The following is a 144,179-nucleotide window of genomic DNA, read 5'->3' as shown; positions in this document are numbered from 1 at the left end:
ATTATTTCTTCACAGATATTTTTGAAGTTTTTATATGCGAAAAATGATATACTAAAGAAACAATTTATAAACAAGTTTTTATATGTTAAAAAATACCTATTATTTATAAAATAAATATATATCATAAGATTATATGTATTATGTATAATGTAAGTTTAATTTAACCCTATAAAATTTGTTTGTAAAATAAAGTTTATATTTATTAATACATTATAAGTTCGTTATCTGTCTAACATTTCCTCATGTAGAAATATGTATATCTCGAATATGTAATTAGATATTAATAGATAACTTAGTAATAAATGGTACGATAGTTTCAAACAAATAACAAATAAACAATAAATTTTTCTAAAATAAACTTCTTATAAGTTTAATATCATTATAAAAAGTACATTTCAATTTTATAAAACTAATTTATAAAATAAAATTTATACTAATTTATGTAATATAAACTTTTCTCATCTCTAATTAAAATCTTGAACTAATTACCTTCAAAATTTCCGAATAAAAGTAAGAGAGGTTGAAAGTTTTATAACTCCGAAAATGTTTATAAAAAAAAAGGTATTGTTTAAAGAAAATTACAATTCACCTTGGAAATTTAAAAAAGGAAGTGAAATAGGTTAAAAGTTTTAAAGCTCAGTCTGAAAAAAGAAAATACCCTGCTGATTATAAAATTACTATTTACCCTGGAAATTTCAAAGATGAGATGACAGGTTAAAAGTTTTAAATCTGTGTCTGAAAATATATTATAAAAAGTACCCAATTATTTTAAAAAATACATTTTAAATTACAAATTTCTATATCGGAAGTGACAGGAGGATGAAAGATTTAAAGCTGTGACTGAAAAAAATATTATAAATTTGCATGGATACAAACTCCACTTCCAAAATTGTAAGCTTTCTCACAAAAGTGCTAGTGGACAAACATAATAATTTCACTAATTAATATGCAGAAACAGACTTCATAAATGTCATCTAATAATTCATCAGATAATATAAAATTGAGTATCATGCATTCGCTTATAACACTTATCATCATGCATGTAACTCTGCAAATGCAATACAAGTTTTTGAAAATATTACTTAATTCAATTATAAAAACTATTAATGAGTGTGCTGCTGTTATCAATCAATTCAATGTTTGATGGTCAACCTTTCTTAATTTGTTACCTACAAGTATTAAATCCCTTTCAATCCGTCAACTCCCCATTTTTTCATCATGCTTCCACTACCATTTGTTCATGTTTATCTTTTTGTATTGATCTCTGAGTTATCTTTACGAAATTCATATCCCAAAGAATGTGGATATGTGTCTGTGATTGTTCAAAAAATGCAGCAACTAATTTCATTTGCAGTTGCGTTTTAGCATCTAAATCTAGTGGTCACGTGTCAGTTTATGATGATAAAAAATGTTCATTTTTTTTCCCGAAACTTGTAATTAGAATGTAACTCTGCTTTCCAAGTTCCCAGTAGCCAACATTGGTCTCCAAAAGTTCTCAAACTTATCCTGAATTCTAGACTTCCCGAAAATCTAACACTCCTCAGAAGAAGACAATGGATATTGGGTGGTGTGGAGGGACAGAAGGAGCACATTCGTGTCCATTTGTAGAAGCAACTAACATGATGGTATAGTTGTCACAGTATCATGCAGATATTGCTTATTAGTAAGCCAAATCCCATGAAATTGACATCTTCTTCATCTTTGGATTTTAGCAATTAGCAACCTCTGTTATTTGGTATGATTCATGCACCATCATAATTCTTAAACATGTGATAACATAATTTTGGAAAGAAAAATATTATTTAACACACCTAAATTTTTTATGTTCATTTGACATTACTCTTACTTTTTACTTTCTTTTTTTTCAAAAAAATATAAAAGTTTATACTTTTACAACCATTTCACCCTTATATTCTGTGTAAAAATGAATTAAAAGTGTATCATGATACCATGGTTCTTTTGGAAATGCAAAGGTAAGTCTAAGTCTTACATTCACACAAAATAAAAAAGTTGAGCAACAAAAGAAAAGAAAAAGATCCATAAATTCATTATCTTAAAGTTTTAGATAAAGAGTGATTTTAATCATTTATGAGTTGGAATTAGATTTTATTGGTATTATATCTTAATGAATTTTTTTCTCGATAGATCCGTTATTGATTAGGTTTAGGTGTTATCTTGTGTTTTTCTGATGAATTTCTTTCCTCAATAAAAACTAGACACATGCTTTTGATCATCAGTAGTTATTTGTATATGTTGTGTTAACAAGTTATCAAGTAGTTTAGAGAGTGAAATCTTGAGCCAGAAAAGTGTTGGATTCATCCAGAATACTAAAGCTCATTGAGGTAGGATGTGTCACAATCACATTCCATGTTGTTGTTATGAGCACTACAGATTACCAAGTTTTGCTCCTTGCATGTCTGCATCATTTGTTGGTGGGTGTGGTGGGAGAACGGAATTGGGGGGCACAGACAATCCTGATTGTGATTTTGGTTTACAATTTGAAGAAAGAGGCCAGCTTGATTGCAATATACTCTGAGTATGTTGTGTTATTAAGGGGAAATGGAATGACCAAGTTGCTTTCAACCTTCACAGTGTTCATTCATTTCCATTAACAAATGGAAACCTTAACAAATGACAATAATGCATGTAAGCTTTAGTAGCTAACATGGTGCACCCTTATTCTAATGGAACCCTATCATGGCCTAGGACCTTACCCTAAGCCACATGCCCATAATTTTTCTGTCGTTTTCCTTAACCTTCTCTGTCTTCTCTCCCTTCCTTTTTCTCTTTTGTTTTCTCAGAGTATCCAACTGTGCCTCATCACAGTGCTGCTGCAATTAGTGCCTTTGCACTACCTCCATCATCATGAAGTTACGAATCAGCCACATGAATTTACAAGCACCAATCTACAACTTGTTTTACCAGATAACGACTCAGAGTTTTCCCACTTCCAATAATATTTTTAATAAAAAAATAGGTATCAAAATTACTTTAAAAATTTATGCGTGAGTTTAAATCTCGTATTAGTTAGAAATATATTATATGATATATATATATATATATATATATATATATATATATATATATATATATATATATTTATAGTTTTGAATTGTACCACTCATGTTGTGTTTCTTTATGAATTCTTCTCTTTTATCAAATTAAGTTTATATTTCCATCATATACATTATGGATAAATATATTTTATTTTTTAAAAATTGATGTGAAACCCAATTTTGATATAATTGAATTTCAAACTTTAAAAATAAATAAATATAGTTTTTCTAATATGAAAAAGTTTTAATACCAATTATTTTAGATATTCTACTTCGGTTTAACAGTCAAACATGTCTAGACGAAGTAAAAAAAAAATGATTTTTTTGGCATAAACTTTCATATTAGGTTTTAATTTTTTCAAAATCGAAACGTAAAACCATAAATAAATAATAAAATTAAACAAAAAAAATTATGCCTTGGTTTTTTTAATAACGGAAACTTAATTCCTTTCTAATTAAAAATATTATTTAATTTTAAGAGAATATTAAATTTCGTTTGTCCAAGTAACTAAAGGCTCGTATCCTCAAAATAAAATATTTGTTTGAATAAAAAAGGACTAGCTTCGATACCTTAAAATTAAATACACGGACTAATTTCTACTTTTCATGACAAAATGATGGTGAAGGAATAAATAACATGCCAACAATGATTCATTTCATTAGAAGATAAATCAAACCAAATATTTTTATATTCTTAACCAAATTGAGGGAGTTCATGATCAATATTTTTCTATTCCATTGGATCAACCGGATGACAAAGTAGTCTGTCACATCTTCTCTCATCTTTTCCCATCCAACCATTATCTTTTGCTAAGTGTGAAAAAGAGTTGTTTTTACACTTATAAATGAGCTCAATCTTGTAATTATTCATGTTGTTCCTTAGTGAAAAGTTGTAATAGGGAGTAGATTTTTATGTAAAATATTGTACAGAAAGGGTGTATTATCTGGATTTTGTCAACCAATTCTCGCTCATTGCAAGCCAAAATTCGCAGAGCCAGCAGAAAGAAATTCGCATAGCGCACCATCACTTGTGCGCTAAGCGAATAACACCAGTTAAAGAAGCAGCAGTTTGAAAATTCGCAGAGCGCACACGTGCTTGTGCGTTGAGCGAATTAATTAAGTTAAGTGGCTTAAAAAGACGTGACAAAAAGGCAGAAACCATCTTCTGACACAAACAAAGCGAGAAAAATACTAGAGAACTTCAGGAGACACTCAGGAGACCTTTCAAGACATCAAGACTTCACTTTCTGCAAGGAATTGTTGTAAAGAGTACGTTTGAGATGTCTAGGATAGGCTAAATTTTCTATTCATTGGAATTGGTTGTAGGACGATACATTAATGTAAATTTCCTGTGCAATATATGTTTTTGTTCTTGTTCTTTTCTTAACTTGCTTTTGATTATACGGAAGTATAATTCTCTTTAAAAGTTCTTTTGTACTGGGAAGTATTTTTGAAACCAGAAACGTAAGAAAAGAAACTAAAAGTATGTACGCTAGGAATAGCTTCTGTGCTTATCTGCTGAATTAATTAAGGAATTAATAATTTAATAGATAATTTTAGAACTTGTTTTAAGGAATTAAACCAAGATACTCTTATGTGAATGCTTGAACAGAGAATGTATGTTGTCCAGGATTTTACCGGAACGTTAGTCAAAGACCAATTCCAGTGATCTTTTATCGTATTTTTCAATCTTAATTTTTTTTACGTTGTTAATTTCATGCTAATTTCCAAATTGAAATCACAAATGTCATCATCAATAATTGATCTTGATAAATAATTTTAATTGAATAACGTGACTCAAATTCCCTTGGGAGAACGATACTCTTAACTTAATTCACTGTATTACTTGAACGATTTGGTATACTTGCCAAAAAGTTATCATCTTTACTATTATTTTTCTGCTTGTACTATGATAACCCATATTGATCAGACCTTTTTTTAGACATTCAAATTCTTTCCTATATAATATGCAATCATTAAGACATGCATATATCCTTTTATATTTCATTACCATTAAACAAAGAATTTTCTTGGCATCATAATTACGAGTGGGTATCATATTTCCATTTGGAAGCATTTCAATTAACAACATCAACAATTTTGTGAAACTTTTATCGGTCTACTCACTACGTCGCATTCAAATTCATGAGTCTTATCGTTGTTGACAAACATGTGAACTTAGTTGAATCGACATACAATAGAGTCTCTACATCAGTACACACCATCTCATGCACATGTGCTTGAGCAAAAATATTTGTGCTAACATTATGCATCATGTCCTCCAATTTGTCTTTTACTAGTATATCTTCCATGGTGGAATCAACAATATTGGTTTAGCTTGGGAGACATTTTGAAAGTTTATTAATTTGTTGTGTCATGTTCATGTTGTATAGCTTTGAAGGAAATCATCATGTTCCCTGATTTCAATTGCATTCAACTTTCTCCCATTCAAATAGTTGACACAAGGACATGCAATCTTCGGTTCATCATCACTTCTGCACTTATTACGTTGCGTAAATTGTATAATTCTTCTACTCTTCTCTCATATTTCACTGATGCATGGTGAATTAATCCAATCTCTATTCATATGTATATATTGAAATTGTATAAACAATTTCAATAATCTTTAAATGAATGTTGATATCACTTTGGGATTCATATGTGTGACCATATCTCATTCAAGAAGATTCACTGTGTCAATTTTAAACAACATATCTTAAATTTCACAAAATTTTGCTAGCATTTTATATTGGTATTCAGGTTACCCGAAATGAAAATGATTATCAATCACAATATTTAAAAAATTTCCATTATAAAAAAATTATAGGCTCATATTAAAACTAAAATTTTGAAGATAATAATAGGAACCTAAGTGCGTAAAATGCTTGTAATACTGGAGGATGATGCAATTCTACACAATCTCACCATAATGTAACAATACCTAGAGAGCAATGATAGCAAAAAAACCCAAACATTGCCAACAAAGAAAAAAGAACCCTTAGAGGACACAAACTCAACAAAAAACGCAAAAAAAAAAACATCAAAAAACCACTCACCAATTTGATGTTGAGCTCAACAAGTGGGCTTCAACAAAGGAAATGGAGGTCTTCGAGAACTCCCTTAGTGATGTTGATGACGAATAGTGGAGACCTCTTTGACATTCGCGAAATTGTGGCGGGTTTTGTGAAGGAGGAAGCTGCAACGAAGGTTATGGCATTCGTGAAATTGTGGCGGGTTTTGTAAAGGAGGCTTTCGCGAATTGCAGAAATGAACTTCACCAAGGTGAAACTTTCGTGAAGATTAACCTTAGATAAAGTTTTAGGCATATGTTATTAAAGAACTGAAGCATAAAATGTAATAGGCTTCAATTTTTATAATATTTGAAGCCTGAATTTCTACGCTCAGTGATTATATTAAAATTTTAATAAACCTTTAGACCTTGATTCTTTAGCAATTAAGGCATATAGGCTGTATATGCTTTGATTCTCTAGTCTATACCATTGCGCTTAGATAAAATAATTAAAAAAATGACAATTTTGAAAATTTTACGAACTTATAAACTTTAGTTTTTAAACAAGTGAAGCATATAAGCAAATGGACTTTGGTTTCGTCAACAAAGACATGTAAGTTTGTAAAATTTTTAAAATTGCACCATGTTTTTATAAGTTTGGTTTGTTTTAAAACCAAAGCATATCATGTGCTTTTAAAAAAACAAAACTGCACTAGTGTAACCAACACATTTCATAATGATATTTGAGTTGACAAATTTCAATTCAAATTTCAGCATGAAACACTATTAAGAAACCTAAAAAGATTAATGTTATTAGCTTAAAAAGATTATATCCCTCTCCTTTTTAATTTTAAAGAGAAAAATATATTAAAGACATAAAAATTCTATTTTTGTATCCGAACTAAAATCATATTTAACATTATGTTATATAACATATATAACAAATTACCAATTTTTAATACATGGATACAAGACTTATTTATTATTTAATATTGTAAAAATTAATAATTTAATTTATTTAAGTATACTAATTTATACAAAAAAAAAAATACAGAGACTTGTTATTCATGATTGATGCACTAACACCAAGTCGTTTTATCTTTAGTTCAGTGTTGGATCACGTCAGTCAGAAACACTTTTAAACTGATATGAACCAATTATTGGCTAAGTTTTATATGTTAGAACATATAATTGTTTTGGACAATTCCTTAAAAATAAGATCGAGCAGAACTTTATAAGTTCATCATGAACATTTGTAGTTAATTTATAGCAAATTTCAATATTTAATTATATGTATTTTCAGTCCAACTTTTTTTATACGGTCAAGTAAACACCAATTATAAATAAATGACATTTTAAGATAAATATTATAAGAGCTAATTCACTTACCATATATATATATATAAAGGTGAAATAAAAATAATAATGTTATATCATTTTAAAAAATTAATTAAATGTTCAAATATAAAATTCGAATGTATTTAGAAGTAAAATATATTTTTGAAAGAAATGAATATATGAGAAAATAAAAGAAATCAAACACTTGATCTGAAATAAAAAGTTGTCTTAAAACTGTATTAATAAAGTTTATATGAAAATTATGAATTGTAATTGAAATGACAAAAATGTGCGTATCCACAAATATTTATAAATGGATATTTGTAAAAGATTCCCTACATATTGTAAATGTTTATTATTTACAAATAACATGTATTTTAATATTATTTTATAGATGGATTAAATACGAATATCATATTATCCATATTTTAAAATATTCGTTATTAGTAAAAAGAATTCAAATAAAAATTTAATTTATATTTTATTAAATAAAATTAAAATTAATTTATAATTTATTTGATTAAATTTAATTAAAATTAAAATTAAATTTATATTTAATTTAATTTATGTTATATTCTATATATTTTTAAAATTTTATTTAAATTTTATTCTAAAAATTTATAAAATATATTTGAATATTCATAAAATTTAAAATATATAAAATATTTTTTAAATAAATATTTAATAAATAACGGGTAACTAATAATTTTTTTTATCACAAATCGATAATAGATAAGCATTGTGAGTATCCGATCGTTATCATTAGGCATGACAATGGGTCGGGTCAGACACAGATAGTGTCTACCTACAACCCGACTCGCATGTAAAAACTATACTAGTTACCCATCTCGCTATCTGTCGGGTACCCGCATAAAAAAATTTGCGAATCTTTTTCAACATGCGGATACCCGTTTTCCACCAAGCCCAAATTCTAGCCCAAGAGTACATTCTCTTTTTTATTCAGAATCATAACTCACAAACCCCAGTTTTTTACTTCAAAGACCGCAATTGTCTCCTCCTCCAATAGCTCGCTTCGCTGCTCCAAACATCCTTCTTCCACCATAATTCAGATTTGATATATGTCTAATGTTTCACTGGAGCACTTCACCAGAACGAAAACAAGAATAACCGTACTCTGGAAATAGGCACCGGAGACTAATTGATGGAGGCATTGATGGCGCCGCGGTACTTGGAGGTCGTCGTAATCGTCTTGAACTCCTCAAAGTTGACAAATTTGTCACCGTCGACGTTCATCGACGGAGCACTTGAGGCTGAGGCAGTTGAGCGCGAGGTGGAGCTCCTTAGCTGAGATGAGTTCGTTCGTTTCTGTCGCAGTCGTAGAAGTCGAAGGCGCGCGAAACTCTCTTGCTCCATCGTGAGCGGAGTTGGAGTGGCAGAAGGCGACAAACTCGGTTAGAAATGGGGTAACTCCCTTTTTCTTATTAAGATTTGAAGAAGAAATCCTAAAAAAGAGTTCTCTTTTCCTTGTTCAAATTTGAAGAAGAAACCCTAAAAAAGATTTGAGCTTTGACCCAATTTTACAGCAAATTAAAACCTAATTGAAAACTTAAAAAAAAAATCTAATAAATAAAATTATAATTTTATTTTCAAATGGATAACAAATATTACGGATAATGTAATATTCGAACTCAATCCATTAACAAGTGGGTATTAAAATAGTCGCTGCCTAAAAAAAACCTTTTATCCGCATGTATTAAATATAGGAAAGGAATTTTACTCGGAAATATATGCGGATATATGTTTTTGCCCACCCTAATGATGATCATGTGATCCTATACCCGTGAATTCATAAATAAGTAATTGGTCGTGTGTATAAAGTGTATTCATAAAGGGCACAGGGCCTTACAACATGTTCCTAAGGTCACGTGTTTATTATCTCGAAGAAGAAGATTTACCATATTCGTAACCCATCTAATATACACATTCACTTTTCAAAAATTAAGGAGAAAATGGTTAAAGCAAAGGAAACTAACTGTTTATTATTTGCGCGCACACACACAATTTTATTAGTTAATCACGCTATTACATAAAAAAAAATATCTTATACCATTTATATAGAAAAACTCTATAGATTTATATTCATTCTCCATGTAAAATTCCACAAAATGAATAATTGTAGTTCAAAATATAAGTTAAAGCTCTATATGCAGTCACATTTATAGATAAACATATAATAATTTGTTGACATTTGAAATTAATATATATTGTTGTAATAGGTTTCAATACCAAGAAGTTACTTAGAAAGAAAGAAATATTAATACGAGGATAATTAGTTTTATTGTGTGTTGATGTAGAATTTTTAACATATTTTTTCTATATTGATATATCAGTAAGATTAGATATTAATGGATGATTCGATAACGATTTTATAGTAATTATATATTCATAAATACAAATTTCGTTAAAATAGACTTTAATTCATAGTTTTGATATCATGTTAATAAGTAAATTTTAAAATTAACTCAACATTACATTGACTTGTAAGAAAGGTTTACATTCATATATATATATATATATATATATATATATATATATATATATAAAATTAGTTTTATCTCTAGTCGAAGTAAGACTTTCAACATTTCTAAAAATATTTATTTAAAGTACATATAAACATTTATACAACAATTCACATAAAATAAATGTTATTTCTACTTACCCTCTCTAATTAAGCGATTATATATTTTATAAAGAAAAAATATTATAAATAATATATATATATATATATATATATATATATATATATATATATTAAAATTAACCAACTTATTTGATAAGATTCTTATTTAAAAATATTTTAAAGATTATACATTTTGTCCATTTTGATATGTATAAAGAGGTATTAAATCATGTTAAAATAATGTACATCTTTTTGAAAACAAATAGGAGAAAAGAATATTGAATTAAAAAGTATTAAATAATGCAATAATTGATTTTTAAGATAGAGCTAAAAGTTGAAATAAGAAGTGTGATTAAAAAGTAGGAAATAATTTAGTGGCATATATGTAAAAGGTGACATAATGATAGTCGTACACGCAGTTCCCACAAAGGCGGTCGAAAAACTTTTAGATATGGAAACCTCACCTTTCGGATCATCCATCAACTTCCACAACACAGTCTAACCTTTCTACACTTCCTTTTTCCTTTAACTTCATTCGCATTATTCTTTCTTTTTCCTCTAACTTCGTTCTCGTTACTTTTCCTTCTCCATCTAAAATCATTGTTCGCTATTTACATTTTTGGATAACTTAGGATAACTTAATTCTTGTTACTTGACTTGAGAAAACATTATATATGTCCTTAATCACCTTCATGGCTTTCTTACCATTGATTATTGAATAAACTGATCTCTATGTAATTTACGAAATAAAAAATTCATTATAATCAATTATTATTACTGTCAAATTTACTATAATATTAAAATACTAAATTGGTTTTGAGAGAATTATTATAACTTAAAATGTAATGATATTTTTAAAATAATTATATGTATATTACATTATATGGAAGGTTAAGTTGAACGGGTTCAATTTAGGTTGAAGATAAAACCTAATTAATTCAAATATAAAGTCGAGTTAAGTGATTCTGGATCAAATGTTCAACTAAGCTAGTTTAGACTAAAGGTTCAACTCAAGTAGCTCGATCGAAAGGATCAAAGATCGAGTCAAATCATCTTGAGTAGAATGACGAGTTGTGTTAACTTGGATCAAAGGTTGACTTGAGTGAGTATAAGTCAAAAGTTGAGTCAAGTTAACTTTGGTCAAATCGAGTCTAGTTGGTCCAGGCTGAAAGAGCTAACCTAAAGATCGAGTCAAGCCGGTTAGGGTTGAAGGTTGACCCATGTAAACCCAAGTTGAAGGTGAACCGAGTCTAGTTTGCTAACGTTGAGGGACTTAACCTAAAGATCGAGTCGAGTCAGTTATGATTGGTTTGAACCTTTGATTAGGTCAACTTAGTTCGATCTTTGAGTCGAGCTTACTTGTTTCGACCTTTAATCCAAACTGACTCGATCAATATTCGGCACGGATCAACTCGACTTGAACTTTGATTCAAGCTAAAAGTCTTGTATTTAGAACTTAATTAGGATCTTGTAATGGAGTTGTCAACACCCAATTTCGTCCGGGTAAGTAAATATTTAAAATAATAAAGAATAAGAGAATAATAGTTAATGGTGGGTAAAAAGGGATAAAATAATAACTTTAATACCAAACACAATATTTTTGAAATGTTAGTTTAACATGGTAATAATTTGAATTAATATTATGCTAATAATTATAAACAATAATTAAAATAGTATATTAATATAATTTGTTGCATCAGTTGCTTTTAAAGAGGAAAATATGATTTTCTGACAATAATGATAATCAATGTTTTGAATATTATTTAATTTGTTTTCTGGCAACCAAGACCATTTCTTCCCCTATTTTGTTTTATTGTCAATTAATTCACAATTAAGGCAAGATTTCCATAATATTACAATGTGTGTATATAAATATGCACTCTGTCATAGAGAAAAAAAAGAAAAAGGAAGGAGGAGGAGAAATTTTTTTTGAAATAAGAGAGATAGCTACACAAATAATGTTTTTTTTTAAATCATAATTTTTTTTATAAGTATGTGTCGGCTTATGGCCGATTTCTTTCTTTTTCCCACCATTGTTTTTTTAATAAGTAAAAAAAAATACCAAATCTTCAAAATCAAAAAGATGTCAAATCTTGTTAAACCAAATCTGTTTCGGATTCACTTTTTTTCAAAAGAATCTAAATCAATCAATAATAATTTTCAAACAAACTCACAAACCTTTTTCTAGATAAAGAACTACATGATCCCTGATTGTCCATTATAAATGGATGTACGTAGGACCAAGGTCAATTCTTGTCGGGTTCATATAACAAAAAATATTTTTTTGTCTTTTAATAGTTTCTTTATATTATTTTTAGGGAAAATTAAACAGTAAAAAAAACCACGTCAACCTTTTTACATTTAATTAAAGGTACTGCCTTTGGGCAGGCGCAATAGGGTGCTAACACCTTCCTTGCGCGTAACTGATTCCCGAACCTGAAAATCTCTTTTCGTAGACCATGTCTTATTTTATGGTTTTCCATAGTTTTTCCATAATAAACTATGGTGGCGACTCACAAAACCTTTTTCTCAAACCCGTTTGTTTTTCGGCTCGCCGTCCCGTCGCGATCCCGGTTGCGACAGGAGTCAAACCAAGTTTTCATTTGATGTCCTTTTAAATTGTTATTTAGAAGAATATAAAGATTGACCCATGAATTATAAGTCAAATTAACCTTTATAATTATGAATATATCATAGAAATCACTTAACAAGGAAAAACATCATAAAAAATGAAACAATTAGTGAAAGAGTGACCCATAAATTATAGGTCAAATTAACATCTTTAACTATGAACATATCATAAAAAAGAGAAACCAAACAATTGAAAAATGAAATAAGTAGTCACACAAAAATGGAAGAAAATAGAAGTCAATAATAAAAGGAAACATCATTGGAGAAGACAATCATCTCACCAAAAATCGTAATATATACTATAGTCGAAAAAGATGAACGTAAGGGAATTAGCATTACACTTGGCAATGATTGTTTACTATATATTATTTCACCAAATGTATCTATAGAATGTCACACGAGTGGAAAAGAGGAAAGAATAAACTCTTAAAATATCATTTTGAGTTTTCTTTCCCTTTAAAAAAGGACTAATTAAATTTGAATGAACCATTCAAACCACAAATTTAATCAAATTTGTATTGGTTGAATGTCAAAATAATTTTAAGGGTGAAACAGATTGAACAACTGACTTTCGATGACTTTCGATTAAACCTATATGATTTGAAGACCATATTAAATATAATATGTCTATATACAACAAATCATTCACAGTGACAAATACTATTAAAAATTTGAAATTTAAATTTAAGAAAAAAATTAAAAATTAAAGGAATATATTTTACTATTAAAATAATATTTTATTTCAAATTCTCTTAAAATATCTATTTGATTTTTAAGGTAATAATTAAATTTTATTTACGAAGAATAAATTTTTTTATTAGCAAATGTAATTATATTATAGTTACTCAAATTGATAACTAAAAAGACACATGCAATCTAAGAGAAGATGTTAACTCTTGGACAAGTCCACCCAATCGTTTAAATAATAAAACATAGTAAAATCAAGTAGAGTTTTCCAAGAGACTTGTGTGATACTAAAGAATCGTAGTAACTCATCTAGACTAACGAATACAATAATATAAATTAAAAAGAATTAAAAAGTGGACTTTGATAGTTTGAGGCACTTACAGAATGGTAGGGTGAGGAATGGAATGGAATGACATGTTAAGGGTGGAATTCGCCGACTTCACTCTCATGCGCAGACAAACTTATCTCATCTTTATCAAACACTAATATTAACCCACTAAAACACTCTAGCCCTAATTCCTTATGTGGAAGACCCTAGGTTCCCTCATCAAGCGTCAATCCCTTGATCACTTAATCAACAAACCTGGTTTAAGACCTAAGGATTAAGACAACTAGTGAGTCATGTTGCATCCTTAGATATAAGTCCCCACTAGATCTCTTCTTTCAAGCTTAAGGATCACTAGATTCTTCCCAAAACCTAGCAAATATGCAAATCAAGCTATCCACGTCCCAATTTTAAGCAAAAATTAAGAGTAGAAACAAGAAATTAGCATTTATATGGAAGAGGAAGAAGAAAATGTTCCTACAAGCCCCAAGCAGCCTCCATGAGCTCCAAAGAGTGAAATTGTGTCTCTAAGCCACCAAAGATCCAATTTCCTTCAAGAGAACTTGATTAAATAGAGCATTTTAACACATCAGTAAAGTCATCGCTCAATGTCAGGGCTTTAGTGCTCAACGCTCAACGCTAGCCTTCATGGTTCTATGGGTCACCAAGGTTCTTCAATATAACAGAGGATCTTCCTAACACCAAAATATATACAAAAGGAGGGGATTAGAGTTACATTTACACAAGTGTAGTCCAAAATAAGATTATTTACAAAAGGAAGATAAAAGTGAGGATTTAAGCATGTAATAAGTTAAATGAGACATAATTTTGTCACTAAAATGTAACTCAGATAATGATCAAAATTAACATTATCAAGGGTCCACATGCAACTGATATAAGAAAAAACTAAAGAAAAGGAGTTGAAACTCAACTTACTTAAACAGAGAAACTGATCGATCCAAATTGAAGAGCTCACTACAAGGATTAATCCTATGGTCTTGGTTCTTCAATAAAAGGAATAGAGGATGAAAACTCCTAGAGAGAAATTAGAGAATTCTAAAAAATAAGTTTTTAGAGAAATGATATGTTTTAAAATTATGAAACTCGTTCATAATAAAACTATTCATATTAAAACCTTTTAATTTAAAATAGTCAAATCTTAGTCATTTTAAACTACTATCACCTTTAAAAGGTCAATTTCTAATTCTTTACACTACATAAATACCTTCTATTTGATATTTTTATTAAAACAAGATTATTTCACTCGAATGCAAGTCAAATCTTTCATCTTTAAGATATTACCACTTAAATAACGCATTCCTCGTTCATGAATATTTTTGTTTGATTTCAATTATATTTTCTCGAAAGTAAATAATTTGTGGTTCCTGCAATAGATATTTCACTCAAATAAAAATAAAGAAGAAAACAATAAGGTATTTTGCGCATAAACAAAAATAGATAACTCAAATTAACTTTTTAATATATAATTTTTCTTAATTGTATTGTTTAATATAATAATAAAATATTATGATTTTCATGGTATGATAAAAAAATAAGTAGAATGATTACGAAAGATATACATATATGAAATATATTTCATTAAAATCATAAATTTAGTGTGTGAAACCAACATTAAATAAATAAATATCCTAATATCAAAGAGTGCTTAAATTATGTAAACTAAACCTCAAGTGAGAAACTATGGTGAGTTTATTTGAATTTGGAAAGTATAGAGTTTTAGATATTAGACATCTTAAACTTAACTTGATCTGTAAAGTTGAGGTGTGGAGACTTGAGAAGCTTAAATGCTAAGATGCTAATATGTATATAACATCTATAGTATGTGTTTTTCAGAAAACATCTATAGAAACCATCTATGTATATAACATATAATAGTATCATGATTTATATGCGATTGGATATATTTATTTATATGTTATCTTTGTTACACACTCATGAAAAAAAAAAATTAATCTCTACTTTATCTATTTCTATAGTAAGAGGTAAGCTCGTTTTACCTCTGTTGTTTAATAATTAAAAATTTTAACTTTTTTCTTTTTAAATTTTTATTTTATAGTTGGTCGTCTAAAAAATAACAAATGTTTAAATTGTAAAAAAAAGATAGTATATTTTAATATATTATATTTAAAGTGTATTATATTATAAATTTTAAGATGTCATAACAAGCCACTTTGATATAGTTGCCATATTTTCATACTTTTCTTTCTTCACCGTTCACAATTAAAGAAAAAGACCAAATTTGGGGCAATATTGCAAGTAATTTGGATGCTTCCAATGTTACTTTCTTATTATTTTGTTCAAGTAAACATTTTAACTTTGTTCATATGAAAGTGCTAATGAAATTATACATCAAAAATTTTTTCCCAACAAAAAATTTCATATAAGAATTGAATAAAATTTTATTCCCGTCTACTTTTTGATATATACATGTCAATTTATAAGTTTGGAAAAATGAATTTTTTTTACAAGTTTTATTACAAGAATATTTTTTTATTAATGACCGAATTAAATATGTTGGTAAATTTAAATTTATCGAAAAATTTTAGACAAATTTTAAATTGTTAATGAATAATTTTGTTGACAATAAATATGTCAGTAAAATTTATCAATAAGATATCTTAGTAATTTATAGGTTACATTATCGATTAATATTTTGTTGGTAATTTGTTTGACGACTAATTTCGTTAATAGCTTGTAACTCTTATTATCAACAAAGTTTTTCATTATTTTTTATATATTAAAAGAAGATGAGTTAGAAGAATAAGAGTGCAAAACGAAGAATAGGAGGAAAAGGAGAACTTGGAGTTGGATGGCAATAGCAAAAGTGCAACAGATGATTTGGTAGCGTAATAATAATAACAAGCCTCGATGACAATGCGAAGGTTTGATGATGGTGGCGGCCAAAGTTTTAGGATAAGGAGGAGGAGAAGAAAAAAAGTAAAAGGAAGAGGAAGAGGAGGAGAGAAGGAGAGGAGGAGAAAAAAAGACAAAAATAGAAAAAAGAAACGGAAGAGAAGAAAAAAGAAGAGGAATTCAATCATAATTTTTTATTGATGATCAAAATTTGTTGATAATTACCAACAGATATATATTGACCAATTTATCGACAAATTTATGCTAATTGATAATTACTAACAAATTTTAAGATTTGCAGAGAAAATTTATCGACAAATATCTTACTAAAAAATTATAATATTTTAATTCCTAAATAAACTTAAATAAAGGATATCTTTATGTAGAACACAATTTTCTTGTGGAATTTTTCTCAACAAAAACCTCTTTCGAAATAAATATTAAAACCAAGTTTGTGACGGTGCTAAAAGGCACTAGTACAAAAACACGGTATAACGTCGGTGTTTTTCGGTCACGTCAAATTCGAAGTCGATTTCATATCGGGAGACGTTAAATTGACTTCGAACATAGAACAATTCGACGTAAAACAAATTAACGTTGAATTTTGTCAATATTCGACGTTAATCAATTTTCTTTTTAATTAATTTTGATCCTTTTTTATAACTCTACGAGACCTCAAAAACAAAAAAAAAGAACAAATTTCAGTTTTTTGTATTTTATAAAGCATGAACAACGTGTAGTGTAGTATCAACAACAAACAACAATAACAAACAAACAGGTTCAATCAAACAACAACAACAAACAGGTTCAACCAAACACCAACAACAAACAAGTTCAGAAAAAAAAATAACAAACAAGTTCAACAAATAAGTTCTTCAAAACGAAAACGAAAACTAACCTTGAAAATGTGGGTTCGTCTTAATAAAGTGTTGCCACCAGTGAGAGAGAAAACAGAATGCGCCTATGAAGGACAAGAACACGAAAATAATCGGTCAAAACAAACGAAAATCATACATAAAGCAGTTAATTAACATGCATTTGTAACAAATGAAAGAAAGATTATGTGATGTTTGTCATACTTCGTTCCAGAAAAGCTTGAGCAGAGAAGAGGGTATCGCGCGCTAAGATAAAGTGAATGATTTTTCAATTTTCCGCTCACATTTTTATTGAATTCGCTAACCTTTTAACATCTAACACTAGGGCATTCGACGTTTTATATCATACGTAAATACATTTTCACCTTCGCGCCAAACATTTTTGCAAAATTTACTCAATATAACAAATTTGACGTCGAATTACAATTCTAAACGACGTCTAATAATTGCATTTATTTACAAAAATGTCACCGGTCATTTTTAATGGCTATTCACTAGTTGGACGTTGAACGTCTAATGTTATACGCTGTTTTTGCACTATTGAGAATTAGTCTATTTCTACTACCATCGTATTGTGCATGATCTAATATGACTTCTTCGATCACATAATCATTCCTAATTATGCAATTAACTTTCCTTATACAAGATTTTTGAAATTAAACCTTCAAATATATATTCCACTACTTGAGATCTTGTAAAATGTTATGATGAATATGTGGTGCGCATTTGCAATTTTTTTGACGGGACAAGTGCCCCAAAATCATGATATTACGACATTTTTTCTACACTGAAAAAGTAGTTGAATTGAGGTATCTCATCATGCAACAAAAAAGCAATAAGATCACAAAAAACTAAGGCACGTATCCTCAGAAAAGTTCTAATGAGACTCTCCACCTTTCAAAAAGAAACCCTATTCTGACGCACTTCACATTTTATCTTCTTCTATCTCTCTTTGCACATCTTTTCCTCTAAAGTGCTGCCTCTAATCATAATCCTTTAAAATGCTAATCAATAAACATCCAAATTCATCAATTTTAATAACAAATTTACGAGGTAATGCACCATTTTTTTTTTACTTTTTTTAATTTCCATTTTATTAAGACAACAATAAATATGGTATTATAATAATGCTATTACCATAAATTTAACAAAATAAATTATAATAAATTATTTTAAAATAAAGTGAAACTAAATTGAGAATACTCACTATAGAAAAATGGAATTGAAAAATTGAATGTAATATTAAAATGAGGATTCTGTTTAATTCATATGTCATTGGGAAATTATTCCTGTTTCAGCCATTTGCAAAATTCAATCCAACTACATCTTTGATTAGTCCTTTTAACATGTACGATCAAATTTCAACCTTCAAAGGTGCTTCGGATTTTGCATCAAACATGATAGATAAGCTTAAAGTTTAATTGCTTTGGCATCAGAGTCAAAGTGTTATTATAATATAACTTTTACAGAACTTATGATTCATTTATAAATTTTTGAAAAAGTACGTCTATTAATAATATATTTTTTTTATAATTTTTAATATTACTTTATATAATAATATATCATATTTTTTATTGAACATGTTATTTTATATATTTTATTTATAGTTATTATAACACTTAAATTTCAATTGTATTGTTTATTAGAATAATAAGTTAAACAATAATTGTTGAAATATTTCTAAGATATTAATTATAAGTTTAAAATCTTGAATAATTTTTAATAATATAAAATATTATATAAATAAAATATGATTTTGTACAATTTAGTTAAAGTTATTTCTAATAATTTTCATAGTTTATTACGCAATTATATTGATAAACTGTCATTTTAACTTATGTTATTTTATTATCTTAATTACCTGCACCTGAGTATATTGGTTTTATCCTATCATATTTTTATCTCATGATGTCACATCTTCTTTACAATATTGTGTCCACTAAATGAATTCTTAAAATTAAGAGATGTTTTATTCTGTTATACTCCTCTTCATGGATTTTTTAATTATATCAAATAAAAAATAATTTATTAATATTTGAAGTCAAGTATCTCAAAAAAAGGAAAATATTTAATGGAAAAACAGAAAAATCTTTTAAACAATTGGGAATTGTAGTTATGTCGAAACATAGTATTATTTGGGCTTTTGGACTCGATAACATTCAAGCTCTGTGGGCTTGTAGGCCTTTGGGTTTTGGTCAGCAGTCAACTAAATCTTCTTTTGCTTCAGAACTGACTAAATAAATAAACAATTTTGCTTAAAATATAATTTAAAATTTGGTTTAAAAACCAAGATTATCCTAATGATTCAGGACATTTTCCTGAAATTTGAATTAGTTGTAAGAATTTAATATTATGTTATCTCAAGTTTTGTTGTAATTTGAATTATTGTTTTAAATTTAATTACTTTGCTTTATAATAACATAAATTTATGAAATAAGTTTCCTATTATCTATTTTTACAAAATGACTCAATATTGATATGAATGTGATCATTTTATATATCTTAAACTATAGATTTATCTACAATTTGAGGGTGCTGAAGAAGTTGTGGTGGTACAGAAAGCAAAATTCATATATAATTATGTTGGTTGGGTCATTGTGGATTTGGGCCAATTGTTTTCCAGAAAAATATGAAATGACAACCTAGAAACATTTACATCAAGCTCCAAGGAAATACTGTTGTAAGAAAAAGTGTGTAATTTTATGGCAAAAACTTTCTTTGACAGAATGGTAGTAAAAATTACATATGTAAAGTAAAAATTTTAATACATAAGTTAATTACAAAAATATTTCTTATTTTCATCACAATATATTGTAAATAACTAATGACTTTTTTTAGTGTTATTAATGTTTGCAATGTCTTATATGATAAATCCATTTCATCTTCACATAATTTACATTGAATTTATTCTAAGGTATTTAGTTTTGCATTAAAGCTATTATATAGTTGTTTTTCTTATTTATTGTTTTCATATATTAATGCAACAAATAACAAGGAAACTTTAAGTGTATGCATTGGACGTGGACCATAACTTTAAGTTTTAATACTGTTGATTCTTGAGAACACCTAATATTGCTTTAAGTTTTAATATGAAAATATTAACACTTCAATTTGGTATATGTTATTATAAAATAACTTATATATATATATATATATATATATATATATATATATATATATATATATATATATATATGTATATATATATATATATACATATATATATATATATATATATATATATATATATATATATATATATTCTCAGTTACAAGTATTTTTTGTTTACAAATAATATTTTATTTAGACAAAGTATTTTGTTGTTGTTGATGATAATAATTTATGTATAAGTACACTTTAGGTATTTGTTTCTTCAAATTATAATAATTTGTTGATCTGGTGTAATTTTATAATTCGGTCACAAATTGAATTTTTATCTCTAATTCTTGTTCTCATGTTAAAAAATTTGTTATCAGTTTTATTTTTATTTTGTAATTTATTGTGATTTAATAATTCACACGTTAAAATTTTTGTTAACAGTTTTCTTGTTATCCGTAATTAATAGTGATTTAGTAATTCATTAATTCTAAAAATATATCGACTAATGGAAAACGTTATGGTTCAAACTTAATAATTTATGTTCGAAACATGAAAAATATGATATTTTTTTATTGATTTAAATTGTCTCTAATTTAAACCTACCTTTATTTTCTTTGCAATTGTCTTATTCTTACGTCCTCTTTGCTTGAGCATATACAATGATGAAAAAAAAATTCATCATATTTTGAGAGACTTCTTTTCAACATAACAAATTTTAATTAAATCTTAAACTATCATAATAAATTGAGATTTAACAAGTAAAATATGAAATGTGAAAGTAGAAAATAATTGAAAAGGCATTCATTTATATCTTGGAAGCAGAAGAAGCTTTTCTTCCTAAAAGTATTAGAAACCTTAAACTAAATAATTGAGCTTTATGAAAGTAAATGTGTAACTTTTATGGTGGCAACCATAAAATGATGACACTCAAATTTTCTTCCAAAAAATTATGAACATGTAAATATAAATTAAACTTTAGAAAATATAATTAAATTTCAGTCAATTTAAATCAATTTGAGAACTATAATGTTCAAGCTAATGAAATTAATTTATTCAGGTTTTTCAAATTTTACTGGAAAATCTCAATCAATTTAATCCGATAAAAAAAATCAGTTCAATTTAGATTAAATAAATTTCATAATATAAAAATAGTTAGTAGTAACCAAAATTACTTTATTAAATTATTAGTTCAGATTGATAGGATTTATAAATAAATAAATAAAAAGTAAATTAGTAATTATTAAATTGGAATGAATTTATCAAACTTGATGAAATAAATTAATAATAGTTGCATCATCCTTGTTTGAATTCATAAGCACCTCACTTTGTTGCACTCCTTTCCATTATCATAATTTAACCTTCATAAACTTCTAAAATAGTCACATCATTCTCATACATTAACATAGTGCATCTCCATGAACGAAATTATCAATTCACACTTGCATCAAAATATAATACTAGTACCAATATCAATTAAACAGAAAGAAAAAAAAATCTAAACAGATTCAAAAATTTGAAAATGGAAAAATTGATTTTTTTTTTCAATTAAACAGAAAGAAAAAAAAATCTAAACAGATTCAAAAATTTGAAAATGGAAAAATTGATTTTTTTTTAAATTCTTATATTTACTATTTTTCAACACAGCAGTTTAATTAAATTTTAGACTAAACATTACAACCTAAATAAAAGATCACCTTTTATATTTAAATATAATATTTAGAACTGATTAGTAACTAAAAACTATATAAGTATGCCTTTTCTAAAATTATTTTATGGATTGATTTTATTTTATTTTTAAATTTATACTTATTAAAGTATGATAATATTTTTGTATTGTAATTTTTAACCATAAAATAAAACTGTATAATTTATTAATTAATATAAGATAAATTTGAAATTATGAATATAATAATAATAATAATAAATTATAAAAAAATCACAATATTAAATAGTTTTTTTATTAAAAATATTTAATAATCCTTTTATAAAATAACATTATTTTCAATTTTATTGAGAAGATTCTTAACATTTATATTATCTATTTCAAATCCAACCCTAAAATATTAATTTAATTTAGTTTGAATGGTATATTACATTAAAATTGAACTTCACTTAATCTTTATATTTGATTTAAATAATTATTTGAAAAAAAATTCGAACTTATTTTTCTGTTCCCATGTAATTCTTAAATCGTTTCGATAAAGAGAACTTATTGTTGAATTTTTAGTCTAAACGCTACTTAAACCTAATTCAACATATAAATCCACAAGCATAATCTACAAACATCAAAATTTTAATTATAATCACGTTGCTGTGAAAATGAACGTCATTTTCTCTCATGGTATTGGTTAGGTTCAAGTGGACAAATAATTTAGAAAAAAAAAACTAATCCAAGAGTAAAGAGATATATGGACGATTTTTTCTAGAAAGATTATTTGAAAAAATAAAACATTAATTTTTCATTTAAAATTGAATTATACAATTAATAAATGTTAAAAGAATACATGAAAGAAATTTTACAATTTTCTTTTTAATTTTAACTTATAAAAAGTTCATTTTATTTTTTCTACTTTATAACATATTTTTTTAGAGAAATATATTCAAATAAATCCTAAATAATCTCAATTAAATTTACTTTTTGTTTGAACCTCACGCGTGATGATCATATTTGACACAGAATTCCTCCGTTATTATCATTAAAACTAGACCCTCCAATCTTGTCTCCTAATTAAAATTTACGTACTCCAAGGGAATATGAATATTTAGTTATATTTGTAATACCTATAATTAATTTATAATAATTTTTGTAACATCCCATGATCACACTTGATAATTCATAATTTATATACTGTACCATTACATTTTTAAGGTAACATCCCGTAATTTTACAGTTTGAAAATTTATAGTTGATATTTATCTATACATGTTTTAAACTCAGATTTCAACTACAAAATAAAAAAAATATAAAACTTGAATTCTTCTACTTTATTCTTCTATCTCTCTCTTCATTGACACTTGATCAAACAACATTTCTTCATCTGCTCTCGTATAACGAATTATACGATCATCGCACATACACAAACACAAACACAAACAAGTAGGGTGAGCTAACATGCAACCAATCATTTATAAAACATGCATAATTTCTTTGATACACTCAACAAACCTCATATAATTATGTCAGACACCCTCATACCATCATACAACAATCACATCTTAGATACTCATCCCACAATACTACAATAGACACTCATCCCGATAATACGTTGATGAGCGGTCACGGGAGGTTATGCACTTGTGATGACTTCTACTTCTTCTTACAAACACACTTCCAAAATACCACATACCATCCATAAGGTTAGTCCTCAACACTATGTTCAAAACCGGCACATAGACTAGGACCTCCTGCTCCTCTCACCACATAATTCATCATTCTCTACTTGAGACTGGATGATCATTAGAGTATCAGGATAATCTCCAACTACGGGACCCTCAACATCAACATATACACAAATACCATATCATTACTGAATCTCTCCACGAGACTCGTACCATGCTCATATTCCTCATCTCACATTATACCATTACCAAATCTTTCCATAATACTCATATCATGTTCGTATGCATAAATTCAAATCCAATATAATAAAATACAATCATCACAGAAATTATACAAAATGAATATATCACAAAGTAAATTAACAATACTAAAATATCACCATAAATGGTCACCGGAGAAGAATCAAATGTTTGAAGAATCAAACTCACCATAAACGCCAGTACATATGACTAGTCACAATTTACTGGATTTGACCAGGACTGCTCTATGATCAGGGATGTACCAACTCCGGTTTTTAAGATTCATCTATCCTACCATCACAATTATAATTCATAATTCCATATCTACCACAATAACATGAATTCATTAGAAATTTTCATTCCAACAAGATATATTGCACAATAATTTAACAGTACAGAATCTGTTCAACAAGATTTAAGTTAAAAGCTTGTCGAGTAGACTTCCAGAAAAGAGAGGTGTGTCACAATGGACAACTTTAGTACCAAGTCTTTCCTTAGCCAAAGTGTTCCTCAACTAGTTTTAACAAAATTTCTTTTTTACAGATTCAAAACAACAACATATAATATTAACACAGAAATTCAATATAGATAGATATACAGTAAGCATTAACAGTATTCACACAGAATTTCAAGACATGAATAGTAATAAAACAATATTAAATCATAAACCTGGCTACTAGTATTTAGTGGTCTGGGTCTCAACCCTCTCCTTACAGTCAAGCTTCACTCCTCTCCCTATCGGTCGAGCTCAATCCTCTCCCTCCGGTCGAGAACTACGTGCCTCTCGCTTTGCTCGAGCTACTTCGTACCCTTGCTTCTTTGGTCACTTCACTCAAGCTATAGGATTTCAATAGTGACATGACTTCTCTTCGTTCTGAGACTTTTGTATTGTCTTAATACAATACCTTCCTTCATTATGAATAGGCTATTATGCCTGGTATGCCTTTATCGATGTAGTGGATTGGGTAAAGCCATATATCGAGTACCTTAAAAAGGAACCTTCCCGGTCTTTGTGCTCTTTGGTGATTCTTTTTTTTACTCCTATCTTATTCCCTACAGGGTCAGTCGCGAAAGACACGACAAAAGGGCACTTTCTTTAACCAAAACCCCTTTCGGGTTATGACCCTATGCTGATAACAAGTCCTAAAATAGCCTCTTAAGCCTTCGTGCTTCATACTCATAGCGAAATGGTTCAGTTCACTGCTCTTTATGAGTCCTAGATCATAAAAGCTTAGAAAGGTTAGCTCCCCTACCTCTATTCCAGACTTCTCTTGCTCCAAATTTGTTTCCCCGAAAACTCTCTAGAACATCTACTCTTCTTGCAACTAAAAATTTCTTCCTAACTCTTTCTTCTCTATTTCTCAAGCTCTTACTTGATTCTTCCTCTCTTTGTGCAGAATAATCTCTCCTCTCATGGCTATTTATAGTCCAAAAATTTTACTATTTAACAATTTTTTAATATTATTTATTACTTTAATATTATTTATTATATTAATATTTTAATCACCACTTGGCCTATTTGATCTCTCAATAATGTCTTCAAATCTGAATGCTTTATCCACTATCAATATTTTAAATTTTATTTTTTTTATTTTTTTTCGTATTTTTTAAACAAAAAATAGAAAAGAGTTTGAACTCATCACCACAATTTTCTACCAATTAAGCTACCAAAATTTCTTATTTAACTTTTCACATTTTATAAACTTATTATATTTTCCATTCACAAATAAATTTATTTCTACTAGTAATAAAGTTGTAAATATTTTTCATGGGTCTTACAATTTTAATTTTAGATTTCTGAATTTAAAAAAAAAACACTTCTTAAAATTTTTGAAAGATGATTTTAATTTTTAAGTATTAAATTTGAAGAACTAAATAAAGATTTTAGTTTTATAGAAACCAAAATCAAATGTTTTATAGATTAAAAAGAGCAAAATAAACTTTGTTTTCAATTATATGTCAAAACAAAATTAATTTCCAATTTTAAGATTAAAAACATAATTACATCATAAACTCTAACCACTAGCATTAAAATAATTTGTAAAAATATTCTCTCTAAATTCGTAAATTGTTTAACTCAAAGACGTATGCATCACTAATTTAACCATTTTTTTAATCAGTATCTGTAACATCCCAAAAATACAACTTGAAACTATATAATAGAATAATCACATTTAATAATATACAGATCAGTCTTACACTAAGAAGAGCGTACGGTTATGACCGAACGGCCTTACAAAGCAGTACGAGAAAATAAAACTGAATAGAGATATAAATCTAACCAAACGGTTTACAAAAGAAAATACCAAACGGTCATACTAAACAAAAGGGAAGGTGATCAAACGACCACCTTACTATAAACTAAACTACTGACCGAACGTCCTACTGTTCGGTCTTAACTTCAACCTCAATTAGGTTTTCTTCCTCCAGCGCCTCTTCCAGCAGCTCGTCTCCTTCTGCTCACATCCACACGGATGATCATTGCAATGACAAAGACGAACGTACAAAACAAGTCAAGACAGGAAACACAGGGTAAGCTTATGTAATTTAATTCATGTATAACCATACATTTCACACAATCAAACACGCAAGATATATTTCATCATACTTTTCATACAAAGCCTAATACTAGACTGATTGTCCGGACTGTATGAAATCTGTGTAACTACGACGTTCATGCACCCGGGTAATGTAGTAACTGGGATGCCCTCAATAACTGCCACCTGAGGTTAGTCCTATCTGTCCAAATTAACCATAAGTACTAGGACCTCCTACCGTTCCCACACATGACCTACCCTCCTCTACGTGAGGACGAGTACTCACGGAACATCAGGATGAACCGCCAGCTTAGCATGACCACATTCATACTTTACCAATTCCAATATTCAACCATGAGTCGTTCCTCCCCGGAACGCTCGTCCATAATCCAACACATTTCATTCTTATCATATTCTCTTAAACCTTTCTCACAAAATTAGTAAGAATACCAATTTCCAAACGTTCAACTTTCACTTTTAAATAGACCGAACACTTAGAGTGTGACCGAGAGGTCTCCCGTTCCAGAACAGACTAAGGCCGGGAGGTTTACTATCAGTTTGAAAAAGAAGCCGAGTGCAATAGCTATTGCAAGAAACGAATGGAACGGATGTTAATTACAAGGTGAGCCAATTAGATGAATTGACTCTTAAGAGCTCCAACCGAACACCGAAAAGACCATGCCAAGTACCAAGACTCTAGGCTGGAACCAATGGATACAAACACTTCAAAACATTCAAAGAATAATACTTAGAAGAAGTCACATGAAGAAACCGAATGTTTATAAATACTTAGCTTATTTGAATTTAGCCTGAAGAAAGCCGAATGTCAGTCAATGACCGAGCACAGTAGAGAGAGCTCTATTAAGTTTGGACGAACGCTATTTTCATCAATATAGGTCATAGGAAAGAGAATGAGCGCTTGGTGTAAGACCGAGCACTACTCAGTACGAGCGCTTGGTGTAAGACCGAGCACTAATAAACTTATATTAGAAAGCTTGATAAATATAATAAGATACTATTGAAATAATGTTTAAGAATAAACGAGACTTATACATATATATATATATATATATATATATATATATATATATATATATATATATATATATATACACTTAAGTTTATAATCGAATGCTAGGAACCAATTATGTTTGGCCGAACGCTCATGCACAGTTTCTCGAAACGAAGACGCTTGTCCTCAACTAGGATTCTTCCCAAATGAAAGAATCCAATTCTACCCAAGTTTACTAGAAAAACCGAACGGTCAATGACCGTCCAGTGACAGAAGTACACTTCCATAAGGGAAATTTCATACCAAAATCATTTATTTTCAAAATCATTTCTCATCATATATTTTCATATTTTCATACATTCATATCATAGTCAAATTTCATACTTCTTACAATCCATATCACAAAAATCTCATATATTTCATACATCAGAACATAGCACAATCATATTTCATATCAAATCATCAAATCATCAAATCAACGAACGTTCATGCAGCAGAGAAACATACGAATTAAATTAATAAGCTTCCCTTACCTCTGAGCGTGAACGAATGTTCCTAGAAGCAGAATTTAGGTTCGCCTGACTACAATTCCTTCTACCCTCACGTTCAACAATTCTTCAAACTAAACCAAACAACATAATACCAACAATTCTTCAAACTTAATTTATGTTCATGCTTAAATTGGTATGAAATTTGTGTAATAAAACTGAATATTATCAACTATTTAATATTAGAATGATGTACCTTTTATTTTCAATATCAAATACAAAGTAAAAAGTTATAATTGTGTAAAGATCATATCAATTCAGAATTAAATAAAGATAAAATAATTATAATAAAATTAAAAATATCAATGTTATAAAATTAAATATATTTTAATAATTTAAAATAAAAATAAATATGAGAATTGAATTGGTATATATAATATTGTAACATATATAAGACAGAGATAAGAAATATATTTAATTTAACATTTTTATATTAACTAAAGAATCTTAATTAAAATGAGAAGGAAAGAAGACAATATCCAGAAACCATCCTTACATGGTGCTAACTTAGCTTCACAATGACAACCCATGCTAGTGATTCTCTTGCAAAGTGTTTCTCCACCGTAGGACGCCTTATCTGTCAGCCGTTTTGTCCTAAGAAATTCGTCACCCATTTAACCTACATATTCTCCTTTTTCCAATCCCTTCATTTATGCTTTAGCTTTAATACCTTCTAATTTTTGTTTTCATCCTTTACTTTAAAGGTTTAGTTTCACACCTATAGTTTACAATTTTTGATTTTCATTCTTAAATGTTGCTACTAGAATTTATATACAAAATATTATCTCACACTCCATAAAAAGACTTAAGTGAAAGTGAATGTTAAGAAATAAATATTTTTAATAAATATTAATTGTATTTATCAATGACGTTTTTATTAGAATAATACTGATAACGATATAATAAATATAACAATAATATATAAATGTAGTCCAAATAGATATTGAACTACTTCGTAACAAGATACTTAAAAAAGATATTATTGGGTGACACTTTTTAATAGCCTATTGAATGGAGTATGAATAATTTTATTTTTATTACTTCTTATAGATTTATTACATTCTATGTATTATGTTTTATGATCAACTTCGTCCAATTCATTAACATATATCGGCAAGCTTCAGGTAACATAATAGATTTTCTTTTAAAAAAAATAGACATAAAATTAAACTTTTTATATATTTATAGGAATTACTCGAAATATATTAATTATAAGCACAAAAGATGGTTTAAAAACATCAATGTAAATTTGGTCTCCGAAAAGAAACACTTGTGTTATTTTGATCCCGAAATCATAAATTTGTATGAAATATTTCCAGTAATGTAATCTGTTAATGAGCTGATCACAAATACCAAATTTTGTATTGACTTATAAATAATTTTATTTCTCAAAGAGTAGTTTTTATTAGCAAGTTTTTGGTTTTTTTTATCAGTTTTACCTCAATTAAAAATAAAATTAATTTAAAATATATAAATAAACAAAATTTAAATATAAATCACTTGTAAAATTGAATTAAGTTTAAAATTTATTTTTTACATTTTTAATAATTAAAACAAATTGAGTCACGGCCAAATGGATATGACAAAAAATATATATAGATATTATATTTTCTGGCTAAAATTAAAAGCATTTTTCAGCTATTTATTTACCTTTGCTTTTATAGAGGACACACTCACCCTTCCAACATAAAATGTTCCAACTTTATTAATTTATAAATATATTTTCGTTCTCAGCTAAAAACCTTGTAATTTTTTTTAGTTGTAGTTTTTAAATGAACAAAGAAAGCTACGTAACATATCCCATTTATTTGTGAGTTCTTGGCACTACCACATCTATTCATCTAGTGGAATGCATTTTTTTTCTTGGATTCTTTTTTCCATCAGCCATTGATTTACTGAACGAAATTATGTTGCCATTCAAAGTGATGTAAAATGCCATTACAATCTTCTGTTGAGCTACTCTTCAACTACTATCATGAAAATCTCAACCATTATTGATAATCAAAACATTAATTTAAAAAAAAAAGAAAAAAGTGATCGATAATCCTTTTTTTTACTAGAAAAAAGAATTTTGCTACAGAAGAAGGGGGCAGAACCAGTTTATTAAATGTACACTTCATATCTAGTGGATCCCCATTTCTAAAAAAATATATTATTCTTTCTTTCACTCCACTCAAGTTTAATAAGAACATGCAAGGGTGCCAAGTCAGATTTTTCCTTCGCTTCTTTTCAAAAACATATCAAATTATGTGAAATAAAAAACATTCTAAGTACATAGTGACCGTTAATTTATAAGGTTACAATTAAATTAGTGGTAAAGTTATTACAAAAAAGAATTAAGTTAATTAACGACAACATATGTTCCAAGTGGGCATGTTTGGTACCACTTAAATTTCAAAAGTGAAGGGTGTCAAATACATATGAAAAACTTCATTTTTCAAGTTTTTAAAGATGCATGGGGGATTGCTAAGATTGTTTTAGCAAAGGAAAATGTAAAAAATGATAATAAAAATTAATGCAGTAATATAGCTCACCACTTAGTCTTTAAACTTTTTAGGTTTCAAAATATGAGAATAAATATATATAGAGAATAAAACTGTCATCTACAATACGGTCATATATATGTGAGAACAAAGTATAAACACATAATTTGAAAATAAAAAATAAAAATAAAAAATTGAATTCCCCTGCTCTGTTACACTACTTGTGAGCCTGCAAGGTGTCGAGTTGCAGATGGATGAACATCTTTTACATGGAAACTAACGAAAGGTGAAGGGAACTTCAGCTTTTGTAGCATGAGAAGAGCCATTAGGGCTCTGAAACGTGTCCAAGTTCAGTGGAATTGAATCCAAATGATAAAAGTCTCTCTGGTCCAACAACATCTAGGGTAAAGTTGAAAAAGAAAAAAAAAAGTAGAAATTGCCTTATGGATTAGATGAGATTGAAGTGACACAGTGACTGAGAATCGATGACAACAAAGATGAACATTGTTAACCAAATTGAAAACAGTCACCACACATTTTCAATGGCTATTATCACAGAAAATTAATGAAACATGAAAATTTCTATTCGGATTGATCGACACGTATTACAGTACCACCCTCTTATTGCCTTTCTTTAGAACCAACCACCTTTTTCTTCTCTTAATTTACAGTCAATATAAAGTAGTGAAATGTTAACAATGGTTATAAATATAGAATGGATTAAATATAAGTTCTAACATCATAAATAAATAAATAATTAGATTGAATTAGTTTTTAATTTTGTATGATTGAATTAGTTTTGCAATAAATTAGTTTTGTACGATTGAATTAGTTTTTAATTTTATCTTTAATACAATATTAGAGTCTTGTCTATCATAACAAAAAAATTATATTAGATTTGTTATTTTATTGGTTATTAGACTTTTATCAAATCATTAACGTTCAATCTCACAATCAAATATATATATATATATATATATATATATATATATATATATATATATATATGTCTTAGGGTAAGAAAATGTATTGAAAATCTGATCAGAAAAGATCAATCTATAATATATTATATAGATGTCATCTTACTAATAGATTTTGTAGAATTTAATTAGAGTTAAATCTCTTTTGTTAATAATAATCTCTGGTTAGTTTGAAGTTTTTACGGTTAAAAATGATGTGATATGCAGTATTAATAATCTATTTATGTTTAAAATCTGTTAAAATTTGGAATATATATAGAGATATTTGGCATGGCAGTCTCTATCGGAGAAAGTGGATAATTTGAAAAAGGAAAAGCATCATCATGGAAAAGAGAAAATCCAAGGTTACCATTTTGTCGCATGCACATTCCTCAGACGATATTTTTCATTGCTCCTTCTCTTCTTTTCTCTAGCATATATTCTTGTAAATAATACACCTAAAGTTTTGAGTGTGTTTGTAAGGATGCCATTGAAGGAGAATCCAACAGATTTCTTTAGCCAAGTTAAATTTGTTGGAACTCAGAAAATGAAGGCTGAAGCAGCTAAACAAACACGTCCTTGCAAATGTAATTGTGATGGAAAATGTTTCATATTAGTCCAATTGATTATGCAGAATAAAGTTATTGGAAGTGACGGGTAAAGTGTTCCGCACTTGACCAGAGAGTATTCTTTGTATTCCTTCTAATATATGTCTTATAAAATAATTAAGATCTTGACTTTCTCACTATCTTAATGCTCATTAAAAATTGTTACATCTTATTTTCTTTTTTATTTTATGAATCACATCCATTCCTTCTGTTGAAACAGTTTTGCTCCAATCAAATAAACTTACTATAAAGTTTTTGAGGCATTTATTATAAGATTACATGGTTAAGGTGAAAGAGTTTTATTATGTGATTGGTTTAAACAGAGTGAGTGGTTCTCGTTTTCAACTTTTTGTTTACGCTTTACACGAATGCATTTGAACTTGAAAAGCAATAATGGTAATTAGTAGTAGTTGGTAAATCACGAAAACTTTAGCTTCACGATGAGTTCTTGACCTGATATTGCGGGGAAAAGCGTGGTCATTAGTTTGGAGATAGAAGTAGAATATGGAATCTTGATCGTATTATCTTCGCTGTCCCTTATGCATGTGCTTATCTATAACCCCTTCTGCAGTTGAATATATAAGTAAAACAAACTGCAATTTACAACCATATACTTATTATTTTACTGTGAGAGAGAGAAAAAAAAAAGCATGGGAAGAGGAAGGGTTGTTCTTGAGAGAATAGAGAACAAGATCAACCGTCAAGTAACGTTCTCAAAGCGCAGAAGTGGGTTGCTGAAGAAGGCCTTTGAGCTTTCTGTGCTCTGTGATGCAGAAGTTGCCCTTATCGTCTTTTCTAGCCGTGGCAAGCTTTTTCAGTATAGCAGCACTGAGTAATTTCTTTCTCTCTCTCTCTTCTTCTGCTTTCTTAATTGATTCTGCCATCAGATGCTGCTGTTGTACATGCATTACGGCATGGAGTGATGCAAATTTATGTGTCAAGATTTAGACATCATATTGTTATGTACAATAATACTAATCTGTTGGTTTCACATCGATCGGGAAGTAAATACAAAATTTCGTAAGATTAAGTTAGATTTATATTACACCTCTTAATATTATCTTTTAAGATACTCTTTGTAATACAACCTTAAAAACTACAAGATCAGAAGAAGAAACACAAACTAAGAAATTAACCTCTCATAAATTTATAACTTTTCACAACTTTCAGCTTTTAGTGGAGTTTTTTTTTAATGTTCTGTTAACCTTTCATTTCAACTTATTACTTTATAAACTAATTACTACAATTAAGTTCGACTTATAATGGAAATAGTTGATCTTTTCATGCCACTAATAATTTTCTGTCGATCAGATCTTGTTTGTTGAATTCATATTCTTCCTGCAACTGTATTTAATGATTACGTACATAGTCATATTCTGTGGTGTGTGGTTATCATGGTGAGTGCTATGAATGATGCAAGCATGATTATATATCATTTAGTAACCCCAAGCTAATCTCTAATTTGAGCTTTAATAACTAATCTTGTTCTTTATAATGAGCTTAATGATTGTCAATTTTTGTTTTGTCATATGACCCTCAAAAGTTGTATACAACTCAAAAGAAAAGATAAAAAGACAGGGTCCAACGTTTTGATGCTTTGTTTTAAGTTCCTCGGATATATCTAGTATCATGCTTCGCACAAATGCAATCATAAGCATACCATATTCTTTATGTTAGGGGTCTCGATCGAATATTCAAAATTTTACTGAGGACAGTGTCCTAATATAACCGTTGCATGAAACCCTAGAATTGCTGTGTCTACTTAGTAAAACATTTGAAGTAGGTGAACTTTACCATTAATCATATTCTAATAGTGTTTGTTCGTGTACACTATATCTCCTTTCTCTATCAAGCATTACTGAAATTAACTGATTAATAATGACATTTATTATAATTATTATTATGATCAGTATTAATAAAATCGTTGAGAGGTATCGCCAATGTCGTTACAGCAAGTTACAGACGGGTGATTCATCGGAACTCGAATCACAGGTTTATTCTTCTCTTTTCTACGTATCAAATTCTTTTAAATTTTCTTTTCTTATCTTATCTCATTATATAACAGTGTTCTAAATTTTTTTATTTTAAACTAGAAAATTTTAATTATCTTTTGCATTACTCTTTGTTACAATGTTTTTATTAATTAGTTTAGTTCGTTAGTAATAAATATTATGAATTGTCTCTTTTTATTCTTATTTTTTAAGAAAAGTAGAGAGTTTATATTTGAAAGAAACAGAAGTATCGTATTACCATAGTTTATAAAATAAATTAAGGAAAAATCTTGAAAAATATATATATAGTAGTCTTGGAAATCAAATTTAAATCCAGAATTAATTATTTGTAGGAAATATATTCATTGAACAAACAAAATTAATATAATTTTTCAAAAATTTATTCTATCTCTTAAATCAAACAAAATATATATACAAAATTATAACAAATTACTTTTAAAAAATATAAAAATATTTATTTGAGTCAGATGAAGTTTGACTTTACTCTATATATTTTTATTTATAATAGAAAAGTAAACATACGTACTTCTTTTCGTAAAAAAATATTTGTTCATTGATATTTTTAATTATTTTAATAAATATTTATATATATATATATATATATATATATATATATATATATATATAATTTCAATTATCAAATAAAATCAGAGATAATTAAGCATTTTTAAAGTTTATATAAATAAAAATGCTAATTATTAAGTAAGTCTGAGACTCATGATAATAATAAATTATTTTTAAATATATGAATAAAAATGTTAATTAACAAACAAGTTTAAAACTTGATAATCAATAATTTTAAATATTATATAAATAAATAAATTAATCATAAAATAAAACAATGACTTTATATCATAATTAATAATTTTTAAAATTAGTATATGAATAGAAATGATAATTATCGAGAAGTTTAAAATTTATTATGATAATTAATAGTTTTTAAAACTATATATTTTATTTTTAAGTACAAAATTTGATTAAAACTATTAAATATTTTAAAATTTTAAGACAAAAATAAGAAGGTAAAGGCAATGCTCATACGAATTTCTATTGTATTAAAACTAATAAAAATAGATAAAAAAAAGTAGTGCATCCAGTAATGTACTTTTATGCAATTATTACAAGAAAATATATTTAATGAAATTTTTTACTCCATCAAAACTAAAAAATAAAATTCTTCAATACATATTTATTATAGGATAGGGAACAATGTTAGTTAAAAAGAAATGTATTGGAATGGATTTGTTATTAGTCACTTTCAATATCAAGTTAGCCTAATATAAAACAATATTGACACGAGTGTACAATTTCGGCTCAATATTTTTTCTTTTCATCTCATTCTTATAAGAAAACAATTAAATTTTTTATTTTTATTTAGTTTAATTTAATCGTTTAGTTTTTCAAAATAATCTAATTATACCTTTTTTTATTATTAGATTTACATTAAAATTTATATATTAAATCATTGACAAGCTTGTATATTTAAATTAATTTTATTTTCTAAATGAAATAATTTAATGTATAAATTCTAACAAAAATTTAACGTCAATTTAAGAAAAATTATATAATTAAATATTTTTAAAATTAAAAATTTAAATTGAATCAATAAAATTTATAGATGTAATTAATTTCTTTTTATAAAAATTAGAAGAATAAAGAGAATTTTAGCCTAAAAGTTTTAATACACCATCTTCCCCAAAGGATCTCCTTGCTCTTCAATCCTATCTATCCAGTAATAAGTCTCATGCATTTGTGTAGTGTAGGAGAAAATGAAAGTTATAAACCCTATCCTATCAAATAAATATAAGATGAGTGACAGATAAATCATAGGAAACAAAACATAAATTAAAAAAAAATCAAAAAACTTTTCAAAATAAAATTTAACCACAACACATAAAACTTTATCTCTTTTTGAACATCAACTGTAACATATATCCTTCTTTAATAACACCTAAGGAAAATACTAAATAGGACTGAGATACAAAAAAATATAACACCCCAATTTTTTGTCTTCTAAATTCTATAATTAATACAAATTACAAAATTTAAAACAAAACTTCATTTGTATTTTATTGAAAATCTTAATTACAAACATATTTTATTGAAAAGAACAAATCTAAGACTAAAATATTATCCAAAAAGCTAATATTAATCTCTCTTTTCCTTAATTTCCTCAACACATATAATATATATTATCTATTCTCGTATAAAAATGACCATGAAACCATTAAATAAATAAAAAGATTGAACTAATATAATAAAACCAAAACATTTAAGAAAAATAGTAAACTATTTTTAATATATATTTTTTAATTATTATAATTTTTCAAGTTCTTAAAATACATATGCTAACTAATCAACTGTCAGCATTAGTTTTTTTTTTAATTTCTTTGGATGAGTTTTTTATCACTAGTATAACTTTTTCTTCTAGTGATATGAATTCTCATACTTCTTTTATTATACTTTTTTTTTTTACTTTTTTATTGATTGTATTTTAAAAAAAATACTCCTTTTTTAATATTTTTCAAAATTATTAAGAGAAATTGGGTGTAAACACCTTCATATATTAATTATTTACACTTCTTTAAAACTAATATTGTAAGTTCTTTAGGAAGATTTGCTTCATCAATACAGTATCTTGGCATTTTTATTTTACAATCTTAGCATGCATATATATTAATAAGCACTGTCCCTTGCAGAGTTCATATCATGAATTCTTGAAATTAAGAGCGAAATACGAATCTCTTGAGCGGACACAAAGGTATACTCTTAATATATATATATGTACAAAATAAGTGTGAAAAAATTTGGCATATATTTACTTTTAATATATTTCAGTTTGCTATAACCCTAAAAATAAGGGTGAAAATTTCGAAAACTTGGTGGCCTTTAGTTTTTCACCCTTACATATTTAACAGTATATACTAAACAGATCTTTCTTTGAATTAATTCTCTCTCACACTCCAAATATATTCATAAACAAAAATGTTCTATATATATATATATATATATATATATATATATATATATATATATATATATATATATATATTTTAATGTTGTGTATATTAGTTTAAATGCTTCTTTACACTGTTTTTTTCTGTGTTTGAAGGCATTTTCAAGGAGAAGAACTTGAGCCTCTTAGCTTTAAAGAATTGCAGAGCCTTGAGAAACAACTAGATATTACACTTGCTCTAACTCGACAGCAGCAAGTAATGTCTCTATCTGATGCATGCATGATCATATATATTTTCAAAACCTTAAAATCATCTACGATGTTTTCTTGTATTCAAATTTTTATGTTTTGTTCCACTATTAAAGAATGAGTGAGTTATTTTTTGTTTTTCATTTGTGTTTCTATTTATTTAGTTTTTACTTTAGCGTCTAACACGGGATTCTTTATTAAATAAACTTCATATTACTTAATAGGCCTTAAAAACAATTATGTCAGGAACCAGCATTAATAAAAATTAATATATATTAAAGACACAGACAGAAAAAAAAATAGAAGATCAAAATGAAACAAAAAAAAAAACATTTCTTTTTTGTTGATTATTATCGTCGGGTGTGTCTTTAAATTGCAGACAAAGAAGCTCATGGCACGAGCTGATGAATTACGCGAAAAGGTATGCATTTTAACTTAAACTACTAACTAAATGAGGCTATGTTGTTGCTCAAATTATGTTATTATATCAATAAAAAAAGACTTGCTAAGTGGATTAAAAAATATTTTTCACTTATTTGTTCTTATCTTTATAACAGTAACGTTTACACTATTAATTAATTAATTAATATGCAGTTACCTTTTCAAAAACAACTAAGTGCATTTTTTTTCTCTTAATATTATGGCAAAAAGAAAACAGTTATTTAATCTATGTGTTAACTTTTGTTAACGGGACATGTAATTTATGTTACTATTTATCTTAACTTTTTTTATAAAACAGAATGTTAACATTTTATTTTGGAAGAATTATTTAGAAATTTAAACTGAATACGGACTTGTATTTTTTTTTTGTTTATTCTTTCAATAATGGCATATTAAAAATAAATAGCCAAAGATCAATCATATTTAAAAGATCAATATCAGTAGTAAACTTTATCTTCATTAAAATACCTTCATATATAAGGGTTGTCATTAATTTGTATTAGTTATACATTGCAGGTGCGGAAAATGGAAGATCTTAACAAACAATTGGAATCTAAGGTTTTTCCTTTATTTTGATGAAAATGCAATATAATTGAGAGAAGCCATAACATGTTAACATTTTTTTTATGATATTTCATTTTATTCATTTTTTTTTCAAATTTATTTTGTAGGAAAAAGATGAATTCTCAAACCTCATTCTTGAGAGTAACAATTTTTTTCAACTGCATGCTACACAAGCCGATCAATTTGAATCTGGAACAACACTAAACACATGGTATGCATTCATTTTCTTATCCTTTTATTTTATTAATTTATCAAAAAAAAAATCATTTATTAGTAAACACATCTAAGCTATGTTGAATTTTTTAGATAAATTAGGCAATGAAAGGTCGTAGGCAAAAAGTCCAAGGCCCAAATTGAAAAAGGGCTGCAAATAGCAAAGTGAGGGTTCACATACAAACTCTTTTAGAAACTTTGCTAATTTTCTTAAAAAAAAAGTAAAACCTCTGTTTTAATAAACTAATGATATCTCCCTAAAATAAATTAAAATAATAACAAACTTTATTTATATGTTAAAAAAAAAAATTGGAGAGAAAATTATGTATACAAAGCAATAAAAAAATCTTTAGTAATTGACGCCTTAGAAGATTAGTAATTTACTCCTTAATATTCTTATAACATTTCTAGGAATAAATTACAGTGATTCAAAGAATTTTTCTTCAACTCTTTGATTTTTTTCAAACTTGTGTAGTCTACAAATAGGTTTAGTCATTGAACCAGTATATGAAAATTTCCTTCCTATAATGTAAATTTTTCTTTCATAAAAGACTATTCACGCTATATTACATAAAAAAATGTTCTTATATACAATTTTTATAGAAAAACTCCATAGATTTATTTTCATTCTCCATGTAAAATTCCATAAAATGGATGATTATAGTTTTAAAATATAAGTTAAGCTCTTCAATATGTGTTATAAGTATAGAGTCATATTTATATATAAACATATAATAATTTATTGACCTTTTGATGAAAATAATATATATATTGTTGTAGTAGGTTTCAACAGCAAGAAGTTGGTTCGAAAGAAAGAGCAATTGATAGCACTCACACCAAAAGCAATGGATGGTTGTAGTGAATGTTAATGTATTTTACATAAATGTTCCAAAAACACTTATTTAGGGTATACCTTGCATTGGTATTCACACAATAATTTTTATAAAGTAAATGTTATTTCAACTCAACACTCTCTCGTTAAGGGATTATGCACATTCTATAAGGAAAAATTGTGAATGTCATAAAATAAATATATTGTATAAATTGTCATTGGAAAATGTTCCTTTAGTAGTGTTTCTTGTCACTTTTAATGTTTGCACGTACATGTTTTCTAGCTATGATAAATTACACATAAAGGTACTTTAAAAGTGTTGACCTAAGACAACATTTTTTAATGAGAAAATGTCATGCAAGGGGTCCATAAACACTACTTTCCAATGAAAGAATTATTAAAGTATTCCTAGACAACACTTTCTTTGAGTTTATTTTCAAGAACTTGTTTCTAAGTTTTTGACTAAAATGTAGTAAGAAATGTAATTAGTATTTTATTCAATTTTCTAATATGCTTTTTATCTTTCTGATTAATTGTTCGTTTCTATTATACTATACTCTCTTTAGGTGTATTGATTAGGCATAGTCCTGTCAAAAAATAATTAAGGTTTGATTGAGTTTATTAAATCGCAACTAAAATGGAATAAATATAGTGTTACCTATTATGTTTGTGTGCATTAAAATTATACCTTTTTATACAAATTAACAATAATAATAAATATGTCATTTATTAAACTAATTTTAAGGTAATATTGTTTTCTCAATAAATATATTTCATTTATTTATTACAAATAACTATTGATATAATTAGTTTAAGGCAATTTATTAATATAGTTTTTTAAAAATAATAACATAAACTAATTTAAATTACTCTAAGCCTAGAAATGTAATTATTTAAAATATAAAAATATATTGCTTATATTTATATGACAATTGAGTGAGTGTAAGTTTGATTATGTTTATTTCGGTACTTGATATAAAAATATAAAAATCCATACTTATTTTTTGTTTTCAAATTTAATGGATACAAAAACATGTTTTATAATATTTCTCGTTGTGTATTAGGTATATTCTTTTATAACATTTCATTTTATTTGTATAAAACTATTAAAATAAATGTTATAAATATGATAACTAACGAGAAACTTGAAATTTTTATAGTTAAAGACTTACACATAAAGAACTAAAACCTAAGTATGTTATTACTTCGTTCGGCACTAGATCAACTTGAAAGATATTCTCCTAAGCTCACATAATTTAATGTGATCATTACAAAAGAAAAAATAAGTGCATACAGACGACAAAGACAAAAGGGTAAACTAATATCAAAAGAATAAAACATGAAATTCACAAAACTATCATGTATTATATTTCACTTTCAAACTTAAGCACAACAACTAAACACATTATAACATCTAGACTCAAATATCCAGATATATGTGTTACAATTGAGCTATAACGGGTTGTACACTTGTAATGTGGAACAGTTGGCCCACCCCAAGTTACTACACAAGATTGGTCTGTTAAACGCCATTTTTCCAAGGTAAAGACCCCTAGACTAGGAGGTCTTTCTACTTTCACCACATGACCCCGCTCTACTTGAAAATGGATGACCATTAGAGTGTCAAAATAACCTTCAAAGCTGAGCTCCTACAATAATACATACACACCCGAGAAAAATGTAGAGTTTATAAATAAGATTTGAGTATGTTTTATTAAAATCTGCTTGAGTTCACAAGGTGTTGTGTATCTAAGTTGGTGTGCAAGTCAATAAAACATAAAGTTCTATGTTATTTATATATTTTGTTGATAAAAGTGTAACACATGTTATTGTATGATTGTAAATTTGTAATGTGTTATATTTTTAATGTGATATGTTAGCTTGTTGGTAGAGATGATTGTTTAGGATTGAATTAATTTGAGTTCAAATCCTAAAGAAAGGTTTATGTGAAACCTTTGCTTGATTTTATTTATATTTTTCTTAAGGGCAAGAATGTCCTTTCCATTTTTGTAATTGAGGTGCAAATATTATAAATAGGGATATAGGAAATAAAGGCTTGCAATTGAAATTAAATAAAATGAAAAATAAAAGTTTAGAATATAGGTTTAGAAAGAACTGTTTAGGAAAGCACTATCTAGGCGGTTAACGTATAATAGAATTTAATTAAAAATAAAATAAAAGGAGGTTTATTAAAGGACAAATGAAAAGAGAGAACATTCACATAAAAGTTTGAGAGAAATAAAGAGAACATCGTAAGACATAAAATTTCTTTAAAGAAGAAAAATGTTTTCTTTTAAAAGAAATAGTAGAAGCATGAAGACTTATTGTTGATGGATCTTGATCGTTAAAGCTCTAATTGGCTAAAGTATGGGAAGCTATCTTAATTAAATTATTGATAATTGTAGATTGTTAATTTTAAATGCTTTGAAAGATGGTGTGATGTTTGTGCTATAATTGGATGATTCATGATGTTTCCTTTTTCTTTCTAAAATTTTTTTTGGAGAAGAGAACATTTTAAGAAGGCATATCAGTAACATTTAAGATTGACATTTAATTAAGCAAATTAGGGTTATGTTTCCTTTCTAATGGTAATGAGACACAAATTAAGAATTTAGGTTTTTATTTCATTATCATTAAGAATTGAAATTCCCTCCTGATTGTAATTAGGGAATTAGGGTTCTTATGTTAATTGTCATTTTCTAAACCGTGATTAAATTCCTAATCAATCACTGATTATTTCCCCTAAATTGGAATTTTAATTCCAGAACCCTAGTTGGGCATTTTCTTCAAAAGCCAAACCTTTTTCCAATTTTGTTTGGGCATTTCTTCTCTTACAGGCCTAGCTTTTGTTAGAAGGTTTTTATGCAGATTTATTTATTGTTTTATTTTAAGTTTAAATAATGATCTTATGCTGACCTATTATTTAGGAATTGAGGGAGCTAAATCTTAGCTAACTTCTGTTAGGATATTGCCACTAATTTAGGAAATGGGAAAGGGCAGTTTCTTTCTTTAATTGTAGTATATTTAAATGTATGTGATATGATAAAATCAATAACACAAGATGTGAGATTACATTCAGAAAGTGTTTCTTACCTGATTTGTGTTCATAAATTGGTATCAGAGCTCCTTCACAGAGGTCTGAACCAAGAAAAATTACCACGTGAGTGTGAGAGAGAAACACTAAAGAACTTTGTTTTTCTGGATTGGGTTGGAAAGAGTGATACACTGTAAGTTTTGGGAAATTTGAGAGTGTTATTGGAAATGGCAGAAACTGGAAAGTACGTTCAAACTACCATCCCTAAATTTGATGGTCACTATGACCATTGGGCAAAGTTAATGGAAAATTTCTTACGCTCTAAGGAGTATTGGAGCTTGGTGGAGCACGGAATTGATGGTGTTCAAGACAAAGCAAATGCCTTAGATGCAGATCTCAAACGTTTGGAGGAACAACAACTTAAAGATTTGAAGATAAAGAATTATCTTTATCAAGCAATAGATAGAGAGATTTTGGACACCATCATAAACGATGAAACATCCAAAAATATATGGGATTCCATGAAACAAAAATTTCAAGGATCCATAAGGGTGAAACGTGCGCAGTTGCAGGCCTTACGGAAGGAATTCGAGATATTACAAATGAAGGAAGGAGAGTCGGTGAACTCATATTTTGGTCGTACTTTAAAGATAGCCAAAAGCATGAAAGCAGTAGGAGAAAAAATGGAAGAGAGTGTCATAACTGCAAAAATTTTGCGGTCTATGACTACTAAATTCAACTATGTAGTATGCTCAATTGAGGAATCCAACAACATGAACACCATGACTATAGATGAATTGCAAAGTAGTCTATTCGTACATGAGCAATGAATGACATGCTCAGTGGAAGACGAGCAAGTTATGCAAATTGTATTTGAGGAGAAGTAGGGAAGAGGAAGAGGAAGAGGAAGAGGGAGAGTAAGAGGAGCCTTCCGAGGTAGAGGAAGAGGGAGACAAACATTTAACAAGAATGAAGTTGAATGTTTCAAATGCCATAAACTTGGACATTTTCAATATGAATGTCCAATGTGGGAGAAGAAAGCAAATTATGCAGAAATGGAAGAACATGAGGAAGAGATCTTATTAATGGATCTCGTGAATAGCAAAGAAGGAAAGAAAACTTATTGGTTCTTGGACTCAGGATGCAACAATCACATGAGTGGCAACAAGGGGTGGTTCTCAGAGTTAAATGAGAATTTTAGAGGCAAAGTAAAGCTGGGAAATGATACTCACATAGATGTAATGGGGAAAGGAAGTATTCGAGTGAAGGTAAATGGAATTATGCATGTCATTAAACATGTATATTATGTTCCTGAACTGAAAACCAATCTATTGAGTATAGGACAACTTCAAGAAAAGGGGCTGAGCATCAAAATTGTAAGCAACACTTGCACAATTGTACACCCTGATAAAGGAGTACTATGGGAAATTCCAATGAATTCCAGCAGGATGTTTGTATTAACAGCAACAATGGGAACAAATATGTGTCTTCAGATGAATGCAGAAAACAATTCTCAACTCTGGCACAACAGGCTTGGACACTTAAGCTATGATGGCTTGAGCAATCTTGCTTCTAAACAAATGGTAACAGGTTTGCCTCCTATCATAGTCCCTCAAGAGATTTGCACACAATGTTTGGAAGGAAAACAACACATAATCACTATGTCCAAGAAAGGAGCATGGAGAGCTTCCAGGAAACTGCAGCTAGTTCATGCAGATCTGTGTGGGCCAATCAAACCAACTTCCAACAACAATAAGAGATATTTTTTAAGCTTTATTGATGATTTAATAAGGAAAACTTGGCTATATTTTTTAAGCGAGAAGTCTGAAACGTTTTCCTTGTTCAAAAACTTCAAGGCCTTAGTTGAAAAGGAAGTTGGAGAAAGCATTATTTGTTTAAGAACCGATAGAGGAGGAGAATTTTGCTCAAAATAATTTGAGGAATTTTTCAGAAATTAAGGAATAAGAAGGCAACTAACAGCTGTCTATACTCCCCAACAAAACGGGGTGGCTGAAAGGAAAAACATAACCATCATGAATATGGTTCGCACTATGCTGATTGGAAGACAGGTTCCAAAAATCTTTTGGCCAGAAGCTACAAAATGGTGTGCACATATTCTTAATAGAAGTCCTACATCAACAGTACAAGATATGACTCTAGAGGAAGCATGGAGTGGAATAAAACCATTTGTTGATTACTTTCGTGTGATTGGTTTCCTAGCTCATGTCCACACACCAGACCAACAATGAGTTAAGATTGATAACAATAGCATATTATGTGTTCTGTTTGGAGTTAGTGATGAATCCAAGGCATACAGACTTTTTGATCCAATCAACAAGAAAATAGTAATCAACAAAGATGTTGTATTTGAAGAAAAGAAAGGTTGGAGATGGGAGCAGAATGAAGCAAAAAACCACCAAGAAATTGCTGAAGGAGAAGAAGACAACAGTGATTCACAATCTGAATCAGAGGAGGAGCAACCAAAATCAAAATCTACGGAAACACATATCAAAAACGAAGCAGCAGAAACACACACCAGAACTGAATCTCACACTCTAACAGGTGACACTCCAACTGAAGGAAGGGCGAGAAGAAATAGGAGAAAACCAGTGTGGATGGTAGACTATGAAGAAGGGGAAAGCAGATACTTTAACAGCAATACTAATGCTATGATAGCTGAAACTGATCCAATAACATTTAAAGAAGCAGTTAGAAGTAAGAAGTGGCAAGAGGCAATGGTGAAAGAGATGGAGGCTATAGAGAAAAACCAGACTTGGGAGTTGACTCATGCTCCCAAAGACGTAAAGCCAATTGGAGTCAAATGGGTTTACAAAACCAAACTTAAGGAGAATGGTGAGGTTAACAAGTTTAAAGCAAGGTTAGTAGCAAAAGGCTATGCACAACACTATGGAATGGATTACACGGAGGTGTTTGCACCTGTGGCCAAATTAGATACTATTCGCATAATTCTATCCATGGCAGCACAAAATGAATGGTTCATATTTCAACTAGACGTAAAAAGTGCATTCCTCCATGGAGAACTAAAGAAGGAAATATATGTTCAACAACCAGCTGGATTCATAGAAAAGGGACATGAAGAAAAGGTATATAAATTGAAGAGGGCACTTGACAGGCTCAAACAAGCACCTAGAGCATGGTATAACAAAATAGAAGCATATTTCCTATAGAATGGAAGGTAAAATTCTTATTGGAAGTCTATATGTGGGTTATTTAATTTACACCAGCAATGATAAAGGTATGTGTGATGAGTTTAAGGAGTCTATGATGTCAACTTTTAACATGACTGATTTGGGGAAGATGAGGTATTTTTTGAGAATTGAAGTTTTGTATAATTCACATGGTATTTTTGTATGTCAAAGGAAATATGCACAAGAAGTTTTGGCTCGGTTTAATATGATGGAATGTAATGCAGTTAATAATCCAATTTCCCCAGGAATAAAGTTATCCAAAAATGACGCAGGGCCTAAAGCAGATGTCACGCTCTACAAACAAGCAGTTGGAAGCCTCATGTATCTAACTGCAACCCGACCTGACTTAATGTATGTGGTTAGCCTCATTAGAAGATTCATGGAGAACCCTTCAGAGACTCACTGGCATGCTATCAAACGTATTCTACGGTATGTAAAGGGGACTACAGAACTTGGAATATTTTACAAGAAAGGAGAAGATATAACGCTCATGGTCTATACAGATAGTGATTATGCAGGTGATGTAGATGATAGAAAAATCACATCAGGATTTGTTTTTTTGTTAGGAACTGGTGCAGTTTCATGGTCATCCCAAAAACAACCAATAGTGACATTATCTACTATAGAGTCAAAATACATAGCTGCAACTTCATGTGCATGTCAATGTATCTTGATCATGAGAATTTTGGAGACCATAGGTTTCAAAAACCAAAAACATATTTTAATTATGTGTGATAGCAATTCAGCTATTAAGTTGTCTGAGAACCCAGTATTGCATGGTAGAAGCAAACATATTGATGTTAGATTTCATTTCTTAAGAGATCTTGTTAAAGAAGGGAGAATCAAGTTAAGTCACTGCAGTACTCAAAACCAAATTGCTGACATAATGACTAAACCACTCAAGTTAGAGCAGTTTGTGAAGATCAGGAGTATGTTGGGCATAGTTGCAGCATCAGAAATTGCAGCATCAGAAGTAAACTAAAAGCCTTTGGAAATTTAGTTCAAGGGAGGGATTGTTAGAAGGTTTTTATGCAGGTTTATTTATTATTTTATTTTAAGTTTAAATAACGGTCTTATGCTGACCTATTATTTAGGAATTGAGGGAGCTAAATCTTAGCTACCTTCTGTTAGGATATTGCCCACTAATTTAAGAAATGGGGAAGAGCAGTTTCTTTCTTTAATTGCAGTCTATTTAAATGTATGTGATTTGATCAAATCAATAACACAAGATTTGATATTACATTTAGAAAGTGTTCCTTACCTGATTTGTGTTCACAACTTTGGGTTGCCTGGTGAAGCTCGCGGGGATGCTTCATTTCCTTTCTCTTTGTCTCGCACGGAAAGGTAGCTAGGTTATCACCTTTCTTCTTCTCGAACCAAGAACTCCATCAATGGGAGTCTTGCGGCACGCATGAAAAATTCCTTCCCTTCCTCTTCTCAATTAAGGGCTCGAATCAAAATAGGGAATCTTTCTTCCCATCTTCTTTTCTAATTCTTGCGATTTCTTACTGGAGTAGTGGCGCAGTTGGCTAGCGCGTAGGTCTCATATCTTCTGAGTGATCCTGAGGTCGAGATTTCGAGTCTCTCTCAAAAAGATGATGCAGTGGAGGCTTATGGAGGTGTGAAGACCTCTAAGCATGAGCATCCACGGAGTGGTGGCCGTTGCGGAAGCTTCCTCCTTTGATGGTGGATGCGGGTTCAGTCTTGATCGCATCTGAGTGCAAACAACGTCGTGACGATGTTAGAAGACGACGGCAACACGTCGTGAGCGACCTCTGACGATGACGAGGGTGAAGGGTTGAGTTTTCCAACAACGATAGTGTCAACGATGAGTCGTGGCTAGGAATTCTTGATTCTTGCATTTTAGGGTTTTGTTGTTATCTGATATTGGGGATTAGGGTTTGTTGAAATTGAGTTTATGGTCTTGTTCTATTTTTGAGTTTAGCGATGGTGGAGTTTTCATTTTTTGATTTGGGGGGTGGTTCTGTTTTCACGTTTTGTGTTTCTGGGTTTCACGTTGGAGGGTGTTTTGTTCGTTTGTTCGGTGTGGTGGCTGTTGGTGGTGGTGTAGGTGGAGCAGCCGATGATGGTTGGCCGTGGAGTCCTTCATGGACTTTGGCAGTGATAATGAGGGTTTGGGCCAGTTGGGCCTGGTTGCCCTTTCAATTGGAGCCTTGCTTTGCAGGAAAAGAAATAATGGAACAAGCTTAATTAAAATAATTAAAAACAAATAAGAATAATAAGAGTTTAATTGGGATGGGTTGTGTTTTGAATTGGGTTGGTCTTTTGGGCCGTGAGGATTTTGGTTGTACATATCTGAAAAAGAGACCTAAAAATAATAATAAGAATAAGACAAGAGGAATTAAAATAAATCTTATGTCTCTGAAATTAAAGTAATGGGAAATAGAATTAAATAATTATTGACATAATTAATGAAAATAAATTATAAAGGGAGAGAGATGAAATCATTAATTTATAATAATAATTATTATAATTTTGAGAAGAAAATAATTATTATTGATTTAACAATTAATTGGCAATCAAATTAATTTAAATTACAATTGGAAAGATAAATTAATTTGATTCAAAAAGGAAGTTAATGAGATTTTAAATTAATTGGGAATTTGATTTTAATGATTGATTAAAGTAATAAATGATCTATTATTTTGTGTTGATATTGAATTATATTTATTTATTTATTATTTGTCATTTATTGTTTGAGTGGAATTCATTGAGTATATTGTATTTTTGAATGAGACTTTGGATACTGATGAATGAATAGTGTTAGACAGAGAATGAGAATGATTGTTGTATTTAGGTATATGATGAACTTTGATTGATGTTGGAACGAGAGTGTTGAGATGTACTTGAGTAGTTGATGATTTGTAATGACGATGTGTTTGGAGACGATGTTGATAAGGATGACGTTGATGACATAGTCATGATATAATTAATGATGATGTTGATAATGATCAGGGTGTATGAATGTTTCTGTTAGTAGGATAGTGCGATAGATGATGGATTGGTTATTAAGTTGTGCTTGCTTCCTATGTACAAATTTTATTGTTATTGGTTGTGCTATGGTAGCTTACCCATATTTGTTTGTGTTGTGGTTGTGTGTGTGTATTTTGCAATGATCGTATGACATTTGGTTATACGGGAGCAGAGGATTTTATAGATGCTCCAGATGCATGATAGAGACGCGAGAGTGGGAAGATGACTTAGGTTATTTAAATCTGTTGTGCTAGAAATTTTAGAAACACTGTAATTGGGTTTACTTTATTTCGTTTTGATTTTATTAACTTCGGTATTATATAAGTTGATTTTCGCAATGATATTATGTTTTTTAAAGTTTTAAAATTTTCCTCATAATCGAGACATCCCAAAAATCGGGATGTTATAGAAACAACTATCAAGAATTAGTGGGTGAGAATGGATGGGGTTGGGTGGAAAATTAGTGTGAAACATTTTGTAAAAGTTTCTTGAATGATAATAATGGAAATATGAAAACTTTATGAATATGGTTTTAAATGTTGAAATATAATGAATACATTGAAGAATGATGATTTTGTGGTAAGGGTAAATGTTATATTGCTTAGAGATTAAGTTTTTTTTTACCATACAATTGTTGGGATATTTGTTCTACTCTTATATGTGGATATGTGATATGAATGGGAAAGGAAGAATAAGGTACCAATAGTGAGGGTGATGATTTCCTGAGTTCGTTTAGGTTGTGATTGAAAAATGTAGCTAACTATGAATTATATGAATGTGGTTAATTTTATGAAGAATTGCTCAATTGTATGATGTTAGGGTATGTATTGAATGAAGTCATCATAATTCTACTAAACTCATACTCTTATAGAGAATAAAGTTTAGGTGGTGAGAGTTGAAAGAAGTTCCTATGTGAAATTTGACGTGAGTAGGACTGGGCATGATTAACCTAACTGTACTAAACTATATATTATCTATATTATATTATACTATAAAAACTGAACTATTTTTATTAAAAACTGAATTATACTATTTTGTAGTTCAATTTAAAAAAACTGAACTTTCCTATTAGTAGTTCAGTTAACTCAGTTAACTGTTTTAAAACATTAAGAAAATACAACTTCATTAAAACAAACTCCAGTTCCACCCAAACATAATGAAAACATACTATTTACTTTTTATCAAATAACTTATTGAAAAGTGATTTTAAATAAACAAATATCCTAAATTAAATTTCTAAAAGAACAATTTTAAGTGTTAGTTTAAAAAAAAAAATACTCTAAGAATTTAGATAAACTTTTCAAACTTGTTTCGAAATAGTTTTAAGACAAAAAAGAACACATTTAATACTATTTACAAATTGGTATGAATTGTATTTTTCTCATAAAACATGCAACTTAGTTATTTATATTAATTTATATTTGTATATCCTATTTTTCATAATTATATATCATATTCATTTATTATTATTTTTATTTTTACTAAAAATTATTATACTATTAAAATTTATAAATGGATAGATTTTGACTAAGGTTTTTCTTATCAATTTTTTTAATGTAAGCTATGCAATTAAATTTTATTTAAGTTAAGAATTTAAATAAACTTTTTAAACTTATTCTAAAATAGTTTTAAGATAAATAAAAAAGAAAAAACACATTTAATACTATTTACAAATTGTTATGAATTATTTTTTTCTCATAACTTAGTTATTTGTATTAATTTATATTTGTATATAGTACTTTTTCATAATTATATATCATACTAGTTTATTATTATTTTTATTTTTACTAAAAATTATTATACTGTTGAAATTTATAAATGAATAGATTTTGACCAAGGTTTTTCTTATCAATTTTTTTTAGGGTTAAATATGTTTTTGGTCCCTTAACTTTCAGCGAAAATTGGAATTAGTCCCTCTTCAAAACTTTGGACTAATTTAGTCCCCAAACTTTAAAAATGTGTGAATTTAGTCCTTTTAACCAAATTTTGTTAACTTTATTTGATGTTTCAAACGCATTTATCAGTGAACGTTGAAGCAAAAATGTGTCAAACAGTGTAAACAACTCAAATGCTATCATGAAACGCACTTGAAACATCAAATAAAGTTAACAAAATTTGGTTAAAAGGACTAAATTCACACATTTTTAAAGTTTGGGGACTAAATTAGTCCAAAGTTTTGAAGAGGGACTAATTCCAATTTTCGCGGAAAGTTAAGGGACCAAAAACATATTTAACCCTTTTTTTTAATGTAATCAATGCAATTAAATTTTATTTAAGTTAAGAATTTAAATAAACTTTTAAAACTTATTCTGAAATAGTTTTAAGATAAAAAAAAAGAAAAACATGCAATTTCTGTATGTTTGCGATGCGAAGACGAATTGCAGTTTACTTTGGTTACTATTGTATGGTTTACCATTTGAAACAGTTAATTACTAATAGAAAAGTCCAGTTTTTTTAAATTGAACCGCATAACAGTATAGTTAAATTTTTAATAAAAATAATTTATTTTATAATATAGATATAATTTAGTACAGTAAGGCTAATTATGTCCTGTAATTGCCCTGTAATCGAGGACTGTTTTCATCTTGATATGTATCATTTAGGCTTTAGCTTTAATATTAAATTGTTTTCACATTTCAGAAGCATGTATATTCACTCTCAAGTGCACAATAAATAGTTAACTAAACTGTGAATTAAAAAACAGCTTATTGAATTATATTTTAGTTAACTGAACTAAAAAATAGTTCAACTCAATTTTTTTAACTATTTTATAGTTAAATGCAGTTTGCCCACTCTTAGACGGGAGAGAGCACATTTTTTGCCAGGCTATAGTTAACTAATCTTGTCATGGGAATTTTAGACTTGGTAAATCAAGATCAGTTGGAACATTATACTATGAGATTACATGTGTCGAACTTAATGTGCATTTAACTCAATACATATAATTATAGAATTGAGTTAGTGTCTTAATTAATAAAAATTGTTGATTAAATGATGATTATTTAATTAAAACATAAATAATGTAATACGAAATTCATGATAGAATTTTATAAAACTAAATAAGTTTATAATGTGTTTTTGTTGTGTTATGGTTAGTCCACCTCCTATAATTGTATACCATACATGAACTAAAGTTAATAAAAATAGGAAAGATAAGTAACAGTACCAATTATGAAAGTATCTATAAAAATAGTGAATACTGTATAATGAATAATTATAACTTAATATATAAACTTTACATTGTACAATGTAAGTAAAAGTTTTGAATTATAATATTTTATCGAAAATTATAAATATATATTATATTGTCTGATTTTTGTTTAATACTAAATTTGTAATGTGATCTATTTAATTCGAGTGTTAGAGTTACGTTATTTTTAACCTAATATATATATATATATATATATATATATATATATATATATATATTATTAAACTACGTGATAAAAAATACGGACATACCGACACAATGAATATAATATCTTTCTTTCTTATTATTATTATAAAATTTTAGTTTAAAAATACTCTCTACCTAAATTTATATTATTCTATAAAAACATCAATTTATAGAATATTATTTGCTTATGACGTAGAAACTTCAATTATTTTAGTCTTTTTATGTATAGAGAGACGGTCCAATTAGTTTGTGCATGTGGGTGGAAGCCACATCCAATTTTATAATTGTGGGAATCAACAAATATTCATTAAGCTGTGTGCCAAAGGAATAATCCATTACATCCTAGGTTTGCCCAACCTTTTCATTCCACTTTATGTTTTAGTCTAAAATTTATGATTAAGATTAATTTAAATGATTTTATTTTTTATATATCATTAATGTAGCTGTCAACCATTAACAAATTATGCCAGAAATAATTTTAAGATATTAATATGAATTTAATAAACTTATGCATAATGATAATGATAATAATAATTTTTTGAAAGAGCGTAAAAGCTTTTGTTTTTTCTTTTAATTTATTAAATTCTTCATTGATTTAAATTTACACTTTAACTATATTTTTATTTTAAATTATATTTGAGAAAGTATAGAATTCTTTTAGTAAACGAATAATTATAAAACATTAAAGATAATCATTTTAAATATAGTTTTGTTTTTGTTATTTATAAAATCTTTCATAAAAAGTTTGATGATAGATCTCTTGGATATACTCCCTATTTTGATGAGAATATTTTAGACTTAAGAAAATAAGAAATAAGCTCAACAAATATTTAATAATTTTTTTTCCCATTAGATTATTACATAAACCTTAGAAAAAATTAAGACAATAAATTTAAATATACCTTCTTTAGTTATTATAGAAAAACCTTTAACGATAGCCCTCTTGGATATATTCCCTCCTTTGATACAATGAAATTCTTTTAAATTAAAATAAACTAAAAAATATTTAATAATAGCTATTTGATATTTAATAATTTTTTATTTGATAATTACAAATGCTTAAAAAAGTTTAAAATATGATAAAATACAGATTTGACTTTTTTAATCAGTAGATTCGTTTTAGGACAAATTATGTAGGGGTATCAATTATTTATTTCCATATAATTAACTCTCGAATCTAAACCTATATTTTATTTTCTGTTGATTGAGGTATGAGAGAAAAACGTTAAGAATATAAGGTAAGTTACTGGTGTAACTTTTTTTATGTGTAAAAAATCTTTGATTATTTTAATGTAAAACTAGTGATATCTAATTAGAATAAATACAATTTATTATAATGTTAAAAAGAAAAGAAAAAAAATAGAATATTCATATAATTTGTAAAGTTACAACAAATGATATCAATATCATTCCATTTTACTTAGGAGAAATATAATTCTATGAAGAATTAAAAAAAATGTAAGAAAGAAAGAAAGAAACTGTATTTCACGGACATCCCATTTGTCAAACATATACATAATGATTTTTTTCTGAAAGAGACAACGACACCAAATGTAGCCTCAAAAAAATAGATATTTTTTTTTTCATTCAATTTCCCAATAATAATAAATTTACTAAAATGAGAGAAGCAAAGAGAAATATATCATATGTGACAAAAAATAGTTTGAATTTCAAAAGGAAACGCATTTCTTTATTGTTATGATTATTTATGAATGATCAAGAGTTAACGTTATGCATGTTCTTTTAAAAGTTCTATGTTCTTACATGTTTTAATGTTTTAGAATAATTATTATAAATGCAGATTGTAGAATAATTAAATTTGAGAGGAAGAATAAAATTTTACGACCATTTAAAATTTGAGTTATTATTAATCTAGGTTGTAATTAATTCCAATATTTTAATTCTATAAATTGTGTCTACATGAACTGTATCAAAGGTAATGTCTGGGTGGTAACTTTTGCAGGAAAAGAAGAGAAAAAAAATAGCAGAAGACTTTGGTGGCGAAGGTTTTAGTATGTTTGGAGAAGAAATGTAGAAAGTGAGAATCTGGGTGCTGTGCGCGTTGATTGTTGTTGTTGAATTCAAATTTGGCTTCTTTTCTTTTTTTCTCACCACACTTGTTATAAAGACCAACCAATTTCTCTCCTTCTTCTCATCTACTTTCTTACTGCTTCGTTTTGCCTCTCATTAACACAACAACATAGTCAATAGAATCTCTGTTTTCTTCTTGCTTCCGACTTCATTCATTAATGGCTCACCATACCTCATCAGGTTTTGTTATCTTTCTTCCCTCACTCTTTTTCTCTGCCCACATTTTTGTTTTTTTATGTTCTTGTATTGTAATTGTTGATACTTTGTTATTTTTTTACCTGGGTTGGAGCTAGAATTTTAAGATAAAGATTGTTTCTTTGGGGTTTAATGGATGGTGGGTCTTGCTCTTTTGGGGTTTGTTGAACTGAATAATATGAAGACCTTTGTTGAGTGTGTCGGTCTGAATGTTTGAATCAGCTGGTTGGAACTGTGCATGGTTATTGTGAATGATTATTAACTCCTCTGGGGTGTGATTTTCATTAATAAGGACAGAATCATAATGGTGTGGTCTTTCTGTACTCACTGCTGATGTTAGCATTTGTGTGGTGTTCTACTCTGCAGACTGTAGTTTATATATTTGAAATTCTTTTTTGTTTGGGGTTAAGTAAGGTTATATATTGCAATTGTCGTTGTAGTTTACCTGCCAATATTTGGTATGGCGGAAAATTGCAGATATATGTGACTGATGCAGTCACAATTTTGGTGATGATGTCGTCGCTGAGTGTCCAAAACCCCTAAACATCATGTCCTAGATCCTTGTTATTGCGTGAAATTTGTGTATAAATGTGGCTGATGGGGTTGCAATTGTTGTCACATGGCTGTCAGGAAGAGACCAAAATCCTTAACATCTGACGGTAGTCCAAGTTGCAGGACCACTTTGTAAAATCTCAGGGTTAAGATATATATATTTCTTTTGTCATGTATGCATTGGGAGCTGAAATGGGTACCTGGAAAGTACATAATGTATACCAATGATGTACTTGAAAATGGGTGCTTATAACTAAGTAATATTCAAATTTAAAATACCATCTAATCTTTGTGAATTTTGGTAATGGGGGAGGAAGTGCCTATAACACAACAGAGCACATGGTTTACAGTTTGCAGCGTAAGAAAGGAAGATCAAGTTATCATCATATTGGGAAGATGAAAATATATTTTTTGAAAGTTTTGGCCCTGCTGACCTAATTATGGCTGATCTTGAAGTGTTTTATTTTTTACTTTTTTTTCTATGAAGTCACATTGTAAGTAATGAAAAGTGACGACAAAACATGGTTCATGTGGGTCTGAAGATCATGCTTGTGTGCAGATCATTCCAATGATCTCAGAAAAGAAGACTGCAAGGAAACAGGTTCACTGGTTGTTTGCTTTGGGGAAATGTTAATAGACTTTGTTCCGACTGTGGGAGGAGTATCGCTGGCTGAAGCACCTGCTTTCAAGAAAGCTCCTGGTGGAGCTCCTGCCAATGTAGCTGTTGGTATCTCTAGATTGGGAGGTTCATCTGCTTTTATTGGCAAGGTGTAGTTCTCATTTCTCAATCAGTGCTGCCTGGTACTGTACATTATATGATTTCCTTACTTTCCTGTTGCTATCTATCTGCACATTGTCCTAGGGTATTTTGTCCAACTCTAAATTGTTATACATAGTTGTCATATGCTATGTTTGAAACTGAATAGTTCTGAAGAAATTTGTTCCTGCACACCTGTTCTTAGCAGGGAAATGATTGCTTGAACTTCTAGAATAAAAATCACATCTGAAGTGCTTTTTCAATTTTCCATTTGTTTATTAGGTTGGAGCAGATGAATTTGGGTACATGCTGGCAGATATTTTAAAGCAAAACAATGTTGAGACTTCTGGCATGCGGTTTGACTCTAATGCAAGAACTGCATTAGCTTTTGTTACACTTAGAGCAGATGGTGAACGTGAATTCTTGTTTTTTCGCAATCCAAGTGCTGATATGCTCCTTCAAGAATCAGAACTTGATAAAAATCTTCTAAAGCAGGTGTGTGGAATATCTGTTTGTGTATTTTATGAATGTTTTCCTTTAGGCCTTTCATCTGAAGTCAGGATATTCATAACGTTGATTTCAGGCTAGAATATTCCATTATGGCTCCATCAGCTTGATTGATGAGCCATGCAAGTCAGCTCACCTTGCTGCTATGAGAATTGCCAAAAACTCTGGTTGCATTCTCTCTTATGATCCAAATTTGAGATTGGCTCTATGGCCTTCAGCAGATGCTGCTCGGAAAAGCATAATGGATATATGGGATCAGGCTGATGTCACAAAGGTATACACATTTGACCAAGATATTCTTATATGACTCTACTATACTGTTTAGTTTTGAAAAATAAGAATTCTATTATTTTCCTTAAAATTGAGTTGACATGGCGTTTTCCTATGTATATATGTACAGATAAGTGAGGATGAAATTACATTTTTGACTGGAGGTGATGATCCTTATGACGATAATGTTGTTTTGAAGAAACTTTTTCATCCAAATCTCAAGCTTTTAATCGTTACTGAAGGGTCACAAGGTTGCAGATATTACACCAAAGTATGCTTACCAAATCCATTTAATTATAATGTCTCATTGGAAGCACGATTTCTCTTTTTATCTTTGCTTTGTTTTCTACAGTAGTAAACAAATATCATGTCCCTTGAACTGATAAGTTATGAACTGAATTAATTACCGTGAGTTCTAATAGCTAGTGAAAACTGATATGAAGATTTCTTTTTAGGACTTAACCAAGCTTTCTTTTTTGGCCCTCATGAGTTCTTCAGCTAATTATCATTGCCAAAATTTCTGTGCAGGCATTTAAGGGTAGGATTGCAGGTGTTAAAGTCAAACCTGTAGACACAACTGGTGCTGGAGATGCATTTGTTAGTGGGATTTTATACAGTATAGCTTCTGATCAAACTATTTTTCAGGTAATTTTGAATTTTGACTTGTTCTGGTTGTGTAGATTAAGCCTTATATCATTATAATGTTTTATTGTTCTTGTAATTTCTTCTTCTGCTCTTGTTTGATAGGCCTAAATTTGAACAGTGTGATGAGAATTAGCTATATGATGTCTGTAAATGGGAAAGTCATGATTGTTCTTGCATAGAAATTTATACATTTTGGTTTGATTGGCAGGATGAGAAACGTCTTAGAAAGGCTTTATATTTTGCCAATATATGTGGTGCACTCACTGTGACTGGGAGAGGTGCAATTCCTGCACTTCCTACAAAGGAAGCTATCTTGCAATTCTTACTAGAAGCAGCTGTAATATAACAAAATTCACATCTTTTTGTTATAATTTGTTGTTAATCTACAGCATAGGTGATGCTGAGCTTCTTTTTTCCTTTTTCTGTTTAAATCTCTTGACTCTGTAATTCTCTTATATAAATTCAAGATGCCTTTTGCTCTGGTTTGGGTAGGTGTGTCAGCTGATATTAGTAATATATTCTCTAATTTTCAACACACTTATTAATGAAATTCACGTGGGTTTACTAATTTCGGAATGAAATCCTCCAAATAAGCTGTTAGTTTTCACTGAGGTCTTGGCTTTCCCAAATTTTGTATTATATATATATATATATATATATATATATATATAATTAAAAATATTATTTTTAATTTAATATCTTTAAATTTACCCTACTAAGCACAAATGTCATACTAGTTAATAAACTAATAGAAACACATTTTTCATCAAGAACACATTAATGCAATTCAGTGACAGGAGTGTCTAAATTTTATTTATAAGTATAAAATTAAAGATATTAATTAAAAATAATATTTTTAATTAGATGTAAACTTAAATATATATATATATATATATATATATATATATATATATATATATAATATTAAAAAAAATGAATATTATTTGCCGGTAGTTTGAAAGACATACATTATAAAACATTCTTTTAGAAATATAAATAGAATATAGTCTCTGAAATTTCAATTGATGATATAAATAAAATAAAAATATTAATAAAAAAATAATGATATAAATAATTTATATAATGGTATAGATAAAAGGGGATTGTCCCTATAACCACATAGATAACAAAATTGTTGAATTCAAACTGGTAGTCTGGTACTCAACATCATTTTATTTTTTAGAAAATTTGAAAATCTCATTGCCTGTAAAAGAAAAATATATATAAAGAAGAAGAAAATAGGATTTTGGGCTGTGTTGGCGCGAGAAGATACTGCTTCAACGTCGATCTGATTCACGGAAAATGGGTTCAAACCCGCCGTTTGTTCTCGAGATCGGACCCGATGGTATTCCCAAAGAAGCTTCGGTTATCAGTTACACAGAACAGGTTCTCCCTCTATATATTCATTCTTTTTGCTCTTCAATCTCTCACAATCTTGTTGCTTTGTTTTCAGATAATCGAAGCAGAGCAACTTCAATTGAAGAAGTAACCCTTTTCTTTCTCTCTCTAAGCAGCTCTTAATTCGTCATTTAAATTTTGGTTATTTATTTAATTTTTAATTTACATTTTCAGCATTGATTCTTAATGTTCAATCAATTAATTCAACATTGGTGGTGCTAAACCATTGGCAAGGTTTCCCTTCTGTTTAGTGGAGATGTCCAAGGACAAATGCAAATGGAGGAAATAATTAATATTTCCTTAGTTTTCTACAACTGACTAATAAATTCAACCAAACTCTTTTTTTATTTTTAAGCAAACAGTATATATAGTTAAACCAAATGAAGTATGTAAAAAAGAGAAAAAAGAAATGTAGTTTGTGTTTAAATCAAACATAATAGAAATGGGTAAACAACATTTTAGTCTTATGCATTCACATTAGTTTTTGGAACAAGAAATTTAAAATAAGTCCTTTGTTATTTTGTTCTCCAAACTTAACTATTTATTGTCACTTTAATCCTATAATATACATCTAATATAATCAGTTTTCTCGTACAACATATTGAATTAGACTTGAGTGTGTTGAATTATACTTAAAAATCTCTTGAATGCACAACATCATACTAAAGTGACAGTATTATGAGATTGGCTATATATCCCGTTAGAAGCCGTTCTATTTTTTATAACCACTGAATTCTCTCTTTTTCATTTTTAAACATGTTTTCAGATACATTGAGGAAAACTATTCAAAAATTCGTGATGTGGAGCGTGAGCTTGCAAATCTGGGATTGGAGATGAAACTTACATCTGGACCAAAGAAAGCAGGTTTCTGTGTATCAATTGTTTTCCTTTGCAGAAATGAAGAGGGTCATTGTTTCCTTTTGCATCAATAATAGCTGTTCCTCATAGTTTTAATTAGTGAAATATGAAATAACGTTGCTTCATTTTTGCATGCCATGTTTACTTTAAGCGTTGGAACATATGAGAACAAAGATAGAGGCATCAACAGAGAAAATTCGTGTGGCAAAGCTAAAGGAAGAACAGGCACATAAGGCATGTTACTTTTATGTACTACTATTAATTATTTTTCACGCTGCTTTCATGATATTTATATTTTTGAGGTATGGATGCCATATTCTCTGTTTGCGGTATGTCTGTTAGTAGTGTGACTTCAGTTCTTGAGTTTACAATGAGGTCACAGAGATGCTGGAGAAAAAAATGTAAAGAGTCTTGTGCTACTTTTAAACAACTTGAACAAATTTTTTAAATGTTAATTTACTTTTAAGTCTCTGTGGCTTAAAGAAAAGCTGAATGATTGGCTCGTTCAGAACATTCGTGGTTCACATGCACAGCAAGGTTAGAAAAGTTAGTGAGATAAGCTTTTACCCATTAGCTCATTTTACCCCATATATATGGGGTGTAGCTTATTTTTTCAATATTTAACTTCAACAAGGATGTGCATGTGCATATTCTTGTTCATCAGTTCATTTTGTTATGATAATAAATAAAGAGTAATCCCTCATTCTAGTCTCTAAAATTCTAAGCGTGTGTCACTTTAATCCATATTATAAATCCTAACTTCAGTTCTTGAGTTTTCAAAAGTCCTTCATTTTAGTCTTTTATCACTTCTTTTCCGACTGCCATTTTGCTTCGAAAGGATTAGAGTTATTGTCATTTGCAAGGTTAAAGCAACATATATTAATAAACTTAAGAATTAAAATGGGAGTGTATATGGTAAATGAAAGACATTAGTACCTATACCTTAATTTGTTTTCCCCTTTTCTTTGTCAAGAAGATAGTATGTCTCTATTAATAGCATGTTTGGAACAACTTTTTAAGAGAAATAATAGCTTTTTTTTTTCTTTTCAGAAACTCACTTAGGATGCAAAAGTAAGTGTATTTACTTACTCTAATTAAGTTGAACCAATCGCACTTTAAAAATGAGATTCCTTAACCATTCCCTGTCTTAATAACATGGAGTGATTTCTTCTTTACTTTTACTTTTCCAAATAGTTATTGTATACTTTTTCGAATGATCTCATTGGCATCTTATTTGTAAATTATAAAATTGCACACATAAATGACTTACGATTTAGATAAGAGGTTTATTGCCTCAACCATTTAATGGAAAAGTAGATAATTGATCATAAAAAACGTTTTTAAGCATCGTAATTTACCTTTTCAGTTATAGTATGTTGACTGCATGTGCTGCAGGCGTGGGAATCAGCATCCAAAGCAGTGAGGGATGAAGAGCAAATAAAGCAGAAATTATGTGAAGACTTAAGTAAACTGGTAAAAAGATTCAACGAGCACAATATTTTAATTTTTCATCCTTTGTGTTGATATTAACAATCTTTTCTAGGTAGAAGAGAGCAATAACTCTCAGTTGTCTAGGCTGGAGGAATTAAAAAGACGATTGGAAGCTATGAATCCAAACCGGCAGTCAAGTAGTCTTCACAGTGTATGTTATTCTTAAGACCCTCCTCATTCTCAGATCTATGTTGTCAATAGTTTCTATGGCATCATGTAAGTGATAGCCTAATGAAATTTACATTGGTGATTGACCTGACGTACCTTCCTTAATACTTACTGATCTTGTCAAACCTGCCTCCAAGAAATACCGTTAATAAAATAAAAGGTATTGACCAAGCCATTAAAAGTTGATATCCTAACTTTTAACCATATAAGGTTTCCTGCTGTCAAACAGATGACATTCTACTATCTAAACATTTGGAGTTTCAAACTGAACTTTTTTGTTATCACAGTAATGGGTTGTTGGATACAAGAGAATGTGCACCGGTTGCATGGCTTCTTACTGATAAATTTTTTCTTTCCAGCTTCTCTTTGACTGTATATGTAGATAATCTTTGGTCATTTGTTTTGTTTCTGTCTGACATGCTACATGTCCCGTTAAACAAATCCATATTATTCTTGTGAATGCTAAAACCTAACCTTGCATGTGAATTATGCTAGGCTGGGAGATCAAGTTCTCTGGATAGTGCAATCCAAGATGGCTCCTCCCTTCCCAGCACAAGGGAATCAAATGAAGGTTCGGCTGTGAATGTTCCGTACCAAAATAATGGTCCGAATGTTCCAGCGGCCAATGAGCATAAACCGCATCCTCCTAGTGAAGGAGAACAAAGAAATAAAAAGAAAGTTAACCTAAGAGGTAAAGGAATTGGTGCAGTGCCCAAGACTAGGTCTTCAACTCCGGACTGGACTGGTTCTGGTTTTAATGTAGATGGCAGAAATTAATGGTACTATGGTAATGCGTTACTGCACCAGATACATTTGGCTGAGAAGTCTTTACGATCTGCGGAAGGTAATAACATCTTTCAATTTTCCATTCTTTAATTCTCCCTATTTTGTTCACTGTTGACACAGAATGACTGAACTAAGGATTAATCTTTACTAGCCTGCTTGTTTGTACAAACTTGTGAATAAGATATTTTCATGGAAGGAAAGATCAATTCATCAAATTAGATTCGTCCTTCTGTTTTTCAGATTTTGAAATGACAACTCAATTTTGATTTCTTTGTTTTCAACTGGTTATTGACTTTCACTTGTTCTTGGCAAATGTCATGGCAATCTCTTGATGAAACGATAACAGCTGCCTTTGCTTCATAGACATCTCCAGGTCCAGTGCCTGTTTGCTTCAAAAGCTTCCGAAGAAAACTTTTTAAAATGACAAAACTTTCAAATTTATCATGGTGGGGATGAAACTAATTTCCTCTTTCTCTATGCAATAAGTTTGTTGTTCAAATGTTGGTTCAATTGTCTATATGCGATTTTAGTAGCATAAGTTTGATTCGGTTCTCTGTATATCAAAAAGTAATTCTAGATTAAGCTTAATTATTTGAACTTAATTTCCTCACCTTTTGATTTTGCTAAGTTTGAGGGTGAAAATGGGTGAAGAGAATTCGGAAGAAAAGGTTTGGTTGAGAAGAGAAAATTGAAAAGAAAAGAAAGATATCATGTGAAGCACTATTGGTAGAGTGGAAATGAGATATACTGAAACTTTTATTAAAATGATATTGTTCTAAGGTTTAATTTTATTTTTGGTGTCCTTTTATTTTATAGAAAAAGAAGAAAGATTAAATTATTTCAAAAATAACTTTAAGAGAGTTATTCTTCTTCATCATTCTTTATTTTCTTTTGTGCAATAGAAAAAAATGTGAGGGAATTATTGATTTATGAAGAAATTAGTCAACCAAATGCTAATATTGTTACAAATAAATTACTAATGCATGAAATTAAAGTTTGAAGAGGAGTCGCTTGGAACCATTCTGTGCACAATGAATGATTATCGAGATTGTAGAAAGAAATTTAGAGTTGTCACTAAATTTGACTAGTTTAAAGAAGTCCAACTCAAATATATGAATTTATAATAATTCACTTTTATACCGATCAAACTAGGACATTTTCTTCTTGCACCTCCATATAAATAAATTTTTCATTTTTTCTTTTTTGAATTATACAATCTCAGTTTTAATTTTTGAGTCATTTTTAAAATAATTCGAAGAAACAATTCAAAATAAGCGTTTCGGACAAAGAAATACCAATTCCTGCAGCACACTAAATGGCAAAAGATATGAATGTCTATAATTCAAGAATAATTTTGAAGGAATCACTTTCTATCTATATATTATTCTTTAAATGTGACTTACCAATTAAAATTCTCAAATTGAAAAATAAACAGTGAGTTAGATGACCAAATTAATAGTTTGCTCTAAAATTTAGAACTCTACTCATTAAATCAAGGAATGAAAAGGTCCAATTTGAGACAATTTTTCAAACTATCATTGAATTTTTTGATGAAGCCAGTCCAGGAAGAAGATGGGTATCTGCAATTGTCCAGACGGTGGGGGCAAGCCGTTTTCAGTATCAAAATTCTGATTGAATTACGTTTCTCAGAAGAATTTACTCATTACTGACTCTGTTTCTTGCAATAATGATCTTCTGCCACCTTATCTCTCTAATGTACCTCAGTGACCCAGATGCAAAGTTCCATCTTTTTTGTGTGTACAAAAAATTTAGATGAACTGGGGTGTCTTCAATTCATCAAAGTCAAAGAAAGATTTAAAATTTAAAATCACTAAACTTTTTTTTCCTTATTTTCTATATTATTCAAAATATTTCATATTAAATATCCAAACTAAATTTCAATTAAATAAATTATTGTAATTTTAATACATATTTGTTATTGTTTTTATTTTGGCAGTAATTGGTAAAACAAGAAAACACATTTAATACTAAATGGGAGGATACCACTGAAATAGTCTTTAGGTTGAATTCTATTATATATTAGGTGGAACTTTATTACATTTCCTTTTTTTTTCTTTTTACTCTCTATTTTAATATAAGCTAGAATTATATTATTTTTTTGGTTTCTCTACTACCACTCATTTGAACATACCATACTATGATCCACTTGGTGTTGTCCTTCTTCATACCTCTTCTCCTTTGTAGCTATTGCAATTAATTTTACTTTTTTATTTAGTGTATCTTATTTCTCTTCTATTTTTAGTATATTATTCAAATTTATTATGAGTGTGTTAGATAAATTTAATAAACTAATTATTAGTCTGAATATTGGATAAATTAGTTTGATCAGTACAAAAATTATTTGATCAATAAAAAATAGTTTGATAATTAAGATAATTTATTCTGTGAACTTTTAAGATATAATTTATAAACTACTTCAACTAATCTGTAATTTATTTAATCTTTTCCTATGACCATGTCTTATATGTTAATACATTTTCTTATTAATATTAATTTCTTTTTAGTTATTTTTATTTATTTTAATTTTGTGAATACAATTAATTATTACACAATTTTTAGTACTTATTGGGTTGTTTTTATTTTCTTTATGCGATTCAAATTAAAAAAAATATTTAAGGTTGAAACAAATGTTTTGTTACCGAAATATATACACAATGGTAACTGTAAAAATGAAAACCATAGATTAAATTAATAAATAAAAGAATATTTGAACTGTCTCTACATTTAGCTCATTATTTTAGTTCATCCATATTATTATATTTTAGTGTTTTGAGAGAAAATATTTGAACTTTGCTGAAACAAAAATGTGGGCAAGATTTGCTCAGTTATTTAAACTTAAACTTTAGAAAGTATGGAAAAGATCCCCAACTTTGGGAGCAGTGTTAAAGGTGGATAATCATAATTAATTTGCATTAATTAATCACACTAAACAAAAAGTTTGAGCCATAGCCCTTTCTTTATTTATTTAATTAAAAGGGTGTCACCTTTTCCAATGCTACTTTCCAATCAGTGAGTCATTATTATACAATAAATTATTTGTTCATATAATCTCACCAAACTTCAGTTCATATTCTAAAAATAGTTCATAAAAAGTACTCAACAAATCACAAACCCTATCATTGAACAAGGAAACTCACAAACAAACATATCCATAAGCCTCTTATGTTTTCCTTTTCCAAAAATAACACTTTCTATTTTATAAAGTACCATATATTAAAAACAATAATTATTAGTATATCATATATTGAAAGAATTTTGTTAAAATAGTCTCACTTGTTACAACTATAAATATTAAAATATTGAATAAATTCCTTCGACATGGGTTTTCTGATTTCATAATAAAATCTTGAATATATTACAATTTTACATAAATCTTCTATTTGTTTCTGAAAATTACATTTTTTATATATTATACGTGAACTCTTTCAAATTTAAAAACATTACACTTATAAAAGAGACTATTTTAATGGGATGAATATAGTTTTCAGTAAATATTAGTTAAGTTTATTCCAATATAATTTATTTGAGGATAAATTAAAATAAGAAAAAATAACATTTCAATGAAATCTAAACAATGAATTTAAATTTTTGTAACACCTAAAATCTGTATCCATTTAAAGAATATGAAAAGGATGAAGTCCTGAATACACACTAGTTAAAGAATTTTATATTTTTGTTAAGAATCATAGATAAAAACTCATAAAATAATGCGTTCTTTTACATTTTAATTAAAACAATTAATTCCTCAACGGATATAGTGTTTTTCATATATGCAAAGAAAAACTTTATGAACTATAATTTGTAGATAAAAAATTGTAAGAAATTCAAGATGAATTAAAATCTCACATTAGTTGTAAATGAATAAAATGAAACATATAAATAAAATGGTGTTTAATATATTATATGAATGTATTCATAATTCATCATAATATCAAAATTCTCCATAATTTTAATTAAAACAAATATTAAAGTTATGTCACTTCCATACAAAATATACTTCAATAATTGTCGTTTTTAATCACAATTTTAATTAAAAAGTAAAATATGAAATTAAAGTCTGTGTTTTATAAATATAACATTCACAATAACAAAAGTTATATCATGCAAACCCAACTTATCCAAAGAAATTTTTCTTAAATATGTTCATTTGAGTAATATTGAACCAAAAGTGCACAGAAATTGATAAATAAACTACTAGAAATGAAATATTTAAGAAAATGGAGAGTGACAGAGATGCATATCAGTCTCTTCCCTGTGTTCCACCATTTTTGCTGAGACAACCCTAAACTCACATGTCTCCTACTCATTACTTCACCTTTTCTTCAACTTTTCCTGTTTGAATTTTTGCCGCTCTTTTTCTTTCACATCTTCTTCTAATCATAGCTAACACATGCCATAATTATTATGCATATCATTCTTCATATTTAATGGTACACAAGAATTTAATGAAACTGTTGTATCTAAAAAGAAAAAGAAATCTTAACTACTGTCAGTGGAAAGTGGTCACTCATATAAATTTTATTATAGATGTACATTGAAATTGAAACTCATGATTTATTTGAAAACACAATATCAGCAAGACATAAATCCAAATTATTTGACATTATTTCTTGTTTTTACCAAATTTTGGAGTATGATTTTTGACATGTAGCAGTGTGTGATGGGATCCAAAAAATTCAAATGTGTATTTTTAAAAATCGAAAGTGAAAGAAAATTCATCTGTAAATTTCTCTTAGAAGTTCAAATCAGTAAAAGATAAAATCTTTATCTATAAAAAGATAAATATGAGTCTCAACGTGTTTTCTAATCAAATGAATGTGATTGGTACCCTATATCATTTATATGATTTAAATAAAGAATATATATATTAGAAAAAAAAGACATTTAAAGATGATTTAAAAAAAATTATCTAAATTTAAATAATAAACCTTTGTTGGATATGATTTAAATAAAGAATTTATTAAGAAACATTTAAGAATGGTTTAACAAATAATAAAAATATATTGAAATTTGAATAATAAACCTTTATCTGGGCCATGACACCAGAGTATGTACATTTTTAATTGAAAATTTTAAGATGATAAATTTATGAATTTTTAATTTAAAAATATGTAAATTTTATATGTTTGTCAGGAAAGATTTTCGAATATGGTTATGAAACTTATTTATGCGTATTATGATAAAATTAATTACAATCCCATCAAGTTTTTTTCTAGTTAACTTTGAAATATTAATTACTATGTGATAAAAATGTATTGAAGAAACGTCTAATACCCTGGTAAAGCTTAGATTTGATATGGTTTTACATGGTGTGAGGTATTGATGAAATGTCACAGATCTCAATAAAAAGTTTGCAGTTTTTAATATTGTTTTCCATTTTAAAACAAAAGTACTAGGTTGCCAAATGAAGCATGGTCATATATCTGTATACTAGGAATCTTCGCATCTATATAACTCATGCTTTTGGATCCAAGTTCTTGAACGTTTGAAACTTGGACGAGAACATTATTCATTTATGTGATTTCTTTTTGTTAGTTCAAAATAAAATAAAATAAAAGTAAAAATAGTCCTTGTTGTCTCGGGTTTCCTTTTCAACATTCTTTCTAAAAGAAAATAAAAAGTGGCATTAAAGTTTATGTCTCCATGCAAAAATTGATTTTTTAAATTAAAAGATAAAAGCTTTACTTTTAGGGTTGCTCTACCCTACAATCTCAAACTTCCATAAGCTAAAAGCCAAACAATTTATTGCCATATACTATATACTTTTTATATGATAGGTGTGTTACCAATACATGATTTATAATTGATTGAAATTTATTCGAATTATAAAAAATCAATGAAGATAACAAAAAAGATACGACATCTATCAGAATTTATTAACTCTAACAAAATTTAAATAATAATATTAAGAAAATATATCAAAGAATATTTTACTAATATTTTTTAATTATTTTAAAAGGCTAAGCTAAGCAACCATACGTGATTAACAAGTCAATTAGGTAAATTCATTACACTAATTATGATGACAATGAGATGGACCAATAATAACTGGATCTACCTAAATCCAAAATCGAATAAAAGTTCATAACAAATAGTGTAAACAAAACTTAAGTTAGGTTAATTGATTTGATTTTGAATATATGAAACATTGTTAGAGTTATTAAATTCAGCAACAAAGTAAGATCTAGGTGGGTGCAGTGGATTGGACTGAGTGGATTTTGACGGTAGAATATAATTAGCTTTTTCAAAAATCTCGAGTCATTTCCTGCATGCACCTTCTTCTCCAAAATTTTCTGAGTTTTCAGTTTTCTCCTCCTTCTCTCTAAACTTCTTTTCCTTCTTTCTATAAATTCTTACCTTTTCCTTCTTCCGATCATCATTCAGGCATCACCTAAGTATTCTTGGTGTTAAGCTCTCTCTTTTAAACTGATCAAGTTGCTGTTTTGGGGTTGGTAAGTTAAATTCCTTCGTCCTATTAGGATTTATGCATTTTCTGTTACATGCAAGCACCATTCAGCTTGCATGTATTCATCAAACTCCCCCTCTGAATCTATCTTTTGTCTATGGTTCTATGATTGGTTCATTTTCACCTATCAGAAGTTTGTAGGAGGTTATAGAAGTTACTTGCGGTGTAGGCGATATTGTGGAAGCATAGAAGTTTTCTGGGTTTCGAGGTAAGGGAAGCTTGTAATTTAATTATGATTCTCTGTTTTGAATGGTTGCATGTTTGAATGATGTTTTGTTTAGTTATTTGGTTGATATGAACTATCAATGTTATTATATGTTCGTATGTATGTGTTGATGATTAATAAATAGTGTGAACTGTGTAGGAATAGAACTTGATCATGATTTTGCAGTATTTGTGCAGAATTCATTAATTGTCGCCGAGAGTCATTTGTGATCGTTCGGTTTCTCTTGGTGTGTTCGGTCCTAACTGAATTCTCATTCTATGGAGAATTTCAATTAATGACCGATCGGTCTTCTATTAGTATATTTGAAAATAAGCGTTCGGTCTAAGTATAGTTTTCTATTTCTAATTAGTAATTAGCCTAGTTAAGGTACTCAATATAATTTAAATCTTACATACTATATTTATCCTCAATTATAAATAAGTGTTTCGTAGTTGTGCGGTCGAATCTATTTATTCATTTTATATAAGCTCAGTAGTGCTCGGTCTTGTACTAACACTCGGTCTGTAATGGTGTTAGGTCTAAATTCTAAGTGTTCGGCCTAAGTCTATAGTGTTCGGCCTAAGCTGATAGTGTTTGTCCTAAGCCAATAGTGATCGGTCTAAGGCAATGGTATTCGTTCTAAATCATAAGGGTTCGGTCTAAGATTTAAGTGCTCGGGTTTAACTTTAGTATTTGGTTGTTCTAGTATTCGACCCTAAAATCGTGTTCGGCTCATGCTTGAGTCTTGCTCTTTAAATGACCGCTCGGTCATGATCATATATGGGTAGTGTTTTTCCATCCGGTCTTGTTCATAAGATTTGTGGATCTTTCTATTCGGTTGTTCTCAAGGATGATGTTGTTTTACTGTTCAGTTTGATTTGTATAAATGAATAAGTATGATGGCATTAAAGTATGATGTGATTTGTATTATATGGATATGAACGAGTGTTCCAAGGAGGAATATCTCATGGATGGTTATTGAATGGTAAAGTATGAATGTAGTTATAGCTTAGTTGGCATTTATCTTGATATTCTGCGATTACTCATTCTCAAGTAGAGAAGAGTAACTCATGTGTGAGAATGGCAGGAGGTCCTAATCCATAAGGTGAACTTGGGCGAGGTATAACAGACTAACCTCGGGTGGCAGTTGTTGAGGGCATCCCAGCTACTACACCATCCGGGTGCATAAACGTCGTAGCTACATAATTCATACAATCCGGATAAGTCAAGTCAGTGGTCGGTCATTGCATGTAAATTCCTGTCAGTTATTGTATGAAATTGCATGTGTGATGATTTTATGCTATATGTGAATCTGTTCGGTTTTTATGATTAATTAAATTACATAAACTTACCCTACTCTCCTGTCTTGTCTATGTTGTTCGTTCGGTCATCCTTCCTGTTGCAATGATCATCCTATGGATGTGAGCAGAAGGGGACGAGGGTTTGCTGGAAGAAGCTTTGGAAGGAGAGAATATTAAAGCTGGACCTTAGGATCGTTTGGTTAGTATGATTAGTATTATTTTGTACCACCGTTCGGTTTAAACGTAGTTTTAGAACCGTTCGACTTATTCTTCTAATTTGTATCATACTTTATTAGTTATTGTAAAGTTCAAAATGATCGATATTTTCAATTTATCTAGAACTCTTATTGTAAATTTGATAATTGTCTTATATGTTTACTCCATATAGTTTTAAACCATATTTTGTGAGATGTTACAAACATCACCTAATTTTTGAGCGTTTAAATGATTTTTACAAATTTTTCGTCTGGTGATCACTAAGGAAAATGAGAAAAAGAGAAAGGTAGAATAATTAGGGAGAAGGAAAATTGCATTGTTTCCCGATCCTTGTTAGATTATATAACATTGAACATTTCAATGCTAAAAAAATTGTTGCAACTGAAAAGTTTCTTTATTTGATTTTAATATTTTTTTCACTTCTTTTTTAAAATAAGATCATATTAAACATTATTATAATCTTTCACATCTCAATTATAAAAAAAAAACTTCAAAAAATCGTTAATTATTTGTCATTATTGAAAATTTATTAAAAAAAATATAAAATATGAAAAATCACGTCAAACTCAAGATAAAGATTACAATTCCTAAAATATAGACAAACTATATTCTTTCCTATTTCTTTTTATCTATCTATTCATCTATATATAAAGATACGCAAAGATTTTTTTTCGTAAGTCCTAAATATTATAATTTCTTTTTCTTTGACTTAATTTAGATGTATTGACTTTAAAATAAGATATAATTATGTCGTTACGTAAACAAAGACTTTATAGATTTGGAATAATTGACGAATTTTGTTCACAAAGTACACAATTATTAAGATAATGGTATTTTTAAAACCAAAGTCACTTTGATATTGTATTTAAGTTGTTAGTTAGAGTACACAAAGTTGAGTATTTTAATTTAGGGTAATAAGTGTTTTTCTTTTTTTCTGACTTTAGCTTATTTGTTTACGTTCTTAAAATTTGTATTATCTAATTTGTATTACTTTAACTGATTTTAGGTTAAATATATTTTTAATTTCTAAACTTTGAAATTGAAATTAGAAATTGTTTGAAATTTTTATATATTTTGATCTCAAACTTTAAAAGTAAATAAATATAATTTTTTTAATCAAATTATGTTAAATATTTTTTATTTGTCAAATGCATTTTATGCTAGTATTTAAGTGGTTTATGTTTGATACGTTCCCACTTCAATATATATTGGGAATGTATTTGACATGTTAATTTTTTTTTAATATAAGTAGATTAAAATGACTATATTTATTTATTTTTAAAATTAGATACCAAAATATTTCAAAATTTTAGAAAATGACGAATTTTAATTTTGCATCAAAATTTATGAACTAAGAACATACATTTATGTATGAAAGTTTTTTTTATCTTAAAATTCTTGATACTTTTATTGAAACCTTATCAATGATTAATATGTCCTATAATCAAATCCTCATATGAGCTATATTCTTTTTTATAAGTAATTAGTCTAATTATCGATAAACAAGTCTCTAGGTTATCGAAACTTAAATAATTAAAATAAATTATCATTTTAACTAATTATATAATTGATTATAAAGCTGTTAAAATGGATTAAGTTTTTCGAGTTAATCCGATTTATCAATAATTTGAGTCGTGGGTTGGATTAAAAAAAATTTTCGTTCGGACAAAAAATAAGTCTGATCTACTAAAAACGCAACTCACTTGAACTCGTCATGAGTCAGATTGACTCATAAATCCACCCGAAATTCTAAATATTAAAAAACGAAAACCTTAAATGTTCTCCTATCTCTAAATATATTTGGATTATATTGTATTTTTATAATTTTTTTATTGTATTTGGATTGAACTTTATTTAATTTGGTTGATTTAGGCTTTAAAAACTCACTTTCTAATATGGTATCAGAGGCATGGTTAGAGCTTATCATAACGAGTTCTAAGTAGGCATTCGATTCTTCTCTTTCACCCGCTATCGGATCATCCAATTTCTATTATCACACACGAGATGTCCAAATTATAATATATAAGGGAGGTGTAAACCTCGTTTTACAAGCCGATTTTGTAAGATTGAGTTAGGCTTTAAAAACCCACTTTCTAATAAGTGTATCTCGAAGCTAGTCTTAAAAAATTGTTTTAGTAATTTTTCTATAATTATAAGTATATAATAGGAGCACTTATATTAAAAAGTAGAAAAAAAAGAGTTAGAAAATATAAAAGATAAAATAAAAAGAGTTATGGAAAAACATTACAAATTCAATTTTTTTAATTAATTACTGGTGGGAACATGTCATGTTTTACTTAATTAATTTAATTTAAAAATTAATTAAATTTAAATAAACAATCATTACAAAAATAGTTTATAAGTAAAACAATAGAATAATTATTTAATCTAAAAAATTAGTTAAATTTAATTAAATGGTCATTTAAAAAAATATTTAAAAGATAAATTAGAAACAAAATTATATACATAGAAAAAAAGATAATCTCTTATATAATGTAGTTCTACTACATTTATACCTGGGTTGGATACTTGAAATCTCGTAATATTAAATAACCTAACCCAAGATAAGCATAACTAAATATCAAATTAAATTGGATTAAATTAAAAAATACTAGTAATATAATATGTACTTCACATAAATTGAATAGAGAGAGAAGGGGTAAGGGGGAACTAAAGTGTGAGGCGTGGATTCCTCTGTCAAATCTTGTCTTTTAATATCCAATGAATAGAGCAGTCTTGTCGAGGGGTCAAATTCTTCCTCTGACCCTACAATCGAAGGGTTCAAACTTCAAACCCATGCACGTGGACCCCCCAACCATGTCACGTGACATCCTTCCTTACTAAACGACACCGTCCGTATTACTCATTTTGCAAACTATTACACAAATTCATTTTAAACATTCCATTTCAAAATTACAATAAAAAATATTTTTTATAATTTTAATATAATTCTATATTTTAAACAATTATTAAATGAAAAACAAAAATTTCAAAGTTACAATTATTTTTCAATCTCACTCAAGGTAAACATGAGTGATACACTTAATTCACTCAAGGTAAACAATTATTTTTCAATATCACTAGCTATAACATTTTTAGATACACTTAATTCATTATTTAGTGAACATGAACAATAGGTAAACAAACAGGTTTGTAAAATCATAAATAATAATTTGTGATTATTATAATAAATGATCTTTAAATAATACATAACTAATAAATTGAAACTGAATTATGTACTAGTATTAGGTTAAAATTGAGAGATAGTACAAACATGTGATATTTTCACATCATCTAATGACTTCTCTTTTCTCACATTTCCCAAGCAATCTATAAGCATAACCGTTTCATGCACTAACGTGTCCCATATGTTCCCTTCAATCTCTGCCACCAACCCTTCTCCTTCTTCCTCCAACCCTTCACCATCCTTCTCTTTCTGCATGTCCTCTCCCTCAATCAACCCATCAATGTCCTCCAACACCTCACACTTCGCACGTGGGAACTCACCCACCCTCTTCCACACCCTCTCCACAACGCTCCCACTGTGCCAACAGCCGCCGACACCCTTCGAAAACCAAAGCCCATTCTTCCCTCTCTCTTGCAGAATCTCCTTCAGAACCTCGTCCACCAGATCGAACAGTAACTTCCGATTCCAATGGTGACCCAGTTGTTCTTTCGGGGAAAAGCTCAGATCTTTGTTGGTGGCGAGGTGTTCCAGGTGGAGGAAGATTGATGGGTCAAGTGAATGGGTTGGGGAGAACCAGTGGTGGTGTTGGTGGGACGTTAATGGTGGGTTTGTGGGGTTGTCCTCCACGTTTAGGGCAGTTGTACGGGCAAGGATTGCTGTGATGTAGTGAAGCTCTTGTGGGGTGTGAGGCTGCGGTGCTCCAATGGTGGCGGAGGCACTGTTATGTTTGTTCTGTGACGTTTCTCGGGTGGCGAGTGTGGTTGTTCCTTCTTGTTTGTACCTCTGGCGCGAACAACTAGATAACTGTGAGCTGCTTTTGGACTCTTGACTATCACACACCTGTGACTGTTTGGGACATAGATAGATTTTTAATGTTGTGGTGGTTTAAAAGAAAAATAAATTATTCACTGCATCTTTTTATTGGTTAATTTAAAAAAAAAACTATATTCTTCTTTAAAATTGTTTATAAAGGCAATAAAAAAGTTAATTTACAAGATGGAAGTTTCTTATAGTTATTTAGTTATTATAGACATGTCTTTACAAGAAGACTATAAATATGGTAAATAACTATTTAAAAAATTAAGCCGATAATTATTTTTTATTAGTTAAATTATAACATTCAGACTTACATTCAAGAAAATTATGTTTTTAATCATGGACAACTTTATATATATAATACTTTAAAGGGTAAGTTCAGTTAATTTTTCAAAATGCACTAAAAATAAATTTGAAAATAAAACTTTGATATGTTTTAAGAAAATGTTGAAAATAAATTTATCAAACAACTAGAAGTTTGATTTTACTTTTTGAATTTCTTTTCTCAAAATACTTAAACAAGTATATTTAAAACTTTAAAAGCAAATTCTATTGATAAAAATAGTATTTTTATGAGAAAAAGTTAAACATATGGAATCCCTTGTAGGGACTGGTAAAAAAGAAAGGACTTAAAAAGGAAAAAAGTAAAATAATTGAAATAGTTGAAAATTCAATAATGAGTTACCTGTTTTGGAGGAATTTTGGTTGCTGGAGGAGAAGGGTCAGTCTTGACAGGAAGAAGATTTGGTACAGTGTTGATGTTGTTGAGAAGATTACTTGACAATGGATGAATTTTCTTGCTTTTAGAAGTTTTGGTGTCACTGGCTCTAGTAGGCGATGTGGGACGAACGACGAACGATTCCTCTTGTTTGTTTCTGATTATGTCCGATGTCTGAGGAGGCCTTTTGAACCTTGAGTTGAACTTTTCATTGGTAGTCATTTTGCATTTTGGTTCAGATTTGCTATTCTGATGAAAATCTTGCTGCTCCGGCAAAGATAATGTTTGAGGCTTTGGTTTTGCTAAAACTCTTGAAAGCTGAGTGTTAACTGGAGGAGGAGGTGATGGTAGTTTTAGCATGTTTTGGTCTTTTGGGGTGAGTGGTGATGGTGTGGCTGTGGTGTTTTGTTTGTTCTTGTCAATGAATCTAAGCCTTGGGGAATAGGAAGATGTGTTTGAGTGTGGTTTCAGAGGACTACTTTCAGTTTCATTAATTGCTTTCAGTGGTGATGTTTTGGAAGATTTTTTGCTTTTGAGTTGGCCTACAATTTCCTCTCTTGTTTTGAGAGTGTTTGTGATGTCTTGGCCAACTTTTCTGCCCACACTATCCTTAACCTGTTTGACTATTTGCCTAGCATAGTGGCCTGGACTCCTGCCATTGTTCTCATCACACTTTTTTTTGGAAAACGAGAGCCTAGGGAGCTCCAAATCCTCACCAAGATTCATGTTTTCCTTGTTGATTTGGAGTGAGAATCTGTGGTGGTAATAATCAACATCTGATCTTCTTGCTAAGGAGATTCTTGGTGTCTCAGGCAAAGATCTCGTGGCTGCAATGTCACTGCTGTCTATGCTGTTTCTATGCTTCGTTAGGACATGTTGCTTGTGCCTGAGGTGGTGGTGCAGATGTGGCGCATTGCCGTGTGTGTTGGGAGCGGAAAGACACGAAGAAGAAGAAGAAGAAGAAGAGAAAGAGGGTGACTGTGTCCCTGGAAGAAGATCCAAACCCATTAACCTGGCCACCAAAGTTGGTGTCTTTGTCCCTGGTGAGCTGGTGATTTCTGCAGACAAGTCATTCAAATTTCCACCACCTGTTCTTCTGCCTCCACTTGTCTTAATTTGCATAATATTCTTCTGGGTTTTCAAAACAAGTGATCAAAATAATCACCATAGTGCTATGCCATCATTACTCACTTTACAAAATAAACAAACATAAACCCAACTAGGAGTGTGTGAAGCGAAACTCATAAAAAAACTCACAATCTGATAAACTTACAGGAATTTTAAAATCCTCTTCTTTTGAAGAGAGAGATGAAACAGGAGCATCACCATCCTCTGATTCCAAGCTGTTCCTAGGTGCTTCAGCACCTGAATTACACAAAACCCAGATGAGAATGAAAAAAAAGGTAGTCGGTGGTTTGAAACATGAGCAGTGAGTAGAATAATACCTTTGGAGACTGTGGCATGGTCTTGTAAAGTGCATGAGGGTGGTTTGAAAGAGGTTTGTTGTTGGGTTATGTTGGGAAAGTGAAAGGGATGGAAATCAAAGAACTGAAAAACAGCACACATGCAACCAGAAGGGGCTTGTGTTTCAGCATCACCTCCTCCTCCTCCTCCTCCAACTACTACACCTTTCTTTGATGATCTTCCAGCAAAATACCCTTCCTTGCCCATAATTGGTAAGCCTATGGCTTTGCTGAACTTTAGAAACAAGAAAGATGGTGTGGAAAAAGGGTTGTCACACAAGTGATGAAATCAGAATGAAAATGACACAATAAGCAGTGGCCTCAGAGAGAGAGAGAGATAGCAAAAACTTTGTGGGATCTGCAAGTGAAGAAGCGAGAAAAGCGGATCCTTGAAGCATAAAACGGTCACAGTGTAAGGAATTAAGTACACTGAGCCGAGAACACCATCTCCATAATAAATTATACCTTTTCAATTTCGGAACAAAATAAAATGTATTATTAAAATATGTACCTTCTTAATTGTTTGAATGATAAACATACTCAACATGACGTCACCCTTTTTTTTGAAAAAATCTATTTTAAAACTCCCTCGATCAACCAAAAGTTCTCTCTATATATACATATACACCATGTTTTTTTAAAAAATATTTGTCTCATTGAATGTTAGTTATGACTGTTCAATGAGAAATTCCACTTAACTTTTAGATAATTTCATTGTATCCCATTCATTTTCACTTTTATCTTTCACATCGGTCATCTTTTTTCTTTAAACCTTTTATCTTCATATTCTTTCTCATCTATGTTTCATTATAGTAGCAAATGATAATTTTCTATTATCATAAACATCTCTTCTTCCTCTTGTCTTTTAAAACATATAAGGGTGTACTTTTTTTTATCTTGCCAACTACTGCCTTCATAAAAGAAGAACCTTTTTATTGAAAATCATGGAACCGTGTTATAACTTACAAGAGGGTGTGCTTAGTTTACGTTTCAATTAACATTTTTTTAAAAAAAATGTTGTTTTTTGTGTGTTTTAAAAGGAAAGAGAAAATGGGAGTTTTTGTTTGTGTACCTTTTATCTTTACAGCACTCACTTCCAAGCTATTACGAAAACCAGACGAAGAGCAGAAGCAAGCCTGCTCTGTTATTGGGAAGTGTAATGGCTAAAGGAATTAAGAATGGAGAGAGATGAGACGAGGGTATGATATGACCACGCATATGATTCTCTTCTCTTTCTTTGTTAGTTACTGAACAGAACCACATACGTATCATCCTACGGTCGTGTTGCACAGAGAGGTACTGTACACTACACATGCCTACACCAGGTGCCTCCTTTCGCAACGTGATTCCCACAACTTTCTGATGTGATTTCAACTTTTTTCTCTAACTTTAATTGAAATTGGATCATGTCCTGTCATGTCTTCTAATAACATCGTATATATTCTTCTTGTAAACCATAGCATATAACTTTTTATTTAAATTACGCATACTAACATCTATATACTGTTTCTTATCACAGACACAACATAAAGCAGATGTTACTTTTATGCTTCAACACTTTTATTTTTATTTTACTTTTCTATTTTTTGATTCGTGGATTCTCTTCTCTTCTATTTGGTTCTTTCTATCATGTCATCTTTCATAGTTTTTGCTTTATTAATTTATCAAAAACTTCATGGTAGCTGATATATTTTGCCTAATTAATTTTTAGTTTTTGCTTACCTCTGTTAAATATATTTTGATTTGATTAGCATAAGCCTGTAAAAAATGTGTTATATATTGCATTGAGTAAATTTTAGTTTTTTATTTGAGTTTCAATATAAATAGTATGTATTTCCTTCAATTTGGGATGTCCTATTGTAATTTCTTTTATATAAGAACAAGAGGAAGTTTATATTTGTAATGTAGTATACAGAGGATAGAACAATAATTATATTTGTGAATGTTGTAAACTAGGGAGGATAGAATATTGAATATATTTACAAGATCGATGATAGGGTACACATTGAGATAATCACTTACAATATGGTAGAAAAATGACATTGTTTATATTGGTTATGTGAATTACATGCTAATTTGTAAGATTATAGTCGACTAGATAAAATTTTCTTAATCTTGGTCCGTAATCATATGTTTGGTCCACAATATATTGGGAGGAAGTTATAAATTCTTAAATTTTTGGAGTGATTTCTTAAAGAACTTATGATCTCTTTCTCTTCTTTCTCATCTTTTTCCTAATTGTTACATTAACGAGTTGTCCTATATTATTATTGTTTTTATGCTCATCTCTTCCTCTTACTCATTCTTCTTTTTCATTCTCTTTTTCTTATCTTCTTTTCTCACCTATTTCTTTTTAGTATATAAAAGAAAAAATTCATCAGACTTGGTGAAAAAATTGTTGCTTACTTTATTAATAAATTTTCCAACAAAAATATCTGTTAGCAGTAGAATCACAAATTATTGATCAAATTTATCAACATAATTGACTGTTAAATGTATTATCTTATAAAAATATTTGTGAGTATACCAATTTTAATTTATCGACACTTTTGTTATCGACAAAAATATTTGTTAATAATTTAAATTTTAAAATTTGTTGATAAGATTTTTTGGTAAATTTGGATTTATTGATAGTTTCTTTTAGTTAATAAAAAATTGTTTTGGTAAATATGAAAATTCTTGTAATGTTATTCTGTAATAAAAATGATAAATTTCTAGGTTAATTTATGTTTAATATTCTTTTTATCATATTTTTTTATTGAAATTATTTAACGTAGTCTTTATATTTTTTTCTTTTGTTTTAATATAACTTTTATTTTTGTTAAGAAGATCAATGTGATTGTTTCTGTTAAATTGTGCTAACATCATTTAGATGGTGACAATGAAATAATATAAATGACATGTAATATTCAAAGTGATCACTACTTGTCATATTAATTTAATAAAAGAGACTATATTTTTTTTAAGAGAAAACAGAGACTATATTAAAAAAAGTGAAGGGCAACATTAGTTAATTGTAACAAAAATTAGAAAAATATTATTAAACCTTTATTTTATTAGTCCATTATAACTCTTGTGTTTATTCTCCCATACTTCCCAACAATATAAAATCAAACGTGACAGTGGTATGTATGGGTTTAATTAGATTCCCTAAAAGCTTTTTAAATGTGTAGTTCTTGTTTTTTTTTTTTAAGTTATACCAATTATTCTTCTTTACAAGGCATAGTCAAAGTGTTTGTCTATAAAATCAAGCATATTACAAATGAAAGACAAATTAAACGTAAGTTGAAGCTTGTTCAGGTTTCGGGTCTAGACGACCACAAATACTTTGAATAATTTTAACGAAAAGTAAATTCGTTCAGTATACGTAAGTTTGAAAATATAAAAATTTTAAAGTTAAAAAATTTCCAATAAATCAAAATAGTTTATAATTTAGTATTTTTGTTTTTTGGTTTTGAAGAATTATTTTTATACTCCTCGAAAAATTACATAAAACTAGCTCCCACGCGTGACAGTATTGACTAGTTCAATTCCCTATCAATTATCAATCATAAATGTCCAAGACTTGCAAATAGGTCTCTGTTGACTTTTCTTGATAACCTTCGATTTGAAATCGACGAAGCTAATTTGAAAGAAACTAGAAAGACTGAAAGAGACTGGAAAGTGTAGCTACCGATATTAATTGTATTGAATTCATATGCATTCATTATTATTGTGGGAATAAGAAGAGTTCAGTCTTCAATAACAACAACATTCAAACTTACAAAAAAAAAATATACAGTAATCGTTAAAATAATCAAACACCCACGTTTGAAAAATGTTTGATTTTGAATAAAAGCTAAGTTCAATAATTTATCATAAATGTTTCATGTTACAAATATTTATTCAGTGTTGAGAAATTTAAATTCACGGTTGTCCATATGTTTTGTCTTTATTTAACACTTTAGAATTGATATATGAACTTATTTTGAAGTAAGATTAGAAATATGTGGTGGTAATTAATTTAGAGTGTTTAATGCAGTAATAGTTTTGAATCTTGTAGTAGATGTTAGAGTAGGGTTTCCTTTGTAAATGAAATAATAAAATGTATGTTTTGGTGCATGTGCAATGTCTTGTCTAGCTCATAAATACATGATTTTGTTGAGTTCATTGATGCAATTTAGAAAATATTGTTTTATCTAGCTTGCGTGGACTTAAATTATTTGTCAAATAAAGCATAAAATGGAGGAAATAAGAAATGAAGAAATAAAACGATGTTAAGAATGATGAAGGAGATGAATGGGTGGGAAAATATTTGGTGGAGAACAGTGTTGAAGATTTGACTTATTATTAATTTTGGGAGAGCAATGATGTCAGAAAATGACCACCTGATTCCCTTCTCCCCTCAGGTGATTTAACCCTTTCTCTATCATAGCCAAACACATCTCCAATCAATTTTTTTTTCGTACTGTCTTTCTAATAACTTTTCTTATTTAAAAAAATTATTATGTTAACCTACACTAATACCGACTATATATTTACTTCCACAACTAAATCCTTCTACCGTAAATATACAATGATATAATTGATAAGTTTACGCAACATTTATATTTTAAGTATATTAATGTTTTTGTTAGGTGTACAGAAGATAAGGTTTTATCAGTTATATTGAACATGAGTGTATCTGATACGATGTTAGAACTACATTTTAAATCTAACTCAACCTTATAAAATCAGCTTGTAATGTGATCATTTATAAATTATGAATTGACTAACACTAAGCATTCATAAGTCAAATAAAGACGATATAATAAATTTAAAAATAAATAAATTTCTTTAAAATAAATTTTAAATAATTTTAGTTTTATATTAAGACTTTAAAGTAATTTATCTTATTTCAAATCGACTTAAGATTTTAAATATTTTTTTATTTTTTACATTTATGATAGTTTGTCAAACAATAAGAAAAAACATATCATTTTGATAAAAAAAGGTAAAAAAAAATGTAATTTGAGGAAATTTCAAGCATAATTTACTAGAAAAAGTATTAAGTGCAAACTTTGTATAAATACTAAAATTTTACGTCAAAAAGATGCATATTATTTATCAATATGGAAAAGTTTAATATTTATCTTTTTTTTAAACATGTGATAATGACAAATTTCAAATAATATTAATATTGAAAAGAAAATACATAAAAATAGCTGTTAATTAGTTATATGATGTGTACGTCAAGAATTGTAAAGGGATCTGAGTGGAACACGCATTGAACATGAGTTGGTAGTTGCATTCAAATGAATCTAAATCCAATGTAGAGACAAATATAATTGATTGATGTTGTAAGAAGCTTTACGTTTGAATTAAGAGCAGTAGGAACAAAAAATGAAGATGATGAAGTTGTGAAGCGTGTGGCAGCATAATTATCACAAAGTGTGTGCATTTTCTCCGACAGGTGAAAGTAATATAAGAAAATTACCCAATGTTGTTGTATGTCAGGGTAAGTAAAATTATTACATAATTTATGTGTTGGCATTGTGGTAATTAATGATGTTATTAAAGGGACCACAAGGGCTTGATTTCAAATGTTTCTATTCTCAATCTTTGATATGACTATAGTTTCCCACACATCTCACATGGCTGGGTAATTAAATGTGCTGTCGTTTTCGAAAGTGAAGTCTTGTGTAAAAGTGGTCCCAATAATACATCTTCTATATATCTCCCTGCATAATCATGGACCTTCAAATTAACAAACTAATTATTCAAATTCTCTCTTCTCTACCTTCCAAATCTTACCAACAATTTCAATGCACAACACTCAAATCAATGCATATGCTCTCTTTTCAACATTTTTTCATTTTCTGGAAACAACATACTCAATCTCATTGGAGGACAACTGCTCACATATACAAGATATGGTAAAAACATTTGAGTAGTGAATCCAAGTTTTAAAATGATAACTGAGTTAACTAACTTGTAAAAATTTCAAACCATTGGAGAAGGCACGTGAGAGAGAACATGATAATAATGCACTGATCTCTCAACTCAAAACGATGTTCTTTGCATTTTCAAAGCAACATCTTATCCGTTACACTCCTTTCCTTTTTAGATTTTAAACTATTATTAATAAATCTGAACATTAAATAAATAATATCCTATATTATTTCATTTTTTCTTTATTATTTTTGAATCACCGCATGAGGTCATCTTTAGAACAAGATTCAGTTTTTGCGCAAAACTTGGCAGATTCCCCCTTACATTATTCCTGACCCTCTTACACACTGCTCCATAATCTATGTTATATCTATCTTCATGGGTTATATATACATATATATAATATAATATAAATAGAGAGAGGGGAGAGAGCTTCAAATTTTGAAGTGGCCGTACTTAATTGGGGATAGAAAAATGTAAAAGAAAAATACTAAATATATTTGGCTACCATATGATTTCAGATCAGGTAGCATATGTACATATTGTTTGTAGTTTTCTTGCTCTATTATAACTTCAATTTTTTACTAATATGATTGGTGTAAATTAAATTGTTTTTATGAAATTAATTTGGGTAAAAAGTGATTCTAAAGTGATGTACTTTATGGTCGAATGTTTGTGTTATAAAAGTAAGTTAGCAGTAAAACCTACAATGAAATTCTTTATAATACAAAATGATCAATTTTTAAACCTACCATAATTTTTTTCTTTCTGTTTTTTTTTTAAATATATGATTTTTGTTTGTATATAGATGTTGAAACGGTATATAGGTAATAGGTGATGAGGTGGAGGAGAAAAAAGGGTGGAAGAAAAGGAAGAGAGGAGCGTAATGAAAGGGTTTAAAAGAGAGATGGGTAGGGTCCTAATGGGGTAAGCCATGGGAAGCAAGAGAGGACACATTACATATATAAGGCAGTAAGATTTTGATAGAGCATGTATGTGTCTGATGGTATTGTCTGGGTATGTATAAAAGGCCATGCTTTGAATTTTACACCCTTAAAAGCATCCATTATTGAGTATGGGAAAGAAAATGAAACCCTTGCCAGAGGCTCCCATTCCCTATTCATGCAACTTACCTAAAACAATCATCCTTGCAACACACATCCAGAGGTGGACCCTTCTACCATAAACAGATCCAAACCCCTTTTCACTGCATCTCAACTTTCTTCGTATCAACTTAAATATAAATCAACTTAATTATACCTTCTTTATCATGCTATTCTCAAGAGATTTATAGACAAGATGAGTACATCAAGAGAGTAATAAATAATGTAAACTTTTGCAAAGTACAGAAGGTTTTGCATTATTAATCAGTCAGATATCATAATAACTTAGTATAAAGATAACAATGTATATGGTCATTTTAAAATATCTGCACATCAAAAAGATTTTAAGTTTCAGTCTGAAATGTTTACAAAAACATTATTTTTTATTAATAAAAAACATACTTTAGATTTTGGTTCCGGTAAAAATCGAGGTGAAAGAGAATATATTATCTTGGTTCTGGATCAAATTGAAGTCATAGACTTTTAATTAATTAATTTTAAGAGTCTTCGTTGTTTCGGATTTTTTGAACCTAGATAAAATCGTAATTTTTTTATCTTGATTCTTAAACCGAGACAAAAATATGTTATTTTTTATCTTGTGTCATATATTCAAAATAACCACTATCGTATTTTTTCGTTACACTTGTGAAGTGATAAAAATATTATTATTATATCAGTGAGAAATATTTTTCGGTAAAAGATAAGATAAAAAAGTGATGACAATGTAACATTTTTTTTACCATCATTTAATTTATTTACTTTTATAATAATTAGTTTAAATATTATATGAATCGATTAATTGATAGTTGGTAAAAGCTGCAGGGAGAACGATAGGGAAAGTTTTGAATTTTTGTTGTATATTGGGGAGGCAAATGTTGCAAATTAGTTGTAAAATTCTACCTAAAAATTGGTAGAAGACAAGTGTCAACAGGTTGATGATTTGTTCTGTGGGATGGTCCAATTGGGTCACTATCCATTAACTTTTCCCAGTTACCTTCTTAATTCACCCCTTCTACCCAATAATACAAGACTTTGCATAATTTTTTGAATAAAAAGACAAATAAATTAGCCAGTTTTGAAGGAATGGGTTTGCCTACACCAATTTGGTTAGTGATGATTATGGGGAAGATATGGTGTGTAGTTGGTTAATAGAGAGGCACGGAGACACTGCCCTAGCAATGAAACTTACCATTTCGTACCCATCGAATGATGTTTTGTTTGTCCTCATGGTAAAAGGTTGCAGAAGAAAAAGAGAGTGAAGAATGAAGCTTCTTGAGAAATAATGTCTTGAATTCAGAAATGGGTGTTATGTATCTGAGTGAAATACCTTACCATATCAATGTGGAAACAAAGGGTTTGTGTCCCACCTGCTGTAATTTCCACTATCAATGTTAGGCCAACAATTATTCTCTTCTTCAACCTCACCAAAATTGTTATCATTTTCAAGGGCCACCTGATGAATGCCACAAAAATCTCAATGCCAATACATACAAATGTAAACCAATAATTTTATTTAGCTTCAAATTTTGAAATGAATGAGAGAAAGTGAGAGAGAAAATTTATAAAGGAATTAAGAAAAAGAAAATAAACTTTGATGAGGAATTAAATATGAAGTTGGGTTCTTGAAATCTTAAAAGCCCGAAATAGTGAATGAGATTAACCTTCCATTGTTGTTGTTGCAAAACCTATTTCCAATGTGCTTATGATTTTAAATCCCGACTCTTTAAAACTTTAGTGCTGTAGTATGATATAGCTCAATTGATTACTCAGATATTAAATATAAATTGTTGTATTTATAAAACTCTATGGCGTTCCAAAGAAAATGAGAATATGATGGCAAACGTCACACCAAAACTTGTACACAATTACTTTGATAATAATTTGAAAATGGACCACATTTTATGATATGAGTTAATTTCTATAAAATAGGACTTACTAAGGTGAGTAACTGCTAACATTCACCCACTTAGTGTATTAATTCTATTATCAATCAAAATAAGACACTAAATATATGAATTATGATTATAGGTTATTTAACAGTGAGTATTATTTATCATGTATTGTTGTACACTAAATTTCTTATCAAATACTCTTAACTATAATACTATAATAAATAAATTATATATTTATTTTGAACAAATTAAATGAGTTCTTAATTAAAATAAGTAAATATGTGCATAACAAATGTGAAAAATACTAAACTGAACAAGAGTTTTGTCAAATATATAGAACTAAGTTTCATTTGTGTTAAAATTGTTTGGTGGCATGTCTTTAACAAAATGATTAACCATCGTCCAGATGCTAATATGTTTAATAATAATTTTTTTTCCTTAACACGTTCTCTTAGGGTTAGATAGTAAACGTCAATGGATAGTCTCACTTTAGAGTATAGCTTCTTTAGGGAATTATAGCCTATACTAGGATAGGCTATGATTTTATTTCAATCGTAGCGTATTTTATGACAATATTTTAAAAAATGTCACTTGCACCATCATAAGTTATGTATAGTATTTTATCTGTGTAGTTAATTCCACATATTTACACCAATACCATAAATACTATGACATAATTATCATAATATAATGTTTTAATGGTATGACAATTAAGTCTACAACACTTTTCAACCCTACATCATGAGGTAGTCATAAAATAAGAAACAAACACCTTCCATAATGAAATTAATTAGCCGTCAAACTCTACTTTTTGTTCCTTAAAGATACAACTCCACAAACTAACACAAAAGTATAATCAGATGCAAATTTTCTAATATCGATGCAACCAACAAAGTTTGAAATAGAGTAACCAGTAACCTCCAAATTATTAGTTTGTATGTATATGAGCATGAAATACTTTGTTTCTTAATATGTTTAATTACCTTCTTTGTAGTTTTGCAATATTCAATGCCTATATTATGATATATTTTCAAAACTCTAACTACTAAAGCATATATTTTTCAACTATCTTGTTCAAGATTTTTTTTGGACAATCTCAATTAAAGTTTATTCACAATAGGAATTACACTTTATAAACAATTTTTCATATTAAACCTCTTCAAAACCTTCTTGATTTAGGTATCTTGAGACAAATTTAAAATACCTTAAGATTTTTCTGTATGAATCTTAATATGTATGATATAAGATGTCTCACATATATTTTTCATATTAATTTTTTTTCAGAGAAAATATTTCAGCTCATAATATTTCATCGTCGTTAGTTGCGAGCAAAAAATTAGCCATGTATAAAATAAGAAAGAAAATCTCACTAATCTTGTGGTATACATTGATCCATGACGTTTTCTTCAAAACCAAATGAAAAAATAACTTCATGAAATTTTAAATATCATGTAAAACTTGTTTTAATGAATGGTCATGTTCCATTATAATAAATGACAAAGATGATTCAGAATTCAAGTATATATCTAACTCTTACATTGAGTAAATATATAAAAGTTGAATACCATACGTAAATAAAAAATTCATAAATTTATTATATTAAGAATTTAGTTTGAAAATATTGGCCAATTCGTAATATATTACAATTAAGGTTTAATCATTCTCAAAGTCTCTATTTTCGGTGACTTTTCTAAAATAGGTCTCTTACTTTTTTTTGGTTTCAATTGGATTCTTATTTTTGAAAAATTGAAGTAATTAGGTCATTGTCATTAGTTCCATACTAACACCGTTAAAGACGTGTCACGTGTCAACTTGTGATTTTTTTGAATTTTTTAAATATTTTTTAAAATATTTTTTTTAAATAAAAAACTTTGCCACGTGTTAAGCTGCCATTATGCCACATGACAATGACAGTGTGATGTGGCACAACGTGTCATTGTATTTGTCTTAATTTGGTTTCTATATTTTTATTTTGTCTCAATTTGCTCCCTGTATTTTTATTTTGTTTCAATTTGGTCCCTATATTAAATGATTAAACGATTAAATTAAATATAATTTTTTGCTCGAAAGGATTTCATTCGAGAAAGTTGTCGCACAAATAATTTTAGAAGATTTAACTAAATATGAAATAACAGTATATAACTTTCCAAATTCTTGTCTTTAAATTTGTTTGAATTTTGAGTGATGATGTATTCAAAGTATTAATGTTTAACTCCAAACACTTTTTATGAATTGTTGAGGAACTACTGAGACTATTTTTGTGTAGATCACCTTCACAAAAATATTTATTATTGAAATGTTAATTTTTATTGTTTGCTCATTCATATTATTTATGTTAAAATGTTTTATTTGTTGTTTAATTTTGTAGAAAAAAATGATTTTCTTTATTTTTATTTGTCTCATTTTAGTTTTTGTTTTGAAAACTTTAATGCATTGAAGTTATTTTCGTTAGTACTGTATAAATAAAAATGTGTCATATGTTAGTTTGTAATTTTTTTATTTTTCTAATAAAAAATATCAATTTGTATAAAAATTTTTGTAAAGATTTATATACAAATTAAATTTTGTTCGAATTTGGAAAGAGACACAAAATTGTTTACTTTTTTTAAAAAACTAGGACTAAATTGAGACAAAATAAAAATGTAGGGACCAAATTAAGACAAAATAAAAATATAAGGACCAAAGTGAGACAAATACATTATATGTGGCCTAATAGTGACACGTGGCGTTGTTAGTGTCACGTCATACTGTCATTGACATGTGACACAATATCAGCTTGATACGTGGCAAATTTTTTTATTTAAAAAAAATAAAAAAATTTAAAAATTAAAAATTAAAAAAAATTCAAAAAATATTTCAAATGTTCAAAAAAGTCATGAGCTAACACGTCATGACACCTCTTTGACGGTGTTAGCGACAATGACCTAATTGCTTTAATTTTTCAAATATAAAAATTCAATTTAGACAAAAAAAATTAGAGACCTATTTGAAAAAAAGACAAAAATTAAACCTACAATTAATTTATAATGATATTTATATTTTATTATTCTCGGTTCTTCGTGAAGTTAAGTTAAATCCTTCCTATATAGTCCATCAATATTGAATAATAAATAAAACTTGCTCAAGATAAATTGAAATTTTATTTATTACTACTTAACTTAGTCGAAAACGATAATACTTAGTAGAAACCTTACCTAATTCCTAAAATAACGCAGAAAAAGATAACTAGAACCAACCTTTTTTTATTATTAGTAGAGGTATCAATTTGACCCATGACCCCAGGGCTAGCCCTAACCCACACTTAAAAAAACCTCCTCTTAAGAAGCCCCTCAAATGGGGGCCAAAAAAAAGCCCCAAGCCCCAAAGCCCCTCTCAAGGGGGTTAGGGTCAGGGTTAAGGTGGGTTTAGCCCACTAAAATTTTTTTGGAAACTAAACTTCAACATTCTTAATAGTAACTATTAAAAGTACTAAATTTTATATTCATGTAATTGATTTCTTATTTCAAATTATTAAATAAAACTAACTAATTATAGTATAATAGAATATTTAATATTCAAAATAATCACTTTTTTAAATAATTAAAAACAATTGCAAACCACACACTTAATTTTATACAACTAAATAGTATTGCAAATTTATTTTACTGAAATATTATAAAAATGCTTTATTTTGTTGTTAATTTTAATTAAATTATGTCTTATGTTGCAAACACCAATTATTAGAAAATTATATATAATTAGTAATATCAAAATAACCCCAAAGAAAGATAATAACATATTAATTTGATTTAATATTTGCACTGTTTTTATAGTTCTTAAAAGGAATCACTGTTTTGTTTCCTCGACTTCTAAAATATCACTCAATCTGCTTTTAATTATTTAAAATTAAAAATAATTCAAAAATTTATTATCTAAATTTTTTTGATCAAAAATAGTATTAATATTTTATGTGTAAATTAAACTTATGTTTTATTTTGTTTTTTTCTCTTTGATAATCTTTTCTCAAAATCACCATAAGATATATTATAAAAAGAAAGTTAATTTCTTAAATATAAAAAATGAAATTTTAAATAGAACTAAAGTACTAAAGAATGACAAATGTTATAGTGTTTCAATTCTTTAACTAACACATTAAATAATTTACTTTTAACTTTCAATTAGAACACATAACATAAATGTATGTTTATGTTTATATTTATGTTTATGACATTTAAAATGTAAACATTTTGAGTGAGTAGTACGACGAGATTGAATTCTATGGGCGAATACAACTTCAGTCTGCACAAGGTTTATGAGTTTTTTCTTTTTATTTATTATTTTTGTTATGAACATGATTTGTTGAGTATAAAATGAAAAAGAAAATCATTTATATTTAATTTCTTTTTCAATAACTTTCTAAGAAAATAAAGAAGCCTATTTTTTTTAAATTAAGAGCTTTAATTAGAGAAAATCTTCTCTTAAATTTCAATTAGGATAATTTTAGATAAAAATTTAATTTCTTACTTATAACTTAAAAAAAAGTGAAATTAAATATTTAAATTTCAAATTTATAAAATGATCTTTTAATTATATACTTAGATAATATAACTCAATAAATATTGTCATTTTGCTTTTGTTTTTTGATTTTAGAACTCTCCTCTTATAAAAATTTCAATTTATTTTCTATAGTAACTATTTTTATAACAAATTAGGAGTTAATTATATTTTTTCTTGTATTCAAAATGAACATTTTTTCTAAAAGAAAGGTCCATAGGTTGGCCCTGACCCACAGGGTTTTTGAAGATATTTTGGCCCCGTGAGCTTTTTCTATGAAGGGTTTTTTGGCTCTGTGGATTTTGGGTGTTGCTCGCTCCACCACCACACCTTTCTCCCTCCACCTCCCCAATTTTTTTTAATTCCAATTATATCCTCAAATTAAAATTTTTTATTTTTATTATTTTAATTTATTCCAAACCTAGTTCTCCTACTTTACTCCCTGCACTCAATCTTTCCATCTCTCAATTTCGTTTAACAATTTGTCTTCTGTTTTACTTTACAACTCCATTTGTCTTCTCCGTTTCACTTCTCCTCATACGATTCTTTCTTCTTCATTTTCCTTACATTATTAAAATACATTAAAAATATATTAAAAAATAATAAATCAAAACATTTAAATTAAATTATTAAAATATTTCCAAAATAAAGAATAAACTAATAAAATAAATCCTAAAATTAAAAACGTAACTCGGAGTCCGTTTAAGGAAAGAACTGATGTCAACATCCGTTTATGGAAAGAACGGATGTCAACATCCGTTTAAGGAAAGAACGGATGTCAACATCCGTTTAAGGAAAAAAACGGATGTCAACATCCGTTTAAGGAAAAAACGGATGTCGACATCCGTTTTTTCCTTAAACGGATGTTGACATTCGTTTTTTTCCTTAAACGGATGTTGACATCCGTTCTTTCCTTAAACGGATGTTGACATCCGTTGAAGGATGTCACCGTTTAAAAGTTACGTTTTTTATTTTAGGGTTTTATTTGAAGGTTTATTCGAAAACACACCTTAAGGAAACAACACACACTGCACCACTCCACACACTGCACCACGAGAGCGACACTGCATCACGAAAGCGACACTCCACCACGAGAGGGAGACTACTTGATAATTCTTTCCACTACCACCAACCTTTACAACTTGTAGTATCTCACCGCCACAAAAGAAAGAGATGAAGAAAAATAATGTTAAAATAAAAGAAAAATATTTTACTCATGTAGGAGGAACTAAAATAAGTTATTAGTGGAATAAGTTGTGAATGGGTAAAATTAAAAAAATTAACCCTAAAAATAAAATTTTATTTAAGGGCAAAATAGTAAAGGGGAGGTGGAGGAAGAAAGGTGTAGTGGTGGAGGGAGCAACACCCGTGGATTTTTTTGACCCCAACCCACGTGGGTTAGGACCAAACCATGTAAGAAGAGCCAAATTGACATGTCTAATTATTAGTGCGACATCTTTAACCCATACCCTCCATTATGGATCGAGAGTGTATGTTATGTTTTTAATCCATGAGTTGCAGTAATTTCTAACAACTTTTTTGCCTGATGCAGTACAGAAAGTGTAAAGTGTGCAAGCAAGTAGTCTTCAACATTCTTAAGCAGTTATTGGTTGTTCCATAAAGTTTTTGATGCAATATTACTTTTATGGTGAATATTAGTTTGGTGCAGACAATAACTTGATGGTGCATTCATGTCGGAGAAGACATTACGCGACTTGTTTGATTGAGACTAGAAAAGAAAGTGACTTAACTTCATCTACTCCAACTGCCATAGTATCATGACTTGATATCTTCCAGTTTCAACAGTGCTCTCAAAAGGACAGTAGATCAGAGTCCAGCTTGCAGGCACCCTCAGATGACTCCTGTTCAGTTACTGAAATGATCTAACAAAGAAAAAAACTGAAACAATTTTCAAATTCAAGAAACATCGAGATTCCAAGAAAATCAAGAAAAATAATTTGAAGAACAAGTTCAAGGATACCATAAGAATTTATTTTCTCAACATTCTTGGTGTCATGTGTTAGGTATACGCAAAATTTATCTTAAACTTGAAAATAGTTGTAAGTAATGAAAGTTTTAATATGGGCAATAAGCTCATATTAATGCATATCTTCGCTTTGTCTTTGCCTTCGTTCTAATTGTCTGCAAGAATACTTGTCAAAGGTTTTTGATGTTTAAGTCAGTAAATAGTTCGTACAAAATCAGAGCAATAGTTTTAAATGTACAGTAAATACTATCATTTACCTCTACTTTTGGTCTTTATTTATAGTTTTTGAGATGGACTTGAGATTAGTGAAACCTTAATCTCGGTCCAATCTCAATCCAATCTCAATCCATTACTCTTAATCAGTACTTACCTTTATCTCTGCTAAGAATGCCAATTTTCGGATAAGGCTGTCCAACATTGATGATATCCGTCTGGTCCCAACTGTCGAACTCCTGACATCTTGTCCTTACGTCATCCCATAGTTCCCTATCCTTCAGGACCGTTCGGCACATACGGTACACATACCATTGTTAAGGATTTTTTTCCCTATCCTTCAGGACTGTCCGACCCATACGATACACATACCATTGTTAAGGACTTTATTTCTTGGTTTAATGTTTCGGTAGGTCCCTATTTTCGTTCAGAATCTCAAATAGGCCCTCTACTTGTTCGATGTCTCAATTGAGTCCTTATTTTGTGAAAATTGTAATAATTAGATCCTTACCGTTAAATTGGACCTAACGGCGTTAATGGAAGGTTGATGTGGCATGGTTAGAGCTGTCAAAATGGGTCACAATCCGCGGGTCAACTTGGCCCACCACGGGTTCGAGCCAGGTTGGATTTGAAAAAATTGTATTTTTTTTATGCAAGTCAGATTCCAACCCGACTCATTTAAACTCAGCTCATGCGGGTTGAACCCGTGGTGGGCCGGGTTGACCCACCAATCCACCTACCTAATTTTATTTTATTAAAATTTAATTTTAATTCTATAAAAAAATATTTATTATTTTTTTTTGCTTGAAAAAATTATTTGAATTCCTTATTTTTAAAATTAATTAAACACCCATGTTGGGAGTAAATTTTGGGAGTGAAATTTGTTTAGATTTGAATTATAGAAATTTTGTAAATTTTTTTTAAAAAAAATTGTAATTAAGTGAGCGAGTGAGCCAACACGTTTACCCACCAACCCGTGGTGGGTCGAGTCGGATTCAAATTTTTCTGGCTCGCTAATAAATGAGCCGAGTTGGGTTGGCTCACTAAATGACCAACCCGTGGTGGGTCGAGCCGGGTCGGGCCGGGTGGCTCGTTTTGACAGCTCTAGGCATGATGATGTATGTTTTTAATTGACGTAGCATGATTGATGTGACATAGTGATGTATATTTTTAATCACTTTCACAATACCCTATTTAGATAATTTATTATTTCCTTCTTTGAGTTTCTTTTTTGTAAATGGACCCAGCTCTGAGGGGCTATTTCTCTTTTAGTTGGTCTACTACAAGTTTCTCACTTAGGGAAGCACTTTCTTCTTCCTATTTCTTCTGGTTTAGCTCGCGACACAGGGAGAAATTTCTCCTTTCTTCTTCTTTGGGGTTGGCTATTTGGGTTTTTATTCGCATTTTGGGTTATGTTTATTGCGATTCTGGGTTCTTAGTGGTGGTTGATGATGGTGGCATCAATGGAGACGGTGGTGTGTGTGGCCATGGGTCACGGTGACTGGGGATGTCAGCGACACCTCTGAAGAAGAAAAGAAAAAAAATGATCTTGTCTGAACCAACATCATAAGAAGCCGAGCGAAAGGTAGAAGCACCATTGAGAACAATCTCCAAGTCACCAGAAACATCTTTTTAACCAGCAAGGATGTCAACTTAGCCTGCAGAAATCATGATGAATACTTCGCAATTGTATCAATGTTAGTTGTGAATGAACCCTAATTTTTCAAATTGAATCTCCAATCTGTGCAATTGATTCCCAATTTCCATGAACCCCTACAATTTCATAACGAAGTTTTCCCAATCCCAATCCCTAATTCGAACAATTTAAATCCCTAATTTATTCCCAATATTTCATTCATTCTTTCCATTTTTTTTAAAAAAAGTAAAATAAAATATTCACCTCACATTCATCAAGTAATATAGTCCACCTCAATTAAACCATAGTCCATCATGCCACGTCAACCATAGACTAACATCGTTGGGTCCAATTTAACGGCAATGATATAATTGTTACAATTTTCACAAAATAAGAACTCAATTGAGACACCAAACAAATAAATGATCTATTTGAGATTCTGGATAAAAATAAGGACATACCGAAACATTAAACCTTTTTTCTTCTAACTCTAGGTTGTGTTGGAGACAAGTATATCTTAGATGCACCAAACCCACAACAACAAAATTATGATAAATTCTTTAACTTTAATTTATATTTTGAGAAACTTTGAAGATTATTTTTCTTAATTTTTCATGAACTTGAAGCATTTTAATATACAATAAGACTTGCATTTTTTTTATTTATTTTGATCCTAAAATTATTAATGTCACATCTATATTTTGAAAAATATAAACTTTTATCATTCAGCATGACTATAGAATCTCTTTTTAGTCTATAATAAGATGAAGATAAGTAATAATAATTTAGTCGAGTCAATCCAATAAAATATAATTAATAAGTAATTTTATTTTACTAGAATTTATCGGAATCATACACAACATTCTTTCTCATTCTATCTCTAAGAGCATATAATAATTTGCCCTAATCAAAATTAAATATTTCATTTACAATTATATGCGGGTAAATTTTCTTTGGGACTTAGAACTTACTTCTAATAGATGTTTTTATCACACGACAAGTGCATTCATTCTAATAGAAAATCAATATTATAAATACGACAAGTGAATCCAGTCTATTAGAAAATCAACATTATAAGGCTATTCAATTTGTAATGAATTAAAGTTTAATGATTAGCTTGTAAGATATCAAAAAGATAATTTTTTAAGGTAATTTGTAAAAACGTAATTTATTAATTTACTCTTAGAGGGTTTTTGATGGAGTAGAAGTGAAAAATACAATCAAAATCTATCTCTTAGATTGAATCCATCATGTCATAAACAGTAACTAAGGTAAAAGAATTTTTTGTTCTTATCTGAGTAGTTGAATCTTGTGAGAAAGAGACCATAGATACTTGGATGAGATAAACTAATTACAGTAGTCAGATGATTATTTCAGTGAGTTTTATGCAAAACTTCATTTCATCAATTTTAATTTGTGAGACCAATCCGTGAATCTTCCATGCAAAATGTTATTATCTTAAATTCAATCTGTCTTACTCCATGACGTGTCAGACAGAGTTTTGAGGGTTTTTTTGCCTCAGTGTTAGTTTAAGTGTGTTAGATGAAGTCTTGGATTTCTATAAATTGGATATCCTAAATGCTGGGTAACGTAAAATGAAAGCTTATTTCAACACTTATTCTTCAACCATTAAAGACCTTAAAAGCTAATCTAAATTTCTTCACTCTGTAGAAATAGATGTAGAAGCGAACATTTTTCTCTTATTTAAACACACAAGAAGAAGACATGATTGGACAATTGTTCTCCAAAGAGCAGAGGTGGAAGGAAAGAAGCAAAAAAATCGATGCTAAGTTCATCGATCTCTCTCTTCCTCAATTCACAACCTTGCAATTAAGTCTCACTTCCCCATTTTCAGAGACCCCCACATTACCAAGCTTCAACATTGAAGCCACAAACTCTCCGAAGAACAAGCCCTGATCTTTGGCAAATGCTTCCACAATCCACCTAGTTCTTTGATCCCCAACAAGAGACTCATCTGATGAGAACAAACCCTTTCCCACCAACAACTGTCTATAGTAATCATTGTCAAACACCGATGATGTTGAGTCCAGGAAGTGTCCAGCATTGGGGTTTGTGTTTACTTTTGGACACTTCCTTATCAGGTCTAGAGCAAACTCAGTGTTCAAACTAGGGTCAATAGCATGCAACAAACTGAAGTTATGAACTCTTGCTTGGAAAGAAGAACAGTGCGAAAATCCAAGAGTGTGGCCACCGGAGAGAGTCACCATATCTTTCACTCCTAAACCTCTCTTTGCAAAACTCTGAATGAGTTGATTCACATTTAAGGTTGGAGCTGGCAAGTTGACTGTTTCTGACGCCTTCGACACCCTTCCATCTTTTCTTCCTTTTAGCACATTCCAAGATGGTCCTCCAGACTGGGAAAATTTATGAACAACGATCATTACAACATATGAAACAAGTTTCACTTTCTTTTACAATAGTTGACCATGCGTGGAAGAATCATTATTGTTCAGAGATCAGTACGTAGTTGATGGGTCCATTTTATTTTTCTGACACTATATAAATGCATGTAAGTCCAATCAAACATGATACCGATTTTAATCTAAACCTTGTCGTAACAGAGGTTACAAGTATTTAAACTAATTTTTATCTTAATTTCTAAATAATTTTTAAATAATTGAATGTAATAAAAATACTATTTAATTTGAGATATAAATTTGTTATGAAATTATTCTTAACTGTAAAATGTTAGAGCCGGTGTAGGAGTGGATTTTAAATTTAATTTAATTTTATAAAATCAGTTTGTAACATGTAAAGGTGGACTTTAAATTTAATTTAATTTTACTCTATGCTTATAATATAAATTAAATTTTCGTATAATTATAAAATAGTTTGAAGGATTAATATTCTGGTTACCTGTGCCACCACATCTCTAGCTGCAATGGCGATTATATCAGCACAAGAAACAGTGTGTGGACAAGCTTTCTCAAGCTTGGTCTTGGCTTCATCAATAACATAGAATGAATGAACAGAGAGATTAGGTGGACCATCTTTCTCAGCCAGGTTTTTGGGAGTTGAGTCCAGCAATATCGATGCATCACAGCCCTATCATTCACAGCAATATTGATGCTAAGTTCAAGTTTTCAAATAGGAAGAGTTTCAGAGAAAATAATTCTGATATTCAAAGGACAAACAATTAATATACTTTACTGAAATATAAATTTCAGAAAAAAAAACTAGTTTTAAAAAAAGTAATTAAAAATGGCAAAAAAAAAGGGTATTATAGTCCAAATATAATAATGTGTTACACACCCAATAAATACTCCATTTTTATATACATATTCTTATGAATAAATACCCATCATTTTATATTTAATTTTTATTTATTTATTTTTCTAGACAGAGGGAACTGGTTTGATAACAAATAGTTCTTTTTTTTCTAAATTTATTATTTTTCTTTTTTCTTAAGCATGCTGATTTTGAAATATCATAATATCTAGACCTAATTATCCTCTACTATACAGTAATTTTTCTTAAATTTTTCAATCTAATAAGGAGACAATATACTTTTACATTGTTAAAAAAAAATTACTTAAAAATATTTTTCTTAAATTTTTCAATCTAATTACGTAATAATGTTAAAATATTATTAAAATAGTATTATCAAAATATCGTTATCCTAATATTAAACATGAATAGACGTGAAATGAAGTTAGTTTTTTCTTACCCTTATGAAACAATCATGGAAGAACATCCTCAAGATCCGAGCTGGGACTTTTGGGTCAAATTTGGAAGCACTGAGAACAGTGTCTGAAATTATGTTCTCTGCCTGTGGACATGTTTTATCGTAGTAATGAGCATCAAGCTCTGCTTGAGACATTGATGATGATAACGTGAAGAAGAGAAAAATGGTTGCACAAAGAACAATGCATCCTGAATATGGCAAAAGTGCCATTTTTTTGGAAGTGAAACAAGTAATTATGAAATGCAATAACTGGAAAAGTGATGAGGATTTGATGAAAACCTTGAGCACGTGTATGCTTTATATACATATGGAATAGAAAGTTGTTGATACTAACATTAAAATACATGTTTAATGCATAATTATTGTGCTTGAAAGCCACTCAATGTTTGAAGATCAGTCTGGAAGTGCCAAATTTTGACTTCACTTTTGTTCTGCTTTAAGATCAAGTATATTCATCCATCTACACACGCACAAAACACAAATCTTGGCTATTCAACAACGTAATTGTTGTTAAGAATTAATTAAGAACTAATTAGCACAAATTACCAGAAGGAGTTCCTAATTTATGTGTAACACAATTGATAACTATAATCAAGATTTCAAAATTAATTGGCATGCGTGTTTCTTATTGCAAATTATTAATTAACTAGAATGTAAAGGCACGAATAAGTTGTCACGTCGTGAAATAATTAAAGTAAACATAAAAAACACATTAATTAATATATTTTTAATAAAAAAATTAAGGCTATAAGTATCAAAATAAGTAACACCAATATAAATTATAAGATAGTAAGTTACGTGAATTTGGGAAAAAAATGTGAGTATGCTTTTGCAGGGGTGTACGACACAAAAGTACAATTGTTAGGTATGTGTATATGACATATGCTACGATATTTTTCTGTTGCCTTATACCTATCAGGTTAGTTTAGGTAAGTAGTTGTGAAGTTGGTGATGATGAGAGGTTATGTTCTTCGCCAATAATTATCATAGTTTTCGTAGGAATGTTCCTTTTATCTAATCATAGGGTAATTTTCACAGTTTTCATTATGCTCTAAAACTAGATAAGAGATCATAAATAGTATTGGAAGTTTTAGTTGATGTTTTGGGGTATAATTTGATGTGAGATGAAAATCAAGGTTAAAACATAAAATTATATAATTTGCTGAATTAAACATGTAAGTAGTCCGTAATGTGATACGAGGAGTATGAATAATTTTGATTTTTAATTTCACTAGCGGATTAATCGCTTTTGACTTTTCTTCTTTCTAAGAACATAGGGATTCATGATCTTAAGGATTAAATAAGATGTAACTGTTATTAGAAATTTGATTGTAAGTTTAAATTTCGTATTAAATAAATATGAAAAAGTTAAATATTATATAAAAATAAAAATTCATAAACTCATTCTTTTAATATTTTGAATTAAGAACGATATTAATCCCTTATATTTGTATATAACTAAAACTAATGTATCATTCATGTTATATACTTTCGAAAAATGAAAGGTTAAGATCAGACAAACATGTTCTATGAAAAATAAACTACGAATATCCTTTATTTATGTGTAAGTTGAGATGGAGTATACGTCTGAAAAAAAGAGTTTATCATGCTACGAAAAATAAACTCTAGTAATATTATTCGAAAATTATATACATTAAAACAAACTACATTTAGTTTTAGTATATTATTTTGCCAACTTTCGAATTATCGATCAAAATTAATTACTAAGATACAATAAATATGTTAGGAAACTAATATTTTATTTTACTGTGAATCCTTCTTAAAGACAAAGAAATAAAATCATAAATTTGAGATACATTGTGATAAAACTATAGTAAAATAACAAGGTTTTAAAACAAAAATTAGAAAATGTATGCCTTTTGCCTTTTCTTACTTCTAAGTTATGACAAATTACTGCTACTTTACTCCATCCATCATACAAAGTCACGAATGGCCCTGTCAATAAACTTCAACTCTGTCGTAAAACTTAAAAAACACTAAATTTTAATTTTGGTTAATAACACAATAAAAAATAATGTGTCCGTGTAATATATTTTAGAATTATCTGACATAATCATTTTAGATTAATGAGTGGTCTCAAATTCTAGTCTTTACTATACAATTGCGTTGAGTATTTAAAGACAGACTCTGTTTCTTGAACTAAAACAATATTGTCTCTTACGAAGCATAAATGTTTTTTTCGATCAACAACTATTGCGTATTTCTTTTACATTAATCATTCCTTGATTTTAATATCACTATAGAAGTTTATTGATTTTTTAATCAATCATACCTCTAATTCTCCTTTATATTTCAGTAATATATTCTGTTCCATATTCACACTTCGAATTATTCAATGCATTAAAGGTGATGTAACAATCAGCAAATAAAATGTTAATAAATGCGTTCAATTACTACACTCAATATGGTAAAAAGGGAAAATCCTTAAAATCATCATTATACTTCTTTTGCACTCATAAGAAGAAAGTTCTAATACATTTTCATTTTAAACAATTAACAATTGCATATAAATATGAAAACATCATCTTATAAACAATTTGATAAATAACCTTATGAAAGATCAAATACATGTAAAGCATAAGAAAATGCATTTTTTAACTCTAAATTTGAACATATAAACTATGCAATCACCTTGTCCTTCTTGGCATAGTATCTCCTGTACATAGAATCAACACTGGTGAGATAGAATGTTCCTGGAGGCAAGTAGCTGCAGTCCTTGCTTGTCACAAAGTCCTTACCCCCATAACGGTGCTCCATGATCTTCAATGTTTCCACAAACTCTTCAGGACGAATCTGCAATACAACATTGTTTTAAATGTATAAAACAAAGTCATATTTAGATATGATCATATTCTGATATGTCGGCTTAGAAAATCAAGAGATCATGTAGTAGCTTATAAGTGGTCAAAAACTGCATACCTCAAGTCTCTGCTTCAACTTGTCCGAAACATTCATCACGGTTACAATGTTTGACAAGTTAAACGGATGCTGACCTTCTTGAAAGCGGAGGGAGAACATTGTAGCTGTTAAGCCACTTCCATATGAAAACAAAACTACTCTTTTACCCACCTGCACATCGAAAGACTACCCATATGAGCAAAGATGCAGTTCAGGACAGAGGGAAAATAAGCAAAGCACGTTTGTGCTGAAAACCTTACCAATGAAGTGTTTTTATTATGAAGAAGAGATGCAAATGCTGCATAAAGAGATGCAGTGTACATGTTACCAACTTGCTTTGGGATTAGTGTGCTGGGCTGCACCTTTTCATCATATACATGTTTGGCAGCTTGCTGATTTGCCTGTTCAATCACAGTGATAACAGACCATTCCATTCAAGCAATCATAAAAGAGGATTCAAATTTCAAAAATTTAAACATGACAAGAGTAGCTACCTTTTCAAGATCACGACTTTGATAACTCTCATCACCAGATAAGGAAGCATATGGTGCAAGGGTCTCCCTGGCAGCTTCATCAACAAAACTGGCACCAGACAACATATTTGAGAAACACAAAATTAGGATTCAAAGACGTTAATTTAAAACTAGCAGAGTACTTTTATGCTGTAAAAGGATCAATGGCATTCTATGCTTGGAACCTTGAATTAAAAATGCATGAAATATAAAGGTAGCAGATACAAAAACCTGAGATTTCTCATGAAGTCATTAAAGTATAGCCGGCCAAAACTTTTCTGCACAAGCTGCAATACATCAAGAAAGCAATTATGTAGAGTCATTGTAGGTGGTGTTATGACATACTTCTCTGCCTTTTCGTTTTCATTCCAAATATGGTGAAAAAATTCCTGCATGACAATTACCTTGTTATATGGAGAATGAAACACAAAATAATCAGAATCTGATATTGAAAAAGGCCTCCCCTCCAATTTTTCAAATCTGTATATGGAAGAACATTAATGAGAATTTGAAACCAAAAAGAAAAATTCAAAATGGCCATTTTGTTCGGTCTATGCTTACTTCTCACATAAAATCCGATAACAGGAATCAAGTGCCATGAGATAACAGGTCTGTGAGAGTTTTCCATCAACAACCTATAGCAAGAAAACAACCAATTAAACATAAAGAGAAATATGTCTTAATGAGTGCTGAACGTTTAGATAATTAAGAGAAGGCACCAACAGGCACTAAAGCATAATAGTGAGAATTTGGAAATATTTTCACCGTGAAGAAGTTTTTCTTATTGAAAGAACAAAAGAATTCAATCATAAACTAAGACAGCTCTTCATAATACAGCTATGATGCAAATAAAATTAAAGTGAGGAGGTGAGAAATCATTACTGGATATTCACTAGCAAGATTTGGCTTGTAAAAGTCATATGCATGAGACATGTGACTGCCTCTGAGTTTGCTTTCAAAAGCAATAGGAGCATCTGGCCCTACAAGCATAGCAATTGCAGCTGCTCCTCCAGTGGGACGAGCAGGTCCTTCTGCATATACCTGAAACAATAAAGCCATTGCTAATAAATTGTTTGATACTGCATATAATCTGCAATTGATTTCAACATTTGAAGGGAAAGGAACATAACTATAAAAGTAGTCAAGTGCAACAAGAGATGAAACTTAGACATTCAAAATAACTCATTGCAGGCTTTCTTGTAAAACAAATATCTTGGTAAACTATGGATGAAATTCAACTATAAACTTAAACAATATATAGCTTCTCCCGTTCATCCTTTGTTGGGTCTTATTAATGGTTATGTATCATTAACAATGCAAGAGAAAATTATGGAATTTGGACTCTCTGCTTAGTTTTTTTGTGTTGTCCTCTGCTGTGTCTTTAAAATACACTGATTTTGACGATTTAAAATATAACAGTTCATAAAGTAGTAAATCCGCAGCAAAAGAAAGGAGGAAAAGAAAGATTAATATTTTCCATGAGTTCATACCGCACTGTCTGTACATACAACAAGTCCATAACGTCCATCCCATGAACTACTCTCCACCCAATTCACACAATTGAACAAAGCCGCCGTTCCTCCATAGCACGCATTTGTTGAATCAACACCTTCGATGTCAGTATTACCACTCGCCTGATTGTTGCATGAATAAATATAAGATGCAGATACCACAGAGATATAAAGCTGTAAAGCCTAATACCCTTAGAAGGTGAGAGTCAACACTTAATAGCCACCACCAATGCAGAGAATGATTTACCTCAAAAACTTGCATCAGAAAGGTCTTAATGGATTTGCTCTTATCAATGACAGTTTCACTTCCAACCTCCAAGCGTCCAATTTGCTTTGGATCAACATTAAATTTTTCAAGAAGTGAAGCAACTACTGTCAAGCTGCAAATTCAAAGGTTAAAAGCAAAATGTTATAATAATAAGTGCAGGAAAGATGTGTATTGCGTTATCATACAAGTCCAGAACATAGATCAAGTACAAAAGCATGAATTAAATACCCCCAAAAAAGAACCACATTAGACTTATAAGAAAAATCTCCCAGTAATAAGTTTCACCAACTAAATTATCAATTTTCACCACAAAATTTATAAGAAAAACCACCAACCCTCCCCCTTTTAAATCCTAATCTCACACCCTTTAGTACTCCAAATCTTTACTGCTAAACTTTCAAAACTACTTTAAATCCCAAGTTCTTTATAACCCTCAAACAGTTGGATAGAGAATGAAATAATAACTTAAGAGTTTTAAGTAGAACAAAATCAAAACAGGATACACTTTTCCATAGGAGAGAGATAAAAGAATGAACTTCTCCATAAACTAAAATTAATTTATACACAAGTTAAAAATATGAATTTAAATAAGTTACGTCAGGGCTTGTACAAATTAGTTTAAGCACAAGTTAACTTTAACTTATGGAGAAACTTAATTTGTTTCTTCATTTTCTCTCTCTTAGAAGTACCTATAGAAAAGTTTCTCTACACATTCAAAAGTAAAGGTACCAAAAGTTAAGTCACCGCAATAATCAAACTATCAACTAAAAGAAACAATTATAACTAGGGAATGCTTATTGTTTATGCAAAATTGTAACCAACCTCATTGAGATAACATCTTCAACCTCAGAGCAGAAAGCCATGCAATCCTGTCCAAGCCCAATAGTGTATTTCCCTTTGCTCACCCCATCATGACCCTCTAAAGCTTCCTGCACAACCCAAAAAACAGAACACACAACGCAACCAAGAAACGATAAAAATCGCAGCTTTACAAAACAAAACGCAAAACTGAGTTTAAAAATCACATCTTTATGACAATAAAACATAATTAGAGACCTGGGTGACGCAGGTTGGAGGGAAGTATATGTCCATGGCAAGGATTCCCACATTGGTAGGGCGTGAAGAGGCCATTGAAGTGTATTTTCCCTCTCTGTTTTGGGGCCTGTTTGGATGCAAAGAGTGAAGAAGAAGTGTGTGGTGGCGGGGGTGTTTGATTTTTTTTTATATATAAAGAAAGTGAAAGCTGTGGAATTTGGAATTGGAAGTGTAAGTATGTGAGATAGAGTGTTAGGTTTAAGAAGAAATGCTGTGTGCCTTCCCAACTAACCACCTTTTTTGGCGGAAATTTTAATGGGTGTTTGTTTGAATGGAATGTGTCATCAATTCTGCGAAAGCAATAATGGATTGTCTGGTTTTGTAGGTGAAAAAAAAAATCGTCATGGTAGTTCATGATGTTGTTCGTGTTTTTGTATTAATGAATTATATCGTTTATGGTTGATGAGTTGCTCTACTGTAACAGTTTCAAACTTGAGATTTATATCGTTATTTTAGTTTTCCTATCATCATATGAAGGAATAAGTTTTTTTTTAAGCTTATAAATTACGCTTTTAATAAATTTTTATTTATGGTAACTTTAAAAATATTGAAATTAAAGATGTTGAAAATGACAAATTAAAAAGAGATTGAGAAAAATTATTAAGAATATGTTTAAATAGATAAATATCTCTCAGTTCAAATAGAGCTTTCTTCATTTCTAGATTTTTGATGATTTTAGTTAAGTTATTCTAATTTATATTATATATATATATATATATATATATATATATATATATATATATATATGTATGTATCTATGTATGTATGTATATATGAATATATAATTGTATTAAATATTTTTTAATAAAATTTTATTATCCGTGACAATTTTATAGAATTTGAATAAAATTAAACATGTGTAGTATCTAAACAAATGTTGTAAGAATATAAAAACAACTATCATTATAATTTAGCATGTGTAATCTAAATGCTAAATATTTATTTTATAATTATGAATTATAATAAATATATAATATATATTATATAATTAAATTCATTATAAATAGGTATTTTTTATAAATAATTTTATATTTATATTTGTGATAAATAATTTATTTTAGGGTATACAAGTTTTAAAATTATTAATTATTTATTTTCTATTTTAAAATCAAGTTGAAAATGACTTACTAACAACCAATACTTAATATTTTTGAGATTTTTTTAAAAAAAATTTAATAAAAAATCTCAAATAATAAGTATTATACTTTATACAAAGTGATTTTTTTTTTAATTTAAGTTGTTTTGATTGAATCTTATTTGTTCTTTCAATTTACACATATTCCAATTCTCCACGGGTGAATTTTTTTTAATACTTATGTCTTTGTCCTTGTTTCTTTTCTTTTCTTTCATCTTTTTAAAATTTTTAAAATCATTCTGATCCCTTGCTTACATAGGATAGTATGGATAGTGTAATTATTAAGGAAGATTAATTATGAAACTTTAAAAAATTTTATTCAGAAGTATAGTTATTTTATTTTAAAATCTCTTATTTTATTTAAATCCTTATCTATTACAATAATAATTCCTATCACGTGTTTTTAAGTCTTTCTATCCAAACATAAATTATTAGTGTGAATGAAATTTTGATCTAATATCTCTCAAAATTATATTTTTGTGATTGTTTGATTATTTTGATGGTTCGATTAGTTGAAAAGAAAATATTAATTCAACAAATTTATCTTGAGTGAAATTTGAAATTATTTACTAATATTTTACCTAGCTGATGTTTAATTTTGTACATTATATATAAATAGATGCTTAGTTGAAAAGGATAAATCAATTTTTAGAAAATTTGTTGACGTCACATGTTTTTGAATCATTTTGAAAAGACGAGACTGTATTTTAATGGAGTTTACCTTTATTACAATGTTAATATTAACATGATTTTATTTCAACGATAATAAAATTCCATTATTAACATGAAAGTTTAGCTAATTCTCATACAATTCGGTCAAAGTCTCGTACAAGTCGATCAATATCTAAAATAGTCTAAATAAGAACCTGTTTCAGTATTTTTTCAGCTCGACATCAACCCATCAGCTCAATATAAGTTCCTTTTATGTAAAAAAATATTTAACCTATTTTCATGTGATAAACTTTCAATGACAAAAGAGAAAAATTAGGTAGGCTAGTCCACAAGCTTGCCAACGGATTAGCCAAAGTTGTAATGTTTAACTTTGATAGACCAACTCAACTTGTCCTGATTTTATCATATCAATATCAAGTCAGACTTAAACGGATCGAATTGACTTATTGTCAGTCCTATATTAAGGTATACTATTTTTATAATCAAAATGATATTTAAATCCTAAATAATTAAGTTAGAAAAATACTAACAAAGAAACAAATTGAAAAATCAAATCTTTGTAAAATATGATCTAGATGCAAAATCAAGAGATTTTACTTGAGAATTTGAAGTGCGTGTTTTGGAGAAATAATTCTTGTTACTAAAAGAATTATAGGCACATTTTTTTTAGAAATATATATCTCTCTAATTCTTTTTTTCTCTCTCTTTCATCTCTCTAATATTATGAAAAACAATTATCATCATTTTCTTGATCCAATAGTACTATTAGATTCATGATAAAGTAAATGTCAACTTTCACCTATCAAAATTTATTTTTTGGCAAGTTTGTTTTTGCTCTAAAATCTCCGATCTCTAAATTTTTTGACCCAAATTCTCATATCTTTGTTGAAAAAAAAATCTATATATCAAGCATTATTTAATGTGCTCAAGAGTGTTTCTACATTAGAATTCATTTTGGTGTAAGTTTATTCTAAATATCTCTCATTTTCCTATTATGTAACTGTTTGGTCCTTTTACTGATTTTGTCAATCGAGAAAAGGGATTATCTCAATTAGTTAATCTTTTGACTGAAATTTGAAAATGTTTGATAATGATGCATTAGGTCTCTATGATTTATAATTTGGAAGCCACTTTAAGCTTTTTACATGATAATTTGTTTTTACTGATTAAGTGTTAAGTTGTTACTCAAAGAACACTTAAAAAGTAACTCACTTTTGAATAACTTAAAAAGAATATATATATATATATATATATATATAATTTTTGTACAGTTGAGTATTAAAATTATTCATATCTCTCTTTGCATAGATCAATTTATGATCATATTTATTATTTTTTCTTTTCTCTTCATTCTCATACATGATACTTAACCACTATCCATATGTTATTGCTCTCACTTTTCTAATAAATGTTATTTATTATATCAGCTTATGGTTGTTGACTTCATCAACAAACCTAAAACATTTGAATCAGTCAGGGTTTTATTTTCTCTCAATGATTTCCCTTTTTTTATTTTTAAAATGAGCACTTCCTCCGACAATAGATGCATGTTAAGATAGTTCACACTTAATGAATATAATATTAGTTTTAATTCAATTTTATTAAAATAATTTTAATCTTTCTTAAACACACAATTTTTACTAGCAATATGTAACTTTTTTAAAATTATACTAAAATAACTCTATTCTTCTAATAATTACACTATTTTTACTGCGATGAAGAAACTAATTAATCTGAAGTCCATAAACAAAATTGATGTTTCATTGCAATTGAGATTTGAGAACACCAGTCAATTTTTTAAAAAAAAAGTAAATGACTAAAAGTTGCACTATTGTAAGATGAAATAAGTGCTTCATAAAATATCACAGCAATATTTATTTTCTAGTTTATCTAGTATTATAAACAGTTTTATCAATATGATCACTCTTTCGTAATTGATTGGTAATTCTGTGAGTTAATTTAACCCAACTTAATCCAAAAATTTTGAACTCGGTTCGATCCACCATAAATTGATAGGTTAAATGAGTTGACTTATTAGCTCACTTAATTATAATTTTATTTCTTCAATCCTAAAAATAATAAAAAAATTATAATTGAAATCTAAATAAAATAAAATTCAATCTAAATGCAATCCAAAATTATGTTAAACTCCATGTACAATTCAAATTAAAATAAAAAGAATACAATACAATCCAAAATCATGTTAACTTCAAATACAATCCAAAACACAAAAATACAAAACAAATTACTATCTAACATTAAATCATTGTTTTCACTTATTCGCCTATAATATTAAAGTATTTAATGGATAAATTCATAACATATGAGAGTTTAGATTTGCACATCTTTAATATAGTTTAAAATTTGTGGGTGGGTTGATGAGCCAACCAACTTGCCATAGATATAACCCGGATAAGTTAGGTTTTTAGTGGGTTGGATTTAATTTTAATTTATATCAAAATTTATAATTTTTTATAATCTAACCAGTTTGAATATGTGATGGATCGGATTCACTCACATATTTTTAATCCGTTTTAACAACACTAATTACAAGTCCTTGTAAATTTTTCTAAATAAAAAAAAATTTATTCATATATTTGAATAAACTTTTATATATATATATATATATATATATATATATATATATATATATATATATATAAACAATGAAGAAAACTTTTAAACTATGACTAGTTTATAAAAAACAGAATTTATAAAAGTTATTTTGTATTAGTTTCTTGATAATTGATCTTTAACTTAATTTGTTTCCATAAATTCTTAAATGAAAAAAAAAAAATACTTTGCTTTAGTATAAATCAATTGAATTTATGTAAAAGTTAACAAATAAAATTTCCAAATAGTTTCTAACTTAAAAAAATTCCTCAATTATAAGTTAAAGTTCGTATGCGGATGGTTTAGTCCATTTAAGTTGGCACTAGGGATGACAACGAGTTGGATTGGGTATGGATAATGCTTACTTACAACTCGACCCGACAAAAAAAAAAAATCCATCCGCTACCCGATCCACTACCCGATCCGCTACCCGCACGGATATCCACTTAAAAAATATCCACGGATATTTTAAAACCCGCGGACACCCACAAATATTTATAAAAATATATTTTTATAAAATATTATAATAAATCTTAAATAAAATTACAAAAAATATATAAAATATAATATATATTAAATTAAATAAAAATGAAAATTTAATTTTAATTATATTTAACCTTATAAAATATATATTAATGTTAATTTTAATTATATTTAACCTTATAAAATATATATTAATGTTAATTTTAATTAAATTTAACTTAATAAAATATAAATTAAATTTTATTTTTATTTTTTGCGGGTAACAGATATCCACGAGTACAGATAGTATAATATCCGCACTCGATCCGTTTATAAGCAGGTATTAAAACACCCGTTACCCGCAATCCGCAGATAATAAATATTCGTGGGTACCTACTATCTGTCGCGAATTTTATCCGCGAATATCTGCTGGCGCGGATTTTTTGCCATCCCTAATTGGCACTCTCACACTACTAGAATTTCATTGATTACCGAAGGATTATTACCGAAGGCCTTTTGGCCGTCGGTAAAAATGGTAATACCGAAGGATTTTTCGACGGTCATTAAAGTTGTTCATTATCGAAGGCTTCTGGCCTTCGATATTGTGCAGAGGATTTACCGAAGGACTTTGGCCGTCGGTATATGGATGCACTTAATGAAATCTGAATTTGGGATTTCCCTCTTCCATTTTCCCAAATACACTCCGAGAAAGCTTCCCCCAAAATTTGGCTCCCGTCCCTACCTTCCACTGTCCGGTCTCCGTTGCCCTAATCTGTATCTCCCTCAATCGTTCACAATCTGAAAGCACCATTGTCGTTGCCTGTCCAGCTCGTGTTAGGAGGTGTTATCGTTGGCGTTACGCTTCTTCCCCACTCCTCCATTATAGGTGAGGTCTCCCATTCTCCCATCTCATATTCTTTTACTGTTACTATTTTCGATTATGCATTAGTGGAGGAAGCTCTTTTAATTTTTTGCGTTTTCCAGTGTTCTGAGCTGAGGAAGGTGGTGGGTGGTTGAGTTGAAGGCTACCATTGTCGAGGGAGGATATTTGACGAGGGGGCGTAGACGAGGCAGCGTAAGCAGGGGAGTGTCGCTGTGTGACAAGGTCTTCCACTACCGCTATAGAGGCTATTGAAGGGGCTACCGTCGAGGTAAGTTGTCATTTTGATTGATGAACTATAGCTGCTACGAAGAATTCGTTCTGACTTTGTTCAATGCATGCTCTGAATTAGTTTGTGCAATATGATTTGTTGTTGAAAATATTGTTCAAAGTTTTTACTTTTTTTGTTAGTTTGATAACTCCACCTTGGAATTGAATGAAAAGAGGTCCTAAGTAATCTAGTAATTGAATCGGTGGACTAAGACTGTCAAATATTTTAGGATGTGTTCCTTGTTTAAGTAACACATGCAAATGAGCTCAATTTTGCATAAGAAACAATAGTGCCATTTTTGTGCTGTCCAACATGGTATATAATTCAATTTTAAGTTCCTAAGATGTGTAAAATAATGTTTGGAGAACAAGTTCCTGGAACAACATTGGGAGTTGATTATTTTAATATATGGCAGTGATAAACAAGGAACATTTGCATGGACACTGATATCTCTGTCCTATACCTAATACCCATAACCTTATAATAAGTAAGTTGCACTCAATATAGTGCATTCAAACTTCCTTTCACTCAGAAGGTTATTTTTACTCTTAGTTAATTAAAATGTACATCAATGAAAATAAGGATGAAAGAGACAACCATATGATATTTCTAAGTTAAAATAGAATTAGAGATGTAGGAAGTAGGAAAATTTAGGTGGGTGGGTGCACCATTCTTGGGTCATGATAAAAAGGGACAACCTTAGAACATTTAGAAAAGTTGGTTTTCAGTTGGATGCTATCAGAAACAGTTTGTTGGTGGATATAACTTCCTAAAACAGAAACTGTTTCTTCCACATTTAGGTGATTGCATCAAATCACAACATCTGAACCAAGCAGGGAAATTGAAACTTTGTTTTAGTTCAACAAAATCTGTTCTTTTCCCTTAATCTTTTTTGTTTTCATTGATAATTACAAAAGGGTATTTGTCTTGTGTTTAATGTAATTGAGCAGTACTATTAATCTTAATTAATCTGTTGTAATTTAAAAGTACAATGTACCAAACATAGGCTGTGTATTCTGACTGGAAAGGCCTTGTCATAGTCATATATAGTTTGATCATTAATTATTTCTTTGGGTCTGTTTTATTGTCAAATAACTATCTAGAAAACTTGTAAAACATAAAAAATAGATAAAAATGAAGTCACAAATTGAAAATAAGATGACAATCAAATTTGAGTATATATTGAGCACCTAAAGTTACAGTAAAATAGGGTGAAATAGATAAGGTTGCAAATGTGCATTCGGTTTTACAAACCTATAACTATCTACACCAGTTCTAATGGACTAGAAATGACAAAGAATTGAGTGAAGTTTTGATTCCTAACACAACTTCTAAAAATCACTACTCACATCTCTAAATTTGGCACTTAAAACATAAAAAAGTGTACTAAATAGGTGATAAATTCGAGATTCACCTAAAGTAACCTTAGAATGTGTAATCTTCATATTGTAACAAGTTTAAACTAGTTAAATGAAGGTAAGAAAGAAGTGAAATTGGTAGTGTACCTGAAACTCATAATTTGACTACTTAAAACCTACAAAAGTGTAGTATATAGGTGAGAAATTTGGGCAGAATCCTAAATTAGCATAAGACTGTGTGTTGTACTAATCCTAACAAGTTTAAACTTGTTAAATGAAGTTAAGAAACATGTCAAATTATATGAAGTAGCTAAATCTCAAAGTTTGGGTACTTGAAAACTTAAAAAGTCAAGTAAAAGGCTGAGAAAGTGGCAATTGACCTAAAGTACAATAACAATAACTAATGTTACTATCCTAACAAGTCTAAAATAGTCAAATGAAGCTAGGAAACTACTAAAAAGCAAACAACTACCTAAAAGTCAAAGTTTGAGTAGCTAGAACCTAAAAAAGTGTACTAAAAGGGTGATTACTTATCAATTTTTGTTCTGCTGTGATTCTGTGGTGTTTGGAAGTTTAAACAAGTCCAAATTGATGTATTAAAGCTGTTACAACCATTCATATAAAGTTAGTATCACTTGTATGCAATTGAATATGTCAAACCATCATATTTAAGGCATTTTTGGAACTTGGAAATTGAATCTGAGTTGTTGATCTATTTTGTGCGTAATTAGAGTTCAAAGGAGTGTATTTTGATGAATTAAAATTGTTGAAATGATTACCAAAGTGTAAGAATAGCTTAGGCACAAAATCACTTCCAAAACCACCAATTATGAGTAAATTTTGGGAAGTAGAAAGGTCATTTTCAGTACAAGTTTGGTTTTGAGTTAAAATTGAGTTTGAACATGTTTCAATTCATCAAACAAAGTTGGTAAAGTAGTTAGTTTTGATTTAGAGTTGTTGTTGTGTAATTTTGACATTTCTTCTGTTTGGCATTTAGACCATGGCTGAACATCTTGCAATTTTATTTCCTTACAGATACAAAGTTATCAAACCTATATCCCTCCTAGAAAAGTCTACTAAAGAGGTGAGTATTTAATTTGTTTTATAAATTTCACACTTTGAGCAATTTGAGCATGTATGAATGTTTGTTTTGCTTATTATAGCCTTCATCAGAATTAAATTCTGCAAATTGACCATGGAAACTTATGTAGATGCTTTATTTTAGTTTATTGTTGATGGATCTGTGTAAAAGCCTATTCGTTGAAGACACTTATTTGTTCTCTAATTTCAAAAACTATAACAACTGATAACAAACCTAATGAAAAAGGAGATAAAGTACATGCTTTAAGGTTGCCAACAACAATAAGAATGTGTATTGTACACTTCTTCTCATATTTGCCTTTTATTTCTTTCTTCATTCTGCTATTGGCAGGACCATGCCACCCCCCCCCCCACACCTTGCTCGTTCCTTTCTCATTTAACCTTCAAATCTCAGTTCTAGACTTTGTTAGGGTTCTGTACCAAGTTTCTTTTAGAGGATAGTCACTCAATCTTACAATCCCTCAACTATTTTGCTTGTGTCTCCAAATTTGGCTAGTGGAGTTGCCAAATTTTCACTGTTTTTCTCACTGCAGAATGATGTTTCAGTAAGCTAATTTTCGTTGCTGTATAGCCACTTAGATCAAGAGCCATTCAAGTTTCCACCCCTGAAGATGCTACCAGTATCTACACAAGTGCTGTCTGGTTCATTTTTTCCAAAAAAATGAGTCAAAATTTGGTGGTTCAAGACAGGAAATGTCATAACAGTGGTTGTAGGTCAAAACTAATCACTCCAACAACTTCATTTAGTGATTTTAAAGTTGTTATAACTATGAATTCGGTCAAATCCATACTGTTACTCAAGAGCCAGCACGTCCACGCTTGTCTTCAAGAGATAAGCTTCTCTTTTGTTCAATTTTCGTTTCTGTCATGTGCTGTCAAACTCTGTCACTGTTTCAGAAATTGTTTTTATTCTGTTTTGGTTTAATTCGTGTCTGTGAGTGCTGTAATCATGCATTTGCTTTTCCTTAAAGTTTGTTGATCATTTTAAACGGTGAAAATTGTTTGTATGAGTTCATTCTAGCTTTCAAAGTCATTTTCTAGTTTTGTCCAATGTCATGTGCCTATGTGCAGTTTTAACTTCTGTCAGCATGCGTTTGAATCTGTTCTGGTATAAATTTTTCGTTTAATTTGAGTTCCAGTGCATGTGTAGCCATAGATGAATCATATAAGGCAATCACACAATGTCTAGCCTTGATTATATGTGCTAAATCAGTCCACACATGATTCTGTAATCACAAATCTGCATCAAATTTGCTTCTCTGGTTTGATCACGTGCAATCTGTTTTGTCTAGATTTCTTTGCATCTAAAGCTTTGAACAGGTTTATTTGGTGATGTTAAACATGTTCCAGGCAGTGCCAATCAGTATTAATCACTACAATGCAATAAGCATAGTTGAGTTCCTCAAAAATCTGGTTTCAAGTGCTGTCACAGTTTTCATTCAATCTTTTTCACCGTGATTGTTGTATTTGATGTGTCTTAGGTGTTTAAAATTCTTCTAGCTGATATTCTGCAGTTAGATCTAGTGTTAGGACTTTCCTAGAGTCATTGTGTGTGCTTTCAAATTGTCATTTCCATGCTTTCAAAATCTGATGCAGTTTTGGTCCAATTTTCTTGAATTTTGGCAACTGCTACTGTCATACAAAGCTGCTGGCTGTTTCTATGCATTATGAACAATTGAACAAGTGTATTTTGTCATTTTCAACTTGTGTGCACTGTTCAAATGGTTCTTCACAAGCCTATATGCAGATTTCTTCTTTAAACCACCCTATTTTGTTGCATTTTTGGCTACAGCAGAGGTGATTTGATGACTCTGGTTGTTTCAGTGCAGTTTAACCATTTTTTAAAGTGTATTTTGCCATTCCAAACTTGTGTGCACTGTGCGTCTGGTCAAATTTGAGCTGATATAAAAAATCACTTCCTAAACCATTAATTTTACCTAAATTTGGAAGTGAACTAGTGAATTTCAGTTGCAGTATGATTCCTTACTGTTTCAGTGTTTAAACATCTTCCATTTGATGATACAAACTTCCTTGAAGTGTCATTTGACCATTCGCATCACTCAAACTCATTTTAACCACTGATGTTAATTTTTCCAGCCACTTTGTAAGGTGCAGAGTTCATTTTATTTCTGTTTGCCATTGTTCTTCTTTGGTTTTTCATCTTTGGATTGGCAAAAGCTGGGTTTAACTTTCCAAATACATTGATATGCTTATCCAAGTGTATAGTAATCATAAAAAGCACTTTAAACCTTGCAATCCAGATTTGAAAGATCCAAAACCAGAAAACACCAAAATCTGCTGTTCTTTGTGGCATTTTGTCAAACAGTTTGGCATTTTCATCAAACACTTTAACTGCACTTGAATTTCCTCTTTGTTTTGAGTTTTCCTGTTTTTCTAATCTGTTCTAGACCTTATCTTAGGTTCCTTTTGTGTGCTAGCCTTTATTCCAGCCCCAAAGTGTTTAGAAATCACCTTTCTTGTTGGCAATTTCATCAATTTTCCTTGCTGGACAGCCCCTTTGAATTGACAAATTGTGGTCCTTCTCCACTTCCTAAGATGCCACCTTAGTTGGAAAATGTTTCTAAAACTGGACTGCACCTCAAAGTCTTTAGAACACCACTATTTCACACATTAATTATGACCAAAGCAGATCAAAAAGTGGACCAGAAATGTACAAGGACAGCACCAAATTATGACTTCAATTGGTCAATTTTTAAATGCCAACAAGCTTAAAACTAATAGAAATAGGTGTACAATATACATGTATAGCAGATTGACCCTTTTAGTTCCCAATTTCACTACAAAATGAGGTTTGAATATGCAAATTGCACATACATGAATCTGGCAAATATTTGAATGTTCAAATAAGTTTAAAACAACAATTAGGACTTGTTTAAACTACCAAATAGCACAAAATCCCTGTTGCACGAAAATAGACACCCAATACAACTTTTTCTTCTTCAAAATGAGTACTAAAAATGCAAAGAATTCCATAAACCACAAATTATAGTATATATCCATGCTTTTATAGATATTTGATTGCCTAAATTATGTTCATGTGTATATGGTGTTCATTTACATTGTCTTTCATTTATTAGGCTATAACTTGATTAAGTGAAGTAGTCATTTAAAAACCTATGGTACTACACACATTCTCAAAACAATGAGAAGGGTAACAATACACTAAACACTTAGAACCTACAAAATATTTGGGACTACTCTAGACAAGAGTACTTCAGTACTAATAAGTTTTCTCCTCCAAGTTTAATACACAACCCCTTAGTGTGTCTAAGGCATTTCGATACCGAGGACTTCTCTTTGCATGCCCTTATTGAATGCCTATGACCATAGTGTTCAAATTGCCTTCCATGTTCGACTTGAGTAGTAATAGGTTTATTACTTATGTCACATGGAGTGTTGCTATTTTGGCTAAGTTTTTATTTGTTTGGCTTGTCACAGAACATGGCCCATTTTCCCAACCATCGTGGATGGATGTACGACCGTTGTTATAGTGGAAGGAGAGGTTTGAAGGAATCATTTGTCATTGGAGTTGAAGAGTTCGTGGAGACGGCCCGACGATATCAATATTATGCCCTTGATGGAGGGATTCGATGTCCATGCATGAAGTGCGAATGTACAAGCATTCTGAAAGATGAAGTCGTCAAAGTTCACCTTTACCAAAAAGGGTTCATGCCTAATTATACGGTCTGGACATTTCATGGTGAAGAAATTCCTTCGACCTCCACTGCAGCTGAAAAACGGCTTGCATCAGGTTCGAATACTGTTGTACATACATGTGAGATAGATCAATTTGCCTACATGCAAGAGATGGTCGACCATGCTCTTCGTCACCATGCTGCAGAAGCAGACGATAGTCAAGATGAAGAGCCTCAAAATGAAACGACGCAGAGGTTTTACAATTTACTGACAGAGGCAAATCTACCTGTATTTGAAGGTTCATCTGAGTCAAAATTGTCAGTGTGCATTAGACTCATGGCTGGCAAATCTAATTGGAACGTTCCCATTCAAGCAGTGGACTTCTATACAAAACTGATGTTAGATTTGACACCACCAAACAATTTGATGCCGAAGAGTTATTACCAAGCCAAAAAATGTGTTTCAAAGTTGGGATTGGATGTGAAGAAGATTGATTGTTGTGTTAATGGATGTATGTTATTCTATGACAATGACAGTGGCAAAAATGATGCAATGTTGGTGGAATGCAAGTTTTGTGGCTCACCTCGATATCAGACAATGCATGCTGGACGGAGGCAAAAAAAACCAATTCCATTAAAGTCCATGTTCTACTTACCTATAATTCCAAGATTACAAAGATTGTTTACTTCAATGCAAACAGCAGAACACATGACATGGCATGATGGTAACAAAACTCCGGGACTTTTGCGTCATCCTTCTGATGGTGAAGCTTGGAAGCACTTCAATCGTAAACATCCATCCTTTGCTAGTGAACCGCGTAACGTCAGACTTGGTCTATGCTCTGATGGGTTTACCCCGTACATTCAGGCGTCTGCATCACCGTATTCATGTTGGCCCGTGATAGTTACCCCATACAATCTACCACCTGAGATGTGCATGACAAAGCCTTACATGTTTTTATCGTGTATAATACCAAGTCCATCTAATCCCAAATCATTGATTGATGTTTACTTGGAGCCTTTGATTGATGATTTGAAGAAGTTATGGAATGGTGTTTGGACGTATGACGTTTCAAGGAGGCAAAATTTCCTTATGAGGGCAGCCTTGATGTGGACTATTAATGACTTCCCAGCGTACGGCATGTTATCTGGTTGGAGCACACATGGTCGATTAGCTTGTCCACATTGCATGGAACATACAAAGTCATTCCAATTGAGTCATGGCCGGAAAAGTAGTTGGTTTGACTGCCATCGACGGTTCTTGCCCATTGATCACCCCTTTAGAAGAAACAAAAAGGCATTTCGAAAAGGACAACTTGAAACGGATATGCCCCCGCCAAAGTTGACTGGATCACACGTGTGGAGAAGAGTGAAAGACTATCCAAAAGTGACTGAATCTGGTCAGAATAGGCTAGAAGGGTTTGGGGAATGGCATAATTGGACTAAAAGAAGCATATTCTGGGAACTTCCCTATTGGAAGGACAACTTGCTAAGACACAACATCGATGTCATGCACACAGAAAAAAATTTCTTTGACAATGTCTTCAACACAGTCATGGATGTTAAAGGTAAGACAAAAGATAATGAGAAAGCAAGAAAAGATTTACCTTTGTATTGTGGACGAAAAGACTTAGAGTTGAAGGCACAAGGTAACGGCCGATTATTTAAACCAAAAGCAAATTACACCATGTCAAAAGACGAGACAAGAATAGTGTGTGCATGGATCAAGGAGCTTAGAATGCCAGATGGATATGCTTCTAACTTGTCCAGATGTGCCAATGTTCAGAACGGTACTATTCAAGGGTTGAAGAGTCATGATTGTCATGTATTCATGGTGACTTTCATCCCTCTTGCGTTCAGTTGTTTGCCAACACACGTGTTACATCCACTGATAGAAATCAGTAACTTCTTTAAAGATTTGTGTTGCACGACACTAAAGGAAGATTCCCTTAAAAAGATGGATGAAAATATCCCGATTATTCTCTGCAAATTGGAAAGAATATTCCCTCCTGCATTCTTTGATTCAATGGAGCACATTCCAATACATCTTGCATATGAAGCTTGGCTTGGGGGACCCGTGCAGTACAGGTGGATGTATCCCTTTGAAAGGTTTATGGGAGAATCCAAACGCTCAGTTAAAAATAAAGCTAGAGTGGAAGGCTCAATTTGTGCAGCTTACTTGCACAGAGAGACAACTTATTTTTGTTCACATTATTTCAAGAACTTCATGTTGTCCCCCACTCATGTCAGAAATGAAATGCAATGGCAAGTTGAACCACGTGAAGGTGCATTATCAGTTTTTCGACAAACAGGCCGTCACGCAGGGAAAGAATTCACTCACTGGTTAACTGATGCTGAATTCAACTCTGCTCATGTCCATGTCTTGATCAATTGCAGTGAAGTAAAGCCATACCTTGAGTATGTCATCATCCATCTCTAATCTATCAAACGGTTTAATTGTTATACACTAATGAATTTCATTTGTACCAGCTCATTTGTTGTGGCTGAGCAAGTCGCAGAAGGAAATACTTCTGGTAGAATACACTCAGAGTTTCCGCATTGGTTTAAAAATCAGGTCCGTAGTTTTTCCTACGTTTAGAGCAAGGTAAATTTGACCATTGCTTTTATAATTTTGTTACTACCTTTGTAGGTTTTTAATCAGGCATTAACTCCCACGGTTCAAGAGTTAAGACATCTCTCCAATTGGCCAATGAGATGTGTCAAAGAATGGCACACTTACTTCATCAATGGTTACAAATTCCATACACATGAATGGTCTAAAGGAAAGAAAACATCAAATTGTGGTGTGTATGTCAAGGGCCTAACAGAGGGGTCTTATGATGATTTCTACGACATCATTCATAAAATATATGAGTTAGAGTACAACAGCACTACTTCTCCAAACAGAGTGGTACTCTTCTATTGTGAATGGTTTGATCCTTCTAGAGCTGGTACTAGAGTCGATCCACGCTTTAATATTGTCGAACTGAACCAGAGATTAAGATATGGGCCTTTTGATCCTTTCATTCTACCATCTAATGTGAGACAGGTTTATTATGTGCCATATCCACCATTTCGCAATATTGACAAGCGTGGTTGGGCCGTAGCAATACAAACGAAGCCTAGAGGTCGCATAGACTCAAATGAAGTTGAGGAAGATGTAGCCTACCAACTTGACCAAATGTCACAACCACAAGAAATTATCGAAGTTGAACGTATAACCGCATTGGTCGACCCTGATGGTGATGGAGATGAATTAGAAGCAACAGTACAAGGTGATGAAGAACAAGAGGAAGAAGAAGAAGAAGAAGAAGAAGAAGAAGAAGAAGAAAATGAAGAAGAAGAAGAAGAAGAAGAAAATGAAGAAGAAGAAGAAGAAGAAGATGATGATGATGATGATGACGATGAAGAAGAAGAACAAGAAGAAGAAGACGATGATGAAGATGAAGATGAAGATGATGATCATGATGACGATGATTGAATGTTGAACATCTATTGTAGCAAATTGGACTATCATTTCATTACCATTATCTAAAATACCATCTTTAAGTTGTATGCAATTACTTGTACATTGACTTTGAAAACAATTCATCCTTCTTTATTTATTTATATTTATTCGCTTTGTTTGTAACCATTTCAATGCAGTAATGACAGGACAAGGTTCAGAGCGTCCTGATAAAGGAAAAGGGGTAGCAAGGCCTACAAAGAGGAAACGGCAGGCACCAAAGTATGTACTTAGGGTGCCTGCTAGACTACCTACCCCTGCTCCCGGTAGTTCATCATCTGTGCGGCCTCCTCCTACCCCTAGTATACAGACTCCTACACCAACAGTAGACCCTACTCCTCCTCCTCGTGCAGTACACCCTTCTACTACCACTGCAGTAGACCCTTCTCCTCCTCCTGCAGCACACCCTTCTACAACCCCTGCAGCAGACCCTCTTCCTCCTCCTTTTATTGCCACCCCCACTCCTCCCCCTATTGTTATTACCCCCACTCCTCTCCCTGACCCTACTTCTATACCTTCCTCATCTTCTGTACCTCCTTCTGAGACTGTCACACCACTTGGTGATCCAGATTCAAGTGGTGATGTTGAAGATCTTGACCCGCCCCTCCATGATCGACCATGGATTGAGCCCTATGGTAAAGGGTAAGTTTATAATCTGTTGATATCATTTGATGTTTAAACCATATTGTAATTGAAATGAGTTTTGTTATGCAGGTTTATTCCATCTAGGGTTGCTTCCCAGGCCATCACACGTTCAATAAAGCAACAGTTTTTAACTCCATGGCCTACTTGGGGAGCAATACCTCATGACGACAGAAAGCCATTCTGGCAGCGCTTTCAGGTGAGCAATCTATTACACTAATGTCCGTCTTATTTTAGTATGTTCTGTAATCAATGTTTGTTCTCTTTAATGTTACAGATGAAGGTGCAGTGGAAACCTGAACATGAAACTCAGATACACAGAAATTTCCACATGAAAGCATCTCATCGGCTGTCAGAGATGTTTAGGGATGCCCGGATTGCAGGACAGCGCCCTAAATGGCTGGGTGAGCACATTTGGAACTCTTTACTGGCCCATTGGAATACAGTAGAGTTCCGCAATAAGTGTGCCAAAGCCCAGCGGAACAGAGCGTCTGAAAGGGGTGGCACCCTGCATACTGGTGGGTCGATCACCATTCATGAGCATGCCATTCGTATGGTATAATCTCATTACATAACTTTTTCTTTTATAAATAAGTTATGTATATTGTATTTCATATGTACGCTTGTAATTCTTAATTATGTTACAGGCACAGGCTCTAGGACGGGCGGTCCATGTTGATGAGGTCTTTGCACAGACTCATGTTCGGAAGGGAACTAATCAATTTGTTGATGAAAGATCTCGGAAGACTCATGTAAGCAAATAACACTATTAGTAATTGTTCATTTATGTTATACTATCGTTCCCTGACATTGCTTTTAATGTTTCAACAGGAAGACTTTTCTACGAGACTTTCACAGGTTAGATCTGAACATGAGTCAGCTCCTACACCGGATGATGCCAGTAATGCAGATGATGACATCCGTAGGACGCAGTGCTGGATCGACACCGTTGGTGGGAAGAAAAAGGGACGAGTCTATGGTGCGGGACAGCTTGCTGCAAACTATACAGCATCCAGAGGAGGTACTCTGAAGCACCAGCCTTCTTCTTCCACCAGTACTCCTGACGAGGTTCTTCAACTCAGGCAGGAACTCCATCAACGTGACCAGGAGCTCACTGATCTCAGAGCAGAGTTTACAAATTTTAAGGCCCTGGTCATGACTGTCTTGCCTCAAACCTCACAGGACGTACAAAATATCCCTCCCACCCAATCACGACCTTCCTCATCACCTGCTGCCACTCAGCAGCCCACTTCAGTCCAACCCTCATCAGTCCAACCCTCATCAGTCCAACCCACACCAGTCCAGCCATCAATAGAGGAGCAGGATGATGAAAATCATTCTGATGATAGTTATGTACATTATTAGGTTTCATTTTCTTATTACTTGTTAGACAAACATTTGGATATTAGAACATTTTGAGTTGATATCATTCAATGTTAGATGTACTTACAGACTTTGGATGTTACAACATCCTTGTGTTACATTGTTTTATGTTTGAACTATAAATACATTATTTATACATTAATGGATGTCCTGTGGATTATTTGATGTGCCTTGGATATTGATCATTGATTGGATCTTTGAGATGCACATTATGCATCTTTGTATGTGTTTGAAAACTGTTATGCAGGTCTGTTTGTAAATGAAATTTGTTATACAGGTCTGGGTTGCAGAGGGAAAACCATTTCTCTGAAACCTGCTCTGCATTTTACCGAAGGCTTTTGCCCTTCGGTAAATGCCCTCGTCTGCCCATTACCGAAGGCTTCCGCCCTTCGGTAAATACCCTCGATTGCTCATTACCGAGGGCTTTCGTCCTTCGGTAATTACCGAAGGCTTTCGCCCTTCGGTAATTACCGAAGGCTTATGGCCCTCGGTAATGGTTAGCGACAAGGGATTTACCGAAGGATTTTTGGCCGTCGATAGGCCTTCGGTAAACATCCATTATCGACGGCTTTTGGCATTTTCCGAGGGTTTCTGGCCTTCGGTAATGCCCTACTTTTTTGTAGTGTCATAAACCAACTTCATAGAAAAACTGGTCTTTGTATTTTAAAGAGACTTTATTTTTTACAAATTGCACTTTAAAATCCGTATATTAAAATGTTAACCTACATCTACAGAAAATACATTGATTTTTTTATTCTTCATTTGAATAACAATAATTTAATCAATAAATTAAACCATATTCAACCAATAAAAACAATAAATATAATATTGGTAACCCGAGTTACAGTTATTAACCTGCCAAATATTAAAAATCTGTAAATATTACCCACTATTAGTTTATGCTTCTCTCATCATTTTTTTTTCATTTCAAATTAAATTTTTATTCTTTTCATCCTGTAACATTAATTTTATTAATGGTAATAGCTTTTTCAATACACAATGGTATCTTGTATTTATTGAGATTCATTAATTTCTATACATTAAATTTAAATCAGAATAACTTTAAGATGAAAGAAATGTTATAAAAGGAATTTCGTGTCGTTTCAAGCTAGCTACTAGCTTACATTATTGAGGGTGGACTTAATTGAGTTCACAAAAGTCAAACTAATAAATTTAATGTTTATTAATTCTTGTAATAAATGTTATTAAATTGGATCTGGTAATGGTTAGTGACTTAAGTACATTGTCCCCCATTAATTAGGTTTTATTGCATACTCTTAATTAGGTGCATTGGAGAGTGGCATTTTGGATGATGACATTTTTTTTTCATTGTTAAATGAATTGTGTATGCTATATTTTATGGAAATAAAAGTAAATATCACATTAAATTTATCATGTTTATTTATATTTTAAAAATGTCAAATTAGAAACTTCTTTTTTATGAATAAACTTATAACCTTTCGGAAAAAATCTCACTCTGAAAAAAATATATTTAATCAATGTTAGTATGCAGCCAAATTATACTCTCAACCAACTTAGGATTATGATGAACCAACTTCGTAACATGTTTGAATTAATAACTTTTTTACAAGCCATTGAACTTATTTAACTAAAACAAGTTTGTCAAGACGTTAAATATTTTTTCCCTAATTTGTAATTTATTTTTATAAATAGATTCATAGTATTCTAGACTTATTAAATCTCTTTTACTTTTTTTTAAAATATTAAAAGCCGAAAAACACCAAATTTTCACTGATATAGAATTTAAAATTTATCATCCTAAATTTTAAGAAGATAAAAAATAAATTATAATAAAATAATTTCTTCCTGCTATACCGAATAATTTTATGTTACTTAATCGAGACTTAAAATTATGACAAAATATAATTATGACAAAACATATGTTCTAAAGCGAATAATATCTAAAATAAAAAATCCTTTAAACTTTTTATTAAGGATGATTAGTCATTCTTCTTAAACTTAACTGAGAACTTTAGAATAGAATCATAATTAATTGCATTGCATATTATCTTTATATTATGCCATTTTCACTTTTATCTGATTTTACAAAAACCTTTCGTATTAGTTTTAAATTGTAATTGTTTGAGTATTTCACCCTTACTTTATATCTTAAGCGTTTCACCAAATTTTAAGTTTTTCAATTAATTAACTTTGGTAAACTAACTTTTTCCTTATTTTATAAAGTAATTATTAAATAATGGTTAAAATAATTTATTTAAAGAGTCGAAAGTTTCTTCTTTAAAAAATATTCTCTTGAACTTTTTTAATATGAACTTTTAAAAATATATATATTATGTTATGTCTTGTGATGAAATGCATGCAATAATATGATTTGAAAATTGATATGGTATGTAAATATTTTCATAATATTGTGTTTTTTTATGTGTATATGATGTTTTAGGATAGTTCTTTAGGACTTCTTATGACAATTTTATTATTGTCATAAATGTAAATGATATAAAAAGTCTATATTTTTCATGTCAGTTAAAAACATACTAAGTTTGTTTAGTTTACTACATACATTATCAAAATCTAACAATTTTTATTTTCTTAAAAGATTTTTTATGATGATTCTACAAAGAATTACTGTAAAATGTTTTACTTATTTTGATATATTGGATAATAACTGTCATAATATCTTCAAATGGGAACATTAATTTTTTAAATATTATTTTCTATAGTATGTTTGAACTCGTCATAGAAGATACGACTTATTATGATAGTTTAAATCACAATTGTCATACTAAGTTTTTTTTAGTTATTTAATAACCGTAATAGTAAGTTGTATTTTTTTTTGTGTGAAAATATTTCCTTTTAATCGAGTTTGCTCCATTCATAATAACATCATTCACTTGCATAATAATGTACAATTTCCGAAGAAAGTAGTTCATTGATAATTAAATACTCTTATCTAATAAATATTGTAAAAAAGGACTAAAATATAACATTTAGCTTTACATTTAAACAACCTAAAGAATTCTACTATAAAAATAAGTTTGCTTCATCCTGATATCTTTTATATATGGGTCCTTGGGAATGAATCATTGAATAAGACTTAATCATTAAAAAGTGAAATCCACACTTAAAAAATTAAATTGTTTGAGTGAATTTTTTATTACCTCTCTCCACGAGTGAATAATATTTGTAGATATGATTGTGTGCATGTACTTCATTACATGATATCCACCCTTGTAGTTTGGTTTATGTTAACACTAAATTAAATATGAATAATTACAATATATTTCATATTATAATTAAATAGTTGTATCACAAATAAGTTACATTAATGTAAATTATTGTATCTTACAAAAGTGTTTTAGATTAGGCTTTCCCCAACCACAAAGCTCATAGGTGTTATGACAACTGTCTTAGTTGACATTTTATTTAAAATGTAAGTTGCAGTCATTAATGCTTCTCTTTAGAGTGACTCTAGCAAGGTCAAATAAATCATACTCCTTACCCTATCATGAAGAGTCTAGTTTTGTCTTTCGGTCACATCATTCCTACTAGGTGAACCCGACATACTTTGAGACAATTTTACATTTCTCTAGGTACTTGAAAAAAGACCCTGAACGTTGTTCACATGATTCATCATATCTTCCATAGTATTCACTACCATGATTAGACCTAACATTCTTAATCCTTTTGTTGCGTTAATTCTCAATTTCAACCTTAAATGATTTGAATTTGTCTAGAGATTGAGATTTTTTATGTATGAGATATAAGTATGCATATCTAAACTAATTGTTTATGAATGATATAAAATATTGTTGACCATTCTATGATGGAGTAGGGAATGACTACAAATGTCTATATGTATCAATTTTAAGAAGTCTGTAGCTTTATACACACTTAATCTTGATCTGTTTGTCTTTAATGCATTTAACACAAACATAAAAGTTTATGAAGTTAACGGAATCCAAGATCTCATTTGACATAAGTTGTTCAATTGTATTTTCAGAGATGTGACCTAGACCCTTGTGCCACAATGCTCCTAAATCAGTATTATCAATTTTATGCTTAGTACCACACGATTCCATATTTAAGGATTAACCATAAGAAACCTCTGTATCAAACATATATAGATTATCATTAGCCAAAAGTGAATCGGTTAAACTAACATTTGAATTTAAAGACAATTTGAATTCATTGTTTCTAAACGATCAAATAACCTAGTTTGTCTAAATAGGAGACTGAAACCAAATTTCATCTAAATGACGACACAAAAAAAGTATCTTTCAAATCCAAATAAAATTGGTGCATAATAATAATAATAATCTAAAATGTCATATAACTTCCACCTCCACTTATTTGCTATCTCCAATATCTCCAATATATCCATATTTTAGAATCAATTGACTTCTGGTAGCTTATGAACCAAAATAATTAATAATTAATACGGACTCAAACCTTTTAATTGATTAAGCAATTCCTAATACACCATAGAGCAGCATGCGGAAGCGTACGTGGATTAACTATTGTAAACAATGTATATAAAATAATGATATTTGATCTTCCAACTGTAGGTACCTTAGGTTCCCTCTTAATTTTTCCTTTTAATGGAGGTGAAGAGAAAGAAACAAGAATAATGTATGTGTTTAGAGATGGGGACCATAACCCCATTTATGTAACTTTTATAAGTTATTTTTTTCTTAAGTTTTAATATTTTTAATTTGATCCCTCATCAAATTAAAATATTGCTTATAGTCTTTATATAATTAAGTTTTCATGATATATATACCCTTAACCATAAATTTATCTTGATTAGATCACTTTAATAAATTAATTGATAAAATATAATAACTTATATATATATATATATATATATATATATATATATATATATATATAACCTAAATTGCTAACGCTCGTGTCTTCATCTTTTGCTTCCAAGTGAGAGTAAGGAGAAAGAAAAAGTCTAGCAAGGATAAGATTCGTTCTCAATGACACATTATAAACAAAGATGATAACCTCTATAAAGACTCAAACATTTAAGCTTCTCAAAATGCTCAACCACACACATGATGTTGTGTCTGAACAAAAAAAAGCACATGACGGCGTGTCACATGATTTTGATTTTAGTTGCATTTAAGGTTAAGGTGTCTTTTTCGTCCGCGAGTTAATGACTAGTGTCGGTATAGGGAACTTTCAAGGTTATTTCCTTCTTGTTTGGGACATGGTCAAACCCACAAAGGAATATTAGCTCAACTTTCTCCTAAATTTTCGTAATAAAACTTTAAAATTAACACTCAATTTAATCCTTAAAAGATTGAAATGCTGACATGTAAGTCTTTAAATATATTTTTTTGAATCAAAAGAACCACTGATAAAATTTCAGCTATGCATTTACATTCTTCAGTAAAACTCTTAACAGTAGTTTATACATAAATTATGATATATTATCAATTTTTTTAATAATTTTTTTGACAATAAACTATGTGTCACTATTTTATTGTTTCATATATTTGAAATTGACCAATCACAAACTAAATTGTTGTAAAACAATTGTCAAATAAAGTTGATAAAAAGTATTTTTTTTTTTTGTGTATTTCTATCTCTAAATTATAGTCGAATGAGACTTGAATATATGTAAATAGGTTTTTTTAATAATTCACCATTTTGTATTTAAGTCCTTTTAACCTATGAAGATGCAATTCATAATTGATTCTATACAACCTTTTCATGTTAACCAAAGTCGGGGAAGTAACAAGAATATATATATATTTGATAATATAAAGTAGATGTTAATAAGTGGTCAATGACAGATTTAATAAACAAAAAATATTATTAAAGATAAATTTTGAACGAATTTAATATATTTTAAAAAATTAATTTTAAATATTAATATAAAATAAATACGTAAAAGAAAATTTATCCTCACTTATATAATATAATTTATTATATGAAACACGAAACCTTTGATACAAGACCATAACTCCGCCTAACAACCTCAGCACCATAAGAGGATATTTTCGTTTATAAACCACAACACAGTTGATGTCATCTTCAGTTGTTAGGCTGAAATCAATAACATAAGTAAAAGTACCACTAATTTCAGCGCGGTGATAAGGTAAATGCTAGGACAGCACAACACAAGAATCAAAGTATATATTTGACATAATGAATTATCAACATAGTTTCTGAAATCAATCATACAAATGAAGGAATAATGTATGTAATTAATTATTTTTACTTGCAGAATTCACACTTGATGGAGTCTTCCAAGACCCAGAATCCTGAAGAATAAATGAAACTGAACGGATAAACTAAACCTCAATTGTTTTTTGGTTGATGGCAAGATATCTCCACCTCTCTTTCTCCACAAAGTCAGCATCCAGGAATCTAGCAACAAAAGCCCAAAGCTTATACACATCTTCAAAATTAGCAAGGAAGCCAAGGGCAGCAGTAACCACAGTGATTCCAACCCTGTCTTTCTTCTTGTTGGTTGCTGTCACCACTTTGGTTTGTAGGACTTTTCCCTTCTCTTCTGCATACTTATCTGCAAACCAAATATGACGCAGGAATGCATAACTGATAGAGATGTTGCTTCTATCAGCAAGTTTCTGGACAAGTGCAGGCTCAACCCTTTCACCTTTCCAATCAAATATATTGAATGCCAAAGCTGGCCCTCTGTCAAATTTCACCTTTGGACCATAAATCTTGACCAAAGGAACCCCTTGTGTATTAGGATGCTTAAGCTTCAACATAGAGTTTACCAGCCAGTTGATAAGGTACCTTGACCTGTTAGTGATCAGAATCAATCCCAAAGAATCAACTTGGTCTAAGCACCCACATTGGATGCCACTTTCTTGGACATTACTTTTCTTAAGGGTCTGAACTGGCTCTTGTATCTCCTCAATTTCAGAACCTTGAGGAGCTTTTAGATTTGAGTCAGTTGCTTCTCCTTCTTCAACTATTTCAGATTGTTTAGTTTGCATTGGACCCGATAAAGATGACAAAGGAAATGGTTTCTCTTCATGTGGGGATGTTGATGTTGTATTGTGTATAAGTTCTAAGTCAGTGGCAGAAGAATAATCTGATAATTGACGAGGCTGCTTTTCTTGTACAAGGCTGACAATTCCTGCTGAAGGGGAAGATTCCAAGCTGGAAATGGCAGATTTCTTGATGAAAAGGCATCCAAATCCAGAAGGGTTTGCCCCAAAGACCTTGTAGAAAGAGCAAATAAGAAAATCTGGTTGAAATAGAGAGAGGCCGAAGCAGTCCATGTCTTTTGGCCCCAATGCACATGCATCAACCAACACATGCCATCCATTCTCCTGTGCTATGCTCATCCACAGATAAGGATATCTTGCTCCTGTCACTCTTGAACCAAGTGGGAAAACAAAAAGGCCTTTTCTTTTCTTCTTCTTTCTCCTACTCTCAATCATCTTCCTCAACTTTTTTGACTGAATCCTCAGCCTAGGCCATGAGAACTCCGCTGACATGGCCCTGGCACCTCTCTTCTCTGAGGAACTAATCATTGCTTCCGCCGCCTCGCTCTCATAGTCATAAACTGTCAGAAGCCTCCTACTAGTTTGGAATTGGTATGAATCTGCCACAAGTTTGAAAGCTGAGGTTCTGTTTGCTGTGAAAACAATAAAGTAGTCATTTTCTGATATGTTAAGGAAACTCATGATTCTCTTTCTCATTGCACCCTCGAATTCTGAGTCTTGTCCCCCATGAAGCAACAAAGTCTTTAAGCTACCAGTTTTGGAGTGTATCCTAAAGAAAGGAATATCTGAGTAATTAGGTTGAAATTGGGGTGTCTGAGGAACTGAAGAAGAGGGTAATTGGCCTTTTGATGAGTCATGGTGTTGAAGCTGAGAGCAAGAGAAAAGGCCAATGCCAATGTAATCCAGGCAAGTTTGGCTGGAGAGTGACAGGTGGAAATAGTCCTTGGCTCTAACATAGTCAACTTGTTCAGTATCAGAATACTGAGGGAACACTTTGTTGAACTCATTGAATGATTCATGAAGTGATGGAAGAGACTCATGGTTTGTAAATTGAGTGTTTGGGAATATAGATGATGTTGTTGTGACTGCAAAACTGTGGCGCCACTCTGCAGAACTGTTCCTGAGTTTTGCTGTTGTGTTGCGTGATGAAATTGTAGAGTTGAAAAACGGGGTTGTGCAGCTGCAACAGCATTGAGGGCACTTTTGTGAGGCCTCATCAAGGGTCTGCATTTTCTTTTGTTTCTGCACTCTGAGACAAGTTTGGTATATATGTATCAGTTTGAAATTTTAACAGCTATTGCCTATTGGATTTGTTGATGCTTTGTGCCATTCGGCATAGGAGAAGAGCACATAAAGACAACAACGGAATCCCTATTCTTTTTGTTTATAATATTTTTGGCTTGGATTTAGCTGGCTGATACGGCAATGTATGATGAAAGTTGAAACTATCGAAAGGGTCATGTAGTTCAATTTGGACTTGGTCTTGCATAGTTTGCTTGCTTTGCCTAGTTGACATGTTAATACTTACTGGCCAATCAATCTGAACCCTTTGATTTGGTCTATTGATGGTAATGTGCATATGATTTTGAAAATTTCCTTTCGAGAAGTACTTAAAAAATTTATATGTTTCTTGTTGCACGTAATTGAAGTGTTTGTTAAGTTGTACTTTGGTGGATTGCCCCTTTCCCTTCCAATACCAATTGTTTCTGTTATTTTGGTGAGTCTGATTTGTCCATTTGTATTAAACTATTGCCAGTGATGACCCTTAACTGTATAAAATCAAGCATTTGACATAAGCAAAGATGAGAGAAAATCAAGCATTTGACATAAGCATTTGATATATAACATGCTTAAAATTTAAAATAAGTCCTGTTTTCGAGAGAGTGATATTAGAAATGAGATCATGATTCGGTCATCAAAGACATAAAAATAACAGATAGGAACCAGAAAAAAAGGAATCATAGTTTTTGGTTTTCAGATAAGAAGTAATGGGTGAGAGATTATTGGTGGTGTTGAAGGATGAGATTTGATCATGGTTTGTTTGTTAGTGTTGTGTGGAGTGGAAGCAAAAAGTGGTCTTTTTTAATTTGCCATTACATTATGTAAGGCTGAGAGGTTCAATTTCAGAGAAAGAGAAGTGAGATATTGTCCTATTAAATAAAGTACTTTTTATTTTATTTCTTTCTGTTGAAGTTCAACACTATTTTATTTCCTGAATTTTTCTTGTTTTTGTTGTTAGCTCTTAATTTTTATTTATGTTTTTTATCCTGTTGTTTTAATTTGTTAACCAAGAAGTTTCAAAAAATAATCATATGTATTCTTTTTTATAAATTACAATTTTTATTCATCTCACATTCATGATTATATTGGACCACTGAAAAAGAGATTTAAACCATAGCTTTTAAAAACAAAAATGTAAACATTCCGTTGGACTTTATGTTGATGGAACAAATCATGACACTTTTAACATTCTTATTATATACATCAGTTTTAAAATTATTCTAAAAAAATATCAGGCCAAAAACATTGAACAATTTGTTTTAGAATTAAAAATCACTAAACCTAGATATATTTTAAATATGAATTGGATGTTTATAGAATCAAACACAACTATTACGAAAATTTTTATAATTTATTTTTCACATGTGAAAACTTAGAAAATAGTATTTTAAAAGTTACACTGTTTTAAAGATAGTGAAACTCGATTATTTTAATATTAAAGAATTTTAATATAAATAGTTTTATTATAAACAAGTATTTTAAAATATACAATTTTTTGCTTTTTTAGAGCGATCTGTCTTCTTTCTAGAAATTTTTACTTCTTGTTCATTTATTTAAAGATACGAGACCGTATGAGTGATCCTTGAAATAAAATCTTCAAGTTTATCTTATCAATTTCTCATATAGAGTAAGTTTGTTTCTACTCCTTTCTCTGGTGAGTTTCATTTTCCTTTTGCATGTATGTTTTTCATGGTTGCATGTGATGTTTGAGTTTTCTATAAAACTCTCTAATGATCAGTGGTTCTAATAGTATGTCTTAATCATGTTTTCGTTATTCGTAGGAACAAATATGAGTTCTTGTGCATTTGGTACTACTTTAAGCCTTTTAGAGCAATTTGGTCATCTATAAGGTAAGAAAAGCAAAATATCATTGTACTCAATTTCTTATATAATTTGATTTGTGTGTGCATGTTTGATGGTTTGTGATTGATTGGAATTAGTGTTTCAATTAAGTTATTGTTGAAATCTGTTGTAATTTTTATGATAATGTATGGTTTGGTAATTTCGTATGGTAAATTTGTTGTGGAAAACTTGTTTTATAATCAGGATTTTATAGCCTGTGTAAAATAAATTTTTTTGTGGTGAATAGGTCTTTTGGCTGCTGTTTCGGTTATAGGACTGAGTCACTAAGTACTTTCACAATTTGTCCTTCTTCGCCGTCCGGTCTTGCTCCTTGGGTCTCTTATTCGCCAATTCGGCTGGGGTGTACCTGTTAAAGATACTCCGATGCCAAAGTCAGTAATTGAACCATCCGGTTATCTAATACGACAATGACAGTAATAAATACACAGTAATTGCCTCCACCTATCTTTTACCTTTGACTTATATTTATAGTTTTTGGCATGGGCTTAGGATTACGATATTTTAATCTCGGCCTAATCCCGGTCCAATATCCTTAAACATGATTTACCTTAATCTTCTTAACATTAATCATTTGGGCTTAGAAAGCCAGTCATCTCGGCCGGCCACTTTGCCTTCTTTATTGGTCGTCCGATCATATGGAGTTTGTGAGGTGTGACGACCGTCCGGTCATGTGGTACAACTGCTAATTAGATTATTGAACTGATTAGAAAAGGGTTTAGAATTAATAGTTTTGACAAGTGAAATTCTAGGAAATTGTTCTTGAGTGAGTTTGGAGTTGAGTTTAAGTTTGTGTCATTTAAGACTTGGTTAACTTTTTTTTTGTTGAAATATGATATTTAGGTATGCTAAGTTTGTAATTGGGTTGTGGTTAGTGTTGAGTTGATCTCATGGACTGGGTCATTAACCATTTGAGCAAAATGATATCCAAACCAAGGTTTAAATATGTTTTCCAAAGCAATTACAAGCATTCAGAAACTAATTTGTTATTTGGATAAGACTAAAGTACACACAAATCAAGAATTAGAACTGCTAGTTTCAGATGTGGCATTAAGGGGCTCGGAGTAGTGTTGAGCGTCACAAAGTCAAAGAGCCACTGGACTCTACGGCTCTGAGTGTTGCGAAGATAGTGAGCTCTATATGTTCTTAGCGCTAAGCGGAAACTCTAGGCTACTAAGCGTTGTGCTATCTGTTTGGTTGGAACTAAGCGGTAAGAAGTGATGTTGAGCGCCACTTCTCTACTACAGGTTTGGGCTTTTATTTCTATTAATTTATTGGGTGAGTGACTTGCTTGCTAGGCACCAGTCTAGTATTAAGCCTCTGTTTTGAGTTTTCCTTTAAGTTTTTTGTACTTTCAAAAGTTGATTTAGTTTAGAATGTTCCTATTAGTATGAATATTGTATATGTTAATGGTTTAGGAATATGGTGGTGTGTATGATGTTACTTCAAGTATGATATGAGAGTGACAATGAATTATGGTTGTTGGTATAATATCGATGCTTGGCGTAATTCCATGGACCTCATGGTGAGACTCTATGGTAGTGTTCAGTAGTTATGTGTTTGGCATACTTTTTTGGATCTCATGAGTGGATTTTATGGTAACGTTTAGTAGTGTGATGTAATGATGTAGGGACTCAGTCTTGAAAGTTATCTTAACACTACATTAATCATTTTATCTCAAGTAGAGAAAGGAGGTTATGTGGTGAGGAGTAGCTGAAGGTCCTATTTTATGGTTTGATTTGGCGAATGGTGATAGACAAATTAACCTTGTGTGGTAGCTTAGATGAGTAAGATGTCTCACCACTACAAGTACAAAACTTGTCATAATTTGACATCAATACACATATCTGGATGATCAAGTCTAGTATATATAAGTGCATGTGTTAGGATTCATTAATATGGATGTTTACATGTATTAAAACCTATAAATGTTATCAAACCTTTTTTGGTACATTAGCTTATCCTTTCTTCTTTGTTTGTCTTTATGTATGTTTTTTCTTGTTTGCGATGATCATCTTAATGATGTGAGCATATAAATGTGTTTCAGTTTGTAGGTGGAAGTAGTGATGAAGCTTAGAAGTAAACAATTCTGTTTTCTGTTTTATTAGTATTAGAAATCAATATTTTGCTTTAGTATTGAGAGTAATAAAATCCATATAAGATTCTATGTATATATTTCATTTTATAGTTATGAATAAGATAATTGTAATAACTTTATGTATGTATTCTTTTTTAAAAAAATTGTCCTTATTTGACATCTCTTTTAATAATTATATACTATTAAAATAAAATGTTACAATTAAAAACTTTCATAATTTTTTCATAAAGTTTTTATCTTTTATATTGCTCGATATTTTCAACTAAGGTTGAATTATTATTAATTTGTCTGGATAAAGCTTGCATTATTGAATTATTAAGGTATGGTGTACCACAGGAAAAGATAAAGGTTCAATAGTACAATTATATAGTAAGGCATATTCATGGAGAAGAAGCGAAGACAAGGGATAAATTTAAATGTTCTTGTATAAAGTGTGTGCAATTATTGGAAAAGAAAAAAAATGTTGCATGCTATACAACAAACTATTATTGGATGTGGGGACAAACCAAAATATCGTATTGATTTCCACAACTTAGAGATAATGTTAGAGATAATGTTTGATTAATGAAGTCATGTTTTTTAAGGTTTCAATTATCAATTTTAGAATATTATATTAATCATATTCATAGATTGAAAAAAAAGTAGCTTTTTTAGATATAGATATACATTTGAGAAAAAGAAAAAAATTTCTCCTCACATATATAACAAATAAGAAAAAGAGAGAGTAAAGGATATGTAATAAGAAATAGGTTAAAATAATTTAACTAAAAATTTAAACTTCTTACTGTATTATTTCTTTCTTAATATAAAATATTTTTAAATGTTTATAAAATAAAACTGAAAAAATCAACTCCTTTCTTTTTAAGAAAAGTAAAAATTTAATTTATTTTACTTTATTTAATCATATATTTTTTAAAAAACCTTCATTTTAACATCTGAATATAATATATAGCTTTTGTTTTGGAGAAGGCATTTTAAGAAAAAATATTAAGAATCTAAAATTAGGTTGTTGAATGAAATATTATAAGTAGATACCTCTGATTACACGGTAAAAAAGTTATAATGTCATATAAATTTAATTTGTTATCATATTAGTTTCTGAAGTACTCTTTTTCGTCACCATGTTAATCTTTCAAAAGGAATTTGATAAAAATGTAGAAAATTTCTTTTTAAAATATAATAATCTGGCACTAAATTAAATCTTCAAATTTCATTCACCACCATTTTAATCCTTCGAATAAATTATTAAAAGGTCATATCTTAGAATGTTGAGAGACTAGTAATGATAGATTATAGGTTTTTATAATAAGAAAAAAATTATTTATATAATTTATCGAATGTTAAAATTTATCAGTAATAACAAAATTTCACAAATAAAATGATTTTTGACAAAAAGATAATTAAAAATCTGTTATAAAATATTTGTTGGTAAATTTTATCAACTATTAAAAAAAATCATAAAAAGTTATTTATAATTAAATATCTATTAGTAGTTAATCGTTAATAGTTATAAATAAAAATATATTCGTAAATAATTATTTATCAGTAATTATTGTAATTTAGTTTTTTTAGAATCTGTTCGATACTTTACTGATGAATTTTGTTTTGTCAATAAATTCTTTTTCATAGATATAAATTTTTTATAGTATTAAATGATAAAAAATTTAAGGTTTAAACTCTCGGTTGATCCTCAATTTTGTATGGTAATCTCAGTTGGGTCCTCATTTTTGCAACTCTCTCAACTGAGTCATATTTTTTGTAAAAATGAGTCAATTTTACCCTAACCATTAAGTGTTATCAGACGATGTTAAATTTAGCTGAGTTGTATTTTATGTTTTGATGGTGTGACATTATGCATTAAATTGAATGGGTGATGTGTTTTATAATCATCAAATCCACGTGGCGATGGTGCTTCTTCTTCCCTCCAACCACTGATCACCTTTCACCTCTTCAGCTCCTCCGCCCAAACTGCTTCCTTCCAACTTCCACCCTCAAACGCTCACTCTCCAGACACACACCCTTTCTCCCTCAACCGAGGGTAAATTTCTTCAGATTAAAACATTTTTACTGAAATAAGATTAAAGAAAGAGAAGTAGGGATTTGGTCAGTGGGAGAAGAGGAATTAGAATCCTAGAGAAGACGAAGACAATCAACTACATTCTACCAATCCGAAACCCATTAGGGTTTTTCGCCTCTCCTACCAAACCAATTGGAATTTGCATCCTCCACTTGAAACCAAAAGGGAACCAGAGGAACCCAGAATCTGCGTTCGCCTCAGCCTCTACCCTATCGGTCGTCGCGAGTCGTGGACCAAGGCGTCGCCAGCACTGTTGTTCTCCATCGGAGGCATCGTTGACCATGGCGTCAGGTCCTCCCTTCTCCTTCTTCTCTTCGCGCGTGAGAGAGAAGCTCTCTCGTTCCTCCGTCAATTGCCTCTTGAGCTCGGCCCCCGCGAGGCGTGAGCCAGGGTGCCACCGGTCGCTGCCAAGCTCGTCGCCGGTCACCGCGCAACGTCACCAACGATGAAGGTGATTGGTCTTCGCGATGGTCTGATTCGAACTCAAATTTGGGGCTTTCTGTTTCTAATCTGGGATTATCTGCGATTAAGGCTCGCGACTTGCTCAAAAGGTGGAGAATGACTGTGATTTTTCGTGGTTGCCTCAAAGATGAGGCGCGATGATGTTGAAGGACATGGTTGATGAAGGCGCTGATGAAAACTGGGTTTTGTGGTGTTTCGCAGGTGATTGCGATTTCAATTCGGACCAACCATTACCTGAAGGGAGAGGCACCGTGGACTGTTACATGGGACACGCGGCTAGCGCAGTGGCTCCGTCTTCCTGATTCCGCGTGGCTCGTCTTCGGAGCTTTTGGGAGTAAACATTGTTCTTATTATTGATGGTCTGTCGGTAGACAATTAAAAAAGATGAAGCTATGTTTGTGATAATTTTCTAAGAAACTCAATATTGAGATTGATACTGTTGAGTTACATTTTTTTTAGCATTTTTGTGTTGTTGATAATAGAGAATCTGAACTTCGGAGAGAGAAGGAGAGAGACAGAGAGACAGAGAGAGATTGCCGCCGGTGAAGCTCCGACCGTGACCGGCGGGCGGCAGGGAGGCCCATGGCCTTACTTGATGATGAACGTTCGGTGGTTAATGTCCAGATCCCTAATTTCCTTTTCAATCCACTCTTTCATTTTCTGACCCTTTTCAATCCCTAACATAGTATTTTAACATAAACCAAAAATTTTGTCACGTCATAATTTTTTAATTTAAATAAAAATTCCATCTAATCAAACAATGCACATCAGCATAAACACATCAGCTAAATTTAATACCGTCTAAGAGCACTTAACGATTAGGATAAAATTGACTCATTTTTACAAAAATATGACCCAATTTGAGACAGTTGCAAAAGTGAAGACCCAACTGAGATTACCATACAAAATTGAGGACCAACCAAGGGTTTATACTAAAATTTAAAATAATCAATAGGATAACATTTAAAATTTAAAGGTACTGTTGATATTTTTTTTTAAAATATACTAACAGTACAATTTTAGAAGAACAAATATAAGGTTAATCATTACACATATATAAAATACTAAATTAAGAATTTTCTTAAATTTGAAAAGGTGAGTAGTTTTAAAAGGCACTAATTTAAAGTGGTCGTTTGACGAATGATTAAGGTATATATATATATCAATCCCTTTAACATCAATTTATTTTATAAGCCAAAAGTTAACTTTGATATGATTAATTCATCATTTGTCCAAAGGGAACGAACCTTGTACAACTATTACGTTTAATATATATAACTTGCGTACTACATTTTAGTAATGTGTACCGAGTTTTAGTCGACAAAAATACCTAATATATTATGGATTTTAAGTTTTAAGGTTAAGGGTATTTTAATAATTTTCATTCTCAAAACTAAAAAAAACCAAACCCTTCTTCATCTCCTTCATTCTTCTCAATCCTTTCCCTTTCATCTGTCTTAACATTTTCTTTGTGATCACTATATTAGTCTCAACTGAAAAAATCAGAAACACTCGACTAACTCTAATGAAAACGAGTTTTTCAAATTATTGAAATTATTGTAGACTTTAGTTTTTTACAAATTTAATAATAATCAGAAGGGAAAATATATAACACAACTCTTCAATCAAAAATCAAAAATCAACATCAATATCATCAATTATTTTGTTATTAAACTAAAAAAAAATGAATGAATAGAGAAGAGCAACAAATTGCAGTGTCGCGGGTTGTTGTGTGTGGGTGAGGGAAAATATAGATATGAGAGAGAAACAAATTGAATAAGTGAAGAGGTAGATTAGGGTTAGGCGAATGTTTCTGATTTTTTCAATTGGGAATAGCGTAGGGATGACAAAGAAAATATTGGAGTGAGAAAGATGAAAGAGAAAGGGTTGACAGGAATGAGGGAGGTGGGTAAGGGTTCGAGAATTTCTTTTTTTTTTTAGTTTTGAAAATGAAAATGATTAAAATACCTTTAACCTTGAAATTTAGAATCTATGATATATTAAGGTATTTTTGTCTACTAAAACCCGGTACATATTGCTAAAATGTACCGACTAAAAAAGTAAGTTAGCAAACTCATATATATATATATATATATATATATATATATATATATATATATATATATATATATATATATATATATATATTATACCGGTAATGTACCAGTAGGGACCGGACGCCAGATAGGCCGAACGTCTGCACTGGACCAAACACACTACTCTTTGGTTCGTCATCGAAGGTTCGACGCAACGAATCGGACGCCCAGGCGTCCGAGATCACGCGATCTTACCCTGTCATCCGGATACACTAGAAGGCCGGCCGGACATGCCGTTTGCTACACATGCCGCCTATAAGGGTCGGCTGGTCCACAAACCAAACTTTAGAAGACCGACCGGCCATACCGCTAATTAACCAGGTTTAAGGTAAGTTGAGGTTAAGAGCTATTGGGCTGAATTTGGGCCGTGATTAACTTTTCACTAATATCAAGCCCATAGCGAAAATTATAAATACAGATTCAGGGTGAATGGTAGATAGGTTGCATTTACTGCACATTTATTACTGTTCGATAGAAAAACGCCATTGCTCTCGACTGACTTTGGCATCGGAGAATCTTTCGTAGGTCTCCCATCCGCGGACTGAGAAGGAAATTGAGGAGCGAGTACGGAGGACCGGACATACTAAGTACGAGCAGAGGAGGACGTGGAGACGTTGGACGACACAGCCCTTCACATCCGAAACAAGTTTTAATATAAGCTTATATATTGACTGTGTGTATGTAAATTTAATCAATATAAAGTATCATACGTTCTAAATCTACTTTGCAAATTGCAACTTTTGTAGACGATATAAAAAGTTTATTTTCAATGTTAGTTTTTGTTTTATTTAATTAGGAATTTGATTCTAATATTTAGGTTTTTCATTAGTTTTTATTTTTATATTTATATTTTTAATTGAGTTTCAATATTTATTAAATAAATTTAATGTGATATTTTATGTTATATTGATGTTAATTCTATTTGAAAGTGATTATAATAAAAAAGCGACTTAATTTGTAATTTGGTTTGTATATTTTTTTTCTAACTCGATTGAATCTCCTTTATGTTAATGTCTTTCCACGAATCTTGGAAATCAACCCAAAAGTCATAATTAATTTTATGTGTCCATCTTCAATAATGAAACAGATAAAGATGAAGATATTATATATGTGATTTTGGATTTGAAGGAAAAAATCTTGGATATGGAGGAGGCTACCTCGGTGGGATTGTGTCGTTGGCAAAGAAAGGGAGAATGAAAAGAGGATTTGGTTGGACTCACAGACCTAACAATATTAACATTCGTTTCAAAGGTACCACACTATTTCTATTTAAAGAATATAAAAACTTAATGGAGTCTAAAAAAGAATATAAAAACTTAATGGAGTCTAAAAAAGAATATAAGAACAAAAATAATTAGGTCTAAATATAAAATCAAATTATTAATTTAGTCTTTTATTAGACTCACAAATGATTACTTTACAAACAACATTAAAATCAAATTAAGGAAAGAAATTATATTTAACATATTCTGACTTAATTAATTCAAAAACACATATAAAAATTAAAACAAATTCAAAAATTTAAATATGAAAATTAAATTACTAATTAATTCTCAATTATTTTACTACAACCATTATTAAAGATGCTCTTTCCAAAGAGCATCGACTAAATTTTTTCTATGATTATAGATAATGTGTGTATCAGGTACAAAATATTATATAACTACATTTCCTCATATTGTATTATATTTTTATTTATAACATCTCAAAGTAACTTATATACTTATCACATTTCACTAATAATATAAAATTACTTAATTATAAAATAATTAAACATAAACATACCTAAATTTTAGACTTAATTGGTAATTTGATTATTGTGTTTAGAATTTTTATTTGTTTTGGTTTTTATATATATTTTTAATTCAATTGAGTTTAATTTTTTTTATAATAAGTCAATACGGTCTCTTATGTTAAATTTGTGACATCCCAATTATATATAGAAAGCATATATAATAAAGACGTCATTATTTTATAATATAGGAAAACAGTCAAGAGAAATTTTAAGGATTACAGCCATCCTTAGAATAGCGTGAAATTGAAAACTAGAGTATTAGAGTTTCTCCCTAGAATTTACAGAGAATTTAAAACTTTAAATGCACAAAGGTTCTTCATAGCTAGCAAATAAAAGCTAGCGAATCTAAGCTGCAGCATTGCCGTCCCCATCAAGTATTGTTTCCAAAGTATCCTCCTTGCCATCTGCTCCCACCCAAGTGGGTGATCATCGCACATACCCAAACACAAACACAAACAAGTAGGGGTGAGCTAGACATAAAAAGCATGTTATTCAACCTCACACGGCATGCAAAAATCACTCAAACATGGTAAAATGACATCACACGACTTGTTGCTTTATAGACCGACTCGTCCGGACTAGAATGATAGTCGAGCTATGGCGGGTCTTGTACTCGTGGTGGCTTATGAAACTTGGGCTCCCCACCCTACCACACTCACGAGGTTAGTCCGTTATCACTCACCTTGGATCATACTGGAAGCACCCAAGACTATGACCTCTTGCTACTCCTCACCACATGGTTCAATCCTCTCTACATGAGAAGAAATACCATTGGAGTTTCAGGATGACCCCCAAGACTGAGCTCCTACTTTCATTCTAAACACTACTAGGGCACCACCATGTATCCTCTCCTTGAGGATCATGGGATTACGTCCATGAACCATACTGTCACTTTGAAACTTAACCCAAGATATGAATAACCGGATACCATCATATTATCATAGTGAATCCAACATATCTCATACATTCACATACTTTCCACATAAATCACATCATTATAGTTCACAACCATGTTCAGATGCATAATTCAAATGCAATAAAATCCAATCATGTTAGAAATCATACAAACTGAATATATCACAAAATAAATTAACAGTACATAATCTGTTCAATAGGATTTAAGTTAAAAACTTGTCGAGTAGACTTCTAGGAAAGAGAGGTGCGTCATAATGGACAACTTAAGTACCAAGTCTTTCCTTAGCCAAAGTGTTCCTCAACTAGTTTTTAACAAATTTCTTATTTACAGATTCAAAACAACAACATATAATATTTACACCGAATTTCAACATAGATAGATATACAGTAAACATTAACAGTATTCACACAAAATTTCAAGATATGAATAGTAATAAAACAATACTAAATCATAATATAAAAGCATAGAAAGGTTAGCTCCCCTACCTCTATTCCAGACTTCTCTTGCTCCGAATTTGTTTCCCCGAAAACTCTTCAGAACCTCTACTCTTCTTGCAACTAAAAATTTCTCCCTAACTCTTTCTTCTCTATTTCTCAAGCTCTCACTTGATTCTTCTTCTCTTGGTGCAGAATACTCTTCCCTCCCATGGCTATTTATAGGTAAAAATATTTTACTATTCATTAATTTTTTTAATATTATTTTATTATATTAATTTCTTAATCACCACTTACTTAATGGATTCCTAATGGATTCATTAATAATGTCTTCAAATCTGATCTTAATTCCTTCCATGCTAAGGAATTCTTATATTTTTTTTTTTTACTTTTTTTTACTATTCACTATTCACTTTTTACTATTCACTATTTACTTTTTACTATTCAATTTTCTTAAAAAAAATCCTAAATAAGTTATCAAAATTTGAACCTCTCCTTCTAGAATTACTATAATTTTATATCCAAAATTTACATTTTTCTATCCATTAAAATTATTATTACTAATAAAATGCTAAAATTTACTATTATAAATATTTTTCATGGGACTTACAAAATTGACATTAGCGTTAATTGAAAGATAACTACGTGTTAGTCCAATAAAAGACTTAATTAGAAATTTGGTCCTTATATTTTTCTTTTAACTCAATTGAGTCTTTATATTTTTTACATAGAGACAATGTAGTCCATTTTCCCTTAGCATTGTCTTATACGGATCTAGGGAACTAATCCAAATGTCACAATTAGGTTCATATGTCCATTTTTGACAATGCAATAGACAAAAATAGAAAATCTTGAATTTGTAATCTAAAGGAGTTGATATTGGATCTGAAGGAGGATCTTGGTGAGATTGTATTGTTAGATAAGAGGGGGTTAGAAAGGGAGAAAATGGTTTGGACACATGGTTGCCTTCTAATGGTGTTAATATTGATTTTACAAAAGGAAACACATTGTATTTATTTATACAATATAGAGACTCAATTGAATAAAAAAATATATGGATGAAATTCATAATTTTATTAGACTAACATGTGGTTATCTTTCCAACGACATTAATGACAATTTAAGATAAGGAACCACATTGACTATAATTAACAAAATTTATAGTCAATTACATAATTAGGAGAAAAAGTACAATGTCTTGCCCAAGAGGAATTAGAGGAGGTCTATTGGGAAGTGATGCTTTAACATTAGGTAGGGTTCCAAAATGCTCTAAGCGACCTACTTTTACAACATCCCTCTTGACTAGGGAAAATTTGATGTATAGAAAGCCTTCTACAATGGGGAGTTGATGCCTCTTTGTTTCATACCTTCTAATCACGAAGATGATGTTATCGGGATAGTTGATAAGGTTCCTTCTCCTCCCCAGTCAAAATGAAGTTGCTTAGGAGGTTATGGCCTCGCCAGACATATAACTTTGATCTTTATTTTACTTTGTCAATTAGAACAATTGATTTTAAGTGTTTTTATGTGTATATTTTTGTGAATGAATCAACTCCTTTGTAGTTTTTACCTTATTTTATCCTCAAGTTCAGTGTGTTTTCATGTTTTCTTGTGTTTTAGTTAGTATATGTTTGTTTTACCTCTAACCTCTCTTTGAGTATGTGAAATAAAGTTATATGAAGCAATTTTGGTGGTGGAAAACAAGTTGAAACTGAGGGAAGAATGATTGGATTAGAAATAATGATTTTTTTGACAAATACCCACTCTAAGGTACTTATAATTGCACCCAACACTCACTTATATGGTTATATGGCCATGGACCACTCTCGAAAGACCAAAAAATCACCATTGGGCGCCAAACTAACTTGTAGGGCGAGCTGGCTGCTCATTGAGCGAAAATGACAGCCCAAACTTGTAGTTTTTATGTCGTTAGGCGAAAAAATGGCTCGCTCAGTGAGTTACAAGTTAGAGAACATTGATTTTTAGGCCTCGTTGGGCAAGAATGAAGCCACTGGGCGAGTATGTCAGACTTGGTATGAGAAAATAGGTATTTAATCATGTTTTCGCGAGGATTTTAGGTATTTCTCATTTTTACACTAGTAGAATCACCTAGGGTGCTTGAGAGAGACTCTTGGAGGTTGTTCGAAGTGTTGGGAAGCTCCTCCTCTCCTCCTAGGGTTTCCTCCTTCATCCATGGTGGTTTTCCCCCTTTATGGTTGAAGAGGAAGATGAGTCACAAATTGGAGATGGAAATGCGAAGAGGAAGTGCGATTGAAGCATGGGGTAGAGGCGAAGAACCTTGGGGAAGGGCGTGCATCTCTCTTTGGTTTCAATTTCTTCCTTATCTCTTCAATTTCTAGAACCCTAAGTTCTCCACCATGGAGGACTTTTTGTAAAACATATAACTCTTGTGTAATTTTTGTGCTATTAATGATATGTGCCTTTTCAATTCATGTTAATATTCAATTTTCATGCTTAATGCTTCATGTGGATTGTTCTAATGCTTGATTTGTGATTCTTGAGGTGTTGCGAAATATCTTTAGAATCTAGACTTGAAATTGAATTCCTAATGGATGTTTGTATGTAAGAATAGAACTTGATTCATTAGTAATTTTTGACTCTTGAACTTAATTCATAGTTGCTAGTTGAGGATTCAAGGTTTTGAAACTTGATAAATTATCATAGACTCAAAGTCACTAGGGATAGAATTTGAGTATGCTTGTGAGTTGATTTTGACATAAATATGAAATTGAAATGTTTGTCAATGCATGAGAATGAAGTGGTTGGACTCTAGTTTCAACAAATTGTAAATAATCTATGTTAAATTTCTTAATGCACACCAACTATTTGATATAATACAAAAAGAGTTTACTTTGTGTTTTTGTGAACTTTGTGGTCTAATTGAGTTATTTAATGCAAGAGTTGTCGAGTGATGTATAAGTCCCTTGA

The 144,179-nt window shown here is 30.0% G+C and overlaps 10 protein-coding genes across 14 annotated transcripts; 6 read left to right on the top strand and 4 right to left on the bottom strand.

Annotated features, from left to right (window-relative positions):
• The first annotated feature begins 32,682 nt into the window (after positions 1-32,682).
• On the top strand, positions 32,683-39,788 carry LOC124840462 (MADS-box transcription factor 6-like). Of its 2 annotated transcripts, none has more exons than XM_088114150.1 (8): positions 32,683-33,094; positions 34,173-34,254; positions 36,974-37,035; positions 37,387-37,486; positions 37,859-37,900; positions 38,437-38,478; positions 38,592-38,695; positions 39,478-39,788. In XM_088114150.1, exons 1-8 carry the CDS (start codon positions 32,913-32,915, stop codon positions 39,554-39,556), a joined length of 693 nt encoding a protein of 230 aa, XP_087970276.1. In that variant the 5' UTR covers positions 32,683-32,912; the 3' UTR covers positions 39,557-39,788. The 2 variants fall into 2 exon arrangements, with proteins under 2 accessions (XP_087970276.1, XP_047172477.1); XM_047316521.2 differs by having other exon boundaries at positions 32,688-33,094; positions 39,481-39,788.
• Positions 39,789-42,790: 3,002 nt separating this feature from the next.
• LOC148199714 (uncharacterized) lies at positions 42,791-43,393 on the top strand. Its single transcript, XM_088112766.1, has one exon. The coding sequence runs from the start codon at positions 42,791-42,793 to the stop codon at positions 43,391-43,393; it is 603 nt and encodes a 200-aa protein (XP_087968892.1).
• Positions 43,394-53,835: 10,442 nt separating this feature from the next.
• Positions 53,836-57,665, top strand: LOC124840463 (putative fructokinase-7). Its single transcript, XM_047316522.2, has 7 exons — positions 53,836-54,434; positions 55,561-55,769; positions 56,041-56,253; positions 56,342-56,539; positions 56,666-56,806; positions 57,064-57,180; positions 57,389-57,665. Exons 1-7 carry the CDS (start codon positions 54,413-54,415, stop codon positions 57,524-57,526), a joined length of 1,038 nt encoding a protein of 345 aa, XP_047172478.1. The 5' UTR covers positions 53,836-54,412; the 3' UTR covers positions 57,527-57,665.
• A 615-nt stretch (positions 57,666-58,280) lies between these two features.
• On the top strand, positions 58,281-62,672 carry LOC124840464 (uncharacterized). 3 transcript variants are annotated; one of them, XR_015785714.1, is made up of 8 exons: positions 58,281-58,566; positions 58,634-58,665; positions 59,345-59,442; positions 59,588-59,670; positions 60,832-60,909; positions 60,980-61,078; positions 61,591-61,939; positions 62,228-62,672. XR_015785714.1 is itself a non-coding variant. In XM_047316523.2 (7 exons), exons 1-7 carry the CDS (start codon positions 58,483-58,485, stop codon positions 61,870-61,872), a joined length of 756 nt encoding a protein of 251 aa, XP_047172479.2. In that variant the 5' UTR covers positions 58,281-58,482; the 3' UTR covers positions 61,873-62,094. The 3 variants fall into 3 exon arrangements, 2 of the variants coding, with proteins under 2 accessions (XP_047172479.2, XP_087968141.1); XM_047316523.2 differs by lacking the exon at positions 62,228-62,672 and having other exon boundaries at positions 61,591-62,094; XM_088112015.1 differs by lacking the exons at positions 58,634-58,665; positions 62,228-62,672 and having other exon boundaries at positions 61,591-62,094.
• Positions 62,673-73,311: 10,639 nt separating this feature from the next.
• Positions 73,312-76,820, bottom strand: LOC124840465 (uncharacterized). Of its 2 annotated transcripts, none has more exons than XM_088111375.1 (4): positions 76,257-76,820; positions 76,085-76,176; positions 74,779-75,939; positions 73,312-74,123 (listed from the first exon to the last, which is right to left on the bottom strand). In XM_088111375.1, the coding sequence occupies exons 1-4, from the start codon at positions 76,480-76,482 to the stop codon at positions 73,341-73,343; spliced, it is 2,262 nt and encodes a 753-aa protein (XP_087967501.1). In that variant the 5' UTR covers positions 76,483-76,820; the 3' UTR covers positions 73,312-73,340. The 2 variants fall into 2 exon arrangements, with proteins under 2 accessions (XP_087967501.1, XP_087967500.1); XM_088111374.1 differs by having other exon boundaries at positions 74,779-75,942; positions 76,257-76,819.
• Positions 76,821-95,139: 18,319 nt separating this feature from the next.
• On the bottom strand, positions 95,140-97,704 carry LOC124848474 (peroxidase 66-like). The gene is made up of 3 exons (XM_047326155.2): positions 97,237-97,704; positions 96,426-96,614; positions 95,140-95,923 (listed from the first exon to the last, which is right to left on the bottom strand). Exons 1-3 carry the CDS (start codon positions 97,462-97,464, stop codon positions 95,360-95,362), a joined length of 981 nt encoding a protein of 326 aa, XP_047182111.2. The 5' UTR covers positions 97,465-97,704; the 3' UTR covers positions 95,140-95,359.
• A 1,976-nt stretch (positions 97,705-99,680) lies between these two features.
• LOC124848475 (hydroxymethylglutaryl-CoA synthase-like) lies at positions 99,681-103,811 on the bottom strand. The gene is made up of 12 exons (XM_088114064.1): positions 103,521-103,811; positions 103,287-103,393; positions 102,444-102,576; positions 102,176-102,319; positions 101,568-101,726; positions 101,247-101,320; positions 101,090-101,165; positions 100,917-100,972; positions 100,668-100,755; positions 100,434-100,574; positions 100,195-100,344; positions 99,681-100,068 (listed from the first exon to the last, which is right to left on the bottom strand). The coding sequence occupies exons 1-12, from the start codon at positions 103,593-103,595 to the stop codon at positions 99,895-99,897; spliced, it is 1,377 nt and encodes a 458-aa protein (XP_087970190.1). The 5' UTR covers positions 103,596-103,811; the 3' UTR covers positions 99,681-99,894.
• Positions 103,812-115,513: 11,702 nt separating this feature from the next.
• Positions 115,514-119,330, top strand: LOC148199713 (uncharacterized). Its single transcript, XM_088114708.1, has 3 exons — positions 115,514-118,125; positions 118,198-118,282; positions 118,358-119,330. The coding sequence occupies exons 1-3, from the start codon at positions 115,514-115,516 to the stop codon at positions 119,186-119,188; spliced, it is 3,528 nt and encodes a 1,175-aa protein (XP_087970834.1). The 3' UTR covers positions 119,189-119,330.
• A 24-nt stretch (positions 119,331-119,354) lies between these two features.
• On the top strand, positions 119,355-120,074 carry LOC148199712 (uncharacterized). The gene is made up of 2 exons (XM_088114709.1): positions 119,355-119,854; positions 119,927-120,074. The coding sequence occupies exons 1-2, from the start codon at positions 119,355-119,357 to the stop codon at positions 120,072-120,074; spliced, it is 648 nt and encodes a 215-aa protein (XP_087970835.1).
• A 7,269-nt stretch (positions 120,075-127,343) lies between these two features.
• LOC124841978 (uncharacterized) lies at positions 127,344-129,900 on the bottom strand. Its single transcript, XM_047318364.2, has one exon. The coding sequence runs from the start codon at positions 129,439-129,441 to the stop codon at positions 127,525-127,527; it is 1,917 nt and encodes a 638-aa protein (XP_047174320.2). The 5' UTR covers positions 129,442-129,900; the 3' UTR covers positions 127,344-127,524.
• Positions 129,901-144,179: the final 14,279 nt, after the last annotated feature.

The sequence above is a fragment of the Vigna umbellata genome, chromosome 4, assembly GCF_029865625.1.
Source record: "Vigna umbellata cultivar VRB3 chromosome 4, Vumbellata_1.0, whole genome shotgun sequence".
In the NCBI taxonomy this organism is placed as follows: Eukaryota; Viridiplantae; Streptophyta; class Magnoliopsida; order Fabales; family Fabaceae; genus Vigna; species Vigna umbellata.
This window is presented reverse-complemented; position numbering and strand designations above follow the sequence as displayed.

Coding starts and splice junctions, on each gene's coding strand:
- LOC148199714 (XM_088112766.1), top strand. CDS start 42,791: ATGGCAGAAACTGGAAAGTACGTTCAAACTACCATCCCTAAATTTGAT.
- LOC124841978 (XM_047318364.2), bottom strand. CDS start 129,441: ATGCAGACCCTTGATGAGGCCTCACAAAAGTGCCCTCAATGCTGTTGC.
- LOC124840462 (XM_088114150.1), top strand. CDS start 32,913: ATGGGAAGAGGAAGGGTTGTTCTTGAGAGAATAGAGAACAAGATCAAC. Junction 37,036..37,386: donor TCTCTTGAGCGGACACAAAG/GTATACTCTTAA, acceptor CTGTGTTTGAAG/GCATTTTCAAGGAGAAGAAC. Junction 37,901..38,436: donor CTGATGAATTACGCGAAAAG/GTATGCATTTTA, acceptor TATACATTGCAG/GTGCGGAAAATGGAAGATCT.
- LOC148199713 (XM_088114708.1), top strand. CDS start 115,514: ATGGCCCATTTTCCCAACCATCGTGGATGGATGTACGACCGTTGTTAT. Junction 118,126..118,197: donor GAAGTAAAGCCATACCTTGA/GTATGTCATCAT, acceptor CATTTGTACCAG/CTCATTTGTTGTGGCTGAGC. Junction 118,283..118,357: donor CGCATTGGTTTAAAAATCAG/GTCCGTAGTTTT, acceptor CTACCTTTGTAG/GTTTTTAATCAGGCATTAAC.
- LOC124848475 (XM_088114064.1), bottom strand. CDS start 103,595: ATGGCCTCTTCACGCCCTACCAATGTGGGAATCCTTGCCATGGACATA. Junction 102,577..103,286: donor GAAGATGTTATCTCAATGAG/GTTGGTTACAAT, acceptor TTGAATTTGCAG/CTTGACAGTAGTTGCTTCAC. Junction 101,727..102,175: donor TTGTATGTACAGACAGTGCG/GTATGAACTCAT, acceptor TTATTGTTTCAG/GTATATGCAGAAGGACCTGC.
- LOC124848474 (XM_047326155.2), bottom strand. CDS start 97,464: ATGGCACTTTTGCCATATTCAGGATGCATTGTTCTTTGTGCAACCATT. Junction 96,615..97,236: donor TCCATGATTGTTTCATAAGG/GTAAGAAAAAAC, acceptor TGTGAATGATAG/GGCTGTGATGCATCGATATT. Junction 95,924..96,425: donor CTAGAGATGTGGTGGCACAG/GTAACCAGAATA, acceptor AAATTTTCCCAG/TCTGGAGGACCATCTTGGAA.
- LOC148199712 (XM_088114709.1), top strand. CDS start 119,355: ATGACAGGACAAGGTTCAGAGCGTCCTGATAAAGGAAAAGGGGTAGCA. Junction 119,855..119,926: donor ATTGAGCCCTATGGTAAAGG/GTAAGTTTATAA, acceptor TTTGTTATGCAG/GTTTATTCCATCTAGGGTTG.
- LOC124840465 (XM_088111374.1), bottom strand. CDS start 76,482: ATGGGCAAGGAAGGGTATTTTGCTGGAAGATCATCAAAGAAAGGTGTA. Junction 75,943..76,084: donor AAGAGGATTTTAAAATTCCT/GTAAGTTTATCA, acceptor TTGAAAACCCAG/AAGAATATTATGCAAATTAA. Junction 74,124..74,778: donor CCAAAATTCCTCCAAAACAG/GTAACTCATTAT, acceptor TGTCCCAAACAG/TCACAGGTGTGTGATAGTCA.
- LOC124840464 (XM_047316523.2), top strand. CDS start 58,483: ATGGGTTCAAACCCGCCGTTTGTTCTCGAGATCGGACCCGATGGTATT. Junction 60,910..60,979: donor GTGAAGACTTAAGTAAACTG/GTAAAAAGATTC, acceptor AATCTTTTCTAG/GTAGAAGAGAGCAATAACTC. Junction 61,079..61,590: donor AGTCAAGTAGTCTTCACAGT/GTATGTTATTCT, acceptor GAATTATGCTAG/GCTGGGAGATCAAGTTCTCT.
- LOC124840463 (XM_047316522.2), top strand. CDS start 54,413: ATGGCTCACCATACCTCATCAG. Junction 54,435..55,560: donor GGCTCACCATACCTCATCAG/GTTTTGTTATCT, acceptor GCTTGTGTGCAG/ATCATTCCAATGATCTCAGA. Junction 56,254..56,341: donor ATAAAAATCTTCTAAAGCAG/GTGTGTGGAATA, acceptor CGTTGATTTCAG/GCTAGAATATTCCATTATGG.